We start from the raw sequence: 124,035 nt of genomic DNA, 5'->3' as shown, positions 1-124,035 counted from the left end.
TACAATAGTCCAGCCTGGAAATAACAAATGCATGGACTAACTTTTCAGCATCATGCCGCGTCAGTAGTTTCCTGATCTTTGCAATGTTCCTCAGCTGAAAAAAGGCACTTTTTGAGACTATTATAATATATGAGTTGAAGGACAGATTTTGATCAAAAGTTACTCCAAGATTCCTCACAGAGAGACTAGATGTTAATGAGATACCATCTAGAGTGATCATGTGATCTAATCTATCCCTAAGAGGTTCAGGACTAAACACTATGACCTCAGTTTTTCCTGAGTTAAGGAGGAGGAAATTTGAAGAAATCCAAGACTTTATGTCTGTAAGACAGGTCTGAAGCTTCACTAACTTCTCTGTCTGCTCTGGTTTTATGGATAAATATAGCTGAGTGTCATCAGCATAACAATGAAAATGTATCCCATGCTGTCAAATAATGTTTCCTAAGGGAAGCATGTACAAGGTGAAAAGGATTGGTCCAAGTACAGAACCTTGAGGAACTCCATGGCTAACCCTACTGTATGAGGAGGGAACACCATGGACATGAGCAAACTGGTATCTACCAGATAAATATGATCTAAACCAGTCTAGTGCTGTCCCTTTAATCCCAATCATATGCTCCAGTCTCTGTAATAGGATGCTGTGATCAACTGTATCAAAAGCACCACTGAGGTCCAGCAGAACCAGCATAGAGACCAATCCATGATCTGAAGCTATAAGAGGATCATTAGTAACTTTAAAAAAATGCTGTTTCTGTACTGTGATGAGCTCTAAAGCCTGACTGAAACATCTCAAAAAGGCTGTTTCTCTGCAGGTGCTCCAGTAACTGAGTCACCACCACCTTCTCAAGAACTTTAGAGATAAAAGGAAGGTTGGATATTGGCCTATAATTTGCTAATACATCAGGATCCAGTGATGTTTTTTTAAGCAACGGCTTAATCACTGCCACCTTGTAGGACCGGGGTACATAACCTGTCACTAAAGAACCATTGATCTGGTCCAGGATAGAACTGCCTATCAATGGTAAAACATCCTTCAACAGGTGTGTTGGGATCGGGTCTAAAAGACATGTGGTGGTCTTGGATTTCTGAATGAGCGATGACGCCTCAAAAAAAAAAAAAAATAGGGCTGAAGGAGTTTAAGGGCTCGTTGGAGAACCTGTATGTTCCCACAGTCAGCACATCTGGTGATGGTCCTGTTGTTGGGATGGCCTGGTTAGCTTTTCTCTGATAGCTAGAACTTTATCAGTGAAGAAGCTCATGAAGTCTTCACCACTAAGGGAAGAAGGGATACATGGATCTAAAACACTGTGACTCTTGGTTAATTTGGCCACAGTGCTGAAAAGAAACCTGGGTTTGTTCTTATTTTCCTTAATTAAAGAAGAAAAATAAGCTCTTCTAGCCTTGCAGAGGGCCTTTTTGTAAACTAATAGACAGTCTTTCCAGGCTACATGATAGCTATCTATTTTACAAGAATGCCACTTCATTTCTAGTCTTGCACGCTTTCTGCTTGAGGGTCCTGATATATGAATTATACCAGAGGGCACACCTCCTCTGATTTACTATTTTCTTTTTCAGGGGGGCATTTTCTTTTTCAGGGGGCCAGCCAGACTTTCTGAACCAGCAGATTGGTCGGAGCTGGAGTCCAGTGCCGTTGTGAGTGGTGGGAGGCCCACAAGAGTGCAGTGCAGACCAGCCTCCAAACCCTCCTGCACCGGCGTAGGTTGGCCTGTACCGAGGGTGCCACCACCTCGTCTTCCTGGACCTCGAACAAAGGTGTTAGTACCCCAGAGATGCCATGAAGGGGGACAGTCCTGTGGATGCCAAGACCAAGGAGTTGTGGGCGTACTCTACCCATGTCAGGATTCTGGGCCACCACATGACTCAGGGCGTCCTCCAGGCTCTGGTTGGTCTTTTCCGCCTGCCCTTTGGGCTGTGGATGGTACCCCAACGTCAGGCTGGCCGAAGCTCCCAGCGCCAAGCAGAAGGCCTTCCACACTTGAGAGCAGAACTGTGGACCTCGGTCAGACATGATGTCTCTTGGGATCCCGTGGAGGTGGGCCAGGAGCTCCCTGGTCTCTGCTACTGACAGGAGCTTTGGGAGGGGAATGAAGTGTGCTGCTATTGAAAAGCTGTCGACCACGGTCAGTATGACATGCTGACCCTCGGAGGAGGAAGGCCCTGGGAGGAAGGCCCGTGACAAAGTCCACCGCGATGTGCGACCATGCGCGTCGAGAGATCTCCACGGGATGGAGAAGGCCAGCAGGCGGCTGGTGGAAGGATTTTCCCCTGGCACACACGGGGATGTAGTATGTAGTCCCTGGTGTCTTGGGTCATTGAGGGCCACCAGAACCACTTATGGAGGAAATGTAGTGTGCGGTTGAGTCCCGGGTGGCAGGTCATCTTTGAGGCGTGGGCCCACTGCATAATATCGGAACGCACCACCTCCGGGACGAACAGCGGGTTCGGTGACCTGGATCTGGGGCTGATTGCTGGGCCTCCTGGACTCTATTCTCCTACCTGCCAGGATGCAGCCCACAGGATGTAGGAAGGGGGTGACGTCAAAATCTTCAGAAGTGTACTCAGACAGGCGCACGAACCAAGTTCACCACAAATTGAGACCAGAAGCCAACGTTGCTTTTCAACCTTGTACAAGGGGGGCTCCGCTCCGTCACAGACACGTCCGCTGATCGCGCTGGAGAGAGACTCCCCCCCACCAGAGTTGGTTATTTTATTAAACTCAGCACAAGACACAGTAAAAGGCGTTTCCATGGTCACATAGTTTACATCAGCTCAGTCACGTTGCACATATTTTGGCTATATCGAAGCGGCCCTCAGCCTGCACACAGGTGCACAGCCTTGAGAGCCCTAACCCAAACAGATATCACACATTGTTATTCTGTTCTCTTCACAAACAAGCTCACATAAAGTTTCCCCGTTTACCCCAGTTGATCCTTCTCACATTATCCATGAAACTACTCTACTTTAATTAAAATAGCTATAGCATAAAATGCAATTTGCGATATTTTACAACAGGGTTAAGATGGGGTCTGGCTACGCGTCAACAGGATCGGAGGCAAACTGACGTAACAGGGCCTCCGGCTTCAGGTTGTGTGAGCCAGGGCGGTATGTGAGTGTGAACCGAAGCCATCACAGGAACAGGGCCCACCAAGCTTGCTGGGAGTTAAGCCTCTTGGCGTTCCGGAGGTAGGTGAGATTCTTATGGTCGGTCCACACCAGGAACGGTTGAGCGGCACACTCCAGCCAGTGCCTCCATGCCAGGAGCACTTGGACCACAGCCAGGATGAAAAGGCAGATGAGAACAGGCCCTTCAACTGGCTGAATGCGGCTTCGGCCTTGGGGGTCCAGCGGAAAGCCTGCAGTGTGGAGGTGAGTTTAGTGAGCAGGGCAGTCACCTTGCTGTAGTCCTGGATGAAGTGGTGGTAGAAATTTGTAAAGCCCAGGAACTGTTGCTGCTCTTTAGGGGAGGAGGGAGTCGGCCACTTCATCACTGCCTTCACCTTGGCCGGATCCAGGGGGAGCTGTCCCCACACCACAATGAACACCAGGAAGGAGATGGTGGAGGTGTGGAACTCACACTTCTCTGCCTTCACAAACAGTCTGTTCTCCAGGAGCCGCTGGAGGACAAGGCGGACATGCTGAACGTGACAAAAAGGAATTTGTTCAGCATGTCGTAGAGGGCATCATTCACCAACGACTGGAAGACGGCGGGAGTGTTGGTGAGTCCAAAAGGCATGACCAGATACTCAAAACGGGGTATTGAAGGCTGTCTTCCATTCGCCCCCACTCTCGGATCAGCACCAGATGATAGAAGAGGTTGAGCTTAGAGAAGATCTGGGCTCGGTGGAGCGGGGCAATTGCAGCATCGAGGAGGGGCAGCAGATACTTGTTCCTGACAGTGATCTCATTGATGGACCCCTAGTGAATGCAGGGACGCAGCCGTCTTTCTTCTGCACAAAGAAAACGGCTCCTACCGGGGAGGAAGATGGCCGAATCAACCCGGACGCCAGGGACTCTCCAATGTAGTTTTCCATGGCCTCCTGTTCCGCCCTCGAAAGGTTGTACAGGCAGCTCGACAGCAAGGTGGCCCGGGAAGTAAATCAATGGCACAGTCCTACGGGCGATGGGGCGGAAGGGAGAGCACACGCTGTTTACTGAATGCTGCGCCCAGGTCGTGGTACTCCGCTGGGACCAGAGAGAGGTCTGGGCTTTCCTGGGCATGGTCCGAGCCACCAGGCGTGGGGGTGATAGCAGAGCGAAGACAGTTGGTATGACAGGGTCCACTCCAGCTCACCAGTCTCCCGGTCGACCAATTGATCTGGGGGTTGTGGCGTGTCAGCCACGGAGCTCTGAGAACCCCAGAGGAAGAGGATGCTGGGATAAGGAACAGGCAGATTTGCTCGCGATGGTTCCTGGAGACGATGAGGGTGATGGATTTGGTCTGGTGCATGATCTTTGCCAGGACTTCTCCTTTGAGACCAAGGAATGCGGGCTTGCATGGCCAAGTCCTTGCAGATGAAACTGTCTTCTGCGCCATAGTCCATGAGGAATGATGCAGAGACAGATTTCTGGCCCCAGAGGAGCATGTCTGGCAGTGTTAAATGGGCCGGGACGGGCAATCAGTGAGGAAGTGGCCAGCATGGCCACAATACAGGTACGCCTTCATCAACAGCTGACGCTTCCGCTCCGTGTAGGAGAGTTGGGTTTGTCCCAGCTGCATTGGTTTGCCGGCGATGTCCTCATGAGGTGAATCAGGGACCAGTGTTGACGGTTTGGTTGCAGCTCCACTCCACCAGGACGAACTCCCCAAACTCCTCACCGGGAGTCCACTAATCCTCTGCCAGTGTGTCTTCTGCAACCGGTTGTCCAGCCGGATCGCTAGGCAGATTAGCATCTCCAGGTCCCCAGACTCCTCCCGAGCAGCTAACTCATCTTTGAGTTCCTCAGTGAGTCCCTGGATGAACACCTCCCAGAGGGCTGCGTCGTTCCAGCCGCTCCTGAGGATACGTGTTTTTTTTATTGTAAAACACGCTATATAAATAAAGGTTGATTTCATTTGATTTCATTTGTTACATAGTGCAGCGTTAAATATCTGATTGGGCTTGTACATTTTGAGTATGCCCATTAATACTTCCAGGTCTGGGTTAAGTTTAATTGGTGAGGTGCCTAATTGTGGTCTCTGTTGCACATGCAATGCAACCACTCTGTTTACGCCAATTTATCTTCTAGGGTTAGGATAACTAAATACTTTATATCATTGTCCATTTGTAGAGTCTCTATCTTTCTATCAGCCTTGTATATTGTGTATGATATACAAAATGATTTAGTTCAACCTGCATTTGTTCAGCTATAAGTGAAATTACATTACTGACACATTGACTATTGTCACTCTAGATTCTCTGTGGGATTCTGAATCTATGACTTTATCTCTTACTAATGCTTTTGCTACTGCTGCATCTGAGTGAACACAAGTAAATACTTACTTTTACTACATAACTCGTATGCATATTTATGATTACTTGGCAATATTTTCTTCCTTCACACTTTAGTTCAATTTAATCCATCGGCTCTTCTGTTTCCATTAGATACTGAATCCGTGTTTTTGTGTATAGCACACTTGCAGATAACTGTAGTAGTGGTAATGTTACTTTGATTTACTACAGTAGAATAGGGTATACTGTGAATTTCTACAGTATTATGTTTCCTACTGTGATTTCTACAGTATATTATCAATTACTGTTTACTATAAAGACTGATTTTTACAGTAATTAACTTCCCAGAAGGAATGATTTACTGTAGATTTTTTAAGTCTTTGTCTGTAACTTTAAATGTCCCCTCATTTAAGTTTGGTTGTCTACATCTGACATTTTTTGAGTACCGTATTTTCACGACTATAAGGCACACTGCAATAAAAGGCGCACTCTCAGTTATGGGTGCTATATCTGTATTTAAAACATACATAAGGCGCACCGTATTATTAGGCGCATACTAAAACATACAGTAAAAAACAGAAGTAAAACAGTGAGTTTCGACACATTTATTGAACAAAATATTCATTCTTCTGCCACAAAACCATCAAAGTTTTCATGTTCTGTATCTGAATTAAACAGCTGCGCTATTTCAATGTCCAACATCCCGAATTCCTCTTCTTTGTCATCTGAATCAGACTCACCGACTGGTTCCGCTTCAGCATTGATGCCAGCTTTTGTGAAAGCTCTTACAATACATGAAGACGGTATCATAGCCCATGCATCTACAATCCACCCGCATATGGTGGCATAACCTGCCCGCCGCTGCCTCATAGATGTGGCTGGGCGCGGTTATCTTGTCGCTGCGGTAGGTGCGGAAGATGGCCACCCTCTCCTGGTAATCTGCGGGAAGCTGCTGTGCAACAGTTGTCCTTGCGCGTATGAAGAGATGCCACCTCCTCATAAAGCGAAAACACCAAGACGGACCTCTTTGGAAGTGCTCAATGTCTATTTCTTCAGCAATCACTTTGGCCTTTTGTCGAATGGTGACAGTAGAGACACCCCTTCCAGTTCTTTGCTGTTCCACAACCAACCGTTCTACTCAGTCTTCCAGCTCGGGCCACCTTGCTTTGTTCCCGCGGAAACTCGTCTTCCTCACTTTCGTTCACTTTCTTGTTTTCTCCACTTTCTGACCACGGACTCATTTACATTAAAATGTCTTGCAGCTGCTCGATTGCCATTTTCAGCCGCATATTCGATGGCCTGTAGTTTAAAGTAAGCCTCATATGCGTGTCGCTTGACCGGCGCCATTTTAGGGGGTCCTTACGCATAGGTGTGCCGCTAATCAATGGGCGGAGCGTTTACCGTAGTGCGCACCTAACAAAGGCACACAGCAGATTTTGGAACTCAGTCCACATACAAGGCGCACCGTCGATTTTTGAGAAAATCTCAGTGTTTTAGGTGCGTTGTGAAAATCTGGTAGGTTCCCCATCCACCACATCACACTGGTAGCTTCACCTCACACTATGAACTGGTTCTAAAGAGTTATTCTCTGTTGTGAATGTAATATCTAATAAGGCAGGGTCCACCCTTGGATGAGTCACCAGTTCATTGCAGGGCCCAGTGGGTTCAGTACCTAGCTTAAGGGCACCTCGACAGCACCCTGAAGGTGTTCTGACACCTTTAATGTTTTATCTGCCCTGTGGCATGAAACAAGCACCCTTGATTTAGCCCAGTCCCCATCAGACTGAGCTAACACCACAAATGTTCATTCAATTGACTTTTAAAAAGTGCAGCGTCACTAAAGTGTCTATTAACACTGGACTTTAGATTTAACTGTATTGGATCACATGTGCATAATTCTAAAGCAATCAGTCATTCCAGTAGCTGATAACTGAAGGGAATTTTCTTTTTCATATGTTTCTGTTTTTTATTTATTATTAGAATTAGTTTAGATGTTAGGGATAGTATATCATTAGTAAGTGTAATAAAGTTAAGTAGTCTGTTGACCCTTCCATGACATGATTGTTGTTTGGATGACTGTAGTCAGTGGAGATGGTCAGGCTGAAAGTGTTAAATGCCCCATCGTAAAACCGGACGGCATAGTTTAGCGGTGTTGATGTTTTGTCTGCAAGAAGAATGTGAACCTTGCCATATGACAAACATTTGGCTCTTTTCTTCAAAAATGCTTTCTTGCTAGGTTGGAGTTCAAAAACAACATAGAACAAGGACTGTTCCATCATCCAATGGGACTGGAAGGAGAAGATGAGGTCATTCAATCAGAGGACAACATAGGAGTGGATTAGCATCAATCATTTGCCTATTTGTTTCTATAAAAGACTGGGTCAAGGGATAGTTAGGCTGTCAGACTTCATGCCTTGACAATTGACTTTGTTGTAGAGTTTTGAACTGGCCCGGAGCTCTGTAATATTTGTATCTTGAATGGATTCTATTTGCTAAATACATTTTGAAATCGGCATTTTTTCCCTCAGTCTTCATTCATTGAACACGCGGATCGGCAGTGACACACTCGAGAATATTGATCCAACATCTCTTAGAATTAACGGCTGGTAATAATTCCAGTTATGCCATTGCAGTCTTAAACAAATGACCACAATATTATGATGATCTGGCTGTGGTACTACATAAAGACAAATTGGGGGAAGCTTTATTGTTATGGTTTTTGTCTAACGTGCTTTCAAGCAAGCGCGCTTAGTTTGGCGTTGCTATGGTAACAGAGAAACGCAACAAAAAAGCTCGGAGCGGTTGTTGGGAATGTTGACCGATGAAAATAAAGAAAACACCACCACCAGATTAAATGGAATATAATTAACAGGACGTCACTTCACTTGCTGACCAATATTAACACCCATGCAGTCTCTTTCACATCTTTACGTGTCCACTCTAAGTCCTCTCGGGTTGTCAACGTTTCGGTGTCAGGTCTCCACCAGAGTACAAGACGCTCCATGATCGGCACTGCAAACAAAAGTTTCAGGAATCTGGAAAGAGCAAGTACACTTATGGATAAGAGCGTGACGCAATCCGTGAGCCAGCAAGCCGTGCGGGTAGGTCTCGCACAAGCGCTTTGTCTATGTTGCGAGTTTCATTGGATGAAATAAGTTTTGCTGATTAGCTTTAAATGATCAAAGGTCAAAAGCGCTTTGATTCATTTTTTTACCCCGCCACTGTATTACCACTGCCATCTGTGTCATTTGTATTAATTAACGTCAACCAGTCAGCAACTATGAAAAGAAAAACAAAACCCAGAAAGGTAAAATATTGAACACAAAAGACACGATTCTATGTGCCTCTGCATTAAATGTGAGTTACACAAAACATGTTAGTCATGGTATTTCCTACTCCGTAGGAGGATATACAGATGTGAAAGTAACATCTAAAATGCAAAATGCAGGAAGAGCAAACAGTGTTGTGAAATAATGTCCTGGAGATACATGAATGCCTCACAAGTAGAGGAACTCGGCACTCACAGTTTTTGTGGAATCACTTAGTTCATTGTTGAGTTTTGTACTAGTATCAATTAATGCCAATTAGTCAGATCAAGTATAATTTTTCAGGGAGGAAATTGATCAATCCTGTCGTACTCCAAGACATCAGCTGATACAACTGTAATAAAATGGGCGTCATCTGCTGGAGAAAGTTTATATAACGTGATACTTGTCTTTCCTGAATTCTTTACATTAAAGTACTTATTTAGGGAATAAAAGGAGATAACATCCGTTGAAAAAGATCTTCACCTGGGAAAAGCCCCATCTCTCTGTTTTACTGCCATTTTTTCATTTGATTTCTCAGATTAGACAGTTCACTTTTCTCCTAAATTGTATGGTCAAGGCAGGTTCCAGCGCAAAAGCCAGTGTTCTGTTTAACAAAGACCAATGGTCTTGACCTACAGAATGTCAGCAGAAGTTTTGCTACTGTGAGATTAGACAGGAATCTCCATGCAGTCTGATGTTTGCAGATGATATGATTTAGTAAGCACTAGGTGAAGAACAATGTAGCAAGTTGGCCCTAGAAAGGTGCAGAATAGAAGTTAGCTGAGGCAAAACACAATGGGTGAGTCAATGAGAGGGATCCAGGTGGAATGGTGAGGTTACAGGGAGGTGAGATCAAGCAGAGGAAGGATTTTAGGTAGGGTCAACAGTCCAGAGCAATGAAGAGTTCAAAAAGAGGTTTAGAGGTGTATGAAACCAAGTTGGAAGACTAGTGTCAGGTAAATAGTGTGATAGAAGTGTCTGCAATAATTAAACTGTAGAAAATGGTAGTGGCACTAGAGATGCTGTATGGTTTACAGCAGGTAGACAATGGTGGACCTTCTGTCCCATTTCCCTTGGTGAAAGGATTTTCTGCCTGGTAAGACACAAAACTGGCTTGAATCTGGACCCCAAAGACTGGATTACCCACCCATTGTTTAGAAACTGACACACCAAGTAGAAGACAGGAGGCAGAAATGGAGGTGGCAGTGATGAAGATGTTGGGGTTCTCTTTGGGAGTGATGAGGATGAAGAGGATCAGGAATGTGTACATCAGATGGACAGAACATGTTAGATGTATAGAGATAAAGTCAGAGTGGTCAGACTGAGATGGTTTGGACATGTTTAGGGAAGGGACAGCAAATATATTGGTACCAGACAGGAGGTCTAGAGGAAGACCAAAGAGAAATACATTATAATTATTTAGTGTGAGAAAACTCAGGATGTTGAGGACAGGGTTTCCAGTAATTCCCTGTGGAGACCCCTCAGGGTAGTAGCAAAAACTGAAGCATCTAGTGTTTTTTCCTCAAAATTTAAAAATAGCTAACATAATATTCTGTACTTATACTGTTTTCAAAATTACTACCACATTTCTTTGGGTTATGTTTGAATAGTTCCCAATTAATACAAAATATTTTTTTCCTTTGCTTTATTAAAAAATAATTTAAACAACAGGATTAATTGTCTAACTTCCTCATATCAAGAAGGGAATTGTTTAAATTCCAATTGTTAACCTTACAATTATCTGAAGAAGAAATCTAATATATGTTTGCAGGTATTTGATAAGGATGGAAATGACATCACTCCTCAACCACTGTACCCAGTGAGGCACTCAGCTGCTGCAGTTCAATGCCACAAGTTTTCCAGGTTCCTGGATGAGATATCTGTGGGAGCAGTGTCCGAGACGTCGGGAGACAGCATCTGCTCCATACCTTTCTCCCGGTGAGCACTGCGAATCACTCCATTAATCATGATCCCCATTATAACGATCCCCATCCGTTTGTCTTGTTCATTGTTCGTCATTTACTGTAAATCTACAAATTGACTAAATGTCGCAGTATTGGTGGTATATTTTATATTTTCTACAAGGGCTTCAGTCAATCAGGGTTTATCTATATAAAGTATCTTGTGGTTCTGCAAGTTACTCATTTGTGAGTCAGTTTCTGCAGCAGAATTCTCTGCCTCGGAACTGCTGAAATAGCTTTTGGACATGAACATAATCATAATTTTTTTCCCAATATTTTTAAATTAATTTGTCTTGCAGGTCAACAGGAAGCAACCTGTCAATACTGGCATCCACCAGCCTAATGACTGATGGTCCACTTTCAAAACGACCCATTCCCACATATTTCCAAGGTTAATCCCATTTATCTATATATTTGTTTATTATAATTTTTGCTAACAAAGAGGTTGCAGAAAACTTGAAAAGCAAAGGCTCACAAACTTCTTCCCCTTCCAACCATCATGCATAGTGAATCTACTAAGAGTTTGTTTTGTTGACAGGTCTGGGGCAGAACACAGACACAGTGATAGAAGATGTGACAGAAGACATGTTAAAAGAGAAGATTTACGTGAATATCACAGAGACAGACTGTATTACAGTGCTAGATATACGCAGCGCCTGTGTGTCTGTGGATTCTGATGATGCACCAGGTGTTCTGTGAGTGATTTTAAGAAAATGACAGCTGAAATGTTTATGACACCATCTATTATGTCTACACTTTTTATTCCCTCCTTTCAGAGATTACTAGTATCATTAATATGTAAAATGGATTATAAAAGTTTTCATATTAGGGATAATGTTTTTTTTTTTAGATGACCTTGATTGAAAGGTAAAAGGGCTAAACAGAACGGGTAAATACTTTGTTTAGAGCATTTATTTAGCCACTATTACCTCAGTGATAGATATTGGCAAAGCCGGAGATCATGGAATCAATTTTATTATTTACAAAGTTCTAGAAATGTCTTCTGTCTAGGTTTTAACTGGCTGATGTTCTCACAGAGAGTGCAACAGTCATTATGCTGAGGTTTGCAACAGCAGCAGTGGCACTGACAAGTATGTCAGTGAATCAGTACAGACATTGAAAGGACCAGTAAAGAATAAGCAGGTCCAGACTGACTGCGTGGTTTTCGTAGATTCAGGTAAGTCTCAAGATTTTATTTGGAGTCAACTGTCTTAAGGTTGTTTCATTCATTTATCTTGTAACCACATACGGTCAGTGCTTAAAGTTAGCAAGTTAAATACAAAAATATATTTTAGGTAATTGTAATACTTTTCACTATACCAGTCCCATACATAAAGACCCTTTAAACTGTGATAAAAGGTTACTGTACTATACTATACTATACTATACTATACTATACTATACTATACTATACTATACTATACTATACTACGGTATTGAAAGCAATGACCATGTAAACTAAGTGTTTGGCATCATTGCATGGTCATCAAAAGTCTAAGAAGCAAGCTTTTCAAGTGTGACCACTTACAATAAAGGAGCAAAATTAGGCACATTTAACTCCAACTGAGGCCAGAGTCTTCACTGCTTTGTTTTTCTGGTCCCCCACTGATCAATGCCAGGCAAATGTCATTTGTCACTCACTGTTCCTTATTTCTGTTAAATGTCAATGTTTAGATGAACAATCATCCATTTCAGGACAATTTTTTTGTTATTGACCCCATTTATAGGTTCTTACCTCTATTATGAATTCATAATGATCAATAATTTAATTTAATAAACTATAAAAGTCATATTTCATTTGGTAATAACCAAGAGCAACTCCTCAACATTAGCAAACAATTTTGCACACTCGATAATATTGCTAAAGATCTTACATTAAACTAGCAGTCGTTGAGTTAACATCTTTTCCTCGTCTGCAGCTGTCAACCCATATAATGCGTTGAGCGCTGAGCAGCATGAAAGTTTGGCCAGTGTAAACCCAAAATGGGCTGCTGTGGAATCTATTAAAGCTGCAGAGAGGGGTCTTTCAGCATCAAGATCTGCTAGTACAGGTACAGGACAGTTTTAGTGGCTTTGATTTCTATAGAAGGTAAAACATATTGGTGACGGTTTGATTTTGTTCTGTGCTTAAAGTCAGCATTTATTTTGGTCCACTTCAATTTCCTTGTGTAAATTTGTAAGATTTTTTGTATTTGTCTTTAGTAAGTGCTACTAGTTCAACGGCCATCGGGGAAGAGATTGGATCCATTTTGACCCCTGAGTTGGAACTGCAATCAATTATGTCATCAGGGAGTTTCCAGAACTGCTTAAAATTAATGGAAAGGATTATCCTTGCAAACACCTTCCAATCCAAGTTTGCTTCCTACAGATTGCTGCCCATTATCAAAGGTAAAATCAAACATACATATATCTTCAAGAATCATGCTGCAGTGTTTTATTGGACAGTAAAACTGATTTTATCAGATCAAGACATTGAGATGGAAGAGGTGGAGAAGGTGGAGGTGGCAGAGGGGACAGAGGATTCTGAGAGCCCTGAGCCTCCTGCTGCCAAGCTTCTTTGGGTTTTCAACTGTGAGCTGATTAGAGGATGCTGTGTCACCACCATGGCATGGAACAAGAAAAACCCAGTAACACAAATACACTCTCATCTAATAACACCTCAACTCCTCTCTATCCTTCACTCCCACTATGTTTTCTTCTACTTTAGACCTTCTTTCCCTGAGACAGTTAAATAATTCGGGTTTTTTTTTAAAAGAAAAATGTATAAAGGTTGTCATTCATCTTGGTTCTAGTAGTTCTTTGACGTCTACCGGACTGTTGAAAGAAACTAATAGATGTGTCACCTCATCTCAGATGAAAGGTGACTATCTTCATCAGTTTGTTTCCTCTCCGCTAGACCTCGAAGAATGAAATTTAGTCCATTTGATACGGTGCAACTCTTTTAAAGGAAAAACAAACTTTAAAGTTTAAACTAAACCACAAAATCGACAATGAACTGAAAAGGTCTGTTTTCACGTTATCAGTGAAAAGTGCTTTATGGATTTGGATTATAGTTCTGACAGCCCATGACATACATTTTTTTAAAAGTGTGTCCTGATTTTTTTTTTAATCACCCATAGCATAAAAAGAACCCAAAGACAAGAAAGCAGTAACATATTTACAATAATTGTGCAGGACAGGCAATAGTTCATGGCCTATAAATGTGCTACTTCAACTGGGATTCAACTGGGCTAAGCAATGTCCTCAAAAGAAAGCAGTAGACACTAATATTGTCAGTGTCTGTGGTTTTAGAATCCTACTAAGGAGTATTAAGTCTGCAGCTGAATTGCCATCATTAAACACCACATAGACAAGCTTTCAGTGGTGAAGTGGCAGACTACATCATTTCTAAAAGGTCTAACTATTTTACAAATGGCTCAGTACAGTATAGAGGGCTGCATCTTCAGTTGAACTTTTTTCTCTATGTGCAAATTAATGAACATCTGGGACAAACTAGGAAGAGGCATAACTTTGATAATAAAAAATTATAATGAATTTGGTGATGGCAGCTCAGTCTATAGGGGAATGGGCTGAGAACTGGAGGGCTCAATTCAAGCCCTGGTGCAGACAAAATATGGAAGGTGTACAAATCTTACAAATGATATTGAACATTTCCAGACTGCTGATCATTGTTACTCTGTTACAATTTCTTTCACAATGTCTCTTTTAGGATCTTTTGGCAGTGGGTTATGGCAATTTTGACTTCACTCACCATAAACCAGGCCTGGTGTGCTGCTGGTCCATCAAAAACACTAAAGTATGTTTATGTTTTAACTTTTATATGAGATTTTAACATTTCCTCCTTAGCTTATAGAATCTGGTAGCCCAGTTGTCTGATGCAAAATTTGCTATTTGTTTTGTCTTCAGTTTCCCAATCGAATCATCCACTGTGACGGTGTAGTGACATCCCTAGATTTCTCCTTCAACAATCCTAGTCAGCTGGCTGTAGGGATGCTAGATGGCACTATAGCAATCTACAATATTCACAACCAAGATATAAAGTCATGTGTCTATAGCACTAGGTAAGTATCATGCTTGTGTTATAAACCACAAGCCAGTTATAGCTTTTTTCCAGATTTTTGTTGTTTTATTTATTCCTATTTGACACAATTTCCACCACCCCAATGTTACCTGGAAAAATACAAAGGCACAGCATACAGGAAATCAATAAAACTGGTCATCTTCTTACGGTGTCTTCTGTTCTCACAAATCAATGCTGAAAGGAAATGAAGAAGAATAGGGATCAATTGCAACTCTATTATGGCTCAAGAAACTTATCAGATGTAACATATTTCAAACCTTGTCTGCATGTATATCTGTATATCTACTGGCCACTGACACCAAGGAGACACTTGAAGGAAGGTTTCATGCTCTCCAAGTCAGAATCAGTGGCCAAAAACAAAATGCTGTAAGATACCCTAAAGGTTATAGCATCATGAGATGACTTTTGTTTGTGCTAGAAGCAAATTTTGGGTAGCCTCTTGTGTCAGCCTGATTTTAACTCTGTCTCTGTGTGTGCGTGTGTTCGCATGCGTGTATCTCCCAGTGAATCTCCCAACAGGCACATGGGCCCAGTAGGGCAGCTGAAGTGGTGCCATCAGAATTTGGACTTTTCCACAAAGAAGGACTGTGTAGACTCTCTGTTCTCTGTGGCTGCTGATGGCAGAACCAGCAGGTGGAATCAGGGCAGCAGTAGTCTGGACTGCGTTGGTACTAGAGCCTCTCAGTTCTAACTCATCTTATTTTCTTACCGTACTTTAACTGTTCACCTGTGCATGTATTGTTAAAACAGATGAAAGAAGTGTAGTTATGTTGAAAATGACACTTCACTTTTGAAAGCAGCTGTGTGTTTTGTGACAGAACTCATGAAGCTCAGTAGGGTCCTGCACACACAAAAGTCTACTGGGAATACAACAGGAGATAAAAGTGAACAAAATTGTGTTCTGACATCACTGACTCCAGGTCTGACCTTTGATTTCCATCCAGTTGTAAGTTATTTGTTGAAAAGTACTTTACACTTGAAATAACCCTCTTCAAATGGCCACAGAATTGTAGTGAGGAAAGTTGAGTGTCCTAATCACCCCCAAGAGCCATGTAATTCAGTTTGTTTCCATAGTTATGCATGTTGAAATGCTGGTGGGCTAAAGTGAAATGTGTCCTTTTGTTTGATGAAATTTCTCCTCTAGACAGAAATCAATTCAGTGGGGGGGTCCCTCATTGGGCAATAAAGAAGGAAATAAAATCTAAGTGTACAGTAGTTTCTGGCTCATAAGGCATATAGAAATGATATGTGTCTTATGACAGACTTTGACTACCAAGGATCAAAATGTGATTCTATAGGAATCACATTTTGATCTTGAAGAGGTGAAACTTGAAGAGGTGACTTGAAGAGGTGAAACTTGGCTGATGAGAGGGCTGCTCTGTACTTTTGCTGGGAGAAAATGGAGAGAACCAGCCACATACTGTACATTGTCCATTCAACCACATTCAGCAAATCTCATCTCATCCTCTTGACCACTTTATCCCTTTTGGGGTCACAGGGAGGATACACAATAGGCAAAGGTCCGGTCCACACCTGGATGAGTCGCCAGTTCATTGCAGGGCCCTATATAAGCATTTTTGGGTTCAGTACCTTGCTCAAGGGTACCTCAGCAGTGCTCTGAAGGTGTTCTGGCACCTTCCTCTACTGACAGAACATCTTCCATCTTCTGAACTGGGGCTCTAAGAACTCTTAGCTTCTCAGCCCAGTTCCCAACAGACTGACCTCCCACCGCCCACCATTCAGCATATTTAATCGTTTTACTGTATGTAAAACAGTGGGACCAGTGTGGGGTTAGTGTTCATCTATACAGCATGATAGTTGCATGATGAAGACAGAGGGAGAGGATGGAAAGGAAGAGGAAGGAAATTGTTATGGTAATTTTGACAAGTAACACTGACTTATTAATGTGAAAAGGTGGATGCGCAACTACGAACCAAGGAAGTAAGCATTATTATTATTATTACAAGCCAAGGCTTATAGAAAAGTTAGATGATCCTGTTGCTTAGCCATTATAATGAGTGTAGGTATAGAATTACTGACTATTCTTTTAAGATTTAATCCTAAGCCTTAAGTAAACCAGCACTCTGAGGGTGGAGTGGGTATTTGGAATGATATGGAGCTGTCAGCATTCTTGATCCAGCATGATGGAATTTGGCACTGTAGGAGTAGAAGTATTTGGAATGTTATGGGCAGCCAATGAAGAGAAGCAGTATGGGAGTCATGTGATCTCCTGCAAAATCCTGTCAGAACTCTTTGAACTAGATCAAGGCTTCTTCATCAATATGTTTGGAACCAGCCTAATCCCAGTGACACACTTCAGTTGAACAGTCGAGCAGAACCAGAAACCAGTCCATTGTCTGATGCTCTGAGACTATCCATAGTACAGTTTAACAAGTGCAGTTTCTATACTGTGATAAGGCCTAAAACCTGAGTGAAATATTTGAACAGACTGTTTTTCAGTAGTTGATAAGTAACTGAGTCACCATCACTGTCTCAAGAATTTTATAGGTAAAGGGAACGTCAGATCATGTCGTTTCATGTTGTGCAATGTCGTTTTGTAACAAATCCTGGTAAAGCTTAATTAGCTGAAAAGCTGATGTAAGATACTATTGCATTGAAGGCCAGATGTGGCCTGTGGGTCTTGAATTTCACATGTGCTCAAAAAGCTGTAAAACACGCAGGGTGAATAATTTTTGTGGCCTATCTAGGTTATATACACAGTTTATTTTATGGAATGTCCAAACTTAAATACATTTACTGTGACAAATAGCACTTGGTAACTGAGCTGTGTTATATTTCCCAGGACTCTAATATCTACCTTATTGGCACATGGGATGGGCTCATCCATAAGTGTTCCTGTTCTAACACTCAACACTTCCTGGAGACTTACAGGAGTCACTTGGTAAGTGTTAACATACAAAATGACATAGAAAATGACATTTATTGATTTAACTACTACATTCAGGACTTAACATGTATGTTTAATATCATTTTCTCTTAACTCACATTGATTGTGTTAGATGCAACACTTCTTAGAATTCATGATTTTGTTTTATTCATTAGAGGGTCCTCAAGTTTTCAGACCATGATTTACAGTTAAATAATTTACTGTTGTGCATCTTGGACAGATTTAACCAGACACTTATTCCCTCTTAATTACAGTTCATTGTCTTGACTTTTTTTTTAGCTTTAAATGTTGTTTAAATGTTTATTAGCTGTTAATGTACTATTTTCATACCATGTTTTTCTAAAAGATGATCCTGTATTTAGAATTAAATCACAGATAAAATTAATTTACTTCAGTATTCACAAACTCTTTATTCAACCTTTATTCAAGAAAATCTTTAAAATTAAAGTTCTTCACATCAACTGAAAATAATAGATCCAGATGTTACATATTTTAATCCAGATGTAGCCGGGAAGTATGAACAAGGCATAGGTAAAGGCAATAAGAAAGAATGTAGACAAAGGAGCAACAAAATGTAGCCCAGTGTTATGTATCAACACGTTTCCCTGTTTTGAAAAGCTCTGGAAAAAAGCTTCCTGATTTTCTTTTTTTTTTTTTTTTTTTAGGAATGATTCATTCTCTTGGTGGTTATAATTGCCTGTGCTATTTAAAAACAGCTCATTTTTACCTCAGTTTTCCAAAGCTAAAACATCCATCCAACTTCTAGCTGCTTTTTCCCTCGTGGGGAAATCGCCAGGTCAACATGGAACACCCATTCATAGTCACATTTGCACCTATTTTGTGTTAGTTGATTCACCTCAGTGTCATGGCTTGACACACACAAATGCAGCACATAAAACATTTTAATCAAAGATGGGTCTTTATTAAAGACAAAACAGTTTCCCTATGGGTGGACTGAATTCACAGCAGCAAGAGGGTAAAGCCAAAAATAGAGCAGAATCACAGAAATAAAAAGGTGAGAAGACTGCTGGAGAGACATTAAAAACTTCCCAGGAAAGACTGGTAGCAGGTAGTACAGTGATTAATGCATCTCAACTCCAGATGTTTTAAAAAACAAATAAATAGTGCTGAACAGATCTTAAATGAAACTTGTGATGGCATTATCTTATAACTCAAACATTTGTGAGATAAGTAATGTAATAAATAATCATTTGCAAAAGACAAATATTGAAAACATTTAACTTTAACAGTATAAAGTATATGGAGTATTTATTGACAGCGTTACTTTGTCATTCTCAGTGTGCTGTGAATGTGGTAACTTGGTCTCCATTCAGCCTTGATGTATTCCTGAGTTGCTCCTCTGACTGTACAGTCCAACTATGGAAGCAGAACCACCTTCATCCTCTGTTGACATTCATTTGCATCCATGGTGCTGTGGAAGACATTAAATGGTCCCCAAGACATGCCACATTGTTTGGTGTTGTCAGCAATAGACAACTGGAGATCTGGGACCTGAGTTTGAACATGTGAGTTGGCTTATGCTGGTACTGTGTGTAGTTGGTCGGTTGCTCTGTTTTACCCAGACTAACTGTGTTTGTGGATCCTCTGTGTGATCTTCAGTCTGGAGCCAGTTATAATACACCCTGCTGCCCCCACAGTGGACATGAAGAACCTGCTGTTCTCAACACAGACAGACTGTGTCTTGGTAGGAGACAGCAGTGGAGTAGTGAGTGTGTACCAACTCAAGAACCTCCATGGAAAGAGCAGCCAGGTAACACAGAGGCAGTTTCAACCTCAGAGATACCACTTAAAAATGAATAAGGTGCAGAAATTCCATGAAGCTACCTTTCGTAAACTTTTCGTGGGTATGGCTATGAAATCCGTTCACCTCTAACAAGTCGACATAATCCATTAATAATTAAAAACAAGCACATTCATATTTTTTGAGATTACAGAGGAATGTAAACGTACTTGAATTATAGAGTTTTCTAGTCAGTTTTAAGCAGCCATACAAATGAGAGCTGGAAGGTCTTCTAGAACCCAGTTGTCCCTGAAAGGGATTTAGGTTGGTACCAGTGTTGTGATAATGGCTTTGTCAAACACAAAGTGTACCGTAATTATGCATTAAATGATATTGATAAAATAATGAACTCCAATATTGTGATTTTTGAGACATTAACAAACATGTTAACCTTCAAATGGATGTGACAAAGCACTTGATTGCTGAATACACAGTGTCCAACTTTATCTTTGGAACAATGTGCCCACACTCCAGCCTACAAGTGTTTGAATAAATGTTCTGAAGTACATTCTGGTGTGAGCATCTTGCCTCTCAGGAAAATAAAGTACACACAGCAGTCATCACACTGTTGCACTCCCTTTGTTGTATAATAATTAAGGATAAGTTTGACAACTGTCCTCTATTTGGTTTTACTGCTAGTCTTTCATTTAATATGACTTTGTGTTTGCCATATTGCATAATGTGTTTTCACTTAGCTCAGCTTTTGTATTTTAGTCAGCTGATGGATACATTGCTGCTGTTCTGCAGTCTAATCACAGTTATTGAGTCACTGACAAGAAGAACAAACTCGATATATGAAATCACTGTTCACCAATCATATGAGAGGTGTCTGTCTTGTTAAATAACATATATAATAATTACAATGTCTTTCTGATTTATGTCTATCAGGTGGACGTCTTGGATGGCATTATCTGTTCTTTATTGTCCTAATGACTTGAAGAAGAAGAAATACTTTATTAACCCCATAAATAACTTATATTTCCTAAATTGTTTCCTTGTTTTTCTTTATTGTTTTTACCTCTGTGAGGCACTTTGTGTTACAAAACTTTAGGAAAAATGCCATAAAAATAAAGATTGATTGAGGAGGCTGCCCCCAGACAAGTGCTGAGCTGAGAGTTCAAGCCTGAGCATCAAAGATGAATATGTTGTTTTTTGTTTTCTTTTTTTCCCTCCCTTGTTCTGTCCAGCAGTGAGGCAGGCAGAAACAGCATCTGAATGCCCCATATGTCAGACAGTTTTTTTCCGTCCAGGATGGGTCTGACAAACCCATGCTGTACCATGATGAATATTCAGAATTTATTTTATAAATTAATCTTGAACCTGACTGGGGAACCTATTAAATTATAGACAATTGTCACAGCTGCGGGCGAACTTGCCCTTGTGTCCTCGCTCACTCCGCGCACCTTAGGGGGGAATCAGTAATTACGAGCCCTTTTAGTTCCCTGCGCTTCGCTGCCTCCCTGCTAGATTGTCATCTGTGTTTCCACATGACTCTCCAGCGTTTTCCTGCCTGCCTGTTTTCCTAGTTCCGACCCTCCCTGCTCCTGACGACTCTGTTCTGCCTGTTCCCTGGTATATCCTGTCTGCCTTCTGTTCCTGATAATAAAGCTGTGTTCAACCAAACTCTGGTGTCGCTCTTGGGTTCTTGTCTGCTGCCTGACAGACAATTATAACATGGCAGACAACCATCCATCCTCTACCGCTTATCCAGGGTTAGGTCCGGGGGCAGCAGCCTAAGCATAGAGGCCCAGACTTCCCTCTCCCCAGCTACTTCTACCAGCTCCTCCGGGGGGGTCCCCAGGCGTTCCCAGACCAGTTGAGAGACAGTCTCTCTAACATGTCCTGGGTCTTCCCGGGGGCCTCCTACCGGAGGGACATGCCCTGAACACCTCACCAGGGAGGTGTCCAGGAGGCATCCTAACTAGATGCCCAAGCCACCTCATCTGGCTCCTCTCAAAGCGGAGGAGCAGCGGCTCTACTCCGAGCTCCTCCTGGATGGCAGAGCTTCTCACCCTATCTCTAAGGGAGAGCCCAGCCACCCTACGGAGGAAGCTCATTTCGGCCGCTTGTACCCATGATCTTGTTCTTTCGGTCATTACCCAAAGCTCATGACCATAGGTGAGGGTAGGAACGAAGATTGACCGGTAAATCGAGAGCTTCGCCTTTTGGCTCAGCTCTCTCTTCACCACAACGGACCGGTGCAGAGTCCACATTACTGCGGATGCCGCACCGATGGCAGACATGGCAGACAAATAACAAATAACTACTAGACAAGCAATAGACAAAAGAGAAAAGAGAAAAAAAACAACCCCAAAAACACCATGTTCATGCATAATTAGTATACATGGCACAGGAAACCCTGGGCCGAAGGTCGAGGATTGGGGAATTGACCATTGTCGAGGATTTTTTTCAGTCACTTATGAAGAGAATTGTCTTTATTTTATTAGCATGTGTTGTACCATATGTTTCTGTTTTCTGTTATAAGGACTTTAGAAGTTAGGAATAGTAGAATGTTTAATCAGTGGAATAAAGATAAGCAGTCAGTTGACCCTTCCTTGACATGAATGTTGTTTAGACAGTTGGAGCCAGGAGGAGACAGTCAGAAGGAAAGTGGTAGACCCCCATCGTAAAACGTGACAGAATAGTTTACTGGTGTTGATAAGTTCCTCGGCAGGAATGACCTCTGACCTGGCTATCTGGGAAGATAATGGAGAAGAAGGACTGCACCAACACCAAATGAGGCGGGAAGAAGAAGATGAGGTTATCCAAGAAGAAGGACTGGATTGGACTGAATTAGCATCAATAATTTACATATATTGTTCTATAAAAGACTGGGCCAAGGGATAGTTAGGCGGTCAGACTTCATGCCCTGACAATTGACTCTGTTGTTTGTAGGGTTATGAACTGGCCCAGAGCTCTGTAATATTTGTATCTTGAAATAATTTTATTGTAAATACATTTTGAAATTGGCATTTGTTTACTTGAAGTCTTCATTTAAAGAACACGCGGATTGGCAGTGACACACGAGAGGTATTGCAATCCAACACTTAACACAAAGTCAGAATGCTGCTTTAAGAGTTTAATAAGTCAGTCGGAACACATGTAAGAACAGCATGCAGAGAGATCTCTGTCCAATGTAACAAACATGTCCCTTTTATAATGCTTAGCAACTACGCCTTTCTCTCAGTACTTTTTCATCTGCTTACTTCATCGTCACAAGGTTAGCATGATAAACTGTAGCATTTTGAAGGTTGCTGACTCGTACATCTTCATTATTTTCTAAGGAGTCTTTGTTCTACAACTTCATGTGTCAATGTCTCGTGACACCTCGTGCACCTGTACGTCATCAAATAAACTTTGCTTGACCTTACTGGTTTAAATGATATATGCTAAATAATTTCTTTTACACCATCTATCAGCGTCAAAAAAATTCTGGCAAACCGTCCGGTGCCTTAGTAGAGGGAAAGTAGTGCTCTGCCAACACTGTTTACAGTGTAGGTGGAGACCTTCTGACCTTAACTGTGGATATTGTCGCACGGTAGAAGAAATATTTCGTGGAGCTCCTCAATCCCGTTTCGCTGAGGGAGCAAAGGATGGGGACTCTTAGGTGGACTCTGCAGTCAGCCAAGCTGAAGCCACTGAGGTAGTTAGCAAGCCTTTCGGTGGTAAGGCGTCAGGGGTGGATGAGATCTGCCCTGAGTACCTGAAGTTCCTGGTTGTTGTAGTACTGTCCTGGCTGACACTCCTCTGCAACATCATGTGGCACTCGGAAACAGTGCTGCTGGCAGACCAGGGTGGTGGTACTTCATTTTAAAATGTGAGACCAGAGGGTGTGTTCCAACTCTAAGGAGATCACACTTCTCAGCCTCCCTGGATAGGTCTACGCCAGGGTACCAGAAAGGAGAATTTGGCCAATAGTCGCACTCTGGATTCAAGTGGAACAATGTGGTCCTGGCTGTGGACCACTGAACCAGCTCTGTACTAGGGTGCTTGAGGGTTCATGGGAGTTTGCCCAACCAGTCGACATGTGTTTTGTTGATCTGGAAAAGGCATTCAACTGTGTCCTTCAGGATGTTCTGCATGTGCGTGTGATGGAGGGATGGGGGGGTTGGTTCGGTTTTTGTGTGACTGAAGCAGGAGTTTGGTTTGCATTGCCGACAGTAAATCAGACTGTTTTCAGTGCATGATGGAGTTCGATAGGGCTGTCCTTTGTCACCAGTTCTGTTCATAATCTTTATGGACAGAATTTCTAGGTATAGCCAGGGGCCTGAGGGAGTCCAGTTTGGGAGCCACAGGATTTCATCTCTGCTTTTTGCTGATGATGTTGTCCTATCATCTTTCTCAAATCAGGATCTCCAGCATGTACTTGGCTGGTTTGCAGTTGAGTGCGAAGCAGCTGGGATGAGAATTAGTACCTCCAAATCTGAGGCCATGGTTCTCGACCGGAAAAGGGTGGTTTACCCTTTCCAGGTTGGTGGAGAAGTCCTGCCTCATCTGGAGGAGTTCAGGTATCTCAGGGACTTGTTCACAAGTGAAGAAAAGCTAGTGCGTGAGATTGACAGGTGGATTGGTGGATCCTCTGCAGTTATGTGGTTGGTGTACCGGACTGTTATGGTAAAGAGAGAAAGCTTAGCTGCATAGCAAAGCTCTCGATTTACTGGTCAATCTACGCTCCTACTTTCACCTATGGTCGCGAACTTTGAGTAATGACCAAAAAGTGAAGATCACAGATACAAGCGGCCAAAATGAGTTTCCTCCGCTGGGTGGCTGGGCGCTCCCTTAGAGATGGGGTTAGAAGCTCAGTCAGTTGGTAGGAGCTTGGAGTAGAGCCACTGCTCCTTCATGTCGAGAGGAGTCAGCTGCAGTGGTATGGACATTTGTTTTGGCTGTCTCCTGGACTCCTCCCTATGGAGGTGTTCCAGGCATGTCCCACTGGGAGAAGGCCCCGAGGCAGACCCAGTTCATGCTGGAGAGACTAGGTCTGTCGCTGTGGCAACTAAATAACTAAATATGTACAACTGAAGGGCAGCACAGTGGCATAGGGCTGAGAACTCCCTCGACAAGAAGATTAATTGGAGTTGATTCCTACCAACAAACCTAATGCCCTCCTTTTCTCCCATCCTCAATAAGCATACAGGTGAGGCTAATTCACAGTGGAAGAGTGGCCGAAACTGCAGGACGGACCCTCCATCCAATTTTACTATGACAATAAAGGGTTATTATCTAACATTTTCTAACATGTTCTTTGGGAATATCCTATAATTCATAGAAGCTAAACTGCTGATATGTTTGGCTGTTTGCCTCAAATCCCAGAGACCCTTCTCAGGTCCTTCCCCTACTACATAATTCCTTTGACGTAGTACACTAAACCAACAGAAACCTGAAATTACTTCATTCTGTTGCTATCACACTAATTTTAACTGAATAAAAATAAATGACTCACATTTAGACCTGAGTAACATTTTAATTAAAACTACATATGTTGACCTGAATATTCCGTATTCTAAATAATAATGCCCAATAGTTGTAACTACATAAGGGTTACAGTGAAGATGTGCTTGGTTGCAATATCTAGCTTCAACCGTAGTTGACAATGCAATATCAAGCTTTTTTATGTTAATCAAATGTTTACAAACCTTTCATGATCCTATCATGAATGGTGAGATTAACCCATTACCAGAATACATAAATGGGAATTCCGTACAATTATGGGGAAGTTAAGTTATAATATTGGAAACTGGCAGAGGTTGAGTGAGGTGAGATGTTCAATGGAGTAAAGTCCTGTAACAATAAGTGTTTTGTGGAAAATATCGATCTGTTTGATTTAGATTTAGAACTAGCACCAAGAAAACATTTTATACCAGTGTAAAGTAAATACAGTACACCACACCGTCTGTCTTATCTATCTATCTGCCTGCCTGCCTGCCTGCCTGCCTGCCTGCCTGCCTGCCTGCCTGCCTGCCTGCCTGCCTGCCTGCCTGCCTGCCTGCCTGCCTGCCTGCCTGCCTGCCTTTAATTGGCTGGACCAAACCCAAAAGGAATTCTAATGTATTTTATATGCCATTTGACCCCTCGCTTAACGAAAAACATTTTTTTCTTTTTCAAAGTTGAATGAAAACCCACCAGAGACCAAAGAAAACAACACAGTGGATATGCCCCTCCTTTGAGATTAACTTCTGGCAGAAACACAATGTTTATGCGACAGCCGCTTCGTAAACGTTTATTTTCGCGTCACCTTCACGGGTTTTGTTATTTCCCACTGTCCCTGGAGGCAGCAGGATGCAGGCGGAGAGTGAGAGGAGGACGGTGAAAGATAGCAGAAAGAGCTAACGCCAGCTGCGGCTTGTTTGTCTAAAGCTTGCTGTTATTTACGTCATATGCTACGGTCTCCACCGAATCGAACAGCCAACATATGACTCTGTTGGACTTTGGCCGACTCTACAGTCAAACGAAGTAGATGTGTGCCGGTAGTTGGCTAGGTTACCGTGAAGACAAATAGGTCATCTGTCATCGTAATTTTCGCTGTGTACAGGTTCGTGAAGTGCGACAAAAATCAACCTTTTATTTTTTTTTAACCTGATATCGCCAGGTGACAGAAGGGCAGAGACGACCTCTAAGCTGTCAACATGAAATTCACGGAGCATCTCTCTGCTCACATCACCCCGGAGTGGAGAAAGCAGTACATTCAATACGAGGTAAGCTTTGTAGTAAACATCCAGTTAGCTGGTTGATGGGCTAAATGGTTGCTTTTAGGACGCTTGTGTACTCGAAATCACCTGAATATATTTGATCATGTCTTACTTACTTATCTTTATACAATATTAGACCGTTTATTTGCTTGGGATTTGTCTCTTCGTTGATTATGAAGCTGCAGAAGCAACAAAGCCACGGTTCATAGCCTCCAAACTCGATTAGCAAAAAAGTGTCTGTTATACCGACGAGAGCAGGGTGTTTTTGGCCGTCTATATAGACAAGGAATCTGACTGAGTCATCATTTTTTGAGCCGGCAAATGCCTGCGTTGTCAGCTAAGTCACCTAGCTGCCTTGTCTGTTATGGTAGCGGGCTTTGGGTCCTGCTGTGTATTAGCTGTGCTGTCTCTTAGCTGAGTTAACGTCGTCACCTGCCAACGTTAGCATGTATAGCCCTAATGTTAGTTAGCCTTGCCAAACCGACAAAGCCGTATAATATTAAGTAGGACCAGTGTTCAAATTGGTTGAAATTTGACATAACGATGACAGTCTACCATGATGTAAATATGGTTTTGCGTCGCAAAGGACATTTGAGTTCGACGTTTTTAGCACCTCGCTTTGGATGTTTTGATGTTCGAAGCGGAAGAAATGATAACAGTGACCAGCACAGTTTAGCAACTCCTAAGTTAGTTTTTATGTTCTGTACAGTTGGACGTAAAGCGATGATAGTAAAAAAAAAAAAAAATCTATTGTAAAATGTTTATTGTAATATTTCTGTAAATTTAATTAATGTTCCGTTGTAAAATTTTGTTGTAAAATTAAATAATAAATGTTCTAAAGTAAACTGGTTATTTACATGCTCAGACCATTAAGAACGTGGTTAGCCTGGATGTTTTTTTTATATTGCCTTTTAAAAAAGAGCAATAAATCGATTTCTGCTTTTATAAAGGGTTTATCTTGTAAAACATCCTGTCACAGGTTTGTTGCTTTCTTCTAGATTGATTGATGCTGTAATTTCTAATCAGAAAATGCAGTATTGAGGTAGATGGAATCTCACAGGTACAATCATGCTGATTCTGGACAGTCACTGTTAGACAAAGACCTGGTGTTAATTACTTAATCTGTACCCTTTGTCCGATTGATTTTTATTGACGGGGACATTTCAGCTATCTTCTCTGTAGCGGCTTCATTTGATTAACATAACAATTAATCAGAAAACACCCCGGGATCATTCACATTTTTTTGGCAGTATCATTGGCATGTTTGAATTGGTTGGAACTTTTATTGGTACTACCGGTATATGTTTTCACACAGCAAAAGTTTTGCTATTATTTTTATATAGATCAGAATTAGCAAGTGGGTGCGGACTTTTTTTTCATGCAGCTACACCCCTTGAATTACTATTTGGTGACATTCGTATTGGGTTTTTCTGCAGGAGCAGATTGGAGGTGATCCTGATAGATCTCTTAAGAAGCACACAATACAGCAATAGTTAAGTAAAAGAAAAAAAACAAGCAAAATGATGATGCTCTCTGACCTCACCATCTTTCCATTGTTGCACAGGCCAATGAACTTATCAGTGGGTCTCCAGAATCCACCAGAAGTTCTTTTTTCTGATGGAAATTAGCTACTAGTGGCTACTAGCTACTGGCATGCCAGTCGGAGCTCAGCTGATAAAAACCCAGGTCGATTCTCACATCCTCCTTAGATCCGCCTTGTATGTGGTTTATTCATTGCACTGTGAGAAGCGCAATATTATTATTAATGTGTGTGTGTGTGTGTGTGTGTGTGTGTGCGTGCATATATTTATGCCTGAGTGTGTGTGTTACAAAGAAAAAAGTTTAAGACCCATCAAGCATGGACATAAGCACATACACTAAGTGAGCCTATCAGTGAGTGTAGTCTGCAGTGTGCTTCTCAAATCAGTGGATCATACAGTGTTCACACACTTTCTACACCAGGCCTGGCCAGCCCGCGGCTCCCGCTCTTTGCCTGGTTTCATGCGCCTCTAACGTTCATATCGAAGTTTGGGTTTGTGTTTTTTAATGTGCGTGTTCGCTTTGCTTGGTACTTTTGCCAACCCGCATGTGCGTTAGATGAAAATACCGCAAAATTTCTCAATAGGGACAAGATCTTTTGAGTAAGCAATTAGTGTCAAGTTTGCCTTCAAAATGGCAGGGAAAAAATGCACAGCCAAACGAGAAAACCTGCACGAAAGCTTCGTGACCCGGTTCCGTGATCTACAACTGAAAAGGCCACAAATTGCATTCCTCGTTGACCCATTTAATGTGGAGCCGCACTGTTTGAAAGCCCCGCTAGTCACAGATGAGGCTGCAGCTGAGTTGGAGATTATCGATCTTTTGTGAGGAGGACCAACTGAAACCTGCTTTAAGGGAAGGGGCCATTGAGTTCTGGAAAAGTGTGCCAATGGAAAAATACCCCAATGTCAAACGGGCTGTGCTTAAGATACAGTCAATATTTGGGTCAACATACGTCTGCGAGTCTGTGTTTTCTACCCTGAAACACGTAAAATCAAAGCATCGATCTGTTGTGACACCCATGTGAAAGAATTGCTTCGCGTGGCAACAACTGAATACAAGCCAGATTTGAAGAGGATTGCTCAAAGCAAGGAATTCCAGAAGTCCCACTAAGCAACATGCATAGTAAGAGAAAAAAAAATATTTTAATTATTATATTTTTGTTTGTGGACTGTGACTGGCCTGTGGTCTTTAGAAGTCAAATTCTGTCATTATCATGTTGGTGTGTGACATTTACAATAAATCTGGCTAAGCAGAGGTCTGTGTGTGTGAGGAAGGGATGAGGGGACGTTCATGTGTGCCCATTTGTATGATGTGGCTCGTTGCGGTAACTTAGTAAAAAATGTGGCTCTTAGGCTTTGACTGGTTGGCCACCCCTTTATTTATTTGTGCTGTCATAGGTCTTTCCTTTTTATTCCTGCAGTCCAGATGAAACTTCGTTGTTTTTCATAGCTGTAAATCTGATTTCAGGTCCAGTTACTTTCAGTGCTGTGAAGATGTCAGGCCAGGTTCAGCCAGGCCTGTGAACTTTACAGAGCCACACTGAGCTGAGCTAAAGATCATGCTTTCCCCTGGAGACTGCAACATTGAGGTTAAATATGTGGTTAAGCAATGGCATATCGGCTATGATAACTGAATTTTCTGCATTTCACTTGTTGGCACTGTCCCCTCTATGTGACACCTTATACGTATACTTTCTATGACTGTCACATCCTGTAAATTGCATCTAAAACAGCCCTTGCTATTGTTATACCCCCAGGAAATGTGTTAATCTGACAGTGTTTGTCTTTCTGCTTCACTAACAAGAAAAACATATTAATAAGGGCTTTTCAAGTTCTAAACAACAAGACAACATTGCAGTTACTTAAGTACTTCATTTTCTGTTAATGTGTTGCTCAAAGTAAGTAGAACTTAAATGAGTTAATGCTGTTATTTTAGCATTGAATGTGAAACCAACAAAGAGACTTTGGTGGCACGAGGCCTCATATTCTGCACTTTATGTTTTGACTTCAGAAAGTCCTAGCCCGAATTTTAAAGGTTCGGTCTGATTGCATTGTACTTATTGTTTGACATTTCTGTAAAGACTGATGTAACTTCTTGCTTTAGTGAGGCACTGCCTTCAGTTATCTACCTGCTCACTTGTGGTGCCTGTTTTTAACTGGTCATATGAATCACCCTCAGCAAAACATCAGCAATGTGTCATCATCATTTGTGTTTATACCTCAACCGGCAGCTCACAGCAGCTCCAGTGTTTGCGACACACTGAGGTCATGGCAGGATGTGTCACTATGATATAGGAAGATTTCCATCTAATGTACACCGAAAATATGCTGGCATGTTATGGGACATGTTTTGAAAAGCATTATGTTTCACCTTTGTCAGGGTTTTTCGCCAAGAACTTTGCTTCACTTGCTTTTAACATGCCCATGTTGTGTTTCATCAATAGTGACAAAATGATCATAAATGATCATGTTTGTTCCTTGCAAAGCTTTGTTTTTTGACTATTCAGCAGTGATGCAGTTATTATGGGTGTTAAAATATAATATGTCATTCTTTTGGGTTGTTTACTCACATAATGAGGACAATACATAATACACACATACTGCACATACTCCAACAGTGTATTTTCTGTCAGCACATTAGGGCTGGATGGGTGACAGATGGGCAGTTCTGCAGTAGTTGTGTTACAATCCAGTCAAAGTTTCCAACCTGTTTCACTTTTTGGCATTGTGTTGCAGCCTTATTTTAAAATTTTAATCCAAACACTCTTCACTTAATGCACTATATTTTAAATTTGTACATTGTTAATGAAAAACCTATTTCTTTATGCGTTCATATAAGTATTAATAAGCTTCACCTAGATATTAGTGGACCTCTGGCAGCAGTTTAGCCTCCACCTTTCTTGGGCAGAACACCATAGGCTCACAGCAAGGGCCATCGCAGACATCTTCTGGATTTAGGAATATTCTGCAATTCTTCTCTGTAGATCATCTCAGACGCTGTGAGGTTCAATGGGGACCTTCAGTGAACAGCTTGGACAGGTCTGTCCAGAGATATTTGGGATAACATTAGGATTCCTACCTGCATCAGGTTTTCTCCATTCAGTGTTCTGTCAGCTGTGACCAGTTTTCTCCTCCCAGCCACTGAATCTAAATTTTCATTTAATTTTTAGATAAAATAAAGTGTCTGTTGGATTACTCTGTAATCTCTGCACTTTTATACATCTAAAAAAGATTTTAAAGTAATTATTAAGTACATTCCTAAAGACATTACATCATTGAGTATTGAAATGCCCTTTTTAAAACAATTCTATATTTTTGCAATTTAACCTGTTATGCATTACAGCTACCCATCATCAGACTGAAAGCATGGAAGTGGTGTGTTAAACTCCTAGTTAATTTAGTCTAACTGCTGAATGTTTCATTGTGTTTGTGTATCACAGTTGTTGAGATGGATTGTTTTTCAATATGTGACTCTGATTCTGCCAGACTTTATAATTAATGGGAAACAAATTGTGTGCATGGGTTATGGTATGGTAGTGAAATTTCTGAGACCATTCAACCATCATGATACTTAAATAATTTCATAATTTCTGCTCAATGTCTTCAGGCTTTCAAAGAGATGCTGTATGCAGCCCAGGACCAGGCTCCATCTATAGAAGGTAATATAACGCCACACATATTAACATTAATAATATATGTGATATACACAGAAAAAATGGCACATATAGTAGTGGTCTAGGATCATTTCTATGTTATATAGAATGAGGGCCAAATGGTGAATTTTACCTGTTAGAAATAATATTTATATATTATTTTTAAAAAAAACAGTACTCCAAACAATCTTCCTAACTGTAGCGGATAAACATCTGTCAAGTTTTTGTAACTTGGTTTGTTAAATCAAATTTAGATTCTAATCCTTGAACACAGTGATCTGATTTGAGTTTGAAAGCACATGACTTTTCCTTTCACTTCAGTCAAGAAACCCTTGGTGACATCCCTGAATTGGTTCCTCTCTTGTTTCTTACTATTATTGCTTAGTTAGGAGTCTTTGTCTAAAGATACACTAACAACCATAGCAGGAATTAAACTAACAGTGTCAGAAAGTCTTAAACTGGCTTCAAAACCAGTTATCAGAGACCTTGTTTATGATCGTGTAATGATAGGCCCTTTTGTCTTCTCAAAGTGGTGGAAAACAGCATGACTAACAATGTGTCATAGACTACTGTTTTTTAGTGATACATTGAAACATTTCCCTAAATCATAAAGGTTTGCAGGTAGGAAATGGATGTACAACTGCTTTATTGAATAATGTTATGAATGTGTGAACAATATTAGTTCACATTAGACACTGGTTTCAATCAACACACTATTTTTTTGTGAAACGGCTCTACTATTTATTTTCCTCCATGATGGGTATCCCATCTCTCATTTAAACATTAACAGTTTTGACATTATGTATTATAAGATATGGGTTGTGACTTAACAGGAGCCCACTAATGATATATGCGATGGCACAGTTCAGATGATGTGGACTTCTATGTCACAAACATCACTGTAGATTATAGCCTGTTAACCCATGTTTTGTTGATGTCCTTACATTGTTATAAATTACAACAAGTCAGATTCTCTTAGAGGTTCTATTTAAAGGTGGCAGTAAAGTCTGGATCCTGACAGTAGTTCCATCTGTTTTATTTGATTTAAATATATTAACTATTATATAATGTATATGCTTTTGGTATTCTGTTTAGCTTGACTATTAGCAGTAATTACATCTTTTATGCTGTTTCTTTCTTTGCCCCACTATCTGCTGTTAAATGCTGTTTGATTTGTCATGGGCACAGTATGCATACGTGTGAATATAGGAAATGGAGGTAAAAGAAACATCAACTAGCAGGTGGGAATGTATAGCATATAAAGAGAGAGAAAGACATCTCATCATGATCATGGCGATAATCATCATAGGCAGACAAAGAGAAGTTCCACTTTAGAGATAAGGAGATTGCCTCACCCAACACACACACACACACACACACACACACACACACACACACACACACACACTACTTTAGTGAATTTGGCATCTTGCCCAAAAGCAGTTGGCCTGGAAAATTGAATCACCACGTCTGCAGTGGCTGACTCAAAACCACCTGCCCAGCTGTGGATAGCATGTTGTTGATGTGACAATGACAATGTACATTTTAGTGGTTGGACAGACTTGTTTTCAGCTCAAATTCTTCAATTTAATTTTACCAAAATCGAGGAAGCCATACAGAACATAATCCAAATTTATGGAAATTAAAAGATTGCATTCTGTAAAACTATAGCTCATTTGACCTAAAAAAGAAATTAAGGTGTTAAATTGAGGTAAATTTGTATATTTGTATTATATATTACTTTAAGGGGCTATTGTCTTTTTTTTCATTAAATATTAGTGATTTTTCCAGCCACTACTGCATACTTTCATTCAAATCAGTCTTTCAATAGAAAGAAACATTAAGGATTTTTTGTGGAAGCCTTATACTGATGGCCTGATGGGAAGAGGAGATGAAAAGGGAGCCAGGGCAGTGGAGAGGGGGGGACAAGCAAAGACATACTGTACATCAAACCTGCAAATACTGTATATTATGTTAACCTAAAGCTGAATCGTGTTAGTGTGGCTTGAGGTCAGTGTGCATCTCTGAGAGGTACTGATACTGTATAACGTCTTATTAATTTTTTTTTGGATTATTCTGGAATATTTGTGTTTTTATTTTTTTTAGTCACAGATGAAGATACAGTGAAGAGGTACTATGCCAAATTTGAAGAGAAGTTCTTCCAGACATGTGAAAAAGAACTGGCCAAGATCAACACTTTCTATTCTGGTAATGACTGCAACAAATGCATGAGTCTACACCAGAGCTTTTTCATGTGAAAACTGTAAAATTCTTTCAATTTTCAGCTTTTTAATAAAATGGAATAGTTTTCTGTCACAGGAGGTACTTTCACATGATTTGCACTTTGGTTGCAGTCAGTACTTTTCTGTGGATATGCAAGTAGATTGACTGCAATAATGACCAATTTAAAGTATCATGAAGCGGTAATACTTCCCCTTCATTGAGCCACACAAACAATTGTGTAATTTCTGTAATTTTGTAAGTTTTGCAAATGTTGATCAGTTTACACCATATTGTTCTTGCGTGGCTAAGTAAGGAATTATCCATATTATTTATACTTATTTTCAAAATTAAAACAAAAAAAAATACTGTTTTGCGCTTTATTATCCTGTACATATCGTTTTCATTGTTTTTGTCCTCTTCCTAACCAGAAAAGCTGGCTGAAGCTCAGCGGCGGTTTGCTACACTGCAGAATGAACTACAGTCCTCTCTGGACGCCCAGAGGGAGAGCTGGGCAAATGGGCGTGGCCTGAGGAGGAGGAGGACAGTATTTGCTTTGTCCCAACAGGAACGATGCAAACACAGAAACATCAAGGACCTGCAGTTGGCCTTCTCTGAGTTCTACCTCAGTCTCATACTGCTGCAGAACTACCAGGTGAACAATAGTATGCTGATAATATGCATTTTTCCAAAAACAAAATATTTAGGAATCATATTATGGATTTACATTGTTTGCTTTGACACACATTCGGACAACTTTAGTCCTGGAATTAAATATATTGCCTTTGTGTATTTAGAACCTGAATTTCACAGGTTTCAGGAAGATTCTGAAGAAGCATGATAAGATTTTGGAAACATCAAGGGGGGCTGACTGGAGAGTTGCCCATGTTGAAGTGGCTCCATTTTATACCTGCAAAAAGATCACACAGCTCATATCTGAGACTGAGGTAAAACATAGTTATTCTATGCAATTGTCTAAGTAGTATTAGTAGTAGTAATCGAGTGTTTATGAGACACTAATTTCTTTCAGGCACTGGTCACAACTGAACTGGAAGGTGGTGACAGACAAAGAGCCATGAAGAGGCTCAGAGTACCTCCATTGGGAGCTGCACAGGTTGTCCACACGTATACAGTGATCCCTTGTTTATCGCGGGAGTTGCGTTCCAAAAATAACACGCGAAAAGTGAAATCCGTGAAGTAGTCAGCTTTATTTTTTTTTATTATTTTACAATGCAATACTGAACTATAGAATGAAACCAAAAATCAAAACCTGTTTTAAAGCCCAAAATTTGTTTAAAACAATAATTTTAATCTAGTAATACAAGGTTGGAAACATTGTCACTGGCGTATTTCACAGTCCCAGCTGTGCCTCTTCGTCCTGACTCCGCTCCGCTGTAGCGTCTGTTTCTACTGAAGGCGCAGGAGTCTTTCTCCGAGAGAAGAACATTGTTATGGGTAGTTGTTGGCGCTCTTTCTTTTTCTGAGCAAGAAGAATTTTATAAACGGATATGCCACCTTCGATTATATTTGAGAACTGCAATGAACGACTCGCAAAAAAAATCCGTGAAGCAGCGAAGCCGTGAAAGATGAAACGCGATATAGCGAGGGATCACTGTACACTGTAAAATAGTTTCAATACACTTGAAACAATGGCAGATTTTATTGTTTTTGGTTTTTAAAAAATGAATTTTCCAATGCAAAAAACATTTTGTCTCCCACAGTTTTCTTTTTAACATAATTAAACAAGTAAATCAAAAGACACTTCCAATATAAGAGTAAGAAGGAGAAGAACAATCTCCAGAGGAAATACTACTGTTTCTATACCCGCAGTGCATGCAGTACAAATGAACATACAATGCACACTTTGACAAGCACACATTAAGAAAAGTGTCAGACTAAGCTGGCAGAGCATTTGGGGGTTCATTATCTTGCTCAAAGGTACCTTGCTGCCTCAGTAGTAGTATTGTTAGTATTAAAGTAGAATATGAAAATAATAGCTTTTTAAGGAAAATGCCTGGAGCGTGTGAATAGAAAATTTTTGTTTTTGGGTTCAGATGAGCTTAGTTGGCCATAAAATATTACATTTATTTGCATTTAAAAAATTGCATTATGTTAAAGTTAATTTCTTTGGACACATTGTTGTTTTGAAGCAGGTAGTTTAAGGAGGCAGGATTTACTCTATATTATAACTATTATGTCTTTAGTCTTGCTAATAAAATGGCGAACCTTGTTTCCACATCCCTGTCCTGGGGCCCATGTACAAAGAGTATATACGCACAAAAACTTTTCCACACTCATCGTCAGCATTATTAAAAGTGAAATAACTGCAAATGTGCAGTGCTGCGTGCCAACTTCATGGTTGGCAACCCTAAGTGTTGATGCTGGGAAACTGTTAATGTCAAAAAGGGCATTCCTGAGAGTGCTATTGACATTAGTGATAAACAGATGACTAATTAACAAGGTCTTCCAGGTCTTTGCGAATGGATATAAAAGGTGTATGAAATGGTGCCTAAAACATCGTTAACAACAGTGGCAACATTGACACTTTTAGTGCAGCATTAACTGCAGCTACACTTGGAGTGTGACACAGTGAAGAGCCAAGTCCTGCTTGTGCCCATACAGGTGCTGACCACACTGGGTTTCCTAGATATGGGGCCATTTAAGTGAGAGCTGGCTGACTGATTGGGATTGAGCCAGTCGACACTGAGCTTAGTCATGCCGGCTGTGTGGGATAGAACTATCCAAATGTCATCCAAGTATAACAAATTCCCATATACAGTTGGAACAGGCGTACATAAAAATGTAGTTTGCATTCCCATACAATAGTGTATGATTCATGTTAGTGGTGTGTCTATTTTCCAAATGGAAACTGATTTAACTTTGTACAGAATATAACTTGTCTTCCATTTATTATTAATATCAGAAGGCAGTGTGACAAACGGAATATTTTTTGTGCCTCAACCTCATTGACAATTGTTTCAAACTCTCACTTGGTAAAGTTCCTCTTCTTGCCTTCGGGACTAATGGCTTGTTTCCGTTATTCGATCATGCAGAGAGGGGAATCCCACCCTGTTTCTACTTATTTGCATATGTATTTGAGGGTGTGGTGAGGGAGGAGACTGATACTCAAATATGTGTACCCAAGTCCATGCTGATTGGGAGGTACAAAGCAAATGTGCTTTGATTCAGACATCTGAATTGTTTTTGTGCATACATACTTTTCAGGATTTGAGCATATGCCAGGTTTTAGTATGCTCTTTTCTCCAGTTTTAACTTTGGCTATGTTTCTTTTCTACTTCAGCCAGCTCCTGCTTGGACCACCTTCAGAGTTGGGCTTTACTGTGGCGTATTCCTCGTCCTACTTGTCACAGTGGTTATTACAGGTTAAACACACAATACAAATTCAAAGTGTTTAATCATCATGACTATTTTTTGGCTTCCTGGAAAATTTCAGAACACGAAAGAACACATTTAGTTTTACAGAAGAAAAAAATAAATCACAGTTTTATAAGGATAAGGATAAAAAAACTTTATTGATCCCACATCGGGGAAATTGCACGTTACAGCGGTAGCCCGTGGTGCACAATACAGAAAAGTACTAAAAGAAAAAAATAAAAAGACTACTGGTACAAAAGGACGCACGAAAAAAGTATAAAAGCACACTAAAACATGTAAACATGCTCGGAGCTACTGTAACAAGCTGCCACTCGTGCGGCGCCATCTTGGTCTTGGTCTTTAACACTTATATGCCACAATATTTATCTTTTAATTTTAAGAATGAATAAATTATACACCATTTTAATTAGACTTTTGAAACCCTTAATAATTAAAAATGTTTCAAGTGATAACAACAACAACTATAATATTATTATTATTATTGCTGTTGTAAAATACTTACAACAGCAATAATAATTAAGCAGTTTGTCTCTTTCACCAGGAGCTGTGATGATCCGTAGTGAGGATGTTTGGCCTATGATCAGAATCTACAGAGGAGGGTTCCTGTTAATAGAATTCCTCTTTCTGTTGGGTATGTTTACATAAACACATTGTCTTTATCTTTGTTGGTATTTGTAATGATTTTCCTATTTGCAAGTTCAGCCCAACATTAAAAAAGTTTGTATGGAATGTATTTTGCATTTGCTCAGTGATTCACAACCTCTAGAATTAGGTAGAGGAATACAGGCTCAAACTACTCACAAAAAGACAAGCAAAGAGACATAACAGTAATTGTTTTCTGGAAATAATTCACAGATTGCCCTCCCCGTCACCTGATCCTCAGGCATGAAAGTCATTGTAAAAGAAAATTTGAAATATAGGATTTTGGCTCTAGAATGTACATTGCCTAGCATGTATTTTGCCATAAAGGCCAACAACATAAATATTCTTTCTGGGACGGAGGGATGTGAATGTTGGTCTCTTGATTCAAACCAGTTAATCTTTTTAAATGTAGGCAAATTTTTTAATGTCTTTTAGGCATCAACACATATGGCTGGAGACAAGCAGGAGTTAACCACGTGCTCATATTTGAACTCAACCCCAGAAATAACCTGTCCCACCAACATCTCTTTGAGGTCTGTACACTCCTCTGGACAGACTGGTGATAATATATATAGACCTGTAGATGGATACAGAGAACAGGGGCGGGGGGAGAAGCAGAGAAACTACACAAGAAATAACATCATAATTTATCTACTTGGAGATCAGTGATGAGGAGACTGACCCAGTGGGGTGACAGAGGCCTGTCAGGTGATCATGTTTCTGGACCCCGGCAGCCTCAGCCTATAGCAGCATAACTAAGATGTTAACCTAATAATTTGACGACCCCCTAATTATGATAATTTGTCTGTCCTGGATAGTAACTGCAACTACAGAATTAGTGACAATAAGCTTTTTCAAAGAGGAAGGTTTTAAGTCTAATCTTAAAAGTAGAGATGGAGTCAGCCTCCCGTACCTGGACAGTGAGCTGGTTCCACAGCAGGGGGGCCTGGTGGCTAAATGCACGGCCCCCCGTTCTACCTTTAAAGACTCTGGGGACCACAAGTAAACCAGCATTCTGAGAGCGGAGCGTTCTGTTGGGATGATAAGGCGTCATTAGCTCCTCCAGGTAGGATGGCACTTGGCCGCTGAGGACCTTATAGGTAACAAGAAGAATTTTAAAAATTATTTTAAATTTAATGGCCAGCCAATGAACAGGAGTTACAGGAGTTATGTGATCTCTTTTGTCAATACCTGTCAGAACTCTGGCTGCAGAATTTTGGATCATCTGGAGGCTTCTTAAAGAGTTAATAAATAATAAAGAATTACAATAGTCCAGCCTGGAAGTAACAAATGCATGGACTAACTTTTCATGTGATGTTTATCAGGTGAAGAAAGGCACTTCTAGAGACTATTTTGGTGTGTTAGTTAAAGGACAGATTTTGTTCAAAAGTTACTCCAAGATCCCTCACAGAGAGACTAGAGGCTAAGGAGATACCAGCCAGAGTGATAATGTGATCTAATCTATCCCTTAGAGGTTCAGGACCAAATACCATGACCTCAGTTTTTCCTGAATTAAGGAGAAGGAAATTTGAAGACATCCAAGACTTTATGTATTTAAGACAGGTCTGAAGCTTCACTAACTGCTCTGTCTCCTCTGGTTTCATGGATCGATATATCAGAGTGTCGTCAGCATAACAATGAAAGTTTATTCCATCCTGCTGAATAATGTTTCCTAAGGGAAGCATGTACAAGGTGAAAATGATTAGTCCAAGTACAGAACCTTGTGGAACTCCATGGCTAACCCTACTGTATGAAGACATGAGCAAACTGGTATCTACTGTATCTGATAAATACGATCTAAACCAGTCTAGGACTGTCTCTTTAATCCCAATCATATGTTCCAGTCTCTGTAACAGGATTCTGTGATCAACTGTATCAAAAGCAGCACTGAGGTCCAACTGAACCATCATAGAAACCAGTCCATGAACTGAAGCTATAAGAAGATCATTAGTAACTTTAATAGCTGCTGTTGCTGTTTTTGATCATGTCTGCAGTTAGAAAAAGATGGTTTACTTATGTCAGTAATGCTTACCACACAGCCAGTGAATGCTTGGACTGTAACAGCTCTGTATATTTCTGTGTGCCCTGTGACTTTGGGAAGATTGTGGTGTGGAGACACTTTCTCCCATACACCTATACACTCATTACAGCTTTGTGTAGAATAATAATGGTTTCTAAATGAGAGTTGAAATCCTTGTTTTTTTCTGTTTGAAAAATATCTGTTTTACAGGAATGTGTTTGTGTAGATTGCAGGTCTGTTGGGTGTGTTGTGGTGTGTCAGCCTGCTGTCCTGCCTCTTCAGTGATAGCATCCTGGTACCCATGCAGGCTAATCCTCTGGCCTTATATGGCCTGTTTCTCCTCTTCCTCATCAATCCCTTCAAGACTTGCTATTACAAATCCCGCTTCTGGCTGCTCAAACTTCTGGTAACATCACCTACTTACATCTGATGTGTGGTTTACAGTTTTTTCAAAGACCAATATGAATTTTGTGTTGTGACGCAATCTGTTCTAGATGTTTGTCAAGAGTCTTGAAGGGTCACTGTTTGTACCTTCTCTTCTAGTTTCGAGTGGTGACAGCCCCATTTCATCGCGTTGGCTTTGCAGACTTTTGGTTGGCAGACCAGCTGAATTCTTTGGGGGTTGTTCTCATGGACCTTGAATACATGATATGTTTCTACAGCTTTGAACTGGACTGGAAAAAACATGACGGTCTTATTAGCAGTTCAGGTGGGAATCAATACATGAAACTGTAAAACCCACCCCATGATGAAAGGTGGATTATAGTGAAGAAAGCAAAACATCTGTAATATACAGTAACTACTGTACTTATACTCCTGTGATATAACACCTGTACTGCAATGGCCTGAGCATGTGGTGAATATGTATTTGTTAGACTGTGCAAAATAACAAGGAATGAATCAAAGTCATTCTAAAGGGCCAACAAAGTTGACTGCAAACTTGTGTGTTTGTGTACTTTTGCAGGTAGAGACGTTTGTAATTCCTACTCCTATGGGGTCCGTGCAGTGATCCAATGTCTCCCTGCCTGGTTTCGATTCATCCAATGCCTGCGACGTTATCGTGACTCCAAGCGGGCCTTCCCTCACCTGGTCAATGCTGGGAAATACTCGACTTCCTTCTTTGTTGTCACCTTCGCTGCCCTTTACAACACACATAAAGGTAAATACTGTATTACATGATTAGAATGTTTCCTTAGAATGTATATGCAGGTAATGTAAAGTACACCTGTTGTTTTGTTTTGACTTGATTTTGAAGACTTACTCCATGATTTAGAAACATATGCACCACCATAAATAAATAAACAAAAATATTAAGCAAATACAATACAATATGATTAAATTATGTTTTCATGTCTTTATTTAGAATATCAATAAAAATCTCATCGTGGTTGTGAAAGAAGCACATGAACCCTTGAAATAATGACCTTTAAAATGCAAGAATTTGGATGTGTGGACTAGAACTACTTAGAAAGCACAGTATTATCAATGCCTTCCCAAAAAGCGCTTTCAAAAAAGATCTCTTGGTTTAGATGAAGCTGGAAATTCTTCCAGATCATTTCAAACACTTAGGTAATTTACACTTCTGCAGCAAGTCAACTGTGACAGGTGCAATGACCTAAATCCCTGAAATTAGTCGATCACAGAATTCAGATTTCATTCAAAGGACTCATTCTCATGCACAATAGTAAACATATTTTCTTTTACAAATAAATTTTTTCTTTGCTCAGAGATAAATGCCAGAGATCAAACATTAAAATATTAATAGATTTTGAAATAAAAATGACATTGAGAGAAACACAAAAATGGCTTAAAGGTTAATGTTAAATCTATAAATGTGATGCTATATCAGTCGGTTAAACTACATTTGGGTTTGCTGTCTTCCTCAGGTGAATCCCGTGCTGATGCCCAGATTTTCTTCTACCTATACATCAGCTGTCTCATAGTCAGTTCATGCTACACCTTGATTTGGGATCTGAAGATGGATTGGGGTCTGTTCGACCGTAATGCAGGGGAGAACACCTTTCTGAGAGAGGAGATTGTCTATCCACATAAGGTCTTGGGGGGAAAATGTACCTTGATGTAACCATGCTATCTGACGACACCGTTTGAACAGATCTTTCTGTGTGCCTGCAGGCCTATTACTACAGCGCCATTGTGGAGGATGTGCTGTTACGGTTTTCATGGACGCTGACTATCACCCTGAGCACAGTGGTGAAGTTTCATGGTATGGCAGACATACTGGCAACTTTACTGGCCCCCATGGAGGTCTTCAGGTACTTCAGCACTTCAGCAGTTAATTTATATAATTTGTTGTGTTTTTGTCACTCAGACATTAGTACTCCAATCTTAGTCATTCATGAGCTCATTAGGTGCTTGCTTTTTTGCTTGAGTGATTTAAAACAAAATTTGAACAACTGCATTTCAAGACTTATTAATCTTGAGGTTATAGACAGTACAGTAATTTTTCACTGTTGTTTTGAAAGTCAGGATAGTTTAATAAGTAAAGAAGTCACGGATCAGTAACTATGAATGGAAAAATGCAATACTTTAAACTAGGCTGGAATTTAAAAAAAAAATGGAAATCTTATTAGGAGTACTAAATTAATTAATTTCCAAATGTATATTTTTCTCTTTCTTCGAGGCGGTTTGTCTGGAACTTCTTCCGATTGGAAAATGAGCACCTGAACAATTGTGGTGAGTTCAGGGCAGTCAGGGACATCAGTGTGGCTCCACTCAATGCTGACGACCAGACTCTGCTGGAGCAGATGATGGATCAAGAGGATGGAGTCAGGAACCGCCAGGGCAAGAAAAGCTGGAAGAGAACCTACAGCATGAGCCTCCGTAGGCCACGGCTCGCCTCTCAGTGAGTTCACTATCCACAAATCTGTAGGGTTACTGATATGTATTGATAAGACAGGACACCGACGCGCTGCTTCTTCGTTTACTCAATCAACTACCAGGTGGAAATTGCAATGCGCATGCGCGCTATATACAACTCTCACAGAGATGGATAACACAGATCCAACAGTCCAAATAAACAGTTTCAATACTATCTATGTGGTTGGTAATCAATACACCACATTATCCCCATTTTTAGCTGAGAATACAATCAACAAAAGTAAGTCCAACATAACAAATTCACTCATCACTGGGGAGTAACCAAAGAAAAAAACATAACATAAATGTTCTTTTTCCTTTGTTTTAAGTCAATGAACAACTCTCAGATGCCACCATATAACATTTAGCTTCCATTAAACTCAAATAACATTTTGGCCTTATGTCTTTAACATCATAGAGGATGAGTGTTCTGTATTAGGAAAACAATGAACATCATCATGTATACAGTGTAGGTTTACAGACTCAAGGCCTGTATCTCTCGGGTGGTTTACTCACTCGTGTTGAGCGCCTCAGAGCCACAGTTTCAGGCTCCGGGGGCTCTGGTAACTGTATGGTGGAGTCAACAATGCCCTGTAACCCCCCACCATCCTTACCACCAAACTGATTAACCTGAGAGTCAGTAACCACTGTACCTGACTCAGCTGTGGCACGAGGCTTCAGGAAATCCAGCCTTGTGTGGACGTGCCTGTGTAAAAACAGATCAGCAGGGGACTGTCCCGTTGTGCAGTTAGGTGTTGTCCGATACTGCAACAGGAACAGGGTCACAGCTCATCAAGTGTGTTAGCAAGTTTTTTCATACCCGTCTTGAATGTCTGTACATATCTCTCCGCCAGACCATTTGTCGCCGGGTGACCTGGTGCACTCGTTGTGTGCAGAATCCCGTTCTGCTTAACAAAGGTCTGGAACTCTTTCGAAGTGAAAGTGGTGGCATTGTCTGTCACAATTTGTTCAGGCAATCCATAGGAGGCACACAGTCTTTTCAGCCTAGAAACTGTAGCCTGGGATGTGATCTGTGACATACGAAACACTTCCAACCATTTAGTATAAGAATCCACCACAATCATGAACATGTTAAGGAAAGGTCCGGCAAAGTCAATGTGAATCCTTTTGCAGGATACCTGTCCTACCCCCTCTCCTCTCTCTCTCTACCCAGCCGGCCATCAGCAGGAGGGTCCCCCTACATGAGCCTGGTCCTGCTCAAGGTTTCTTCCTGTTAAAGGGGAGTTTTTTCTTGCCACTGTTGCTTGTTGGGGGTTAGGCCCTGGGATTCTGGAAAGCGCCTTGAAACAATTTTGATTGTAAAAGATGCTATATAAATAAAGATTGATTGATAAAGATTTATCTGAATCGAGCCCTGGCCACCACACAAACTTGCGAGCAAGAGCTTTGGTTTTCACTATGCATTGGTGTCCTGAGTGAATTTCTTTTAATACTGCATTTCTCATTTGTTGGGGTACAAGGACTCTGGTTCCCCATAGGACACAACCTTGCTCGGTGCTTAAGTCATTTATTTTTATGAAAAACACTGTTAAATGTCCCTCTACTTGACTTGGCCAGCCCTCCATAACATACCTGTAGACCCGAGCGTGCTCACTGTCAGTGCGTGTCATCCGGGCAACTTGTGTAGCGTTAAGCGGTGCCTCTTGCAGATGCTCTGCCAACAGTGAGTGAACTGTTGCTGATGCTGCTGCAGTTCCTATGTCGCTGGTTTCAGGTAAAGGGCAACAGGAGAGTCCATCAGCATTACTGTGTTCTTCTGACTTCCAGTAGACAATGTTGTAGTCATAGGCTGACAATATAATTGCCCACAGTTGAATGCGTGCTGTAGCCAGTGTAGGTAGACCCTTGTGCTCGCCAAAAAGTGTCAACAGGGGGCGATGGTCAGTCACTAAAGTAAAGTGCCTACTCCATAAATACTGGTGAAATTTCTTAACACTATAAATCAGTCCAAGAGCTTCCTTATCTATTTGATAATATTTTTTCTCTGCTGGAGACAATGTGCGGGAAGCATAAGCAACTGGTCTCTTCTCCATTGGGCATGGTGTGCTGAATCACTGCTCCAATGCCATATGCAGAAGCATCACATGCCAAGGTGAGTGGCAAAGTGGGTTAGGGTTAGGGTGGCTGAAAATGCATTCAGTGGAATAGAAGACCCGGCAGGATCGTGGCCCTCGAGGACTGAGTTTGACATGCCTGCTCTGGAAGATGGAAGGGGTAGAGCTGATACCAAAAGGAAGCCTATTATACACAAACAGTCCCCTGTGGGTGTTAATGGTTGTGTATTTCCTTGAGTCATCATCTAGCAAAAGTTGCTGATAAGCTGATGCTAAGTACATCTTAGAGAAGATCTTACCCCCACTAAGGGTTGCTAAAAGCTCCTCTAAATGTGGTAAGGGGTAACTGTCTGTTTCAAGTGCCTGGTTAACTGACACCTACTCGCCACACAGGTGAAGTGACTTATCCTTTTTTTCCACCGGGACTATCGGTGCTGCCCACTCACTATACTTAACTGGAGAAATAATGTTAGCTTCCTCCAGCCTTTTGAGCTCTTTATCAACTCTTTCCTTCATTGCAAAGAGGAGGGGCCTGTGTTTGCAAAATCTAGGAGGCACATCAGCTTTGACTATGATTGAGGCTTTAATGTCTTTGAGTGTCCCTAACTCATTATTAAACACCTCAGAATATTTACTGAGCATCTCCTCAAGTGAGCTACACTTGGGTTCATTTAGATACTTGATCTCTGCCCAGTTCAGCTTAATTTGTCTTAACCAATCTCTACCACATAATGTGGCTCCATGTCCTTTGACAACAATAAGTGGGAAAACAGCTGACTGGCCCTGATAGCCCACTATCGCTGTGATCTGCCCTAAAATAGGTATGTGACCTCCGTTGTAAGCTCTGAGTTTAACCTTAGCTTTTTCCAATGGCATGTGTGAAAACTGCCTCCTGTATGTTACCTCGGAAATTACACTCTTCCTGGCCCCAGTATCAATTTCCATCTCTAAGTCTACATCATTGAATGAGAATGTTGCTTTGTAGGTATTAGCATCTTTACTTGACAGTCAAAACAGTGAACATTTCAAGATCTGAATCTTCTTCAGCTGTCACATATTTTGTGTTTTTCTTTAGCTGACCAGTTCCTCTTGATTGTCTGCGCTCTGCACTTGCCTTGGAACAGCATGCCTTTTGATGTGTCCTATCTTTCCACAATAATGCATTTAGTCTCTTTGAAATGGCAATCATTTGCATGGTGATTTTTTTTTCCTTTGCGCTTGTAGCAGCTCCTGGCTCCTTGCAGCTTCACCTTGTGGACGCTGGCACTGGCAGCTCCCGCCGTCTCGCTCTTCATCCCTCTCAACTGACGTTGCTCTCTGTCGGCTGTCTCCATGTTGTCACATGCTTTGGCAAATGTGAGATCATTTTTGGAGAGCAGTCTCCTCTGGCAGGCTTCATTCTGCATTCCACTGACAAACCAATCTCGTAGTGATGCGTCCAGGTTAGCGCCAAACTCACAGTTGGCGGCACACTGCTTCAACTTCGCCACGTATTGTGCAACTGGCTGGTTAGCTTTTTGGGTGCACCGGTTGAAGTGGAACCTTTCTGCTACCAACAGCGGCTTTGGCTCAAAATGTCCCTTTAAAACAGTCACTATCTCCTCAAACGTCTTGTCTTTTGGCTTATTGGGCTGCGCTAAGTTTCTTAAAAGTCCGTACGTAGTTGCGCCCATTACACTCAGCAGTGTCGCCACTTTCTTTCCTTCGGCTACGTCATTAGCTTACAAAAACTGTTCTAGCCACTCCACGTCCGCCGACCACGGCTCCTTTTCCGGCTTAAACTCGCCCATTACTCCAAACAGGGCCATTGTACTCACTAGTACTGACACCGTGTGTCTCTCCTTCCCCATTAAGAAAACGAGAATTTATCCTTGTCGCCAATGATATGTATTGATAAGACAGGACACTGACGTGCTGCTTCTTCGTTTACTCAATCAACTACCAGGCGGAAAGTGCAATGCGCATGCACACTATATACAACTCTCACAGAGCTCTCATCGAAATGGATAACACAGTCCAAATAAACAGTTTCAATATGTGGTTGGTATTAAAGAGAATTTGTGTTTATCTTGTCATCATGTGTTCTATCATATGTTTCTGTCTTCTCTTAGAAGTACTTTAGAAGTTAGGAATGGTAGAATCATTAGCAAGTGTAATAAAGATCAGTGACCCTTCCTTGACAGGATTGTTGTACAGTTGTAATCGCAGGAGGAAGTCAGGCTGAAGGTGTTAAACATACATCGTAAAACTGCACAGCAGAGTGGTCTTGATAAGCTTATCTGCCGGAAGAAGGTGAACTTTGATCTGGCCATTTGGGAAAACAACGGAGAACAAGGACTGTACCAGCATCCAATGGGTATGGAAGAAGAAGACGAGGTCATTCAAGAAAAAGGACTGGATTGGACTGAATTAGCATAAATAATTTATAAATGGGTTTCTATAAAAGACTGGGTCAAGGGATGGTTAGATTGTCAGACTTCATGCCCTGGCAATTGACTCTGTTATTTTAGGGTTATGAACTGGCCCGGAGCTCTGTAATACTTGTATCTGGAATTGGTTCTTTTTGCTAAATACATTTTGAAATTGTCTGTGTAAATTCTCAGTCATCCAGGTCATTGTATCCAAGGTAGTTTTCTCTGTCAACTGGACTGGGTTTCTTCTCTTGAAGACGTTTCGCCTTCTATCCAGAAGGCTTCTTCAGTTCTGAAATCGCTGGGGAGAGAGCTTGAAAATATATAGCCCCTGTGGACCATTAGCATGCTAATGATCTGGGTGGTCACCTGAGAGTCGTTAGCAGGGTCGTTGGTCGGGTCGTTCACCTAGTTTCTGTTGAGGTGTCTCCCCTTTGTCTGCTGGGTCACATGGTGATGAGTCACTGGGTCTCCTGGAATGGTGTGAATGTTTGTTTTGCTGTTGGAAGGAGTGGAGGACTGCATTGTATGTGGGTGATAGGAAGTGCCTCAGGCCACCACCTCTGTTTAAGGATGGTTTCTCCAATTTAACATGGATAGCTTCCTTGACCCCCCTTTCAAACCAGCGGTCTTCTCTGGCCAGTATCCTTACTTGGCTGTCCTCGAAAGAGTGCCCACTCTCCTTTAAGTGTAAGTGGACTGCTGAATCCTGACCCGAAGAGGTGGCACGTCTGTGTTGTGCCATTCTTCTGTGGAGAGGTTGTTTGGTTTCCCCAATGTATAGTTCCTTGCATTTCTCCTGGCACTGTACAGCATAAACAACATTACTTTGTTTGGGTCTTGGTGTCTTGTCCTTTGGGTGTACTAACCTCTGTCTGAGAGTGTTGCTGGGTTTGAAATGAACCGGTATGTCGTGTTTCTGGAGGATCCTCCTAAACTTCTCCGAGACTCCAGACAGGTAGGGGATGGAAATGCTGCGGCGTTTGTTTCTCTCCTCCTCTCCTTTGCTGAGGTCTCTGAAATTGGCATTTTTCTTCTTGAAGTCTTTATTCAAAGAACACGTGGATTAGCAGTGACACACGAGAGGTATTGCGATCCAACAGTAATCAATACACCACATTTACCACGCCAGTTTAGCTCATATTTGGGATGCAACTTTACTGCTAACAAATTCAGTCGGTTCCATCTAAATGAATCACTGGTATTTTAGCATCTCCCTACTTTGGCTGTTTCACATTTTGTATGTTATTTAAACTTTCTCTGAGAATCTGCATGGCAGAAATTAAATAGAAGCTCTGCAGAAGTGAAACCCCAGTGGTGGTCTGCATTGTACTCCTAAACCCTCATTATAAGCGTCCATCCATCCATCCTCTACCGCTTATCCGGGGTCGGGTCGCGGGGCAGCAGCCTAAGAAGAGAAGCCCAGACTTCCCTCTCCCCAGCTACCTCTTCCATCTCATCCGGAGGGATCCCCAGGCGTTCCCAGGCCAGTCGAGAGACATAGTCTCTCCAATGTGTCCTGGGTCTTCCTGGGGGTCTCCTACCGGAGGGACATGCCCTGAACACCTCACCAGGGAGGCGTTCAGGGCATGTCCCTCCGGTAGGACAGGGCATGTCCATCCTAACTAGATGCCCGAGCCACCTCATCTGGCTCCTCTCAACGCGGAGGAGCAGCGGCTCTACTCCGAGCTCCTCCTGGATGGCAGAGCTTCTCACCCTATCTCTAAGGGAGAGCCCAGCCACCCTACGGAGGAAGCTCATTTCGGCCGCTCGTACCCATGATCTTGTTCTTTCAGTCATTACCCAAAGCTCATGACCATAGGTGAGGGTAGAAACGAAGATTGACCGGTAAATCGAGAGCTTCGCCTTTTGGCTCAGCTCTCTCTTCACCACTACGAACCGGTGCAGAGTCCTCATTACTGCGGACGCCGCACCGATCCGCCTGTCAATCTTCTGCTCCATTCTTCCCTGATTCGTGAACAAGACCCCAAGGTACTTGAACTCCTCCACTTGGGGCAGGATCTCCTCCTTGACCCGGAGAAGGCACTCCACCTTTTTCCGGTTGAGAACCATGGCCTCGGATTTGGAGGTGCTGATTTTTATCCCAGCCGCTTCACATGCGGCGGCGAACCAATCCAGTGATAGTTGGAGGTCATGGGCCGATGACACCAACAGGACCACATCATCTGCAAAAAGCAGAGACCTGATCCTGAGGTCACCAAACTGGACCCCCTCAACACCATGACTGCACCTAGAAATTCTGTCCATAAAAATTATGAACAGAATCGGTGACAAAGGGCAGCCCTGACGGAGACCAACCCTCACCGGAAACGAGTTCGACTTACTGCCAGCAATGCGGACCAAACTCTGACACCGATCGTACAGGGAGCGGATGGCCCGTATCAGCGGGCCCGACACCCCATACTCTCGGAGGACCCCCCACAGGACCCCCCGAGGGACACGGTAGAATGCCTTCTCCAAGTCCACAAAACACATGTGGACCGTTCCACGCCCAGGACGAAAACCACATTGCTCCTCCTGAATCCAGGTTCGACTATCCGGCGGACCCTCCTCTCCAGTACCCCTGAATAGACCTTACCAGGGAGGCTGAGGAGTGTGATCCCCCTATAGTTGGAACACACCCTCCGGTCCCCCTTCTTAAAAAGATTACCACTGGGGTCTGCCAATCCAGCGGCACTGCCCCCGATGTCCACGCGATGTTGCAGAGTCAAGTCAACCACGACAGCCCTACAACATCCAGAGCCTTAAGGAACTCCAGGCAGATCTCATCCACCCCCGGGGCCTTGCCACGAGGAGTTTTTTGACTACCTCAGCAACTTCAGCCCCGGAGATACGAGAGCCTATCCCCAGGTCCTCAGGCCTTACTTCCTCACTGGAAGGCGTGTTGGTGGGATTGAGGAGATCCTCGAAGTATTCCTCCACCGATCCACAATGAACATCCCGAGTTGAGGTCAGCAGCACACCATCACCACTATACACAACCACCTTGCGGCCACAGCACCGGTCAACCGCCTCAACAATGGAGGCACGGAACATGGAACAGCTGACTCAATGTTCCCCGGCCTCCCCCGGGACACGGTCAAAGCTCTCCCGGAGGTGTGAGTTGAAACTCCTTCTGACAAGTGACTCTGCCAGGCGTTCCCAGCAGACCCTCACAACACGTTTGGGCCTGCCGGGTCTGTCCGGCATCCTTTCCCACCATCGGAGCCAACTCACCACCAGGTGGTGATCAGTTGACAGCTCCGCCCCTCTCTTCACCCGAGTGTCCAGAACACACGGCCGCAAATCCGATGACACAACCACAAAGTCAATCATCAATCTGCGGCCTAAGGTGTCCTGGTGCCAAGTGCACGTGGACGCCTTTATGCCTGAACAAGGTGTTTGTTATGGACAATCTGAGACGAGCACAGAAATCCAATAACAAAACACCACTCGGGTTCAGATCAGGGGGGCCGTTCTTCCCAAACACACCTCTCCAGGTCACACTGTCATTGCCAATGTGAGCATTGAAGTCACCCAGGAGGACAAGGGAGCCCCCAGAAGGAGCACTCTCCAGCACTCCATCTAAGGACTCCAAAAAGGGAGGATACGCTGAACTGCTGCTTGGGCCATAGGCACAAACAACAGTCAGGATCCGTCCCCCCACCCGAAGGCGAAGGGAGGCTACCCTCTCATCCACCGGGGTAAACTCCAATATACAGGCACTGAGCTGGGGAGCAACGAGAATTGCCACCCCTGCCTTTCGCCTCTCACCATCGGCAACTCCAGAGTGGTAGAGAGTCCAACCCCTCTTGAGAAGACTGGTTCCAAAGCCCTTGCTGTGCGTCGAGGTGAGGCCAACTATATCTAGTCAGAACTTCTCAACCTCGCGCACCAACTCAGGCTCCCTTCCCACCAGAGAGGTGACATTCCATGTCCCTAGAGCCAGTTTATGCAGTCGGGGATCAGACCACCAAGATCCCTGCCTTAGGCCGCTACCCAAAACACAATGCACCTGACCCCTTTGGCCCCTCCTGCAGGTGGTAAGCCCACGGGAAGGGGGTCCCATGTTGTCTCTTCGGGCTGTGCCCGGCCGGACTCCATGGGCAGAGGTCCGGCCACCAGGCGCTCGCCAATGTGCCCCACCCTCAGGCCTGGCTCCAGGAGGGGGCCCCGGTGACCTGCATCCGGGCAAGGGGAACTTGAGACCAATGTTATTTATCTTCGTTAGGGGGTCCTGGGCTACGCTTTGTCTGATCCCTCACCTAGGACCTGTTTGCCATGGGTGGCCCTACCAGGGGCATATAGCCCCAGACAACGGAGCTCCTAGGATCATTGGGACACGCAAACCCCTCCACCACGATAAGGTGGTAGCCCAGGAGGGGCATTATAAGCGTTTCAAGTCAGCCTGAATACATTTTTTATGTCTCTTTGCTAAAGAACTTTGCTTTAACTTCAAAATTAATTATTAATCAGAGATCACCAACGAACACACTTGGTCAATTTGAATAATTTTAGGTGTGACTTTTCTTACAGACTAGATTTGTTTTGATTTCCAGCAACATGTTGACTTCATTTAGTCATGAGAAACTACAGATGATGATGGTAACAACAACAATAATAGCCATAATAATGACAACAACAATAGTTGTGCCATTTTTTTTGTTATTTATGTTTTGTTTGTGCTAAATGAAAACAAGTTCTCATGAAAAAGATCGTAGCGGGCTGGAGCTTCAGTTTCCATGCTCTTTGTTTTGCTTGTTTGAGGGGAAAAAAAGTGTCAAATTGTATCAAAAATATTTTTGTTTGTCTTTTTTTCAAATGATATGTTTTGAGTCCAGATAGAAAACATTGTCGAAATCGGTCTGAAGATGTCACCTCTAACACTATTTTCCTTTCTTTTCTCCAGGTCAAAAACACGTGACACCAAAATTTTGATAGAGGACACTGATGATGACTCCTGACATCAGGCCACGCCCATCGCCTGGGTCCAGAATTTATTCAAAGGAGGAAACTCTGCCTCCTAACCAAGGAATTACCCAGCGAGTTGGGCTTTTAGCTTTCAGAGGCAAAAAAAGTGAATTCTTTTTTCTTTCAAATTCCCTCTCTGTAAAGCATAGGCTTTATAGCAGAACCACTCTGTAGAGCCAGAAATCTCTTGTCTTAAATAACAGCCAGGAGCTGGCGATCACTTTTACCGAACTTGAGAAGTGGGAAACTAGCCTACATAGGATCTTTTAAAACTGATGAATTCATTTCAAAACCTTAGTTAAGAATGGACAGTGAATACTAGCTAACCCTTACAGGAGGTTACCCTAAAGCTTCTTTTTTCTAAGTCTGTGACTTTTAGCCGTTACTGTCACACTTCCAGTCGTTCCTGATAAATGACCTGTCCTGTTGATGGGCTGTGAAAAAGCCCTTTTTTCCAGTAAAGAGATGGGACTCCTTCCACCTTGATGACTCTTTAGCCTTTGTGGCCTTTCAGAGCATTGGTGTTCATATGATAAACCTCCAACAAAGCCATTCTTTTTGTTCCCATCACTCTTGAACATGAGCTTTGAGTCACAGAGCTGCCTGCACCTCACACACTTTACAGTTACACACAGACAACCTTAACAGTAAGACAATAGAAAAACACAATCATTCTGATGCTATCAATTCAATGTATGTTGAACTGCTTGACCGTGAAGAAAAACACATGATAGAGGGGAAATGAGACAAAAGGATGGATCCAGTGTGACTATAAACATCATACACTCCTTCCAAACAGATAAAATGTACTGTGCACAAACTGGACAGCAGCTGGGATGACTGTTCAGACACAACACAGTAGCCCTGTGTGGATAAACTGTGGAAATGATATTGTGGATGCTATGACCACTTATTTATGTGTGAATGAGTCAGATCAATGCCAAAATATCAGGCCAACGTGATTCTTGTTTTTTGTCCTCGACTGAAAACTCGGAAGCGTGATTGATATTGTTTTTTTTAATTCCTATTTTAAATTGAAAGTTGGATCACCTGTCTGTCACATATTTAAAGCTGGTGAGTAAAAATGACTCTATTGTATACCTGATTACCGTATATATATATCATAGACCTATGCTTGATTGAAGTAAAAGGGTTTTTTTTTCAGATGCTTTTAATATGCAGGCTGGTTTTGTACTCCTCACACCTTCGGCGTGGTACACATCAGCAGAAGACAGGAACTATATTTGATGTTTTTATACCTGTCGACCTGAACATCTTGCCATGCCTTTTAATCACCTGGACTGCGCTTGTCACACAGAAAGTCCCGTGAGACGTTAATGGAACTCCACACTGGCTGCAGATGTTTTGTTTTCCTCTTTTAATGTGGCTTCATGTTTTAGTGATGAGTATAACTTACTAATAATTAACAATTTTAACAGTGAGACTTTTGTAATGTCTCTGCTCTCTCTCACCTCAACATACCGGTAAATTCGGGGGCTCAACTTTTGTTGTGGGTTTTCTTCTGATCTCAGTAAATGTCAGCGGGGAGGGGGTTGCTATTACACTCCAGACCTAGAGAGCAGAGAGAATAAAGCTCTCACGGTCAGTATTCTGTAGTTTCCAATATGAGGAAACATTGAGATTGACGCTTAAATAGCTAACTTTTCTGATGGCCCTTAAATGTATACTTAATTCCCACATCAACTTTCATGTCAATAGCACTTATATTGTTTGGAACTGTTAACCTTCGAAATTGCCAGCCATTACCATATTTAATGGAGAGAGGATATTCCAGTGTGTTTCCTTCTACTTTGTCAAATTATCTGTACTGGTTGCAGGTGTTGACCAAAATTCACACACCAGGTCTTTTCTTATTATGTCTCCTGTTTATTCAAATTTCTTTTCATCTGTGTTTTTGCACTCTGTCGGTAATCTGCTGTATGATTCTAATCTATTCCTTCATTTTCTGTCTATTCCGAACATTGTGGATCCTAGTCTCACACTGCTCAATGTAATTCAGTCAGTCCATTTTTCTTATGGGAGTTCTGATCAGTCTGTGTTTGATCGCTGGTTGGGATTAAGCAGTCAACGTATGTTCAGTGAAAGGAGAGAACAGATGAACACTGGAAGGTTCCAGACTGTTTGGATTGGGTTGGGTTTGTTTTCTCTGAATTTTGCTGCACATAAGGAACCAGATGACAATCACAAAAGCAGAATGAAACTACAAACTTTGACATTGTTGCTTTATGACGTTTAGAAAATCTGTGCTCTCTGGTGCACATATAAGAATGACTTGTTACACTCCAACAGTGGAGAATGTTTCAGCAGCTTCAGGTGTGGGAAAAAAAGTCTTGAGTAGAATGCTGACTTCACTGTCTTTATATTGATGAGAAATGAACAAAGTCAATCATTCCCTCCAGAAATAGCAGTTTCAGTTAATATTAAAAATGAAGTACCGGTAATTTGTTTTTGTAATTGTTCAGGTCCCTGTGTTACTTGAGAAGAACCATCACCATTATAAAGCATTTCAGGGGCTAGGTGGGAACAAAAGGCAAAACCATGTGCATGTTAGAACCTTAGCTTTCTAATGCTGAATGACTCCATGCGCAGATGTTTAAAGCAAATCCAAGCTTGAAATTGCACAATTACACTCATTTCCTTTAGTTGACTGTTGTTTCATTTTTTTAATGATACATATTGTTTTTCTACATTCAAGACCTGCGTTTGAAATGAAGCTCAATGTGACGGACAATTGAATGAATGTTGAGATATGTAGGCCAGTTAATCTGGTGAGGGGCTGGATTTGAGAATTAAAAATGTTTCTTATAGTCTAAAGTGTATGGTCAGTCATGTGATGTTACAGAAGTCATTTCAGTGTCAAAGAAAGACTTTATTGTACAGATAGAAATGGTTATATCACATTAAATCAGCAGTCAAACAAAATGTATCTGCACTTTTATTTTTACCTCCATACAGAAAAACTAACAGGAGGCAAAAAACAATTGATGAACAGTGTCACAGGAGCAAGGGAAATGTGTCTGCATTATTTTATTACTCATTTACACCACATTCCAAATTATGTAAATTATATTTTTCTCTGATTTCCCTAAAGTGTCAATATAAATGACAGTCATGTTCAAGGTTTCTTCCTGTTAAAGGGGAGTTTTTCCTTGCCACTGTTGCTTGTCTGGGGTTAGGCCCTGGGATTCTGGAAAGCGCCTTGAAACAATTCTGATTGTAAAAGACGCTATATAAATAAAGATTGATTGATTGATCATCATTTCCAAATTACCAGCTGTTTGAGTACAATTCAAATGTTATTGAACAAACTTCCCAATAAGTTTTTTTTTTTTAAAATAAAAACTGAATTGCTGTTCCAAATTATTACGCACAACAGAGTTTCAAAACATTTTATTGTTGTCAAGAACTGAAAATTGTCATGTTAAATTAGAAGAATTAGGTCATATTTACTGAAATCCAAAGCTATTTCAATCAAAAACATCCTAACAGGGCAAGCTATATTTTAAAATAGGACCCCTTATTTGATAGGAGCTTCACAGTTCTTGCGTCCATTGAACTTATGAGATTTTGGTGGATTTCTGCTTGAACTTCTTTGCAAGATGTTAGAATAGCCTCCCACAGCTGCTGTTTGGATGTGAACTACCTCCCGCCCTCATACACTTCTTGCATAAGGACGCTCCAAAGGTTCTCAATAGGGTTGAGATCAGGGGAAATTGGGGGCCACACCATGAGTTTTTCTTCTTTTATGCCCATAGCAGCCAATGATGCAGAAGTATTCCTTGCAGCATGAGATGGTGCATTGCCATGCATGAACATTATTTTGTTTGGGAAAGCTCGGTTCTTTTTTTACCACGATCCTCAGAGGCCTAGCTCCATCCTACCTGGAGGAGCTAGTGACACCTTATCATCCAAATAGACTGCTCGGCTCTCAGAATGCTGGTCTACTTGTGGTCCCCAGAGTCTCTAGGGGTAGAATGGGGGGCGGGAGGGAGGGCGGGCCACGTCAGGGACCAGTTCGATCAGGAAGAGTTGACCAAAAGTCCTTCTGAATGATGAGTGGGTCTGATCCACAGCAACAAGTGCTATAGAGGCCATACCCATGACTCATAACATCATCAGATCACATTTATGTCCATTATTATGTCCATTTAAAACAATATTTATATATGAAGTCTCAGTTTGAAATAGTTCATTCAAATGTACATTTGAATAATAGGCTCTTTTTTTAACAAGAGGAAAACAAAATCCCAGCTTTTTGACATGTAGGAGGGTCAGCTAACCCCGAGCGTGACAAAGCTTAAGCAGTGACAGTTGGACATGTGGCCTTCAGTCCTGTTAAAAGTTATTTGCCTCCCTTTTTAAGCTTAAAGGTTCCCAGTCATCACAAATTTAGATATAATACAAATAAAAGTAGTAATTACAAAATGCAATTTTTAAATAATAATTTCAGATACTGCGGAAAGAATTCAAACCCCTCTGACCGTATGTGGAAGCACTGCAGGACTGTTTCAAGCACACAGACTGGGACATGTTCAAGACAACATTTACCTTCAGCATCCAAGAGTATGCTGAGTCTGTGTCTGGGTACATCCAAAAATGCATGGAGGATGTTACAATTATCAAAAACATCTACACACGGGCCAATGAGAAACCCTGGATGACCAGTGAGGTGAATGCGGGCTGAAAGCAAGGAATAGCGCTTTCAAGTCCTGTGATATGGAGGCATTGAAAACAGCTAGAGCCAACCTGAACCGGGCCATTAGCCTGCAAAGCACGCAAATGGGCAAAAAGTGCAGGATTCCACAGTGATCCCACTAACACCAGACGAATGTGGCTGGGCATCCACGTAATCACTGACTATAAAGCCTCACCCTCCCTCCAATGGACAACATCAGCTTCCTCAACTAAATAAACAACTTCTTTGGTAGGTTTGAGGTGCAAAACAACACCATCGGAAAAAAAATCTGTTCCTTGCTCAGATCTGCATGGACCCAGCTGACGTCCGGAGAACCCTGAGAAAGGTTAACATCCGGAAAGCAGTGGGTCCAGACAACATACCAGGAAAGGTGCTCAAGGAATGTGCTGACCAAATGGCTGGGGTGCTCACAGACATCTTCAACAGCTCACTGCACCAGGCTGTGGTGCCATCCTGTTTTAAGACTGCCACAATCATACCGGTACCAAAAAAATAACACAACCTCCTCCCTAATGATTGCCACCCGGTAGCACTCACACCCATCATGAAGTGTTTGCGAGGCTGGTAAAGGACCGCATCATCTCCAGACTCCCCTCAACAGTTGACCATACCAGTTTGCTTATCGCCCAACCATTCCACAGAGGATGCCATCTTCTCTGCACTTCATCAGAGCCTACAGCATCTGGACTGGAAAAATGCACATGTGCGGATGCTGTTCCTGGACTTCAGGAATACTATTATCCCACAGCATGATACGTAAACTGCCCCCCTTCGTTTCAGCAACCACCTGTGTAACTGGCTGCTTGATTTCCTCACTAACAGACCTCAGTGTGTGAAGGTTGGAAAAAGGGTCTCAAATGTCATATCCTTGAGCCCGGCTTCCCCCAGGGCTGTGTCCTGAGTCCACTGCTGCTCCCATTCTCACGACCTTCTACAGGAGAACTATGGAGAGCTCACTGACCAGTTGCATCTCTGTCTGGTCAGGGGCCTGTAGCGCCTCTAACTGGAAGTCCCTGCAGAGGGTGGTGAGGACAGCGGAGAAAATCATTGGGACTTCACTTCCTCCCATCCAGGACAATGCTAAAAAATGCTGTCTGACAAGGGCCAAAAACATCACCACAGACTCCTCCCACCCCCACCATGGACTGTTCTCGCTGCTGGCCTCTGGGAGGAGGTTCCTCAGCCTACAGAGCAGAACAGCCCGGTTCTGCCACAAGACTGCTCAACACACCCTGACATTCCCCCCTCCACACCGCACCCACCTACACGGGATTGCTCTTATTAGGACCTCTGTGCCTTATTGTTGTGAGGCACTGGCTCAGGTTTTGGACTGCGCAATATATATTTATATATCTTTTATTCAAAGTTCTTTTGTTTTTGTATGTATATTTATACTTTTGTAAATACAATTGTCATTATTCCTGTTGTGCACTGAGCCATTGCATCATCATTTCATTTTGATGTAAATCTTAATGACAAGTCTGTAAAAGTAAAAGTTCAGCCACACTGAAGGGGTTTCCAGATGGCTTGTTAAGAAACACTGAACAGCATCTCAGATTCCTTTAAAAACTGAATTTTGTTTTTAAATGAGTTATGATATGCAGGCAAGGACAAATGTTAATGTTAACGTTGCATAAGATACAGTACTTCATTGATCCCTGGTGGGCTACCCTGGTAAAGTGTTCATGATTCCAAGTGTGTTAATACAGTTAATAAACAATTTTAAACTTTCAAAATGTTTCCTTCTATTTTGATCATGCAGCCTAACTTTAAAATTCCATATTAAACCCAATCATGTAATGGTGGTGCAAAATCCAAATGATTATCACAAGGGACCACCATGCTGCATGGTGTGTTGATCTCTCCGTGTGGTCTAAAATGTCTAACAGAATATTAATTCCAGAATTAAAAATACTATTAAAATCCACAGCAGATCGAACATGTGTGTAAACTGGACACAGCTATTTATCAAAAAAGACTGACATTAGCTCTTTGTTCTTTATGTGACTGGCATAAAATAAATGTACACCAACATTACTTGACTTAAAATGGTGCAAGGCATTTGAAATATTACACACATAAGGCTACTATTCATACTGGAATTGGGACCCCCATTTATTTTTTAATGGGTTCATTTTAACTTACTGCAAATTTTGGTTTACATTTAGCAGCAACACTAAAAAAAAATGCAGCTTCATTTCTTCTGTCTCTGTTTTTCCTTCAATTTATAGAAACATTTGAAGGCATCTTCACCTTCTGATGGTGTCTTCATTCAGCCTCCTCAAACTCCTTCCTTACTCCATTGGCCATATGACAGAAATGTGATAGGACTTCAGCTCCTCCTCTGATATCAAGTCGGGGGCGGAGCTCATCAGGTCATGGCCACGGAATGACTTCGGGAAGGCAATCACATCACGGATACTTTGACTTGCAACCATGATGGAGAGCAGTCTATCCAAACCTTAAGAGTACAAAGGAGTAATGAGAGCAGCTGGGATTAATGGCAGGACAGCACACTTAATCTGCCCTGCAGATGGCTTGATCACTGTGCTGAATACCAACGTCCTTTCTTTCAGGGTTCTGGTTCTCAGTGGGCTGTTCATCTGAGCTAACAGCTAATCTAGCCAAAATCTCTCTGCATTCTGTAAATTGGTTGTCAAAAAGCACATTGGGAACAAGCACCTCAAACTAAAAAATATTGTAAAAACCAAACAATATTGTTCTATGAATCTGTGGACTGGCAACTGGACATTGTGTTTTTGCATAATTCAGCTGAGTCAACGGACAAACAGAAAATAAATTTAGTCAAAAACTTATCCTTGCAGAGCACCAAATATGAGAGCCACAATGTGTAACAGCAAAATGCTTTTCTAAAACAGACAAATCAGTCAATTGTTCATTATTCCAGCCAACGCAGGGTGAAAGGCAACACTAAGATTTCAAATAGAATTCAAATATATGATTTTAATTTTTGCCATCAATTTTATATTATCTGATGCCAAAAAAGTGATTGATTGACGTGCTCACTAGTGTGTAGTAAGGTGAAAAAAAGTCACAATAGCAGGGATTTTTGATGTCACCAGAGCAACATGGCAGCCCTCCTGAAGATTCAAATCCTTTAATAAGTCGTCTGATCTTCTCATTTGAGATTGCTGTCAAACATAATTATCTTGATCGAGTTAAGCTCACCCAAAGCGATGCCTCCGTGAGGTGGTGCTCCTGAATCCAGGGCCTCCAGCAGGTGCGTCAGAAGTGTGGGATCCTCCTGCAGAACCATGTTGTAAGACTTGGCCCCACTGATTGATACAAGGTGGTACTTTATCTCCTACAAACTGACCTTTAGGATGTTCTTCAGGACATAACGCTGCTCTGATGCCTTGTGGATTCGAATGGATCCACCTCCCACCTCACAGCCATTCAGCACCAGATCATAATGTTGGCCCCGAACCTTAATGCGACAGAACACTTCCATGATATGTGACCAGCATAATAAGAACAGAGCTGAAGTGACTACCTTCTGTGGTTCGGTGTACAGTAAATGTGTGTCCTCCGGCAGGGGAGCAGTAAATGGATGATGGGCTGACTCCAGATTTTCTGGCTCATGTTCACTGGTCAGAAACAGAGGGAAGTCTACCACCCACAGAAAGTGAAAGACTGAAGGATCTCGTACTGAAACGCCACAACATTCCAACAGTTCTGCGGACTGTAGACGGAGATGACCCAGCAATGTCCGCTGAGGGCACGGCAGAGTTAGGGGGCAGAGCTAAGATAGCAATGATCTGAATTCATCTAACGTAATCTCTCACCACAGTGTGTAAGGACCCAGCTGCTATTAGCAGAAGGTCTCCTGGTCTGGAGCCAGTCCTCTGCAACAACTCCGCTGTAGTTTTTGGAGAAATCAACTTTTTCAGGGGAGAGTTTAGTGTCCCATTTTCTCTGACTTGCACCAGGCTCAGCTCCTGAGTAGCAAACAATGAGACACAAAGAGACAAACTAAACCTTCGAAGAAGTCTCAGTTGCCTATAGGCATTTCTTATCTGACTTGGTCCTTAGAACAGACAAAGTCATTATCATTGGAGACTTTAATATCCATGCAGACGTTGTAAATGACAGCTTTAGAAATGGCTTCATTTCATTACTTGAGTCGGTTGGTTTCCTCCAGCAGATAAACCAACCAACTCATAACTTCAGCCACACCCTAGATCTGGTTCTGATTTATGGTGTTGAGGTAGAACATGTGTCAGTGTTCCCTCAGAACCCACTTCTGTCAGACCATTCTTTGATCACTTTTACATTTATGATTAAGGATTCTTCTATGCTCAGAGCACAGTCTTACTATAGCAGATGTCTTTCAGATAATGTTGTAGCTAAGTGTAAAGAAACGATCCCTGTGCTAATCCCAGGACCACTGTGTGTTTCCCCAGTGATCAATCATTATAATCTTAGCCCTGCTGAGGTTGACTCTATTGCTGATGGTGCAGCAACCTAACTGAGAATCACGCTTGATTCTGTTGCCCCCCTGAAAAAGAAAATAGTAAATCAGAGGAGGTGTGCCCCCTGGTATAATTCACATATCAGGACCCTCAAGCAGAAAGTGCAAAGACGAGAAAAGAAGTGACATTCTTGTAAAATAGACAGCTATCATGTAGCCTGGAAAGACTGTCTATTAGTTTACAAAAAGGCCATCCGCAAGGCTAGAACATCTTATTTTTCTTCTTTAATTGAGGATAATAATAACAACCCCAGGTTTCTTTTCAGCACTGTGGCCAAATTAACCAAGAGTCACAGTGTTTTAGATCCACATATCCCCTCTTCCCTTAGTAGTGAAGACTTCATGAGCTTATTCACTGATAAAGTTCTAGCTATCAGAGAAAAAGTTAACCAGGCCAGCCCTACAACTGGACCATCACCAGACGTGCTGACTGTGGGAACATACAGGTTCTCCAACGAGCCCTTAAACTCCTTCAGCCCTATATATTTTTCTGAGGCGTCAGCGCTCATTCAGAAATCCAAGACCACCACGTGTCTTTTAGATCCCATCCCAACACACCTGTTGAAGGATGTTTTACCACTGGCAGTTCTATCCTGGACCAGATCAATGGTTCTTTAGTGACAGGTTATGTACCTCGGTCCTACAAGGTGGCAGTGATTAAGCAGTTGCTTAAAAAAAACATCACTGGATCCTGATGTATTAGCAAATTATAGGTCAATATCCAAACTTCGTTTTATCTCTAAAGTTCTTGAGAAGGTGGTGGTGACTCAGTTACTGCAGCACCTGCAGAGAAACAGCCTGTTTGAGATATTTCAGTCAGGCTTTAGAGCTTATCAAAGCACAGAAGAACTGGTCTCTATGCTGGTTCTGCTGGACCTCAGTGCTGCTTTTGATACAGCTGATCACAGCATCCTGTTACATAGACTGGGATTGGGATTAAAGGGACAGCACTAGACTGGTTTAGATCATATTTATGTGATAGATACCAGTTTGCCCATGTCCATGGTGTTCCCTCCTCATACAGTAGGGTTAGCCACGGAGTTCCTCAAGGTTCTGTACTTGGACCAATCCTCTTCACATTGTACATGCTTCCCTTAGGGAACATTATTCGGCAGCATGGGATAAATTTTCATTGTTATGCTGATGACACTCAGCTTTAATTATCCATGAAACCAGAGGAGACAGAGAAGTTAGTGAAGCTTCAGACCTGTCTTAAAGACATAAAGTCCTGGATGTCTTCAAATTTCCTCCTCCTTAACTCAGGAAAAACTGAGGTCATGGTGTTTGGTCCTGAACCTCTCAGGGATAGATTAGATCACATGATCACTCTAGATGGTATCTCATTAACATCTAGTCTCTCTGTGAGGAATCTAAGAGTAACTTTTGACCAAACTTTCTCCTTCAACTCACACATTAAAACAGTCTCTAGAAGTGCCTTTTTTCACTTAAGAAACATTACAAAGATCAGGAAGCTACTGACGCGGCATGATGCTGAAAAGTTAGTCCATGCATATGTTACTTCCAGGCTGGACTATTGTAATTCTTTATTATCAGGGTGTCCAAACAACTCTTTAAGAAGCCTCCAGCTGATCCAAAAGGCTGCAGCCAGAGTTCTGACAGGTATTGACAAAAGAGATCACATAACTCCTGTAATGGCGTCTCTTCATTGGCTGCCCGTTAAATTTAGAATAATTTTTAAAACCCTTCTTTTGACCTACAAGGTCCTCAGAGGCCTAGCTCCATCCTACCTGAAGGAGCTAGTGATACCTTACCAGCCCAATAGACCACTCCACTCTCAGAATGCTGGTCTACTTCTGGTTCCCAGAATTTGTAGGAGTAGAATGGGGGGCCGAGCATTTAGCTACCAGGCCCCCCTGCTATGGAACCAGCTCCCTGTCCAGGTACGGGAGGCTGACTCCATCGCTACTTTTAAGATCAGACTTAAAACCTTCCTCTTTGAAAAAGCTTATTGTTACTAATTCTGTAGTTCCAGTTACTATCATAGATAGACAAATTATCATACTTAGGGGGTCGTCTAATCGTTAGGTCACATCTTAGCTATGCTGTTATAGGCCAAGGCTGCCGGGGTCCGGAATCATGATCACCTGACAGGCCTCTGTCACCCCACTGGGTCATGGTTTCCTCTCCTCTCCTTTCCGCCTCCTCATCAAGCAGGCTAGTTATGCTGATTCTTGTGTAGTTTTTCTGCTTCTCCCCCCCCCCCCCCCCCCCTTCTGTATTCACTTACAGGTATCACCGCCTTCAGAGCTGCATGATGACCTCCGGCCCCGCTGTATAAATAGTGTATTTTTGTATGTGTTGCTGTTCTCTGTGCCCGTCCTGTCCTGTCCTCTCCTCCCTCTCCTTCTCCTTCTCCCTCTCCCTCTCATTCTCCGTCTCATTCTCCCTCTTCTCCTTCTCCCTCTCCCTCTCATTCTCCGTCTCATTCTCCCTCTTCTCCTTCTCCCAGCCGGCCATCACCTTGCCACTGTTGCTTGTCTGGGGTTAGGCCCTGGGAATCTGAAAAGCGCCTTGAAACAATTTTGATTCTTAAAGATGCTATATAAATAAAGATTGATTTGATTTGATTTAAAAAGAGGCCTAAGCTCTAGATCATGAAAAATGGCATAACTTACTGGAGATTACTTTTACACAGATTTTATATAATCCACACAGCTAAAATAGAAGGGAACAAATCAAAAACCTACTTGTCCAAACTGAGTCATTGCCATCTCTTTGAGCTTGTTCAGATGGTTCCCAGACAAATGTTTCTGTTGGGTGCCAAAGCAGGTGAAAAAATAATCCATCTCATAAAGAGCCGCTTTAGGCTTTCTCTTTAAATGTTCTTACCACCCCACCGGGGACACAAATTGCCTGAACATAGCCTCCTGGTTGGCTGAGTGCTGACCTGAGGAACGGTACATCTGTGGATATGAAGATATCACTAAGGTCGATGAGCTGGATGGACACACAGACACAGGAAGCAAATTCAGGGATAATATAGACCATTTTGTGTTATAAAATGTAACCAAGACCATTGTATGATGCAAAGCTGAAAACTGTAAAATTTGCAGTCAATTCAAGAAGGAAGGAGAGTAAACAGTTTTGTTGCACTTTCAAACCACTGCATTCCTCACCTTCATAGCAAATCTGGTATCTGGTTTATCCACCCCATAATCCCTCATGGCCTCTTCAAATGTCATGGTGTTGAAAGGAAGCTGAATAGGACCCAATTCTGCAGGCCAGGAGTGCTGGAGCAAACCCTCCACAAGGGACATAATGCCCGTCTGCTCTACAAAAGACATTTCAATGTCTACCTACAGACAATGAGAGCAACTCTGTCAAGAATGCAACCAAACATCCAGCCAGCACAAAAAGCCAAAACATGACAAAAAAAATATCAGTTCAAAGTCAGGCCTTTGCTTAATGCATTTATGAGACCACCTGTCAGATATATCGGAATATATTGGAAATCTGTTAAATAAATAAAAACTTAAATTTAGGCTTTATTTATTTTTTCGCTAAAACAAATAAAAACCCATTATTTTCATTATAATAAATGTAGTTTTGCAAGGTATTTTGTTTACGCATCTTCATGATGAAGCCCCAAAACGTATTACTGTGGAAGCGACCCATCTAATACATAAAAATGTTCTCCTGCACCAGAAAGAAAGAAAGAAAGAAAGAAAGAAAGAAAGAAAGAAAGAAAGAAAGAAAGAAAGAAAGAAAGAAAGAAAGAAAGAAAGATCTCGTCACACAAGGATGACCAAATACTTTGAGTATAGATGCAAATTTGCTTCTACCACTCATTAAGTTCTTTTTAACTTAAGCAGTATACCAGCGCTATTACTAGTGGTACGAGTGGGGGAAGGTAATGTAAGGTTCTTTACGTGGTCATAAATGACAAGAAAGGCACCATATTAGGTACACAGAGCAATTGTCTTCAGCTAATAAATTCTTCTTTAGTCGCTTTCTTCACCCTAGTACCAAAGCTGTCATCAATAATCATATGCTTCATAATGTACAATCATAACCACAAAGGCAAAAATACAATTTGTGTTTGTGTCACCTGAGTGAACTCGGGCTGCCGGTCCGGTTTGGAACCCTCATCTCTGTAGCACCGAGCAATCTGGAAATATCTGAAACAGAATTAAATAAATAACAACCGATGAAGCCAGATTTAGAGGCTGTAGCCTGCTGCTCCTGCAATTGGACGTCATCCACTCTTCAACCACAGAAAAGCTAAGAACATTATACTAATACCGTGACAACCATCAAACTTTACACCAACTAACTGACAGATTAATGTAATCAATTCAAAATCAAATCAATCTTTATTTATATAGCGTCTTATACAATCAAAATTGTTTCAAGGCGCTTTCCAGAATCCCAGGGCCTGACCCCCGACAAGCAACAGTGGCAACGAAAAACTACCCTTTAACAGGACGAAACCTTGAGCAGGACCAGGCTCATGTAGGGGGACCCTCCTGCTGATGGCCGGCTGGGTAAAGAGAGAGGAGAAGGGGGAGGACAGGTAGAGGATAGGATAGGTAGGAGAGGAGAGGAGAGGAGAGGAGAGGAGAGGAGAGGAGAGGAGAGGAGAGGAGAGGAGAGGAGAGGAGAGGAGAGGAGAGGAGAGGAGAGGAGAGGAGAAGTAGAGTGAAGGGGAGGTAGAGGAGAGGAGAAGGAGAAGGAGGAGGAGGGGAAAGAGGAGAGGAAGGGAGAGGAGAGGGAGAGGAAAAGGAGAAGGAGAAGGAGGGGGAGAGGAGAGGAGGAGAGGAGAGGAGAGGAGAGGAGAGGAGAGGAGAGGAGAGGAGAGGAGAGGCACAGAGCACAGAAACACACACAAAAAATATGATATACAATCACTTCAGCGGGGCCGGAGGTCATTATGCAGCTCCGAGGGCGGCGATACCTGTAAATAAATAGGGGGCGGCAGGAGCAGAAAAACTACACAAGAATCAGCATAACTAGTCTGCTTGATGAGAAGAGGAAAGGAGAGGGGAGGAGAGGAAACCATGACCCAGTGGAGTGACAGAGGCCTGTCAGGTGATCATGTTTCCGGACCCCGGCAGCCTTGGCCTATAACAGCATAGCTAAGATGTTAACCTAACGATTAGACGACCCCCTAAGTATGATAATTTGTCTGTCTATGATAGTAACTGGAACTACTGAATTAGTAACAATAAGCTTTTTCAAAGAGGTAGGTTTTGAGTCTGATCTTAAAAGGAGCGATGGAGTCAGCCTCCCGTACCTGGACAGGGAGCTGGTTCCATAGCAGGGGGGCCTGGTAGCTAAATGCTCGGCCCCCCATTCTACTCCTAGAAACTCTGGGAACCACAAGTAGACCAGCATTCTGAGAGCGGAGCGGTCTATTGGGCTGATAAGGTATCACTAGCTCCTCCAGGTAGGATGGAGCTAGGCCTCTGAGGACCTTGTAGGTCAAAAGAAGGGTTTTAAAAATTATTCTAAATTTAACAGGCAGCCAATGAAGCGACGCCAGTACAGGAGTTATGTGATCTCTTTTGTCAATACCTGTCAGAACTCTGGCTGCATTGTTTTGTAATAAATTGTTAAATGGCATGTTATTTGAGAAAACAATTATGTTCAATACAAACACCTCAATAAAGGCAAACCTGATGTGACTGCTCCAGAAGGGAAGGTGCTGTCAGAATATACTGGTAAATCAGTCTATGGATACATGTCCATGATTTCAACTGTTTCATTTTAGAGAGACTGTTCCCCACCTGTCAATGCCAGCTACCATTAGAAGCTGCTTGAACTGTTGTGGACTCTGAGGCAGACAGTAAAACCTGCCTGGCTCTCTGGATGGAACCACAAACTCTTTGGCACCCTGAAACACAAATTCCTTTCATGTCATGGGTTTGAAATTTGACAAATATCTTCTTTAGTGAGGGAAACTGATGAGCAACACGCAAAACTAGCTTATTCTTGAAAATCCTGGAAGTTCACAGAATTCAATCATATTCAGAGAAAGCCAGTTACTCGTTAACGTATATCAGTTTGAGTAAGGGTTCTGCTTACCCCTGGAGTTCTTTTGAACAATGTTGGAGTTTCAATATCGACAAAACCTGCCAAAGTGAACATAAAGAGAGAATAGTGGCGTTTATATTTGTTTTTATTCACTGCACTGAAAACATATCAAAATGAGTTTTCATGTGACAATTTCATAAAACCTAAATTTGATAGCTGTAAGACTGTTTAATAATTGGCATTAAAACTTACCATGCATATTACAGAGGAACTCTCTCATCTTCATCACCACCTGAGATCTCAGCCTGAGGTTTCTCTGCATTTGAGATGACCTTAGATCAAGGTACCGATACTGCATTCGCAACGCCTCCGATTTCTGTACAACCACAAACATTATTTGGTAGGACTAAGAAAACTTTAATCATTGTGTGTATGTGATATAAAATAACCTACTTTGACAAAATCTTTTATCTCAAAAGGCAGCTTCTGACACAGGTTGTACACCTCGACGCTCTCCGCCAGAATTTCAATCTCTCCTGTTGGCATCAGCTGGTTTGTGTGGACATGACTCAAGTGAGCAAATCACAAGAGATGAAGAGCAAGAGATTTTGGGGTTTAATTCTGAAGTAAATTGCTGTATATGGAGGGAATAAAAAAAAATCCTCACCCCCCTCCAATTAATGCCAAGTTCTTGTGTTTCAGAGAAACGGTGAGTTCAAAACTAAGTTTTTTCTGTTATGAACAATTTTCCTTGCTGCATTTAATATTGAAGTTAATGGCCGAAGTGAGGGGACATGTTGGCAATGTTATGGCAATGCCTCCGGCAAAGTTATGGCAATGTCTCCGACAAAGTTTTAAAGCACTTTTTGAGCCTCTAGGACACGTGTTTCGCACATAGACACAATGGTAAAACAGAGATGGGAGGGAAATTCCACTCCTCAAACGAATACCCCCTGTATCCAATGAAACTGTTTAAATTACAACCAGAAAAAGTTCTGACATGTTGACATGTCTGTAAAATAAATTATTTTTGTTTAGCATAGATCATTTAAACCAGTAAGGTCAAGCAAGTTCATTTGATGATGCTTGTGCAGGTGTACGAGGTGTCACGAGTTGTAGAACAAAGACTCCTTAAAAAATGATGAAGATGTGCGAGTCAGCAACCTTCAAAATGCTACAGTTTATCATGCTAACCTTGTGATGATGAAGTAAGTAGATGGAAAAGTACTGAGAGAAAGGTGTAGTCACTAAGCATTATAAAAGGGACATGTTTATTACATTGGGCAGAGATCTCTCTGCATGCTGTTGTTGCATGTGTTCTGACTGACTTATTAAACTCTTAAAAGCAGCATTTTGACTTTGTGTTAACTGAAGAAAATCCTCGACATGTTCTCTTGGTCTCTCTTTTTTTGTTTTTTACATGAAAAACTTGGCAGGCTTCTTAAAGCCACAACATATCAAGAGCTATATTGTGACAGATAGCAACACTGCTAACAAACCTTTTCTATCAAATGCAATGCAATCATAGCTTTGCTTCCTAGTTAAGGTGTGATTTAACAATGTTAAATGTTCTTGCAACAACAAAAACCAGACCTTGTTCTCCTGTCCTTCTGGTCGGCATCTGACAGTTCCTGTGACCTTGATGACAGACTCTACTGTGAGGTCACACAGTGTTGATTTCAAATGCCAAGCAGACTGGGTACACACAAACATTTCAGAAAATCAACAACATAAACATATTTACCGGTAAGAATGCAGCAGCTGAAATGTGGCTTACTTCCTTCTGAGGGATTACAACTTGTGTCATTCCGCTGAAATCACGCAGGATGACAAACAGCTCCTGTCTGTTGAGGAAGAAATTGTTCACTAAAATCAGCCATGACAAAAACCACCAGTTCAAAACACTGACTGAAAGAAGCTCTAAATCACCCACTGAGTTTTGGAACTGAGACAACCAACCAAAAGGTCATATAAATCCAGCGACAGCAACACATAAATTACACAATCTAACCAACTTTTTTCAAATGTGGTTCTCTTAAGTAACACTGGGGGAAAAAACATCAAAAATTCTCCATAATATGCCAGAATGACAAATTTAAAAAAGAAATCAATATATTGATTCCATGCTTTTTTCCCCCAACAATTGTGGGTTAAAATGTGGTGGAGGGTTTTGTTTTGTTTTAAACTCCTGTGACTGAATTCATTGCGAAACAGTGTTTGATGAGTGAAACCTGAGGTACTGGACCCATCCACACAGAGTGACCTTCTCTCCCACATGATCTGATCTCAGTTCACCACAAGAATGACTCCTGAATGACAGACTGTTGGGACCTAAAACACAGAGAATAGCATTGTAAACGATGGGTTTGCTTCATAGAAGGATTTTCTAATATAAAATACAGAAACACTAGAAAATAACGTAAAAATATTAGGTATACAACCAATTCTAAGAGTGTGTCGTACAGGCTCTGATATATGATGGGTGGATTCATAGATCTCAAAATGGGTAGTTAGTATTTTAGAACACGTTACAAAACAGCACGATACAGAAGGTGAAGCATACAGTATACACAAAACAACAATAAATAATCAACTTTCCATGCATACATCCTTGAATTAGTTAAAAGCAGCATATCCTAGATGACATTGTGTGGGAGGTTGGAACAGAACCTGGACAGGCTGCTGTTCTGCTACAGGACACACGATTCCCTTACACATCAGTACGGTCCAGTAAACCCAAGTCAACAGATGACAGCAGATACATGCAGTCACATGAAGAAGCCTATTGAGTCTGAGCTCTGATGACAGATACCTGTGTTCTGAGGATGAACCATGCAGAGACTGGGGGAGGAGCTCAGGAGTCTAAGTTGAGCTGTGCACGGCTGGATCTCCGGACAAAGTCTGGCACTGCATCTCAGATGTGAGCTTAGATTGCGATAACAAGCAACTACCAGTCGATGAAGCAGGAATTTGCTGCTGCTTGTCATTTTTTCGAATGAAGAACAGCTGAGAGATTTTTTTTTTTAAATGGTCATATGAAAGTACCTGCGGCAACGGTCACTGATAGATAACTAGATACCTGGCTGACACACGGACCGCTGATACAATGCATGAGAGATTCACTAAAACATTGAATCAGACTTCCTACAAGGTCAAGAATCCTTCCTTGTGCTCTCAGTCTTGATTTACTTACGGGTATCTAATCAGAGAGCTAACTTGTTCAGTCCATTCAAGTACAATTGTGTAAGACTCGAGAAACGCTTCCCAGAAATGACGTTCGTTGAAGGCATCAGTAATCAAACCAAAATATAATCGATTGAAGTAGATTAGACCGATGCACCCGAACTCGGTAATATATCCCATCAGCCTTTACGGTATCACGTGATAATCTGTCAATGGCGGGTAAACGAGGAGAGATGACGTACAAATGTATGTATTATTATGTTATTATTATTATGTGCTATTTGTTTCACGTATCTTACTAGAGCGTATAATTCTTTCACTTTAGCGGAACATTGCTGCCTCCATTTTAAATATGTTTTTGCCTTTATTTATTTATGCGCGACTATAAGCATTTTATTAGATTACGTACCGCTTTAATTCTACCTTGCTAGATTCGGTGCATTTCAAATGCAAATTTAAGGTACTGTAGGAGTGATATTAATATAACGCAGACTAATGGCTTGAATTGATTTCTTAAGGGAGTGATGATGACATTAGTAAGATGATCCGATGCCGGATGGAGAAGGACCACCTCTTCTCCGGGAAGAGGTTTTCTGCTGCAGCAGGATGGGAGTGGGTGGTGGCAAAATGTTATTAATGACTGTATTTTATTGCTGTAACTTGGAATCTGGTGTGATCACAATCCAGAAACTAAACTGATGGACTTCTGCAATTTGTTTATGTCCTTGTTCCAATTTGTAGAGTTGTGCTGAGGGAAATTGGCCTGAATGGAATGCTGACTCCAGCACGAGCAGCAAGTGGGAGAACCTTAAAAAAAAACCTACAAGGTTTGTAATAATTGCTTTAAATTTAGTCTAAATGTGACAGACTAATAATTATAGGAAATGTTGTATTACTGTTTGAATTATTCGCTTATTCCCTATTTGTAGGAGCTTCAGAGACCACTGTCAGGATCTGGCACTAAATCTGGGGAGGTCACTGCTGACAAGTGGAAATAGTTCCCTCTCATGGATGACGCGATAGGTGGCAGGCCCTCGATTCGGCCCCCATGCCTCATTGCCTCAGCCTGGGGGGAGAGCCATTCCTTTTCTGAGTCAGGCTCCCCATATTCAGATAGACCTGATGGAGAGTCAGGGACAGGAGGAGGAACCAGGGCCGGCACCAGGCAAGCGCCAGCGGTGCGATAGGGTTCTGGAGCTGCTGGAGAGGGCCGAGGAAAGGGCAACAAGAGAGGAAGCCAGGGAGGAGACACTTTTAAATCTGTTACAGAAACTGGTAGATAAAATGTAAAAAAGAATATATTAAATTGTTTAAATCAAGTTAACTTCCATCAAAGATTGCTTTCTTGGCATCGTATGGTTGATAACAAATGCTTTATTCAAAGTTTAAATTTAATTGATACAGTTTTTGATTTTGAAAAGAAAACTATTTACATAAACACACAAACACATATAAAGAAATTGCATTTATCCTATTGGGATTTTTTAATAACTATTTACAAAAATGGAACACAAAAATGATTCAAATTAAGGGGAACCTGCCAGAAAAAAAGACTTTATGATGGCAGCTAGGTTCAACAGACATCATGCTATAGGCCTGGACATACAGGGATAGCCACCATCCCCAACTATACAATATCCCTCAGTCCCTGAACATACAGAGGGCTGTTTCTCAGGACTCGCGCGTCATGGACTGAGCCTGGGTAGCCAGTAGAAATGTCTATAAAAAGGCCCTGGGGGTCACACACTGCTTGCAGCTGGATGGAGTAGAAAAGCTTCCTGTTAAAATAACAGTGAGCATGTGCACCTGGGGACTTGATTCTAATGTGGCACCCGTCAATGCTGCCCACCACATTTTGAAGAGCCGGTGATCCGGACAGGCGCTGAAATCCAGCAGCAATATTTGGAATGTCTACCAGACTCGGAAATTTGATGGTCCGATTTTTCAGGGACAGAACTTTGTCTGACATCCCGTGAACAATGTCATAGACTGTGGACCGTGGAATTGAAAATCCCCTTGACACCATGCGATAGGAGGTTGCGCTTGCCAGCCAGAAAAGATAGACTAAAACCTCCACTTCCAGACCCCAGCCATGGTCAAACGGTGAGTTCAGGACATCGATGAGTTTGGCCACCGTTGACCGTTCACAATAATGTGATGGGTGCCCGTTCTGTAGGTAAAACAAAGTTGTTGTGTTTTTTTTAAAGGCAATTTTCACTGTGCTGTTTAATAAATTAGATTAAATTTCTCGGAAACAAGAACCCGATGTGTAGTTTACAATTGTTTTCACTAGGGATGCAATATGATCATCTTAAAATAACAACATAAATGTGGAAATCAATCTACCATCAAATGTTTACCCCCCTCCCTCACTTACAGTTTGACATTTGGATCAAAATTGTCATTTTGTGATGTAAAATTCCTTTATTACTTATATATATATACTTGAGAATGTACCATCATGTCATGGCGCGAACTTCTCTATAGGACTAGGTGTTAGAGTCCCGACCTATTCATGGCAAGTGAAGAAGACTTGGATGGAGCAGGATTGGCACTCATGATTCTGTGGTGTCACCAGCTCGACACATCATCAGTTGTGTGCCTTGGCATCATTAGGTGTTTCAGCCATTTAAACACAAGACACCCTCCACCAAGGTTGGCCAACCACAGGCTGATCAAACCTGGGTGTGTGTGTTGCACAATGGCACCACATGATCACTTGGCCGCCCACAATAAGTCCCTCCGTTTCAACCACAGCCAGTGACTGCTTTGCTCTGCTGTAGCAGCGAGCTCTTTTACTGCCCTCCGTTGGGCCTGCCCTCTGATGCCCATTTCCTTCACTGGACACTATTTTAGATAATAAGGAAGTGTTATGTTATTATTATTGACATTAATATTTTAATCTATTATTATTATATAAAGATAATAATAGGGTAAACTATTGCATTTTCAATGAAACGACCGCTGAATGTGTTTGGGTATGTTTCGGATGGGTTAAAATAATTAAATGGCCACTTTTCCCGGCGACCGGTTCGTTATTATTATGCGACAACATTACGTCATTTCACGTGCGCCGTAGTGTCCGAAAGCTAACTTTGAATTGAGTGCGCTACGTAGTTCACTCAATCCATGTCCCCCATGTAGTGAATAGGGAACGAGTGTGTGGTTTCGGAAACAGCGATGGTGTCGCATAATAATTACGAACCGGTCGCCGGGAAAAGTGGCCAGGTCCATTAATTTGTCATCAAAAAATGGATCCAGAGCTACTTTTCATCTTTGTAAATATTCTTTTACTGATATTCTGTCGCCTGGTGAGGAACAGACGATTCCAAAGAACAATTTTAAGTGAGGGGCGGGGGGATCAGTAAAGATTGATTGATTTTTTTTAATTTTTTTTTACATATTAATGATCATATTGGACCCTCCTGAAAAAAAAATCTTATTTCCAAAAATTTAATATATCCAACCGCACAGTGGAAATTACGTTACAATTATATCCCATCAGCCTTTACCGTATCACGTGATAGCGTAATGGCTGATGGCATACATTTTCCGAGTTTGGGCGCTCGCTTGTACACTACTTTTCGCAGTGCATTGTGGGATACATTGAGTGCACTACATAGGGTACAGCGATGCACACTAAAAATTCGGACACTATTTTAAAATGGCGTCCACACTATTGAGTGCACTATGTAGGGTATAGGGGGTGGTTTCGGACACAGCCATGTTGTCTCCTCAGTGTTGACCCGGAAAAGAAATAAGCCGTGGACGTCACGTTGAGGGAACGAAGGAACAGTGGTTTGATTGTTCAGTTTCCTCTACGCTGTCTTCGTTTTTCGAGGAATCTAGTAGAGGAAAATCGTCAGAGGTTGTTAATCTGTATATTTCTGAATTCATATGGTGGTTGGTTCATTGAATATCAGCGCCATCCGTTGAGAAACGCTGACGGAACCCAACGCCGATGTGTTCTTTTCTGATCCCAACTAGTCGATTTTATGATGTACCAGGCGAGCTGCTGCTCTGGTATTTTAAAGGTGACGTGTTCGATGTGTAGGTTGTGATTATTGTAAAGGGAGAGAGCTGGTTAATTTTTCTAGATTTTTTTGTTGACTTTGGCTGACACGTCGTTCGTTTTAGCTCTCCTCGGCTGAAATCTTGTGCTTACCAACAGGAAAGTAAAGGAGGTTTTTTTTGTTTTTACTTCAATGGCGCCAATGGGCATCCGTCTGTCACCGCTTGGTGTGGCGGTGTTCTGCCTGCTTGGAGTCGGTGTCATCTACCACCTGTACGCCGGTGTCATCTCCAGCCGCTTGGCGACTTTCAGGTCAGACCGAACTATTTATTCTCACTGGTACAACCTACATGCATAGTGTTCAGTCAAAATGTCCAATTTATGATTAGATATAATGCCAATACTAATATTGAACGGTTATAACTAACTCTTTTCGGACTGACTGTAAGATTGACTGTGTGTGTCAGCTTATTTTTGCAGGTCTGCAGTAGTCATTTTCATATTCATCATTAGTAATAACTTATTTGTGCCACTAGCTTATAATTATTTTCTGGATTTTGTCTTTTGTCTGTTTTCTTTGTATCTATAGACAGAGGAGAGATGTAGACCTAAGAGAACTGCTGGCTGTCTCTGTGGAGGCTGCAGTTCTGGGTGGCAAAGAGGTGCTCTTTTTAAATTAAACATATTTATATTCAAATAAAAACCATGGCTTATTACCACTTTCATTGAGTTGCTTCTAACTGCAGCGTTAAATTAGATTGTGTTAAAGGATTTCTCTTCATTTTTCCACAATGTGTTTTTGGTCCGAAGATTATAACACAGATTGTTTGTCCAGGTGAAGACAATTCAAGAAGAAGATGGATTGAAGGAGAAGTCAAAGGGGAAGACGAAGGAGGGAGCCACTGAGCTTCTGACCATGGGTGACCTGCAGTCTCATAGGAAGATGTTTAACCTATTAAAAAACACCTTTCCTGATATTACAGTGAGTCTCTATAAGATAGAATAATTTCAAAGGGTTTTTTGTGCGAGAAGAGAGCAGCTTTATAATCTGTTTCTGTTCAATTCAGTGCAGGAGTACATTTTAGTGTGCATGAGTGTTTGTTTCCAGGTATACAGTGAGGAGTATGATAACACAGTGGACAAAATCACCTGGAGCCAGGATATCCCAGCTGACATTCTTGATAAGATAGAGGGAGGCAAACTGGTTCCTGTCAACAGTGTCACTGTGTGGATTGACCCCCTGGATGCTACACAGGAATACACAGGTGTGTAGCCGCTGAAGTTCACTGTACATCAATTTCTAAATATTAATGCATCTGAATAATGAAATATTCTGATCCTCAATGATGAACTGTCATGTTAAATGTTGTACAGGTCATGACAGTGTAATGTTTAAAGAACCGTCAAGAGTGCCCAGCAGCAGTTTGGTGTCTGCCATTTTGGTTCCTCTTTATTGTTTTTCCTAACAGAGAAACTGGTAAAGTACGTCACGACGATGGTCTGTGTGGCTGTTAATGGTAAACCTGTAATTGGGGTGATACATCAGCCCTTTACTGGATTCACTGGTAAGAGAGAGTTTGTATGTGAGGGGAAAAGTTTTTATGTGCGTTCTCATTGCCTCATTTTCTTAAGATGAACAATCATCCATCCATCCATTTTCATGATATGGGGGACGGCTACAGCCCATCCCTGCTGCCTTCAGGCAAGAAGCTGTACAACCATTAAAATTATATTTCTTTCTGACTGAATGACTCCAGTGCTAATCAATTGTGATTTGAAGTCATCGACCTACATTTTTAGACTCTATGATTGGTTCTGAGTCAAGGTCAGCCTGATAAACATGCAATTTTGACTATTAATTCATGAACGATCCCTTTTCTCACCTAAAACCTTTTTCTGATTTTTTTATATTTTCCGTAAATCATATTTGGAGTCCGCTTAAAAATAAACTAATATTGTACAAATTTTATTGTGCAAATATGACATGGGATACATGGTGTAGATTTTTTTTAAATAATGAAAATAGTGAAAAATAACTATCTGCTGAACTTATATGTTCCTACCCAGCCTGGGCATTTGTAGGTCATGGATCAAATATGCGCAGCCGCTCATCATACAGCGTTAACCCTCCAAAGGTAATTGTTTCACGTTCCCACTCTGGAAAGGTGAGCACCTTCATCCAGGAGGCTTTTGGGAACACAACTGTCATCCCAGCAGGTGGGGCAGGTAAGTAAAGAGCTCTCAAGTGTCTGTAGACAGGTTTTATGGAATTCTCAAGATATCTACATCAAAAATGCAACAACTCACTTATTGTTAATTTATTGTTTGCAGTGTGTTAGTAGTGATGGCTATAGAATAAAAAGAATAACACTTGTGTTGACACTGGAGCAGCATTATGCTTTGATGTCATTCTGTCTGAATAATGCAGAGATGGTCCTTAGTTACTGGTCCTCTCTCTGGGTGAGAGGCTTTTTTCTCCAGGTCAACTAAACATGTTTCATGGTGACTCTTGAGTATATTAAGAATTCCATGGGAAAATTACAGTATGTGGTGTCACTTTTCTGACCATGGTCTTCATTCTTGTCTCAGGATATAAAGTTCTGTCACTTTTGGAGATGCCTTCACATGAAGAAAAGTCTGTAGACCAAGCTGATGTTTATATCCACGTTACCTTTATCAAAAAATGGGATATTTGTGCTGGTGCAGCATTACTGAGTGCCCTGGGTAAAGCAACAGCTTACCATTTCATATTTTGATGTGCACATTTCGTAGTTTTTTGTGTTTTAAGGTCCACATTGAAAAGAAAGTCTTTATTTTACCTAATTGTAGATTCATTTCATGTATCAATTTCTATTCAAATGATAAATGATCCAGATAATTGTTTCAATTTTATCAGGTACACCTTGAAATCATTCTTCATTCAGTACTAATATATTATTCAGGATTAATCATATTATACATGTAACTATGATGATTGTTGTTATTGCAGGAGGGCAAATGACAACATTAAAGGGAGAGGACATTGACTTTAGTGGAACACCAGTCAATAAAGGTGGTCTTGTGGCCAGTGTGGGTGTCAACCATAAGGTGTTGGTGGACAGACTGCCAATGTGGGATCCTGAAAAACACTGAAACACAAACTGCTCCCGTTGACATTTTCATCACTGGACATCAGATGACCAGATTCTGAACGGGAACCAACAATGCTGCCGGCATAAAAAAGATCTGAACTCACTTTTTTAAATGTATACATGCTTACAGCAAATGGTATACATTGCACACACTCACATTTGTTTTTTCTTCATCAATATGACACTAGTTGCTAAAGGCTCAGCTGAGGAGCACAAAGGTGAACATGATCTGCAGTGACTCTGAATAGCAATGGATTCATGCCATTCAGAGACATGTTTGTTCCTGAATACCATTGTCATATGTTGTCTGTGAATATACAGTATGGGACTTTATGGGAATATTAGTGAAAATTTAGCCGCACTGGACTACATTACCGTACATCTTTATACCACGGTGGTTGCTTCCAACTGTAGTCTTCTGCTTTATTCAACTGGCAAAAAGCCTTATTGAGAGGTAATAAAGGACAAAAATATTTATTTCTTTATGGAGAGGAACTTTAAATTGCAGAATTCTAAATTAAAGTCCAACTTGACATGTTAAATTCTGTTTTGGTCTTCATGATTCAGTTTGAAATCATGTGTCTGTTGGATTTTTTAAAGCTTTTTCTTACCTGTGCCAAGTATTCTGCATGTTTGTGTTATTTGAACTTTGACTGAGTGATCTCAGTGACAGCTCTACCTCTAAACCAAGAACTGACTCAAGTTTGTAATAAAAGAATATTTCAAATAATTTAAACCCAATGGACATTGGCCATCAGTCTGTAAATGCAGATACTAAAATTTTAGAGTGGCTCACTCTATTGGGAACTTTGCTGAAAAACAGATAGTTCTTGGGCCCCAGTGCAGACAAAACATGGAAGGTGTCAGAACACCTTCAGAGCATTGCCCAGGTACCCATAAGGAAGGTACTGAACCCACAGGTGCTCATATAGGGCCCTGTGATGAACTGGAGAGTCATCCAGGAGTGAACCCTGCCTTCACCCATTGTGTTCCTCCCCATGACCCAAAGGGGATAAAATAGTTAAGATGAGACGAGAGACTAAAATTTCACTTGATTTAATAACCTGCAAAGATACAAGGGTTCCTTTTTTTAAAAAAGAAGGTAATTTGAGAACTTGATGTGTCCATTGGATGTTGCTGTGAGTGTTTTGCTGTCACCATGAACATTATGTGGTTTCACACTCCTTGTCTTACTCTGGTATGCAATTCAAATGACCACACAAAAAGCATTCTATTCAAATTCCCATTTTTAAGATCAAATCTTCTTTCCTGGATATGTTGGAGCACATGCACTGCAGGAATGCAAGAGCACCAGAGCCCAAAATTATTGCACTGCAGCATATTGCATCAAATGCATGTAATGAGTTGATACTCAATCTGAAATCTTTAGATTACTTAGAAGAAACTGTAGAATATTTTCATAGATATATCTTCATTTTTGACTGCAGAATCTTTGCTATAGGAATTTTCTCCCCTATATACAGTATGGGGCATCAACGTAAAACTGGGGGATGTTTACTTGAATGTCACTTCACACAGCAAAGGTCCAAATAATTAGTACCACATGAATAGAAAAGCCATGAAATCTTCAGAATATACGATTTGACTGAAAATCAACAACCTTACAGTAGCATAAACTGCAGGAAACAACTTAGCAACATTTTTACAAATATTTACCTTCTGAGTAGAAAGGAGTGAATGTTGAGCTGTAAAATGAACCTCTCTGTCAGAAATTCCTCCACCATTGTTGGAACTGTATCTTCAAACCTAAGTTGGATTTTTCTGTAATTAACAAGATCTCAATAAAATCCTCTGATCTTAAGCAAAACAATCTCAACTTTGTACCGAACTCCGGGCCATCTAATTGGTGTTTGTATGTTTTTCCTGCAGCAAAAGGCAAAACCAATCAGTTGATCAGGGACTCTAATGTGACTCATGACCAGTCCATAATCCAATTCCTGTTTCTGTGGGATACACTCCAAGATCCCTAGCTACCCTGATTACATGAAACTTTATCTTTAGCTTCAGAATTTTAACAGATGGTATTATTGATGGTATTATGAAATTATTCATACTTCTAATGGCTTATATTGTAGTTATACTTTATTTGCAATGGTTCCAATATGCTAACTCATAAACACCACAGTGATTATTTGTAAGTGGTTAATATTCTTCAATCCAAAATATGAAAGGTATTGACTTGACTCAATTCCTATATTTTCATGATCACTGTAATTCAGTTGAATCCACTTGCTTTTGATGTGACAGACAGCTTTTTACTAGGCTGTTGTAAAAACCTCAAGAGGCTATTTAGGTTTAATTCCTTTGCTCCATTATTACGAGATACTCTGATTAAGTTCAAATGGGTTTTGTGCTTTAAACCATACTTTCTCACATTACCTATGCACCCTTTAGGTCATTATTAGTATTACTTTTTTTCCATTGCTAAATCAATGTTTCCAGTTTATTTACTCTATTCCACAAGATTCTCCTGTACCTAATCTTCTAAATGCAGCTTTTGTAAAATATGTTAAACTGTATCTGTTGTAGAAGTGGAGGGATGAAAAGAAGTGGAGGGACCTATATAGTAGGTTCCTAATAGTTGAAGCCATGAGCCTGACGCTCTCCTCTCTTCTCGTTCACCTCGTCCACAAAAAGCACTCCAAACGACTTCTTGGTTTTCATGTTTTACTCAAAAAAATGAACAGGATACAAAAGATCCAGCATGACAAACAAAAAAAACAAACAAATTCTGTTGGCTTGGAAATCAATGTTAAAAGGCAAAAACTTAGCTAGCGAGTGAGTGAGTGAGCGCGCGCGAGAGAAACTGTGGCTCAACTCCATGACAACTACCCCACGCTGCATGATACGCAGTCTTTTATATGTAAACGACCGGAAATGTAATTAAAGGGCATTTACGCAATTTTAAAATAAAATCCTCCACACACATTTGAGTCAAATAAATGAAATAATAACTTATTAATATGAACTGTTCCCTTGTAAATAATGTAAGTAAACGTTTTTCTCAGATTCAACAGCAACTAATTTTATCATGACAAAATGAAATTATTTAAACATTAATTAACTGAAAAAGTATTTAGGCTCCTACACACACACACACACACACACACACACAGACATATATATATATATATGAAAATAATGAAATGCGTGTGTGTATAAATGAACCTATTATGAACCTAATGTAAAACAAAATATGTAAAAGAAACAGGAGGAATTAAAACCCAACGAGAATAATAGTTTATGCCATATACAGTAAAACAAACAAACGTTAAATATTTCATAAATTGAATCATGATATTGTTTTTTAAGACAGTGACAAGGACGGTAGTGAGAGGTTTGTGAAAAAATTGCTAGAGAAGAATAAATGCTCCTGTGGTTGAATGAAAATCTGAGTCATCCCTCTCCATCTGTTCTCTCATTGGTACACCGGGGCTTGATGCATCACTTAACACACATCCATGCACACCATGTACACACAATACACGTACATGCACGATAGAAGCAGCTCCGCCTCCTCTGCAGTATAGCGACAGCTAGTGAAATCAGCAATGGAGGAACCAGCAGTGCAGCAGGAAAAAATAGAGGGAATGTGGGAAGGAGGACAAAATGGAGGAAAGGCAGACTGGAAGAATGAGCGCTCTCTCTCATCCTTTCTTAAACACTCCTGTTTTCTATGCTGGTCTTCTTCAAAGGAAACTGATGCTGTGGAAACAGATGAAAGGGTCATCACCAAAGCCGCCGAGATCAGAGTAAGAAGACCACAGCATCTAGCACTGGTGTGTCTGTCTTTGTGTGTTATGTTTGGCTTTAAAATATGTCTGTGTTTTTTTTCTTTTTGGATGGTAATATAATGTAATATAATGACATAAATCAAATTAATGTAAGTTCAGTTTAGAATAAACTACATTTCCCATGATGATTTCTGTGATGTCACATTGCTATAAGGAAACAAAGCTTGAATGATGCTCCGGACTTGAATGGTCTGGACTGATCCCAAACACCAAACCAGGTCGAGTTGCAATACTAATCTGTGGAAGAATTTAAAAGCTTGTGTACACCCAGAGAAATTAGGAACTCATACCCTTTTAGTGTTTTTTTAATTTACTGCTTTGTGCTGATCTGGGCAGAGTGAAATGACACAAAAAGGCACACTAAAATCCTGGTAAATAACATTTTATTGGAAAGCTTATGAAAAGATTTTTGATAAAGATAGACAATGATACATAGAGATAGATAAATGTAGATCTCAGAATGGTGGAAATAATTTATCTCACAAAGTCAAACAGAAACATAATGATTTTATTTAAACCTATGTTTGACAATGACCTTATCTTCTTATATATGTTTTGTATTTTTGCATCTTTTATAGCAGGATGCAAAGTAGCAAGAAAGACCACCAATAAAAATATATAGTGGTGTCGCCTTGACACAGTATTTAATTTTTGACATGGTTTGTATAGAAGATAAAGTCAATGTCCGACATCATTTAGACATAGAACTCCATTTACCTGTATAAAAGAGATGCGCACTGTCAAACTGAACAATTTTATGAAATGCCCGTCTGAACAAATTAATTTCTTAAGTGGAAACTAAAACCTGGCTGAAAAATAATAATAAATGAAATTAAAATATCCACTGACAGCCAGCCACACAGATAGACGAACACACAGAAAGTAGAACATACTTTGTTTTATTAAATTATGAATGTAACGTCTTTTATTTTGTGTGATGTCTCATGTATGAGTGTGAATATTAATACGTTTTTGTAAGTGAACATTTGTGTGTCTGGTTTGAGTAGGAGAATAATGTGTAACATACATATGACAGTTTGACTTTTGTGTGTGAATGTAGGAGCTGGGGAATGCACTGGCAATGGAGAAACTGGACCTCCAGGAGCAGCAATCAGACCGACTAGAACTGGAGGAGACACTGGTTAAAATGGAGACACAAAAGGAGAAACTGATACAGCAAATAAAGACAATTAGACAATTATGCTATAATGAAAGTCAACAGGTGCTGATCCACCCTCTGTGCATCTCAAAGCTTTTACATTTACCTACATTTAATTAATTGTAGGACTTAAATATGTATTGTGAAATATTTCTAATCAAACTCAGCAATCATTATTGACATTGCACATCCTTTTGACAATTTTATGGTCCACTACAGGGTGTGTAGTTTGATAACCCCTTTTTTCCCACATTTTGCTCTGTTCTTTTTTTTCTTGTGTGCTTAGTGCACAAGATTTTGTGGCTTTTTGTGATAAGAATTCAGATAGTGAGAATTGAGAAACTGTTGGAAATATTAGAAATCGACTAAAGTTTGATTACATACCCAAAACATGTCTATATATGTGTCACTAAACTGTAGAAGTCAGGATACATCATCGTCACCCTCTCTGCCTTGTGATTCCAGATTCTGTCTCTGCAGGCTGATGAGATGCAAAAGGAGAGCCAAGTGGAGGAGTATGAGCGGGAACTTGCCAGAGCAAGGTGGAGGCTGAAAAAACTCAGAGAAGAGGTGAAGCAGGCCAAGAGGAAAGTGGACGAGGCTGGAGAAAGGAATGATCCTCTGCAAGAATCTATTAGAGAGTCCTATGAGGAGATCCTGCAGGTGTGTGTGAGAGAGAGAGAAGCAATCAATCAATCAATCAATCAATCAATCAATCAATCAATCAATCAATCAATCAATCAATCAATCAATCAATCAATCTTTATTTATTTATTTATATAGTGTCTTTTACAATCAGAATTGTTTCAAGGCGCTTTCCAGAATCCCAGGGCCTAACCCCAGACAAGCAACAGTGGCAAGGAAAAACTCCCCTTTAACAGGAAGAAACCCTGAGCAGGACCAGGCTCATGTAGGGGTACCCTCCTGCTGATGGCCAGCTGGGTAGAGAGAGAAGAGAAGGGGGAGGACAGGTAGAGGATAGAATAGGTAGGAGAGGAGCGGAGAGGAGAGGAGAGGAGAGGAGAGGAGAGGAGAGGAGAGGAGAGGAGAGGAGAGGAGAGGAGAGGCATAGAGCATAGAAATACATACAAAAATACATTATATTGAATTAAATTGAATTGAATAAGCTGCTGGTTGAGTGGGTCAGCGGGGTCGGAGGTCAGTATACAGCTCTGATGGCGGCGATACCTGTAAATGGATACAGAAGGGGGGGGGGGGAGTGCAGAAAAACTACACAGGAAATAGCATTGAGAAAGACACACAGAGAGAATCAAAGCAAAGATTTACAGCAAAAGAGAGAGAGAGTAGAGAGAACCAATAAGACATGGGTAATGGACATTAGGACAGTTCAGGCAGCAAGAATTCAGAGACAGAGAAGACAAAGTCAAGCCTAGACAGGAAGAAAACATAAATGTATCAGAACTGAAACCAAAAAAAAATTAACATAGAAATTAATAGAATCCAGAAAGACATCACAAAACAAATTAAAAGTAAACAAAAATATATTGTAAGTGATCAATGGAAATCACAATTGCATCACAAAATGAGATCGCATGCTGATCCAAATTTCCTCAAGGCAGGTCATAACGTGGCTTAGTGATTTTCAGGGTCTCCAGGTGCCTGCATACAGAGCAAACAGAACCACACTACAACCAAATAACTCCATGCATTGCCATATACCATAAGGAACCCAGGGTGCTACTGCACCACTGTGATCTCATCCTGGTCTCTAACAGTAGTCGGGGTATCTCTGGCTAACATGTTGAGGCCTGTGTGAACCTTCAACAATATAACACAAACCATAACTAACCCATTGCGAATCTATTGGATGATGCAGGCAAGAAAACATTCACAGATGTCACTCGAACATCTGTCATATGTCATCAGTGCAAACCTGCAACAGGGCATCATTGGTGAATCTGCCAATTTGACGTGGCACAGTGCCAAGTTGTGTGCACTGCTGCCTTTTGTGTGCATTGGGTGGTATTTTGTTTCTGACAGTTTGGGCAGAAACGTGAATGGAAGTCATTTTGTTGGCTTTTCTCATTCCTCCTTGCATTCCCGTGGCTTTCTCCATCTCTCTTGGTGTACTGCAAATCTTCTAGCCATGGCCTATACCGTATAGAAGTGCCACCATGGAGGAACTGCAGGACCTGAGGACCTCCTGCAAATCATGCTACCTCCTGCAAATCATGCTACCTCATGCTACCAGTACTGGCAAGGGCTCTAGAAAAATACAAAACTTGGCAAGGATCAGCCAAAAAGCAGAAGGAGAGGAAATAGTCTCCAGTCACCACCTGCAAAATAATTCCTTAATGGGGTTGCTAATTGTTTCTCCGTTCTACCTGTTATCTGTTTGATTTACAGTACAGGTGTATATAGACCGTGAGGGTGACTTTTGTGTGTATTGTCTGCATTATAACTTGGTACTGCCACTTTTAAACCATAAATGGTTTGGTGTGACATGTCTCCTCTGTAGGAGGAGCGCACACTGTGCTCTCTGTCGAGAGGTGCAGTTACACCAGACAGCCAACTGGATGAGTCGGCATCACCTGCAGACACCACTGAGGATGATTCACTTCCTATAAGGCCATGGGGAAGAAGCCAGTCACTGCCAGCATATGCTGATCTAATCATGGTAATTATTTGGTGAAATTGTGAATAATTTCTTGAAACTTCTCATATCAAGTTAATATGGATCAAATCAATTTATTATCAATCAATTTAGTTGGTAATAGGATAGTACAGTGGTTAGTACAATCACATAACAGCAATGTTTTGGGTTTGACTACAGCTCAGGCCATTCAGCTGAGAGTTTTCATGTTCTACTTTCTTCAATCCAAAAACATGTGCATTAGATGACTGCTGGGATTTTGGTCTTGATTAGAAATAAATTAAAGTTGGATAGATGCACCTCAGAAACCTCAAGTAGACACTGGATGGAGACAAAAGCTTTGACTGGGAATTACAATTTGAGTTTTGATCCCTATAATAGAACATCTACTGCTATCTTTACTATGACAGAATAATTCACCTCTTGGGATAAATAGAAAACATAAAGAAATCACAGAAACACAATGTAAAAGATATAACATTTCTTCTGTCTGTCAACAACTGATCAGAAAGTACTTTGGGGTAATGAGCATGCATTTTGAAAACATTATTTTTCTCTGAGTTAAATGTAAGACTGATGTAAATGGTTAAGTCTGTCTCTTTGGGCAGTTTTGAGGAGTTTCTTTTATGCTGAATAATGTTTAAGCAATAGCAATGCATTTCCAGACTAATTTGGAATGTTCAGCATATATTCACCATACATTTTGTTAATTATACTCCACATTTGAAGTTTCAAAAAATTACCGGAATTCTCAGTCTTTTCTCTGTGTTCATGATGTGACTCTCAGAGAGCATCATCTTTTGGAAACAACTTGGCAAGTACCAGAGAAGAAGCGGATGACAGTGGGTCCAGTTCATCTAAGGTATCTCATTACACCATCCCAATAAAGTGATGCTTACATATTTTCACTGAATTGATTTGTGATAATATCTTTGTGGAATGTGAAATAACCAAATAATTTTGAGTACAATTTTTAAATAATTTGTTTGATCTACCACTGCGTGTGCCTATCAATATAGGTCTCTTAAGATCCCTGACCTTCTGGGTGTCTGACTGAAAGAGTGAAATTCTGGTCAACAGTAAAGTTTAACTTGTTTACCAGATGGACAGGTCATACATAGAAGACGATCCAGAGGAGAGGGAGCTCACGAATGAAGTAGGAACAGAGGGGGTAAAAGAAAAATCCATCACTAATGCAAATCCTCTCAGCCACATGGACTTCTACCAGGCTGACCCCTTTCCCCACTGCCAGAATGAACGTATGTATTAAATTCAAAGTATAAGCTACCTTTCCCCCCAAATAAGCTTTTAGTTTAAGAGAAATGTATTTATTTATTGTAGATGACATCTTCCATGAAGACTTGTTTCCTAAAACGGACTCATCTGGTGGGTAATACGAAACACAGACGTTTATATGCTGAACTCTTGTCACACTTTATGTGTAGTGATGGTGCAACCATTCCAAATCCAACTCAGCTTAATCCAAAACATTCTTGCTTATTTTTATTGGATGGTGTTATAAGTGATTATTTAGAAATTATTTTTTAAAATGATTCAAAAGGACCCCCATGCTCTGAGCTTCTGTATCCTGGCCCAAAGGCAGCTGTGATAGGCTAAGCCCCAGAATCAGAATAAGAATTGGCTTTATTGGCCTGGTATGTTGACCTTTATGGGATTTGACTCTGATTGTCTTTCCTACTGGTCAAGTAATGATACATTGGTCAGATGCTGTCTAATCATCACAAAATTACACTAATATACACTTTTTCCCTCACATTTTGTTGCCATCCATAGAAAGAGGGTATAGTGGGTAACCCTAATTTCATAACTCTAAGAACGATGCTTCTTGAAGTGTTTTGAGGGAACTCCATTGCCATTGCATGTACTTATGTAGCAAGGGACAGTAGCAGTATCCTCCAAATCCATTGTGCAGTCCTCCTTCATAGCACATGCTGCACAGTCTGTAGTCTGAAAGCTCGCAACAGAATGTAACAGTCGGAATTTACACAGCACTGAATGGTAGGCACTTCATCATCAGCAGTTCTGTTTTAGCAAAAACAGTGTTTTCTGATTCTCACCGATCAGGTCTTGAAGCACAGGGAGTGAAAACGTGTGATTCTTCCATATAAGCAACCTCATCCAAATTTCATCCTTTATCCTTAATTTCTAATAAATATATTTAGATACATACAATTTACATTTTATTGTTTTTAATTTGATTAAATACTATGTGGTTCTCCTGCTTATATTGCTACTATCGCTGAAACATTTATAACAAATATGGTTATGGGTTACTTTGTTTTTTCTCTTGGAATCTCTGTCTTGGAAATGAACCAAAGTTTATGTGCCATGTTTTACAGATGGATTTGCTTCAGATCCATTTAAAGGCAGTGATCCTTTTGCAGCAGACATCTTGTTCCCCACGTTGAACATCCATACTAATGAAGGAGTAGCTAACAATGGTGATGAAGGTGACACCAGTGTGTCCTGTGCTGAAAACAGAGCCTCAACAGGAACACAGTGTTTTGAGTCTGAATTTCCTGATGAAGACAGTGATATTGAGATCAGCTACAGCCACGAGGACCTGGATACCATTGGTGCAGTCGAAGAGTCGCATGGATTTAAACCCATTCAGAGCTCATCAGAGGAACTTGGAGGACATCCCATTTACCAGTGGAGGTCCCAGGGTCAGTATTCTGTAGAGTCAGACCCTAATGGATATGAGTTAGACCTTAGTGCCATCTCCCTTCCATCTGACATTGAAGAACAAAGTCTGGCATCCACAGATGGAAATGCCAAAGGGAAAGAACAAGGTAAACACATCTGTTTTTTAATATTTCACACAAATAATACAATAGTTTTACTTTAAATTGAGAGACCGAACAGATTGTGCCTCCTTCTACATGCAATTGAGTGTTATTTACATGTATTGGTGTCTGAGTGACATGCAGGGGCTTCCTCATATTCAACATTATTTTTATCAGTGAAACTAAGATTGTTGTTTTCATAAGGGTCAAAATATTTGTGTTACTGCCTTGCACATACAAGCCCCAATTAGACTCCAATTCAATACAACACATTATGAAATGCAATCAGCTGTGTATATTTCTCATCTCTTCTTCTCTATTATTGCTTTGCTTCACACTTTCAAACATAGATGGATTAAAAAAATAAAATGAGCACCAAAAAAATTATTGTTGACAGATAGTCTTCCACAAATTCTGACCTCTGATTTTTTTTTTTAATTATTGGTAACTTTTTTCTACTCCTAGATCTCAGTGGTGTTTCTGTTCTCAGTGAACCAGTCATCAATGAACCGTCCTGGATGACCAACTTCGAACAAACACATGATATTGATTCCAGTAATGGAGCAAAATGGGTTTGTAATGTGGAGGAGGAACTGGATAACTCTGCAGTTCCTCAAAACTCACTACAGTCTGAAACCCTCTTTATCAAAACGGGCTGTGAGCTGGACAGTGAGCTAACCATTGATTTGAATTATGAACAAACCACCAATTCATCATTTGATCCATATGGTTTTAAACTCAGTCCGGAACATTCTCATCACACACTCTTAGATCCCGATGAAGAAGAACTCATCCCACAATTTTCTGGGAATGAGATAGTCTTTGTTTCAGAACCTTCTCCCTCTCAACCAGATGCAGATGATTTTTCATATTCTCCACATCCATATGTGTTTGATACCACCTCCACAGAGATGACTCAAGACTCTGACCCTTATGGCTTTAAGCTTAGCCCTGAGCCAGAAAATCAAGAGGATCTGGAACTGTATGGACACAATGACCTGGAAAAAATGGATATTTGCACCTTTGACAGAGTACTGGAAGTACTAGAAGCTCAAAACCCTAAAGATCAACACATGAATGAAAATTGTAGCCAAAGTGATCAGGAATTGCTGGATTTGTTTGGCAACGGAAATCGGGAAGTTATGGCAAGTTCGGACAATGTAGAATTAATCTATGAAAACCAAGAGATATTAGATCTCTGCAGTTATGACAACCCGGAGGTGGTGGGACCTTATGATAATAATACGATTGATAAACTAACTGAACCCGGTAACTGCTCTCCTGAAAATCAGGAAGTGCTCGATTTAGATAGTCACATTAATAGCGAATTTCAGGATTTCAGCATCGCTGAAAATCCAGAAGTTCTCATTTCACATAGTGACAGCAACCGAGAAGTCTGTGAAAATTATAAGGAAGTCTTGAGTTTGGGACACCATGACAACCAGGAAGTTCTGGAATTCGTGAGTAAAGACATTTTTCCTGAAGCAAATAATAACCAATGTGTTGTGGAATCAAAGGTTAGTGTCAGTTCCACCAGTAATAGCTCAGACAGTGAAGTGGATTCAAAGGACCATCTGGGACTTGGACTTGATAGCAGTATCTGCACCTCTAACAGGGCAAACACCAATACTGCTGACAGCATCCACATGGATGTCAGTTCCATACCTCCAACCCAAGACCTTAATACATCTAATGCTCCCATCAGTCACAACTTGTTAGAAGGGGATCTGGGTTCAGTATTTGGGGCCGGAGGGTACATTGGCTGCCCTGATGTGGCTGATGATCTAGAGCCTCTGGAAAGAAGGCAGGCATGCCCGGTACCTGAACCTGTTCGACCAATTCGACCAGTGAGGCCTCCACGGCCTTCACTCAGGGTAAGTTGGAATCAACACGTATTAAATTAGATTATATTCACACATTTCAGGCTTCTATCCTGGCTACCTTTTCTAAAAAATTATACTAAACACAAGTGGTGATTCAGGTATTCATTAGTAATATCCAACCCACTGAAATGTGAAACAGAAAGAAATGTGAAAAGGGAAAGGCCTGCTGGCCAAATACCTTACCTGTCCCCAAATATCCATGAAATAATCCTTTTATGCAAACTGGCCAAAAGATCAAATCCGATTTCAGTTCAAAGATTATCTCATAACACATAATACAGTTTGGTGTCGCTTGACTAAATTATCTTTATTGTGCACAGTGCTGAAAAAAGCTGTGAGACTATATCTCGGTATTGATCTGATATACAAATTTTTCAAACTCTCACTGAAAAGGTGAGAGTTTATAGCAGAAGGTTTATATTAGTAAGCTGAGTGGATAAGCAAAATTATTTCATCAGACAATGGCAAAATACTGTTGGAAATAAACTGTAAAATATCTCAAAGAAAAAGAACAAGACAATCTGCTATGAACAAAAGTTTATAGGGTTGATTGGGCAGAAAACAGAAAAAGGTCTGGAGAACTAGGAAGAAAAGGAAAGGAAAGGAAAGGAAAGGAAAGGAAAGGAAAGGAAAGGAAAGGAAAGGAAAAAAGGAGAAGAGAGGAGAGGAGAGGGGGGAGGATAGGAGATAACATTTACAGGTATTTTCATTTTAATGTGCTTTATTTTCATCCTGTCCATTATTTTAGGCCAAGGAGCCGGGTCAGTCCCAGACTCAGAACATCGATTTGAAGTGATTTTTCTCCCGTCAACTCTTTCAGAAGAGCTTATCACAGCTCAAGGATTCCCATGAGGGCAACTCCCATTAAAGATGTGTAGAGGATGACAAGAAAAGAAAAATAGCAAAATAAAAAGAGGTTGTCATTGTGGTGGGATACATGATCAGAATCCCAACTGTTTGTTGTGGGGGAAATGGCGCAAGTGTGAAACATAAAAATTTCATTTTAAAAAAATCTCTCTAAATTTCTTCAGAGATGTGGGATTTTAACTGCAAATAATGAAAGGCATTCTGGTGAGATCTGATAAAATGAGCCAATTCACAATATTAATGTATACCTCTGAGGAAACAGTGTCATATAGAAACTATTTCCTACATGACTGTATAAAGAGCATACTTACATAGTGCTTTTGTGGTTTTAAGGCTGTCTTGTCAATCTGTAGTTTTAGGCTTAACAGAAGGGTTAAGGTTGATGCAAGATACAACAACATTGAAATCTTTGACAGAGGTCTCTTTTTAGATTCTGGTAAAAATTTTCCTTTAGAAGAGAGCTATAAGCACTGTAATGCTTTTGCTATCTTCCAACTGTAACAGCACGAATGCATATTTTATCATAAATGCCGATTCAAATGATTTGCTCCATCATCTCTGGCAGTGTGCAGAGCATTAGATAGAGCTCTGTCCCTCAGTTTGCAGCAATACTGTGTGGTTTTTATGCCAGATCATTTGTTGCATCACTTTATTCTGCATAATGAGGTCATCATTAACATCACCATCCTCTTCAAACATGAGTGAAGACCACAATACATAAAATTAAAAATTCTATTTTTGGACTAAATGTTGTCATAATTCAAACTAAAGTACCGGTAGATGAATTTTAAACAGTATGCTGCAATAACAGTCTCTCTTATGACATCACTGAAGTCATATTTGCAATGGTGAAGAAGGTAACATATCATCACCTTCCTATATATATATATATAAATTTGGCTTAATCATCTCCTCATTATGCTGCCATAAAATAGTCGATATTCAAAGACCCTTAACACAAAGCTGCATAATTTCCTTCTGTCCATTTTCCATGAAAGAAAAGAAAAAGAAAATGTGTATGTACATTGGCATTCAGTCCTACTGTGAACTGATTTAATCCAGCAAACTAACTTGTTCATGACTGTCAGCTTTAATTTAATACAGTTACCAACTTCATGAGAAACAAACGCCACTGCTGCAGTCTATGAAGTGGCATTTATGTGGAAACAGATTCAGTGGAACTGTAGAGTGGAAATGCTGTCACTTTCCTTTGGTAACGATTTTAAGTCTTTGTGCTGATTGTGCACATTTATTTAATTCATGTATATTATATATTCACTGTATCAATAATTCCTCAACATCAATTGTCTAGTTTATGTGAAACATGCATACAGTATATTCTATTTAATGTGTACGTGAAAGAACATTGGTTCTTACTGTCCCATAAGCTTCTGTTAACTCCTACCTCTTAAATACTGTTTAATATGTAGCCATGATTGCATGAAAACACTGTGAAACCCTGCTCTATACTGTACACTGTCACATTTTGAGAACATTAAACCATAATTAAATGCAACTAGAGTAATTTTAATAATGAATTACTGCTTCAGAAAAACAATGTATGCATCTGAGTATGTTCTCTACAGACTATTTCAATATTGATTTATCTAGAGTAACTGCAACACTGTCCTCTTTGATGAAGCCACCAATTTTCTGGATGGTTTTATTTAGGCAATTTTATGTTTATTTCCTTGTGCCCCTAACATAATTATTTATTTAATTTAATTGGTGCCCCCCTCCCCCGCTGACTGGTAACTGAATGAACCCACCTGAGTCTTTGCACTGTGAAAGGATGAAATATTTTAGTTAGATTAATCACAAGGTAGTTGTAGATTCCTGTTACTTAAGAAGTAATAGCAGTAAAAGAGTAGAAAGCTGAATTCCTGACTTTAGTCTCTATTATCTGAAGCAGCTCATGCTCTAACACCCTGTGATTTAAAATTATGACCAACTTATCAGACATTAAAATTTTGATATTTAAAGGCTGCAGTTAGTGTTATAGCTATTTTGAATAAGTGATTTTGAGTCATGTCAGAAGATAAATATGCATTATCACTTTAACTAAAAACATGTTAGAAGAACGTAATGACAGGAGACAAACCTTAAAAGTACTTAATTTAAAATTAGTTATATCACATTAGTATAATATTAAATGATCTGTAGTTGTACCCATGCTGTACCTGTTCTAAGGGCATGCAGCAAAGAGAATGCCTGGCCAAGCAGAGGGTGCCCCTGACTAACACAATGCCATACAGTAAAACACAGACAGACAGACAGACAGACAGACAGACACTAAAGTGGTGCAGATGACTGAGTCATTTGGAGATTTTGATTTGTTCCTCGGCAGCATTTACAGTAGAGGACAATTACTACAATGATGATGATGGTGATGGCAGTCAGCACAATGGCAATCCATGCTTCAGGACTTAACTCTGGGTGGACAGAGAAAAGCAGTGTTGAAAAAAGGAATAAGAAAATACGTATGATCTCCACACACACACACACACACACACACACACATATATTTTTATACAAAGCTAAAAGTGTACCTGTTTTTCTGCGTATACAGGACTGTCCACTTAAGGCTCCATGCCTGCTGGCTTTAGGTCTGGAGGGGATGTATGCTGCCACCATGAAACAGTAACTCTGCCCAGGATCTAGATCGGGCACCACAGCCTCACTGGTGTTGGATATGATATCTTTCTAAATCATAGAACAGTTGAAAAAGGTATCATTTGTACTGACATAAAACCCAAAATGTTGATGATCAGCTAATTTATACAATACAAATCATGTATTTAAGTTTTCAAATCTGCCTCTCTAGAAATATTGAATTTAACCATTCAACCATCAACCTCTACTGCACCTCTAAATGCTACAATCTACAAAATCAAGGACAGAACTCAATCCATAATAATGGCTTTTTTTCTTTACAATATAACATTTTAGATTTAGTGAGTGGGAACAGATGCTGTTGGTTGATTATTTTCAGAGATCCGTTAAGAATATAATAAAGCAAAAATAGAAAATATACCATTTTAAAAACATACATTAACTAATAATAATGCATAAACTACATTACTTTAATGTAGGCCTGTCCAGGCTGACGTGCAATAGAAAATATATAGAATACAAAATAAATGATGGAACAGTATTAAAATTTTACTTAACAGAGTTCACATCAGTAAACAGTCTAAAAGGAGAAACAAATCCAATCTAGCAGATTAAAAGAGGCAGGTCAATAACCCAAACAATATTCATCAGACTGGACACGACATGAGGATACTCAGACGAAATACAAACTGAGACAGGAGAGAAGGAGAAGAGGGTTTAAATATACTAGGAGGGGAGCAGGGACAGTTAGACACAGGGGAGACACAAGGTGTTGTGGTTCGGTTTCGGCACGGCATCCGGGGGCGGGCCGATCTCTGAAGAGCGCTGAGCCCCCAGCTCACCTGCGGCTCGTTGCGCATAAACGAGCATCTACTTAAGCCCGCCCCTCCTAGCATCCGGTGCCGGATTGTTGTTCGTGTTTTTTGAACCAAGCTCGAGCTCCCCCTCGTTACTATCCCTTTGCATCATTTATTCCTTCGCCCAGTGAGTTTGTTCAGTGCTTTGTCACTTCTTTCTGTTGTTTCTTTTCCCGTCGGTTTTTCCCATTTTGATGGTAATTTTTCGTTCGCCCTTTCAGTTGTTACTTTGTTCAATCGCCTTGGATACTTTGTGAATAAAGAACCTTTTGTTTGCACTCTGCATCTGGGTCCTGGGCCCCTTAACCGTTCCGTAACGTGGAAGCAGACATTTTCCGCGCAAGCGGCGCGAGTGAACCAGGTGGAGTCGGCCCTTCGCCAACTATCGGAGCACATGCAGCAAATCACGGCCGGCGTCTCCCAACTCAGCGGACAGGTGGCGGCTCTGGACGAACAACTTCCCCGCACCCCAAACACCGCCGAGTCACGCCCAGCCGACGGTCCGCCGATCAACCCAGCTCCACAGCCATGTGAGCCCTATATCCCCATACCAGGCAGGTACTCAGGAGATTTAGGGACATGCTCCCAGTTTCTGCACCAGTGCCAGTTAGTGTTCGCTCAGCAGCCTCTCACTTAATCCACCCCGCAAGCAAAAATAGCCTTTGTTATGAGTTTACTCACCAGACAGGCCACCGCCTGGTCCGTAGCTCCACACAACATCGGGAACTAATGAACGACTACCCCAGATTCATAGAGTAGATGAAACAGGTTTTTGATCACCCGGTAAAGGGAAGGCAGGCTGTAAACCAGCTGCTAGACCTACGACAAGGGAATTATTCTGCTTCCGATTACGTCGTAAATTTTTGCATTTTAGCGGTGCAGAGTGGGTGGGGAGATCCAGCTTTGCAGGCCATATTTTTCAAAGGGTTGGAGGGGGAACTAAAGGATGAATTGGCGGTTCGTGATGAGTGCAATTCTCAACTCCCTCATCGATTTAGCCATCCGCATAGATAATAGGATCAGGGAGAGGGCTAGAGAGCGGCAGGGGATGCAGAGCCACGTACCAGCACCCAGTTTTACTCACCTGACTCCACCCCGAGATCTCCTGAAGCCATCCACGATGCCGAGGAGCAACGACCGCCGTCACCAGCAGACGAGCCCATGCAGTTAGGAATCACATGCCTCACGCCAGCGGAGAGACAACGCCGCATGTGGGACCAGCTGTGTCTCTACTGTGCGCAGCGGAGACACTGTTTCCCGTTGTCCCGAGGTACCCAAAAGGCAGGCTTCACCAGTTCTAGGAGGGACTAAGTTGAGCTGTATCTCTTCCTCCTCCACATCGAGGGTCCAAGTCCAAGGTACAATCTATCTCCAGGAACACTCAGTTCCTACTGAAGTGCTAGTTGATTCCGGTGTTGATGAAAATTTCATTGACAAAGACTTTGTTAACTCTCATGGCATCCCCACCTATGAACTGTCAACCCAAAAGAGGTGCACTCAGTCGATGGCAAGCTGCTAGTGCTAGTAACGTGCAAAACGGAACCCCTGAGATTAACCCTCTCCAGCAACCACCATGAGCACCTAGAGCTGTATGTCATTACCACTCCTCTGAACTCCGTCATTCTGGGAATCCCATGGCTTAAGCTCCACAATCCCTACATAGATTGGTCCATAGCCACCATCCGCAACTGGAGTAACCATTGCCACGCCCACTACCTTAAGTCAGCTCTGCCAGCCAGAGCCACAGTCCCGTCTCCAGCACCCGAGGAGATAAAGTTAACTAATGTTCCTCCCGACTACCATGACCCGCAGCAGGTTTTCAGTAAAGCCTCCGCCTCCTCGTTACCTCCCCACAGACCTTACGACTGCGCCATAGACTTGCTTCCCGGCGCCACTCTCCCCACCAAGAGACTTTTTCACCTGGCCAAGCCAGAGCGGAGGCCATGGAAAAATATATCACTGAGTCAGTGGCAGCTGGTCTCATTCGCCCCTCCTCGTCTCCCGTAGGGGCAGGATTTTTCTTTGTGGAAAAGAAAGACAAATCCTTGCGCCCATGTATTGACTATACCGTACTGAACGACATCACTGTGAAAAACAAGTACCCTCTCCCTTTGATTGACTCAGCCTTCAGCTCCCTACACACAGCTACGGTGTTCACAAAATTGGACCTGAGGAACCCCTACCACCTCATCAGAATCAGGGAGGGGGATGAGTGGAAAACACCATTCAACACCCCATTAGGCCATTTTGAATATTTAGTGATGCCCTTTGGATTGACTAATACTCCCGCCGTGTTCCAGTGCTTGGTCAATGACGTACTGTGGGACTTGCTTACTAAGTCCGTTTTCGTATACCTGGACGATATACTGATTTTTTTTATTTTTTTTATTTTTTATTTTTTCCTCCCCCCAGGTCGATGGAAGAACATGCCGGACACGTACGAGAAGTGTTGAGATTACTGGAGAACAGGTTGTATGCGAAAGCGGAGAAATGTGAGTTCCATGTGTCGTCCATTAGTTTTCTGGGTTTCGTGGTCGAAAAGGGACAGCTTCATGCAGATCCCTCCAAGGTGGCAGCAGTTAAGGACTGTCCCCTTCCCACTACTTGAAAGCCTTCCCACTACTCTAAAGCAGCTTCAGCGGTTTCTGGGCTTTGCCAACTTCTATCAAAGATTCATACAAAGCTACAGCCACCTTGCAGCCCCACTCACGTGTCTCACGTCCCCCAAGCTCCCTTTCGTCTGGTCTCCGGTGGAACAACAGGCTTTCGAAAGACTAAAAAACATGTTTGTCCACGCCCTGGTCCTTACACACCTAGATCCTGAGCGGCAGTTCGTGGTCGAGGTTGATGCCTCGGACTCTGGAGTAGGGGCCGTCCTCTCCCCTCCCAGCGCCATCCCACCGACAACAAGCTTCACCCCTGCGCCTTCTTCTCGCGCCGTCTTTCTCCAGCGGAAGCAAACTACGACGTGGGGAACCGGGAACTCCTGGTGGTGGTCCTGGCTCTGCAGGAGTGGAGGCACTGGCTGGAGGGAGGGACTCAACCTTTCATCGTGTGGACGGACCACAAAAACCTCGCTTACCTGCGCACTGCTCGCCGCCTGAACTCCCGACAGGCCTGCTGGGCCTTGTTCCTAGGCAGATTCCGCTTCACCATCACTTACCGCCCTGGCTCACGGAATACGAAGCCATATGCACTCTCCCCCCAGTTCTCCTTGGAGGAGAGGGAGCCCTCCAAGGAGACCATCCTTGATCCAGAGTGTGTGTTGGGCGAGGTCTACTGGCAGGTGGAGGCGGAAGTACAGGGAGCTCTCCAGGGACAGTTTGTCCCAGAAGGTTGCCCGCCGGGCCGGCTGTTTGTCCCGCAGTCCGCCCGGTCGTCAGTGCTCACATGGGGGCACACCTACCGGATAGCCTGCCATCCAGGAGTTCACTGCACACTGGCCCTCTTCCAGCAGCGCTTCTGGTGGCCATCCATGGCAGCAGACGTTCGGACCTTTGTCGCTGCGTGCACCCTCCCCAAACTTCCCACTGCCTTGGAGATGTCAAACCTCCTGATTCAGCATGTTTTCCGTTTACATGGAATCCCCCAGGATATCGTGTCCGACCGCGGACCCCAGTTCACCTCGCAGGTGTGGAAGGCGTTCTGCCGGGCCCTGGGAACCACCTCCAGCCTCACTTCCGGTTACTTCATCCTCAGTCCAATGGGCAGACGGAGCGAGCGAACCAGAGTCTGGAGTCTTCTCTGCACTGTGTGGCCTCCCACCTCCCGTCCTCCTGGGCCTCGCACTTACCCTGGGTAGAATACGCCCACAACTCCCTCATCAGCTCAGCTACTGGTCTGTCATCGTTTATGGTTAACCATGGTTACCAACCTCCGTTGTTCCCGAGCCAGGAATCCGACGCGGTGGTACCCTCTGTCCGCGCCCAGTTCCACCGGATCACACGAGTGTGGCGGGAGACCCGGGCCGCACTGGGGAGGACAGCGGATCGCAACCGGCATCTGGTGGACCGCCGCCGAGCACCGGCCCCCAACTACCAGGTGGGCCAGCAAGTGTGGTTCTCGTCCTGTGACCTCCCCCTCCAGACGGAGTCCAGAAAACTTGCCCCCAGGTATCTGCCCCTATCCCGTGGACAAAATTATCAATCCCAGTACAGTTCGACTCCGTCTCCCAGCCTCCCTGAACGTCCAGCCAGTGTTCCACGTCTCCCTCCTCAAACCAGTAACTGAAAGCCCCCACCAGCCTCCTGTGCCACCACCGCCCCCCCACGTCTCATTGAAGGCCATCCGGCCTACACGGTCAACAGGATTCTGGACGTATGCAGGCGGGGGAGGGGGTTCCAGTACTTATTCGACTGGGAGGGGTACGGCCCAGAGGAGCGCTCCTGGATTGGGCGCTCCCTCATCCTGGACCCGCAACTGCTGTGGGACTTTTATCGAAGGTTCCCGGATAAGCCAGGTAGGACGCCTGTTGTGGTTCAGTTTCTGCATGGCATCCGGGGGCGGGCCGATCTCTGAAGACTGCTGCGCCTCCAGCGCACCTGCGGCTCGTTGTGCATAAACGAGCACCTACCTAAGCCCGCCCCTCCTAGCATCCGGTGCCGGATTGTTGTTCGTGTTTTTTTTAACCAAGCTCACGCTCCCTATGATTACTAGCCCTTTGCATCATTTATTCCTTCGCCCAGTGAGTTTGTTCAGTGCTTTGTCACTTCTTTCTGTTGTTTCTTTTCCCGTTGGTTTTTCCCATTTTGATGGTGATTTTTCGTTCGCCCTTTCAGTTGTTACTTTTTCAGAGTTTTGTTGTTACTTTGTTCAGTCGCCTTGGATACTTTGTGAATAAAGAACCTTTTGTTTGCACTCTGTGTCTGGTTCCTGGCCTCCCTAACTGTTCCGTAACACAAGGAATTAAGTAGAGTTAAGGAAGGAGCAAAGACAGGAGGAGAAGATGGGAGGGAGGAGAGTAAAGATAAAACAGTAAAGATAAACATACAGCAAACAGACATTAGCCCCACTCACGTGTCTCACGTCCCCCAAGCTCCCTTTCGTCTGGTCTCCGGTGGAACAACAGGCTTTCGAAAGACTAAAAAACATGTTTGTCCACGCCCTGGTCCTTACACACCTAGATCCTGAGCGGCAGTTCGTGGTCGAGGTTGATGCCTCGGACTCTGGAGTAGGGGCCATCCTCTCCCCTCCCAGCGCCATCCCACCGACAACAAGCTTCACCCCTGCGCCTTCTTCTCGCGCCGTCTTTCTCCAGCGGAAGCAAACTACGACGTGGGGAACCGGGAACTCCTGGTGGTGGTCCTGGCTCTGCAGGAGTGGAGGCACTGGCTGGAGGGAGGGACTCAACCTTTCATCGTGTGGACGGACCACAAAAACCTCGCTTACCTGCGCACTGCTCGCCGCCTGAACTCCCGACAGGCCTGCTGGGCCTTGTTCCTAGGCAGATTCCGCTTCACCATCACTTACCGCCCTGGCTCACGGAATACGAAGCCATATGCACTCTCCCCCCAGTTCTCCTTGGAGGAGAGGGAGCCCTCCAAGGAGACCATCCTTGATCCAGAGTGTGTGTTGGGCGAGGTCTACTGGCAGGTGGAGGCGGAAGTACAGGGAGCTCTCCAGGGACAGTTTGTCCCAGAAGGTTGCCCGCCGGGCCGGCTGTTTGTCCCGCAGTCCGCCCGGTCGTCAGTGCTCACATGGGGGCACACCTACCGGATAGCCTGCCATCCAGGAGTTCACTGCACACTGGCCCTCTTCCAGCAGCGCTTCTGGTGGCCATCCATGGCAGCAGACGTTCGGACCTTTGTCGCTGCGTGCACCCTCCCCAAACTTCCCACTGCCTTGGAGATGTCAAACCTCCTGATTCAGCATGTTTTCCGTTTACATGGAATCCCCCAGGATATCGTGTCCGACCGCGGACCCCAGTTCACCTCGCAGGTGTGGAAGGCGTTCTGCCGGGCCCTGGGAACCACCTCCAGCCTCACTTCCGGTTACTTCATCCTCAGTCCAATGGGCAGACGGAGCGAGCGAACCAGAGTCTGGAGTCTTCTCTGCACTGTGTGGCCTCCCACCTCCCGTCCTCCTGGGCCTCGCACTTACCCTGGGTAGAATACGCCCACAACTCCCTCATCAGCTCAGCTACTGGTCTGTCATCGTTTATGGTTAACCATGGTTACCAACCTCCGTTGTTCCCGAGCCAGGAATCCGACGCGGTGGTACCCTCTGTCCGCGCCCAGTTCCACCGGATCACACGAGTGTGGCGGGACCCGGGCCGCACTGGGGAGGACAGCGGATCGCAACCGGCATCTGGTGGACCGCCGCCGAGCACCGGCCCCCAACTACCAGGTGGGCCAGCAAGTGTGGTTCTCGTCCTGTGACCTCCCCCTCCAGACGGAGTCCAGAAAACTTGCCCCCAGGTATCTGCCCCTATCCCGTGGACAAAATTATCAATCCCAGTACAGTTCGACTCCGTCTCCCAGCCTCCCTGAACGTCCAGCCAGTGTTCCACGTCTCCCTCCTCAAACCAGTAACTGAAAGCCCCCACCAGCCTCCTGTGCCACCACCGCCCCCCCACGTCTCATTGAAGGCCATCCGGCCTACACGGTCAACAGGATTCTGGACGTATGCAGGCGGGGGAGGGGGTTCCAGTACTTATTCGACTGGGAGGGGTACGGCCCAGAGGAGCGCTCCTGGATTGGGCGCTCCCTCATCCTGGACCCGCAACTGCTGTGGGACTTTTATCGAAGGTTCCCGGATAAGCCAGGTAGGACGCCTGTGTGGTTCAGTTTCTGCACGGCATCCGGGGGCGGGCCGATCTCTGAAGACTGCTGCGCCTCCAGCGCACCTGCGGCTCGTTGTGCATAAACGAGCACCTACCTAAGCCCGCCCCTCCTAGCATCCGGTGCCGGATTGTTGTTCGTGTTTTTTTTAACCAAGCTCACGCTCCCTATGATTACTAGCCCTTTGCATCATTTATTCCTTCGCCCAGTGAGTTTGTTCAGTGCTTTGTCACTTCTTTCTGTTGTTTCTTTTCCCGTTGGTTTTTCCCATTTTGATGGTGATTTTTCGTTCGCCCTTTCAGTTGTTACTTTTTCAGAGTTTTGTTGTTACTTTGTTCAGTCGCCTTGGATACTTTGTGAATAAAGAACCTTTTGTTTGCACTCTGTGTCTGGTTCCTGGCCTCCCTAACTGTTCCGTAACACAAGGAATTAAGTAGAGTTAAGGAAGGAGCAAAGACAGGAGGAGAAGATGGGAGGGAGGAGAGTAAAGATAAAACAGTAAAGATAAACATACAGCAAACAGACATTACTAAATGCATTACATTCAGTTTGATATAGTAGCATGTTAAATGTTGCAGTTAAGATATTGAAAGGCTGAACACATTACCTTCCCTGTACTTCCAGTTTTGTAATAGCTGATCTTATACTGGAGGTCTTTCTTTAAAATGTCTCTTATGGTAAGCTGCTCCCCTTGCTCGTAAATGCTGGTAAGAGGGTCCGTGATGTTGACAAGGACTGTGGTCTCATTTACATTCTTCACAGTGAATGTCACAGCACTGATATTACCTGTAATATAGAGGCCCGTGCTTAAATTTACGGAGAAGAGTGACAAGACACAAAAATGTACAAGTGTGGGTTTGGGGGGCAGTTTTTATGCCAAATCCCAAATCATCTCATTGTACTCAACGTAACAGGGATGCTAATACTGGAATTTTACCAGTGACCAGCCAAAGGAAATTTATCCAGTCAGTAAATATAACTAAAGACTGTGAGCATTCTTACAGTCTGTAAAGCTATTATATCACATGCAGTTATACATATAGTAGTGTAATAGTGATATAGTTGACTCAAGATGACTATAAAGTACCTTTAGTGTCCTCATCAGAATCATTTAGTCATCATGAAAATATAGCAGAATAATTAAACTGTCTAACCTGTCATTTTGGACTAACTGCCCCTTTAAGAAACCCGTTGATGTTGTCAGTGATATCCCAACCGTAAGACTAGGACAACTTATTTTTCTTCTTTAATTGCAGAATAATCCCAGATTTCTTTTCAGCATTGTGGCAAAATTGACCAAGCCCATCCAGTGTTCCACAGATCCACATATCCCTTCCTCCCTTAGTGCTGAAGAATTCATGAGCTTTTTCACTGATAAAGTTCTAGCTATCAGAGAAAAAGCTAATCAAGCCATCCCAGCAGCTGCTGGACTGTCACCAGATGTGCTGACTGTAGGAACATATGGGGTCTCTGACGAGCTCTTAAACTTCTTCACCCCTATATATTTTTCAGAAGTGTCTTTGCTAATTCAGAAATCCAAGACCACCACATGTCTTTTAGATCCCATCCCAACACACCTGTTGAAGGATGTTTTACCAATGATAAGCAGCACTATTCTTTATCAGAACAATTCTTCTTTAGGTGGCAGTAATTAAAACATTGCTTAAAAAAAATCACCGGACCCTGATTGATTGATTGATTGATTTCTTCACTGGAGACTGAAACAGTGGCTAGTTGCAGACTAAGTATTTACAGTTCTCTTTTGTAACTTTCATCATATTAGCTGTGCAATTAGATGTTGTCAAGCTTAACTTATAAAAACCTTTCAGAAATTCAAAATATATGTGTTAAACAGTACAGTCTGCTTGCTAATTGAATCATGTTGCTAAGTGAAGGTTCGCCATGTGCTCATTAAATGCTAACATTAGCCAAAAATGTCCACCCTGTCATTGTCCACCCTGTCAGCAAGCCATCCATGACAGTGTGGACATGGTTCATGAAAGGAAGGACATTTGCTTAGTTTAGGCCACATGCTGATAATGTTACATGTATTACAACAGCTATTACAGACATTTTATAACAGTACATGCTATACCTAATAAAAATATATCCACAAGCCTCATTGATCAGGCAAGCCAAGATAACCGGGACTCCCAATTAACGTGTTTAAGGGAACATTTTGAATTGTCTTATTCGAGGTATGGGATGAAAAGGAGATGAGCCTGCAATACAGTACCCACAAAAGGGATATTTCTTCTACCTCTCAACAGAACCCTACAAGTATGGCTTCAAAAAAATAATGTGGAATTTCTTTGAGGCTAGTCATGACAAGGGGGCACCAGATGGTGTTGGTGGGGCCCTCAAGAGATCAGCAGACCAGATTGTAGCCTATGGAGGAGACATTCCTGATACCCAGAGCTTGTAGGACAAACTGAAAAGCCTGGACACATCTGTCGAGCTGTTCTACATCCCAGAGAGGAATATTGAATCCAAGACTGAGGTACCTGCAATACCTGCCACAAAAGGCACTATGAAAATCCACCAAGCTGTCAGTCCGATACCTGGCCAAATTATATTTCATGTCTGTGTAAAAGGGAGGAAGGTGTTTTGGACTGTCCCTGTGTTAACCTTCAAGATGTCACTCTAGCCAATATTTCTGTTTCATCTGTAAGTCCCCAACATGTGGAAAGACACCAGATAATCCTAGAAGACCAGAAATGGTTGAGGCAAAGCACACTGGAGAGTGGTGTGTTGTAAGTTGTGACAATGAAGCATACCCAGGAAGCATACCAAGTTCCATTGGCCAACTCTCTGGGAAGACATTTGAAGAGAATTTGTGTTTATCTTGTTACCATGTGTTCTAAAATATTTTTCTGTTTTCAGTTAGAAGCACTTTAGAAGTTAGGAATGGTAGAATCTTTAGTAAGTGTAATAAAGGTCAGTTGACCCTTCCTTGACATGATTGTTGTTTAGACATTTGGAGGCAGGAGGAGACAGTCAGACGGAAAGTGTTAAACCCCCATCGTAAAACGTGACAGCATAGTTTACTGGTGTTGATAAGTTCCTCTGCAAGGTGAACTTTGAACTGGCCATTTGGGAGACAACAGAGAACAAGGACTGTGTATCCAAGGTAGTTTTCTATGTCAACTGGACTGGGTTTCTTCTCTTGAAGACGTTTTGCCTTCTATCCAGAAGGCTTCTTCAGTTCTGAAATCGCTGGGGAGAGAGCTTGAAAATATATAGCCCCTGTGGACCATCTGCATGCTAATGATCTGGGTGGTCACCTGAGAGTCGTTAGCAGGGTCGTTGGTCGGGTCGTTCACCTAGTTTCTGTTGAGGTGTCTCCCCTTTGTCTGCTGGATCACATGGTGGTGAGTCACTGGGTCTCCTGGAATGGTGTGAATGTTTGTTTTGCTGTTGGAAGGAGTGGAGAACTGCATTGTATGCGGGTGATAGGAAGTGCCTCAGGCCACCACCTCTGTTTAAGGATGGTTTTTCCAATTTGACATGGATAGCTTCCTTGACACCCCTTTCAAACCAGCGGTCTTCTCTGGCCAGTATCCATACTTGGCTGTCCTCAAAGGAGTGCCCACTCTCCTTTAAGTGTAAGTGGACTGCTGAATCCTGACCCGAAGAGGTGGCGCGTCTGTGTTGTTCCATCTGTGGAGAGGTTGTTTGGTTTCTCCAACTCCAACTGTCCAACACCGGGCCAGAGATATACCCACCACATCCCAAGGCAGAAAGAAGGAACAGGACCACATTAAGACAGCTCTCAAAACATGCGGCTACCCAGACTGGGCCTTCACCAAAACCAGTTCAGTTCAAGCTGGGTTCAGTTCAAACCCAGCAACACTCTCAGACAGAGGTTAGTACACCCAAAGGACAAGACACCAAGACCCAAACAAAGTAATGTTGTTTATGCTATACAGTGCCAGGAGAAATGCAAGGAACTGTACATTGGGGAAACCAAACAACCTCTCCACAGAAGAATAGCACAACACAGACGCGCCACCTCTTCGGGTCAGGATTCAGCAGTCCACTTACCACTCACTACCACTCACCACCATGTGATCCAGCAGACAAAGGGGAGACACCTTAACAGAAACTAGGTGAACGACCCGACCAACGACCCTGCTAACGACTCTCAGGTGACCACCCAGATCATTAGCATGCAGATGGTCCACAGCGGCTATATATTTTCAAGCTCTCTCCCCAGTGATTGCAGAACTGAAGAAGCCTTCTGGATAGAAGGTGAAATATCTTCAAGAGAAGAAACCCAGTCCAGTTGACATAGAAAACTACCTTGGATACAATGACCTGGATGATTGAGAATCTACACAGACAAGTACTGTGTAAGCATCCAATGGGACTGGAAGAAGAAGACGAGGTCATCCAAGAAGAAGGACTGGATTGGACTGAATTAGCATCAATAATTTACATATGTGTTTCTATAAAAGACTGGGTCAAGGGATAGTTAGGTTGTCAGACTTCATTCCCTGGCAATTGACTCTGTTATTGTAGGGTTATGAACTGGCCCGGAGCTCTGTAATATTTGTATCTTGAATTTATTCTATTTGCTAAATCCATTTTGAAATTGGCATTTTCCTTCTTGTAGTCTTCATTCAGTGAACACGCGGATTAGCAGTGACACATGAGAGGTATTGCAATCCAACACATCTGTTAGTATAATGACTGCCTAAGACGAGAACCACAGGCTCTGAACACACACTCTGTACAGATTGAGGCGTCTGCAACTACAGAATTGAGCCGGGTCTCTGCAGTAATGGAGACTGTTTGGAGATGTGTCTCAGTGAGGTTCAGTGATATTCTGTTTTTTCAAATCATCCCCCCTTAAAACAAGTTTTTTTTGTCTTGTTCTACATTTGAATGCTTGACTTTCACTGTGCAGAATGATGTACAGAGTTTAACGCTAGAAAGCCACATTAATGGCTTATTTTTGGTCTTTTACTGCGTGCCAGTAGAATGGATCAAATCCAATCTGTTCACCTGCTAATTTCCCCCGATATGGAAAAGGACCTCTGGTACTTTTTTTTATATATATATATATAATTTCTTTTTGATTTATTGCAAAATGAAGCCATTCAATGACCTTTCAAAATTTGTCCACCCTGCTATGCCCAAGGTCCACCCTGTCATGTTACTGTCCACCCTGTATTTGTATATGTTCTAAGAAAATAAACAATTTATTTTCACAAGTTAGCAAACTCTTTGTGTGATTCCTTTATAAGCAAGTGAGGGCCAAATAGTATTGTTTGAAAGTTTGACCCGATATTTTTGTTGTTAGATTTTATATAGAAAAGTAAGTGCAATTCTTGCTGATTTTATAGAAACAAATAGTTTTCCCTGATTTCATTACTATCCAAATACTTTTACCAGCAACATAAACATACTATGGAGAAAGGGACTAAACAGTTTTCTGAAAATCTACATTTTATAGTCACTTTGTAATTACAATGTATTTATTCTACTTTGAACTTGTCCATGACATTCTTGACATATCTTGCTGTTTGTGCATACATTATCTGCTTGCAGTTAATTTATAAAAAGTGTGGGAGCTTGATCAACATGCATTTCTAATGGCATCTACTTAATACAATAAATTTAAAGTAAAATGAAAAATCTCAGTTTTAGGGGGGGGGGGGGATCGAAAAGTTTCAAAGGTGATATCGGCTCAGTTATAGATATAGTTATAGTCATATATAAAGTAATGTTAGAAAGGCTAAATGGCCTTTTAGCTGCTTTTTTAAAAATAGTTCTTAATATCACACACACACAATATATATATACACATATTAGAAAATAACATTATAAGAGTTATGAGTTATTTGTGTATATGCTGATTCTTACTCTCTCTGTAGGGGTTAAAGGATGGTGAAATTGTATGAGGTAGTTCCTCCAGGTTGTCTTCATTGTCCATGGTCTCAGGCTCAGTTTGAATGCGGGCGTAGTAGGTTCTGTTACAAAATTATATATATCAAGTTATTAAGGGGGTGTGATTATACGGTATTTAATTAAGGCAATGGACAGCGGGGGTGCTCTGCATTGAACAAGCTGAACATTAATTTTCTCCACCTACCAAATAGACATCTGCATTGACCAAAAAAAATTAGTAATTTTTTAAATTCACAGTATGTAGGAGTGCTTCTGGAGTCCATATTTCGATGTCCCTGGTACGCACTATCCACCATTGCTGCTGCAGCTGCTGGTTGAGGTGAAATGCATTGTGGTATAACTAGCTAACTTAAGTCCACACAAGTCACACCTGTGTACACTTCTGGAAAAATTGGGTGTACTTCATAGGTTTTAAACTTATAGTTGGAGCAGTATCCTCCTTGGATGGGGATAGATGAGGTTTCACAAGAGCTCGAGAACAAGACTGAGAAGTATGCATAATATATATATCAGCCACTTTCTCCATTTGGCACTTTTGTCTAATTCTTTGTAATGGTTTGGCTAAGAGGGTTCAGTGATGGTTCATCAGGGGTTGTCTGTGGTGCCGCATTCACATCTTCCAACAGACTTTCAGGAATTCACTTATTCTTGATTCCAGGTTTCCAGCATAATAAAGAGCTTCTGCTGCGTGCTTCTCTGCTAAGCCTCTTGTTGTCATCATTTCATTTTAATTTTTTTTGTCAATTGTTTTTCATTCAACCATTATTCTATAGGTAGCCTATTGTATGTTGTCTAGAAAGTTGAGTGACAGAAGTAAGGTGCCTACCTGTCCAAGGGTTGAAGGCAGTGGGTCAGATCACATTCTGATTCTGATAATCTGATGCAGTCAGGAGTGTCCTCATAATACCTTTCATCGCTTGCAGTAGTAAGAACAATCCAGAAAAACATGATTTTCATATTCAGATATTACAACTTTGAATGCTTATGTCTATTTGTATTGTATGTATTTGTACAAGCAGCATAAAATAACAATCTTAGACAGTGAATCAGAAATGAATATTTGGGTATGTGTGAGTGTGTGCATTTGTTCTTGTACGTGCTACATAGTGAGTGCCAAAATTGTCATTATATTAGCAAAAGCGAGAACATTTATGAGAAGTGAGGACATTTTGGGTGGTCCTTACAACTTCAAAGAACACATTGAGAGTTAAGAGTTGGTTTTAAAGCTGGAGTTAGGGTCACCAAGGGATTAGTGGAGACAGTTAGGGTATAGGGTGAGGCGCTCAATATTGCATTATGAAAGTCCTTACAAAGATAGAGGTTCAAGGATGTGTGTACGTGTGGGTGTGTGTACTTACTAGAAGTAGCTGACTGTGTAACTGTATTTGGATGGAGTTGGGGACCAGATGAGGACAGTTTTGAAGTCTAAAGACATCCATTGCACATTCTCAGCCTTTGGTGCCAAGTTCAAATCTGGAAATTAAACATTTTGTTCATACGTCAGCCGCTCAAACAGTTTAAAACCCTTTGAAAATCTTGTTTTTTTCTTTCTTTTAATTAACCACAGCAAATGCTCCGCCCTTCTCTTCACCCGAGTGTCCAGAACATGCGGCCGTAAATCCGATGACACAACCACAAAGTCGATCATCGATCTGCGGCCTAAGGCGTCCTGGTGCCAAGTGCACATGTGGACACCTTTATGCCTGAACAAGGTGTTTGTTATGGACAATCTGAGACGAGCACAGAAGTCCAATAACAAAACACTACTCGGGTTCAGATCAGGGGGGCCGTTCTTCCCAATCACACCTCTCCAGGTCACACTGTCATTGCCAACGTGAACATTGATGTCACCCAGGAGGACGAGGGAGCCCCCAGAAGGAGCACTCTCCAGCACTCCCTCTAAGGACTCCAAAAAGGGTGGATACGCTGAACTGCTGTTTGGGCCATAGGCTCAGGATCCGTCCCCCCACCCGAAGGCGAAGGGAGGCTACCCTCTCATCCACCGGGGTAAACTCCAATATACAGGCACTGAGCTGGGGAGCAACGAGAATTGCCACCCCTGCCTTTCGCCTCTCACCATCGGCAACTCCAGAGTGGTAGAGAGTCCAACCCCTCTTGAGAAGACTGGTTCCAAAGCCCTTGCTGTGCGTCGAGGTGAGGCCAACTATATCTAGTCAGAACTTCTCAACCTCGCGGACCAACTCAGGCTCCCTTCCCACCAGAGAGGTGACATTCCATGTCCCTAGAGCCAGTTTATGCAGTCGGGGATCAGACCACCAAGATCCCTGCCTTCGGCCGCTACCCAAAACACAATGCACCCGACCCCTTTGGCCCCTCCTGCAGGTGGTAAGCCCACGGGAATGGGGTCCCATGTTGTCTTTTCGGGCTGTGCCCGGCCAGACTTCATGGGCAGAGGTCCGGCCACCAGGCGCTCGCCAACGTGCCCCACCCCCAGGCCTGGCTCCAGGAGGGGGCCCCGGTGACCAGCATCTGGGCAAGGGAAACCTGAGACCAATGTTATCTTCATTAGGGGGTCCTGGGCTACGCTTTGTCTGATCCCTCACCTAGGACCTGTTTGCCATGGGTGGCCCTATCAGGGGCATATAGCCCCAGACAACGGAGCTCCTAGGATCATTGGGACACGCAAACCCCTCCACCACGATAAGGTGGTAGCCCAGGAGGGGTGTGACAATTTATCACTGTGGTGTGACAGTATTTCAAACTACCGTAAATGTGAGTCACCACTGCATGGCCAGGAAACACACAACAATAACATGAGTTTTTGTGAAAACTTAAAGGATGTGGTGAAGCACATGGAATAAGTCTGTAACCAGAAAAACAATTACACTTTAACTTGACCAAGAACTTAACATTCTGTCTCACAAAGCTTAAACTATAACCTATTTGCAGTACAAGCTAAATTTCTTCTGGATTAAATCTTCTAATCTGAGATTTCAGCATATTACTCCTCATGGAACTCTTTCTCCAGAACAGACTACAGTGATAGCTGCTATTTAATCATCTGGACTGTACATCTCTATTTCAGTAGACTTTTCTGCATTCTGAACAAAAACAAATTTGGTTGTTTAAAAACACACTTTTTCATGAAATGTTGTAAACCAAATCATTCACTTGAAATAAGTGTTCTGTCTCAACAGAGGTAAAAGAACTCATCCACAATCATTACATAAAAATCTTCATTATTAACATCTCAGACCATTTAATTTGAACAGAATAGAGCATTCTGGGAAAATGTAAAATATAAATTTAAAATTTTGTCACAGCTTGACTGAGATTGGGGTAAGTAAAAGCATTGGTTAAAGACAGGGCTAATAGAAAATAATACATTAAAAATGAGGAAATATTTAAGGCTTATAAACTTCACAATGAATGTGTTTGAAATAAAAAACAAAAATAAGTGGAACGGTGATGTCGTGAAGGGGTTAAATAGCACTCTGTTATTCAGGGCATGGGCTTGGTAGTTACGAGTTGATCCTTTATTACTCAGTGAAAACTCAGCTTGTTGAGAAACATTACTGAGTGGACATACATGCAACAATCCAAAGATCTGATACAAGCAAAGAAAGAGGATTGTTTAAATTTATTATCTGTCTGTCTGTCTGTCTGTGTCTGTCTGTCTGTCTGTCTGTCTGTCTGTCTGTCTGTCTGTCTGTCTGTCATCTATTTGTCTATCTGATCTTACCTGCAGTACTGATGATCAAAGTAGACAGATATATTCCCAGATGAAGTATCCATTTCAAAGCCATCTGTAAGTCTTTGCCGTGATGTTTTTTCGTATTTAAATGGTGTCCAACCTTGTTGAGACACTGGGAAAGCAGCTGTGGGAAAATGTTGCTCTGAGGCTTACTTGAGTGTTCATGTCATGTTACTTGAGAGCAGCATATTGGGGCACTGTTTAGGGTTCCGCCTCATTTTGGCTGCTGATCCCTCCCACATCTGTTCCCACCCGCTGATGAAGTTTTTTACTGTTTGAATTTCTCTGCTTTAAATGTAACACATACTAAAGTAATGTCCTCTCCAGATGAGTTGAAGCGAAAATTAAAAGCCTTATAAAACCTTAAAAGCCATCCCTTGATGTCCAGGATGTGACCTATTGCATTAGAGAGAAACATGTGGTTCTCATTAAATCTCCACCCACCCTAAACAATGCCAAGTGATGTCTTTGCGCCATTGTGGAGATTCTCATCATACTGCTGCTGATGTCATGAGTCCACAAACAAACAAAAAACATTCTTATACAGTTCTCATAGAGAATATATATAATATTTCTTATAATCTCAACATTACATTTTCATGGATTTATGTGATCAGAAAGGCTCAACAAAGAGGATGTCAAATTCAAGTTCAAGTTTATTGTATTTAGATCTCAAAATCACGTTGTTTGCCCCCAGAGGGTCCCCCCGGAGGAGCTGATGGAAATAGCCGGGGAGAGGGCTGTCTGGGGGCATCCCTCTTGAAGCTGCTGCCCCCGCGACCCGGATCCAGATAAGCAGGAGAAAACGGAACGGAACGGAACGGAACGGAACGGAACGGAACGGAACGGAACGTTGTTTGCTTCAGAGGGCATTACAAGCTGCACAGTCGTGCACTCTCAAACTGGGTCAGGAAAATCTTTAAACCCTTTACTGACAAAGAAGAAACCTGAGTGCCACAGGTGAGGAATCCTCTGCCTGGAATGGACAGATGTGCAGTAAATGCTACATCTACAGAGAACATCAACATTAATTTCAGCAATATACAGTATGAAGGTATCCTTCAAGTCTTGAAAAAAACAAACAAAAAAAAACTCCAACACAGGCTCTGCACCAGGAGTCTGGGCCTTTAGCCTCTGGGCCTTGAGCAGTTGGACTAATGTGATCTCTTCTCCTGGTTTTAGTTAACACCTGAGCAGCTGCATTCTGGACCAGCTGTAGAGACTATAACAACTTCTTTGGGCAGCCTAATAAAACTGAATTACAATCATCCAGCCTGGAGGAAATAGACGCATTGACTAATCTTTCTGCATCACTTTGGTACAGGAAGTTCCTAACTTTAATGATGTGCAGGTGATAAAAAAGCGACTAAAATGTAGACTTTGAGACTTGCTTAATATGGGTATCTAAAGACAAATCCTGATTGAACAGAGACCAAGGTTCCTTACAGTAGTACTGGGAGACAGGTTAATGCCACTTGTTCCTTAGCTGTTTTGGCCATAATGTGATTTCAGTTTTATCTGAGTTCAAAAGTAGGAAATTTCTGGTCGTCCAGGCCCTGTTAATGTGGACAAATTGAGACAAGACTGATAGTTAAGATCTATACCAGTTTAAGGCAGAGCTTTTTATACCAAGTATTTTTTCCATTCTTATTAAGAGAATGTGATGGACAACTATGTCAAAAGCAGCACTGAGGGTTAACAGGAAAGAACAGACATCAGTCCTTTATCTGATGTTGTAAGAGGGTGTTTAATGACTTTCATGAGGGCTGTTTCTATACTATGATGAGCTCTAAATCCTGACTGAAAATCCCAAAAAAGGTCTATTGCTTTGGAGGTCATCACATAATTGCTAGGCAACCACTTTCTTGAAGCTATTTGACAATAAGAGATGGCAGGAGGTTGGAGTTAGTTAACTCTTCTGCATCAACTGCAAGTTTTTAATTACAACTACCTTAAAACCTGTGGAACAAGACCATGCTAATAAATGGAAAAATATCCCTAAGCAGTGTAGTGGGATGGGGTCTAATAGAGAGAAAGAAAAAACACTCGTCCCCATCATATGTCTAAGTGACTATTACTACTACTGGTACTAATTATTATAATAATCCTGAAAATACTGTTGAGGGATTTGTGGTAATTAGAAATTATCTTGAGGCAAATTTTCTTTTTTTCCTGGGTTGATAGATTTGTCATATGTCATTGTTCCATTTTTCAGTGGCCAATGAATCCTCGCAGCACCTTTTTTTAAGGTTCCCCATACACCTATATTGAAATTATGGCATTTCTTTATGATTAGACATTTGATACAATTACACCTAGTTTTATTCATTTAAATTATTATAATCATACCCTCCTTACTGAAACACGCATTTTTACAGACACTGTAGTTGAAGGAACGACATGTTCATTTTACTGCTAACCTAAATGCTGAAAATATGCTGTTTCAGTATTTAGCTTTATATTTTCAGTCAAATACAAAATGAGAAAATAATGGAGACAGGCAGAATAAATAATTATTATGTTCTCTATATACATGTGTAGTGCAAGAACTACAAACTGAGATGGTTGCCATGGTACCAGGAGGTACCCATGACATGACAAAGGAATGCAATACTCCCACCAACTCAGTGAGTATCAATGTTTCTGTTCAAACATGCAAAGCTTTTGTGGGAGGAATCATTACTCTATCAGAAATCAAAATTCATGTTATTCAGCCTTAAAATTGTTCATTTATGTATTTTATGCAGTCCTGCTTTATGAGGTATTCTACATGATGTGTGAGAAATGGAAAAATGCAAGATATCTGATCAGGACACATTCAGACTTTGACCAAACCCTGAGGTGTAGAATTTCACCAAAACGTCCTCCCTGTCCTGGTGTGAGGAAACATCCAGGAAAAACATTCTTTCTCTGATAATCAAAGTCTTGCTCTAACCGTTCCTGACGTATACAGACATGTTCATGTAAAAACAATCTGACATGAAGATACAGAATAAAGAAAAAATGCAAATCAAGGAAGAATAGTGAAGGATAACGTTTTGTGGCCTTTTATTACCATACTCCTACAAATTATATAGAAAATTGTTACTTGTTATTTGTTTTGTTGATTGTTAATTGTTGTTAAATTATTGTTAAAACATTACAATGACAGTGAAGATTTGGAAACTATTGAATTAAAATCTAACAAAGTGTATAAAACTAAGTCAAAGCATGAGTCATGTTCACATCGTGAATCTCATGAGTCCAATCCATATGGCCACTATTCAGACAAGTCTTTCAGACTGGAGGACAGACTGGAGGAGCATTTCCTGCCCTCTTGTGGATGGTCATTAAACTACCACATTTGTAAACCACCTCTGTGCTTTGTGCCTGCGCAATCACAACAAATCAACCAATAGGGCTTCTGATTGTCCTCTCCACTTGTTCTTTTTCTGTTTCATTTTTTGACGCTTGATTAGAGACAACTGTTGCATTGCAGTTCTAAAAATATGCTCTGTACTGACTGTAAAAATACAATCCAAAAACATCCCTGTGTAGTTCATCTCTTGACTAATATTAACCATCTTAAAAATTAGTTTGAGCGGCTTTGTTATATTTGTATTGAAATTACTTAAATTAATTACACTGTGTCGATTAAGCTGTATCTGGAGTTCCATTCATGTCAAGCTCGGTAATGAAAAGGAGCTATTGTATGCATGCTCAAAAAAAGTCCTTGATTCTAAGTTTCTTCTTCGTCTGAATGTTGTTGTTCTTATTTTGTTTCTTGGTTTTCTGCATTTATTAATTATTACTAATTTATTAACAATTCCGGTCTGGCTGATAAAAGTGAACTGTTTAGTTTAGATTTATTTAGGGTCATTGTTTTTATTTTTGATTTATTTTTGTTTTTCGAGACTATTTCGGAGTGGGTAGGATGTGTACCACATGGAAAAAAATATAACAACAACTACTACTACTACTGCTACTACTACTACTACTACTACTACTACTACTACTACTACTACTACTACTAATAATAATAATAATAATATAATAATAATAATAATAATAATAATAAACCGTTATCTTCCTATCAAAAAGTTCAGGGCCACCAATTCTAACAGTCATCAGTTTCATTTAATCGATTCTTGTTAACGTAAACCAGAACCAGACATTGCCGATCAAACATAGCGCAATCGATAGGTAACGGCGCTAGAGTACAGAGAGATTTATCTCATCACAAGTGCATCCCCTGATAAATATGTTATCTTGTCCCTTCCCATAAGGTCTTTTTTTGCTTTTTCCCGCAATCAAATAGGTATGTCTCTCTGCTTCCATTTTCCCATCGTGTTTGCTAACAGTGCAAAAGCTCCAGAGCTACTTGATGGATGTGGGTTGGCTTTGTCTTATTGCTGCTTCCTTTACTTGCTTTCTTACTTACTTACGTATTCATCAGTGAAGATGGATGAATCACAGAGAATATCAGTGTTAAGAAACATAACCCTTTTTTTTAAGAATTACGGCGCGTATCTGACTCATATTTTGTATCTGATTACAATTACGTTCAGGTCGAACAAATGCAACATTATTTTTGAGGCCAAATAAATTGCATACTTTATATCTCATCGCATGGTTTTTCTTGCAAGAGATACCTACAATCATTACAACTATGGCAGCCTTGGCCTTTTGTTTACTTTTCTGTGTGGCTCCTGTCTTTGTTGAAATATGGGTAGAAGTCCACATAAGGACGTGCACAATTATATCTAGTGCCACGTTGTGTCAACGTAACTCTTATAGACAGAAGAAGCTGTGTTGCAACAGTGAATTGATATGTAGCAGCCCAACTAGTTTGGAGAAATCCATCAGTTTGTGGTACATAGATAAAGGCAAAGTACAAGTGATGTCAATATAACTGCATGTTATGTTTTCCTCTGAATGATGGTGTTATTTCATATAGAACCAGAGACAGCAAGAGGTATTGTCACATGGGCAACCCCCCACACTGTTACCTAGCAACAGTGGGGGAAAGCAGGCCGCACAGACAACATTCTTTGTATATGGGACCCCCCCCAGTAATCAGGCCAGGTGAATATAGAAAGTGTAAAAGTAATATGAAGCCATGCTGATTTTTTCCATCCATCCATCCATCCATCCATCCATCCATCCATCCATCCGTTGGTCTAGACTGCGCTGGCCCTTTAATAAACGGTCCTTCCCATTCTTCTTTATACGATTGAGACATTTTCCGGGTTTATTAAAATAATTAATGTCTATGCTACACATCTAGTCAGGACTATAGTTCACATTCTTAGTGGGAAATGCAGCAAAGTAGAATTTACTCCAGTTCGACTGAATCTATTTATCAACGGTTTTAATGTCGACACGACAGTTGGTTTTGTTCGTCAAAGTTAGCATCATTGAGGTAACATAACCGGAAAATATCTGTTTCGGCCTTCAAAACACATGTATGATGTTACAACCATTCTAGTTGGGGAGATATAGGAATGGTAGTAAAAGATGAATGGACATATTGTTATGTTAGTGGGTTCCTAAACCACTTAGATTTTGTTGCTAATCCGAAATAGTGAGTGAGTGTGTTTCAGATAATCAGGCATAGTCGTTTTTCGACTTTTATTGTGAAGTACTGATAAGAAGCACTTATTTTCCTGTCTTGCAATCAGAAGACTGACAGCGACGCTGCTGGCGGCCAACAGGATGCAATTAGGCCGAAGCGAAGTACCGATCTAACGGTATAGCAGGAGCGAGAGTAGCCGTTGTTATCTTCACCTGCAAGACAAGGTAAGAACCACAGACAATCCCAGCTGTGTGTTATCAGGGGCCTGCAATCCCCGAGGCCACTCGTGACCCGTTTTTCCCCTGTTTCCAGTCATGTGGAAAACGGCTATTGTTCGTTACACTCTCCCAGCCAACGCGTATTCGTAAAAATGATACGTAATACATAATTTATGCGGTGCTTCTTTTACAGTAGGTACAGCTTCTGAGCTGCTCTAGAGCTTTTCACCAGGACGAAACACAGATACAGCATACATCTATGTCTCGGCTCTTGCTGCTGCTTTGGAGGGTGCTTTAGCATTGCACCATCAGCAGCGCGCACACGCTCACACGCACACAGTTATTTTTAATTTTGAATTTGCATTTTGAATTTGCATCACCTGGACAAGGTTTGCTTGTGGCTTCCACCGTTTTGTCTTGTAAACGGCTTTGTTTAGAAGCTTTGTTGTCAAAAGCTTTTTTTTTGACTGTGTAAATATAATATCCCCTGTATATGGCATTATTTTAGGAGTTAGGAAATAATTTATGAAACGTCAAAACCGCAACAGATTGCTGTGCTTATGTTGGATTTTATAATTAGTGATATTAGTGATCCATTAGTGATAAGAGAGTGTTACGGTTAGAGTCCTACATAATCAAGCTGGTAATTACAGTGCATTGTCAAATTACTAAGGTTGTGCAGCATGTCTCTGTTTATTGCTGTCTTTCCCATACCAACAACAAACAATGCTAAAATGTATTTATTTACCAAGATCTAGAGCCATTCATCCACCCATATACTTTCTCTGTCAGAATCCATAGTTGTCACATCGCAGTGGAGTCTTGTTCATTCCAGTGGTTTGGATGTCTAGATGCCTTGTGGGTACAATGCTGCTTGTTACTGATTAGTAAGTATTATGCTCAAACTGACTCTTAATTAACTATGGATGCATTTATTTTTACAATGTCTTTGCAGCACTCCACTAAAGTAAATGCTTTCCATTGTGAGAATTGCTGTGCGTGTGTAGTTTGCCATATGCAATACTAACCCTAAATTTTCCAGAGGAAATGTTAAATGTCCCTAGTTTAAAAAGAATCCTTTATTTCTGCAGATTATGGTATTACTGGTTTTTTTGGATTGTTGCAATGGAACAGAGGAATTTTACTTTGAATTGGCTGAGAGACAAAGTTTTTAATGTGCACTCCATGTCAGTTGGTGGCAGTCATGCACAAAATTGCTGTTTTCACAGTCACACATAACAATACATGATATGGAATTCTTGTGTTCCACCGTTTCTCTGTTTTTTTTTGTGTGTGATAGACTAATACAGTGTCTATAAAAACTATTCAGCCCCTTTGATGATTTTTCCTTTTGTTGCTTTAAATATACCGTATTTCCACGACCATAAGGCGCACTGTATTAAAAGGCGCAGTCTCAGTTATGGGTGCTATTTCTGTATTTGAAACATACATAAGGCGCACCGTATTATTAAGCGCATGCTGAAACATACAGTAAAAAATGACAACGGAAGTAAAACAGTGAGTTTCGACACATTTATTGAACAAAATGTTCATTCTTCTGCCACAAAACCATCAAAATTTTCATCTTCTGTATCTGAATTAAACAGCTGCACTATTTCAATGTCCAACATCCCGAATTCCTCTTATAATCATCTGAATCGGACTTACCGACCGGTTCCGGTTCAACGTTGATTTTGTGAAAGCTCTTAAAATACATGAAGACGGTATCATAGCCCATGCATCTACAATCCACCCGCATATGGTGGCATAACTTGCCCGCCGCTGCCTCGTAGTCCTTGTGAAGGAGTGTTTGCCTTCCGTCATCCAGCGCTCTGTCCGTTTCCGTGGCAGCCGAGAACCACGGTGAACGACGACTTCTCGTGCCCCGTTGTGCGTATCGCCACCGTGCTGGTCCCTTTTTCTCCACTTTGTGGGTCAAAGGGATGTCAAAAGTCAGAGGGATCTCATCCATGTTGGTGATGTGGCTGGGCGCGGTTATCTTGTCGCGGCAGTAGGTGCAGAAGACGGCCACCCTCTCCTGGTAATCCGCTGGCAGCCGCTGAGCAACAGTTGTCCTTGCGCGTATGGAGAGATGCCGCCTCCTCATAAAGCGAAAACACTAAGATTGCTCGATTGCCATTTTCAGCCGCATATTCGATGGCGTGCAGTTTAAAGTAAGCCTCATTCATACGCGTCTCGATTGACCGGCACCATTTTAGGGGATCCGTACGCGTAGGTGTGCCGCTAATCGATTGGCGGACGTTTACCATAGTGCACCCACCAAAGGCGCACAGCAGATTTTGGAACTCAGTCCACACACAAGGCATACCATATTATAAGGCACACCGTTGATTTTTGAGAAAATCTCAGTGTTTTAGGTGCACCTTATAGTCGTGAAAATACGGTACACAGAAATTCAGCAAACCAGGCCACATTTAAAAAGACATGCTTGGATTTCATACTTAAATCTGAAATCTAGGAAAATATTTATGCACAAACAAATTCAGATGTATAAAACTGTGCATGTGCATTTAAATCCAAGCACAGTTGCTTCCCAATCAGTATGGAATTAAGTGCATATTTGAATATCAGTCTCTTCCCTCACCACACCCTCAAGTACATATGCAAATGAGTAGAAATGGGGTGGGATTCCCCTCACTGCGTGACCGGACAATGGAAACAAGCCATGAAACAGAAGACATCTTATATTCTGCACAAAATGAAATCATTTGAGAATTTGACACACCACTATCACGGATCACGCACTATTGTAAATGAATGCAGTTGTGTGCCATAGAAACTCAAGTCACTTTACCACCTTACACGTGCGATTAATGATAAATAATTTAAACAAGGTGACATTAAGGGGCTTGTTGTGGCATCTGTTGTAGAGGCATAAAACATTAAGTCACTCAGCACCTGTCAGGGATGATAATTTTAGGACATTTAAATGATTCAGTTACCAATAAGCTACCCATCCTGTACTGTGCCAGTTTTTAGCCCATTGCGACCATGAATCGTGTGTGGGTCAAGCACACCTTGCAACATTCTGGTTAATTGCATTTGCGCAACAAAGATACATTGTGAATGATTCTGAGAAAATGCTTTCTCTTTAAACAAACAAATCTTGTAATGGTGCCTTTATAGAGTGTGGCCTCAGCTCTGCGCACAATTCCTGGAGGACTGTCCTTGGGAATCTAAAGCGGCTGAGGAGCCAGTCCTATTCTTCTAATAGTATCGCTGCTGCCATTATTGTTAACTTTTATATCCCCTCATGCAATTGCAAAGAGTGGGTGTGTTAATTGTTGATCTGTTTATCACTAATTATTATATCACTCTCAAGAATTCCCTTTTTGATATTATCAATGGTTCCCTTTCAGTCAATTCACTTGGTACAACACATTTTGGCCTGCTGAAAAAACCTATATTCACACTTTTTAAGGCAATGATCATTATTATGATTATTCAGTTCTTATGCTCAAAAACTGTCACAATTCATGGGACTTTCCCTCCCCTCTAAACGTGCCTAAGTTCACTGACTTGAAGACCAGAACTATCCAGAACCAGAACTATCAACATGGCACAAACCACTGTCCACCTGCACCACAGTGCCTGGCTGTGGGCAGTTTTTGGAGTTGGACGGAGAAGAGAAGGCCAGTCTGGTCAATATTCCACTCATAGAGGTGTCCTTGACCTCGTATTTTGCCCCGCCCCATAATAAAGTGTCAGTGGCTCTGCAGTACTCCCATCAAAGCACTGCAGGTTCTCCGCCTCACAGCTGGAGAAAATCTACCGGTCGCAAGCAAGCACAGCTCGTACTTTGAGCTCCGTCATGAAGAGAATTGTCTGTCACATATACTTTGACTACATATTTAGATTCCTTGACCATAAAAACATACCGTTAGCCACTGGAATCATAACAATATACTGTATGTCTTAGTTCAATAGTTATTCACGAAAAAAATTCACGCTTTGAAACAATTTTACTTTGTCCGGCACAAGTGCCTCAGCGGCGGCTACGAGGCACTCCTTCACGAACTCTCCTTCGGCGTGAGGTTTCAGCTTCGTGGCTATTAATTCACTCACCACAAAACTTGCACGCGTAATATTCTCTCTGTCGGTACATGGTCGTGCAAAAGCTGCTTGTTGAGCCTCCAAACTCCGACGAACAGCGTTAATTATATCCAAACTCATCTGTCCTTTCAACTCGTCGAGTTTAGCGTGTTTCGCTATGCATTTTTCGTCCGTGTCAATCAGTCCAGCCCACTACGTACATCACATGCTGTGTTCACTGACCCTGACCTTGACTCGGACCTAACATAATCTCAGAAAAGTTTTATCTCAGAAAACAGGGAAATATTTCCTCTTGTTACGAAAGAAATTTCAGGATACGAAAGGCAAAAATACGCTACCGCTGCTACTCGCAGCTCGCAGAGTTTAGCGAACGATCCCACTGTATAAGTGCACATATAAAATATAAAAATCTTATTGCGTTGCGGGCCGGTAGAAATGGTCTCGTAGGCCGTATATGGCCCGGAGGCCGGGGGTTCCCCACCCCTGGTCTAGACATATCCAGCTCTCCAGCAGAACTCAGAGAGATTATGTCTTCGACTAATCCATTGGTCCCTCTCCTTAATGAGGTTAGGATCTCTATGGATCACATCCCGCTGTGCAGAAAGGGATGGCTTCCATGGTCGTGGCACATAGGCACCTGTGACTAACCCTGTATGATGTTGCAGAGAGAGAGACCAGGCTATCTATTTGGATGAACCTGTGTCAATAGGTGGCTTGTTTGGCCAGTCACCCGATGCCATCCAGACTAAGTTTGAGCTGAGAAAGAAGCACAAAGACGCACATGTTCGCATACTAGCTTATCTGGACGATTGGGTTCTCGTTGTGAGCTCCAGGGAGCAGGCAGCTTTGCCGCTGCCACAAACACTGATGCACATCCAAGCACTAGAATTTTGTGTAAATCTACAAAAAAATTCTATGATCCCCAGTCAACAGTTTTTCTTCCTCAGGTTGGAAATAGGTTCCATCTGAGAGGGTTGTGGACTTTGGTGCAATGTAGACTCCACATCAACTTTTTGGAGCTGTTGACAACCTTTTTGGCTCTGAAGTTTTTTGTCATGTTCTGCCTGTAAGGTTTAATAGAGTGACACCAGGTGCTCACCCTCTTACCATGCGAGTCCTAAAGGGAGTCCCCAGGTTAATGCCTGAAATTAAGCCAAACATTCCCTGATGGGATTTGGGTTTGGTGCTAGAGGTTCTTTGTGGTTTCCCATTTGAACCTATTGAGTTTGTCTGTTTGGATGTGACAGCCCTTCAGTGGCTCATTCTGTCCTCTCTGTTGGATCAACGATGCACTAACCTGTTGAGGTTTGACTCTTCCACACCAATGTGGAAAAGTGTGTACACAACGTTTTTGTACATTAGGCCACTGGTCATTCATTATATTCAATCAATCAATCAATCTTTATTTATATAGCATCTTATACAATCAAAATTGTTTCAAGGCGCTTTCCAGAATCCCAGGGCCTGACCCCAGACAAGCAACAGTGGCAAGGAAAAACTCCCCTTTAACAGGAAGAAACCTTGAGCAGGACCAGGCTCATGTAGGGGGACCCTCCTGCTGATGGCCGGCTGGGTAAAGAGAGAGGAGAAGGGGGAGGACAGGTAGAGGATAGGATAGGTAGGAGAGGAGAGGAGAGGGGTAGAGGAGAGGAGAAGGAGAAGGAGGAGGAGGGGAAAGAGGAGAGGAAAGAAGAGGAGAGGGAGAGGAAAAGGAGAAGGAGGGGGAGAGGAGAGGAGAGGAGAGGAGAGGAGAGGAGAGGAGAGGCACAGAGCACAGAAACACACACAAAAAATATGATGCACAATCACTTCAGCGGGGCCGGAGGTCATTATGCAGCTCCGAGGGCGGCGATACCTGTAAATAAACAGAGGGGGGGGGGGAGGGAGAAGCAGAAAAACTACACAAGAATCAGCATAACTAGTCTGCTTGATGAGGAGAGGAAAGGAGAGGAGAGGAAACCATGACCCAGTGGAGTGACAGAGGTCTGTCAGGTGATCATGTTTCCGGACCCCGGCAGCCTTGGCCTATAACAGCATAACTAAGATGTGACCTAACGATTAGACGACCCCTAAGTATGATAATTTGTCTGTCTATGATAGTAACTGGAACTACTGAATTAGTAACAATAAGCTTTTTCAAAGAGGTAGGTTTTGAGTCTGATCTTAAAAGTAGCGATGGAGTCAGCCTCCCGTACCTGGACAGGGAGCTGGTTCCATAGCAGGGGGGCCTGGTAGCTAAATGCTCGGCCCCCCATTCTACTCCTGGAAACTCTGGGAACCACAAGTAGACCAGCATTCTGAGAGCGGAGCGGTCTATTGGGCTGATAAGGTATCACTAGCTCCTCCAGGTAGGATGGAGCTAGGCCTCTGAGGACCTTGTAGGTCAAAAGAAGGGTTTTAAAAATTATTCTAAATTTGACGGGCAGCCAATGAAGCGACGCCAGTACAGGAGTAATGTGATCTCTTTTGTCAATACCTGTCAGAACTCTGGCTGCAGCATTTTGGATCAACTGGAGGCTTCTTAAAGAGTTGTTTGGACACCCTGATAATAAAGAGTTACAGTAGTCCAGCCTGGAAGTAACAAATGCATGGACTAACTTTTCAGCATCATGCCGCGTCAGCAGTTTCCTGATCTTTGTGATGTTCCTCAAGTGAAAAAAGGCACTTCTAGAGACTAATTTAATGTGTGAGTTGAAGGAGAGATTTTGATCAAAAGTTACTCATGTGACCTCAATCGTTGCTGAACTTAGACCCAGTGGTGGGCTGTCAGGTCCTGCAAGGCCTTCTCTGCTGGCCTAAATATATCTGAATCACAGACTGATGTTAATTATATTTTCAAAATATAATTAACATCAGTCAAATAATATTTTGTCCATGAATATGTGTTAAATAATTCCATAGGTATTAAATAATTCCAAATGGTCTGTCCGCTTCCTTTCATTGCCAGCCCCCTGGTTGCGCTGCTTCCAGACGTGTATTTTCATATTCAAGCATTTAACCAATCACATTTCAGCCACTATTTGTTGCCAGGGTCAGAGAAATCTGCCTGGAGGCCTTCACAATCAGTTCTGCAGGCCCTGTAGCATAAAAAAAATGTCGATCAAACTGTTGCTTCAACCAATCAGATTTTGAGTTGGCGACCCCAAGGCCTTCTAGCAGGCGTAGGAAACGTCAGCGTATTCACGCGCTTTGATTGGATAGTCAGAGAGTGTACGAGCCAGAGCTTGCAAACTGCATCTGTAGGGAGCTGCACAAGCAAAGATATTGTTGTGTTGATTTAATAGCTGTTTTGTCAACCCACAATGGCTGAAGTAGATGAAGAAATGGATTTAGTCGCTGATTTACTGTCAAAGCCATTTTCGAGACGGACTTTTCAAGAAAAGCTTGACATCGTTAAGCAATTTCGGGCAACTCCGAAGCTAGCAAGCCTGTCACAACTGGGAAAAGGATTTGTCCGCCACTTTCAGTCCACTAACTACGAGCGGTACTCCTGGCTCACAGGCTCCGAGGAACGCTGCAAATTGTATTGCTGGGAGTGCTTGTTACTTGCCACTGATCGACATGGTGTTTGGAGCCACACTGAATTTGTAAATTTGGCTTGCCTAACCAAGGCAGCAACGAGGCATCAAAGCAC

General features: G+C 41.9%; 7 protein-coding genes across 26 annotated transcripts in view; 5 read left to right on the top strand and 2 right to left on the bottom strand.

Moving 5' to 3' along the window:
- Positions 1–8,235: 8,235 nt before the first annotated feature.
- dnai4 (dynein axonemal intermediate chain 4) lies at positions 8,236–21,132 on the top strand. 3 transcript variants are annotated; one of them, XM_057057228.1, is made up of 16 exons: positions 8,236–8,551; positions 10,530–10,696; positions 11,019–11,110; positions 11,258–11,414; positions 11,757–11,896; positions 12,639–12,770; positions 12,922–13,107; positions 13,189–13,346; positions 14,429–14,515; positions 14,626–14,780; positions 15,305–15,468; positions 15,619–15,746; positions 17,604–17,702; positions 19,008–19,234; positions 19,329–19,479; positions 20,398–21,132. In XM_057057228.1, exons 1-16 carry the CDS (start codon positions 8,453–8,455, stop codon positions 20,437–20,439), a joined length of 2,184 nt encoding a protein of 727 aa, XP_056913208.1. In that variant the 5' UTR covers positions 8,236–8,452; the 3' UTR covers positions 20,440–21,132. The 3 variants fall into 3 exon arrangements, with proteins under 3 accessions (XP_056913208.1, XP_056913207.1, XP_056913206.1); XM_057057227.1 differs by having other exon boundaries at positions 13,183–13,346; XM_057057226.1 differs by having other exon boundaries at positions 12,922–13,346.
- Positions 21,133–25,677: 4,545 nt separating this feature from the next.
- On the top strand, positions 25,678–54,947 carry LOC130539462 (xenotropic and polytropic retrovirus receptor 1 homolog). 8 transcript variants are annotated; one of them, XM_057057812.1, is made up of 17 exons: positions 25,678–25,976; positions 26,099–26,204; positions 31,347–31,398; positions 33,499–33,600; positions 34,044–34,267; positions 34,410–34,559; positions 34,643–34,726; positions 36,914–36,995; positions 37,550–37,639; positions 38,086–38,183; positions 39,897–40,076; positions 40,214–40,379; positions 40,635–40,829; positions 41,557–41,723; positions 41,804–41,943; positions 42,312–42,533; positions 51,943–54,947. In XM_057057812.1, exons 2-17 carry the CDS (start codon positions 26,136–26,138, stop codon positions 51,995–51,997), a joined length of 2,076 nt encoding a protein of 691 aa, XP_056913792.1. In that variant the 5' UTR covers positions 25,678–25,976; positions 26,099–26,135; the 3' UTR covers positions 51,998–54,947. The 8 variants fall into 8 exon arrangements, 6 of the variants coding, with proteins under 6 accessions (XP_056913792.1, XP_056913793.1, XP_056913795.1 ...); XM_057057813.1 differs by having other exon boundaries at positions 25,700–26,008; XM_057057815.1 differs by adding an exon at positions 27,635–27,690 and having other exon boundaries at positions 25,700–26,204.
- Positions 54,948–58,823: 3,876 nt separating this feature from the next.
- On the bottom strand, positions 58,824–70,300 carry dars2 (aspartyl-tRNA synthetase 2, mitochondrial). Of its 4 annotated transcripts, XM_057057820.1 has the most exons (17): positions 70,020–70,300; positions 69,439–69,538; positions 68,985–69,051; positions 68,801–68,902; positions 67,661–67,756; positions 67,460–67,583; positions 67,259–67,305; positions 66,961–67,067; positions 65,283–65,352; positions 64,351–64,530; positions 64,064–64,171; positions 63,922–63,984; positions 60,528–60,680; positions 60,236–60,454; positions 60,059–60,169; positions 59,911–59,986; positions 58,824–59,182 (listed from the first exon to the last, which is right to left on the bottom strand). In XM_057057820.1, the coding sequence occupies exons 1-17, from the start codon at positions 70,192–70,194 to the stop codon at positions 59,016–59,018; spliced, it is 1,965 nt and encodes a 654-aa protein (XP_056913800.1). In that variant the 5' UTR covers positions 70,195–70,300; the 3' UTR covers positions 58,824–59,015. The 4 variants fall into 4 exon arrangements, with proteins under 4 accessions (XP_056913800.1, XP_056913797.1, XP_056913798.1 ...); XM_057057817.1 differs by having other exon boundaries at positions 60,059–60,454; XM_057057818.1 differs by having other exon boundaries at positions 60,059–60,424.
- Positions 70,301–73,585: 3,285 nt separating this feature from the next.
- Positions 73,586–79,364, top strand: bpnt2 (3'(2'), 5'-bisphosphate nucleotidase 2). 2 transcript variants are annotated; one of them, XM_057057834.1, is made up of 9 exons: positions 73,586–74,258; positions 74,562–74,714; positions 74,992–75,064; positions 75,238–75,384; positions 75,511–75,667; positions 75,872–75,967; positions 76,470–76,628; positions 76,992–77,126; positions 77,392–79,364. In XM_057057834.1, exons 2-9 carry the CDS (start codon positions 74,596–74,598, stop codon positions 77,532–77,534), a joined length of 1,029 nt encoding a protein of 342 aa, XP_056913814.1. In that variant the 5' UTR covers positions 73,586–74,258; positions 74,562–74,595; the 3' UTR covers positions 77,535–79,364. The 2 variants fall into 2 exon arrangements, with proteins under 2 accessions (XP_056913814.1, XP_056913813.1); XM_057057833.1 differs by having other exon boundaries at positions 73,588–74,714.
- Positions 79,365–80,903: 1,539 nt separating this feature from the next.
- LOC130539458 (uncharacterized) lies at positions 80,904–92,194 on the top strand. Of its 2 annotated transcripts, none has more exons than XM_057057803.1 (10): positions 80,904–81,333; positions 82,409–82,570; positions 82,973–83,170; positions 84,987–85,145; positions 85,909–85,983; positions 86,224–86,380; positions 86,463–86,507; positions 87,482–87,934; positions 88,394–89,802; positions 90,560–92,194. In XM_057057803.1, exons 1-10 carry the CDS (start codon positions 81,106–81,108, stop codon positions 90,605–90,607), a joined length of 2,934 nt encoding a protein of 977 aa, XP_056913783.1. In that variant the 5' UTR covers positions 80,904–81,105; the 3' UTR covers positions 90,608–92,194. The 2 variants fall into 2 exon arrangements, with proteins under 2 accessions (XP_056913783.1, XP_056913784.1); XM_057057804.1 differs by having other exon boundaries at positions 80,911–81,306.
- On the bottom strand, positions 90,093–110,744 carry LOC130539470 (tissue factor-like). The gene is made up of 7 exons (XM_057057835.1): positions 110,544–110,744; positions 108,199–108,313; positions 107,667–107,756; positions 106,796–106,902; positions 101,535–101,713; positions 93,228–93,381; positions 90,093–93,110 (listed from the first exon to the last, which is right to left on the bottom strand). Exons 1-7 carry the CDS (start codon positions 110,605–110,607, stop codon positions 92,971–92,973), a joined length of 849 nt encoding a protein of 282 aa, XP_056913815.1. The 5' UTR covers positions 110,608–110,744; the 3' UTR covers positions 90,093–92,970.
- Positions 110,745–115,837: 5,093 nt separating this feature from the next.
- fam110b (family with sequence similarity 110 member B) overlaps positions 115,838–124,035 on the top strand; it is a 20,890-nt gene continuing 12,692 nt past the window's right edge. For 2 of the 6 annotated variants that reach the window (XM_057057828.1, XM_057057827.1), the window contains exons 1-3: positions 115,838–115,956; positions 116,216–116,333; positions 117,120–117,214. The gene's annotated coding sequence lies outside the window, so the exon portion shown is untranslated. The remainder of the gene's footprint in view (positions 115,957–116,215; positions 116,334–117,119; positions 117,215–124,035) is intronic. The other 4 variants (XM_057057825.1, XM_057057823.1, XM_057057826.1 and 1 more) reach the window with 4 other exon arrangements.

This window comes from Takifugu flavidus, chromosome 15 (genome assembly GCF_003711565.1).
Source record: "Takifugu flavidus isolate HTHZ2018 chromosome 15, ASM371156v2, whole genome shotgun sequence".
Lineage (NCBI taxonomy): Eukaryota > Metazoa > Chordata > Actinopteri > Tetraodontiformes > Tetraodontidae > Takifugu > Takifugu flavidus.
The sequence above is the reverse complement of the archived record's forward strand: the minus strand, read 5'-3'. Positions and strand labels throughout refer to the sequence as shown.

What these genes read in the sequence shown, in the direction of transcription:
- LOC130539462 (XM_057057812.1), top strand. Translation starts at nt 26,136, where the DNA reads ATGAAATTCACGGAGCATCTCTCTGCTCACATCACCCCGGAGTGGAGA. An exon ending in CCAGGCTCCATCTATAGAAG is followed by an intron (nt 31,399 to 33,498) that starts GTAATATAACGC and finishes TATTTTTTTTAG; the next exon opens with TCACAGATGAAGATACAGTG. An exon ending in TACTGCTGCAGAACTACCAG is followed by an intron (nt 34,268 to 34,409) that starts GTGAACAATAGT and finishes TTGTGTATTTAG; the next exon opens with AACCTGAATTTCACAGGTTT.
- LOC130539458 (XM_057057803.1), top strand. Translation starts at nt 81,106, where the DNA reads ATGGAGGAACCAGCAGTGCAGCAGGAAAAAATAGAGGGAATGTGGGAA. An exon ending in TCCCCACTGCCAGAATGAAC is followed by an intron (nt 86,381 to 86,462) that starts GTATGTATTAAA and finishes TATTTATTGTAG; the next exon opens with ATGACATCTTCCATGAAGAC. An exon ending in TCCTAAAACGGACTCATCTG is followed by an intron (nt 86,508 to 87,481) that starts GTGGGTAATACG and finishes CATGTTTTACAG; the next exon opens with ATGGATTTGCTTCAGATCCA.
- bpnt2 (XM_057057834.1), top strand. Translation starts at nt 74,596, where the DNA reads ATGGCGCCAATGGGCATCCGTCTGTCACCGCTTGGTGTGGCGGTGTTC. An exon ending in AGCCGCTTGGCGACTTTCAG is followed by an intron (nt 74,715 to 74,991) that starts GTCAGACCGAAC and finishes TTGTATCTATAG; the next exon opens with ACAGAGGAGAGATGTAGACC. An exon ending in CATCCCAGCAGGTGGGGCAG is followed by an intron (nt 76,629 to 76,991) that starts GTAAGTAAAGAG and finishes TTCTTGTCTCAG; the next exon opens with GATATAAAGTTCTGTCACTT.
- dnai4 (XM_057057226.1), top strand. Translation starts at nt 8,453, where the DNA reads ATGATCGGCACTGCAAACAAAAGTTTCAGGAATCTGGAAAGAGCAAGT. An exon ending in CATGGAACAAGAAAAACCCA is followed by an intron (nt 13,347 to 14,428) that starts GTAACACAAATA and finishes TGTCTCTTTTAG; the next exon opens with GATCTTTTGGCAGTGGGTTA. An exon ending in GGTCCATCAAAAACACTAAA is followed by an intron (nt 14,516 to 14,625) that starts GTATGTTTATGT and finishes TTTTGTCTTCAG; the next exon opens with TTTCCCAATCGAATCATCCA.
- dars2 (XM_057057817.1), bottom strand. Translation starts at nt 70,194, where the DNA reads ATGACAAGCAGCAGCAAATTCCTGCTTCATCGACTGGTAGTTGCTTGT. An exon ending in TGTTCAAAAGAACTCCAGGG is followed by an intron (nt 67,068 to 67,258) that starts GTAAGCAGAACC and finishes TTTGTGTTTCAG; the next exon opens with GGTGCCAAAGAGTTTGTGGT. An exon ending in TTTGTGTCCCCGGTGGGGTG is followed by an intron (nt 63,985 to 64,063) that starts GTAAGAACATTT and finishes GGCACCCAACAG; the next exon opens with AAACATTTGTCTGGGAACCA.
- LOC130539470 (XM_057057835.1), bottom strand. Translation starts at nt 110,607, where the DNA reads ATGGCTTTGAAATGGATACTTCATCTGGGAATATATCTGTCTACTTTG. An exon ending in TACACAGTCAGCTACTTCTA is followed by an intron (nt 107,757 to 108,198) that starts GTAAGTACACAC and finishes TACTACTGCAAG; the next exon opens with CGATGAAAGGTATTATGAGG. An exon ending in CTTTAACCCCTACAGAGAGA is followed by an intron (nt 101,714 to 106,795) that starts GTAAGAATCAGC and finishes TCTATATTACAG; the next exon opens with GTAATATCAGTGCTGTGACA.